Source organism: Nerophis lumbriciformis, linkage group LG35 (assembly GCF_033978685.3).
Source record: "Nerophis lumbriciformis linkage group LG35, RoL_Nlum_v2.1, whole genome shotgun sequence".
NCBI lineage: Eukaryota > Metazoa > Chordata > Actinopteri > Syngnathiformes > Syngnathidae > Nerophis > Nerophis lumbriciformis.
In genome coordinates this window covers 17,891,323-18,035,501 of record NC_084582.2, presented here as the reverse complement: position 1 = coordinate 18,035,501, position 144,179 = coordinate 17,891,323, and the positions used below count along the sequence as shown (strand labels likewise).

Genomic DNA, 144,179 nt, shown 5'->3' with positions numbered 1-144,179 from the left:
CAGAAGGAGATAACGTCCGCAGGAACCTACAACATAGTGAAGCACATACACTATTTGATTTCCTATTATGCAGCTAATTTGTATTTGACAGTTATTGAAATATCTTGTGTGACATCATACACAAAAGTGCACTTTATTTGTTTTAAACTATTGTAGTGGCGTTCTGTACAAAAAGTGCACTTTAATTTAGTGTTGTTTTGATATGTCATCTTAGTGACATCATGCACAAAAGTGCACTAATAGCTTGTTTTAAAATGTCTGACAATCTTGCACTTTCTGTTTTGGAAATTACATGAATGTTTGTGCCACTGCTTAATAACTGTTTAATAAATACAATTTTGGTAAATTGACTTAGTTGTGATTTCCCTCTCTGCATGAAAGTTTAAAATTAGCATATATTAATGCAGTATGAACAATAATGTTTTAATGTAGACACATAGAATCATCATACTGGTGTGATTATATGCATCAAGTGTTCATTCAAGGCTAAGGCAAAATATCGAGATATATATTGTGTATCGTGACATGGCCTAAAAATATTGAGATATTAATAAAAGGCCATATCGCCCAGCCCTATGTATAGTTAATTTCTATAAGACATATTTCTGCTCAAACTCTTAATGGATCTGTCCCGATAAAGCATCTACATGTACATATAAATGTACAAACCTTAAATAAATAAATAATTTAAAAAAATACCTCCCTCTATCAAAATGTAAAAATAGAGATACAGACATCATGTAATGAGAACAAGCTGACACGTTGATATTATTAATGAACAAAAAAAAAACAAATACTTTAGATATACGGATAACGTTTATCTACAGCCTTTTTATTAGACATTAAACATTACATGATGGTATTACGTTCACACCCCAACACTGCTTTACCTAACAATCAGTAATCATGATTAAAATTTTGATAAAAATAATCTTCATTATTAATTTGGCCATAATTAATACATGAACACTATTTTGTATCTATGTGGACAAAAAGAGCAGTTACGACTTATGGCCATCAGGTGCCATCTTATGGCCATCAGGTGCCATCTTGCATTACATTTATGCACATTCAATTTATACTTGAGGTCCATGAAACTGTGTTCTTATCTACAATAAGGTTTCTCTTGCAAAGGAAATCATTTTGAATGTGTTGGGTTTTTTTTTTTTTAAATAAAACTTGGTTAAAAGATTTCAGTATGATTATTTTTGGAAAATTTTGAGCACATTTAAAAATTCTGTGGTCACAATAACCGTGATAAGAAAATGTCAACACGCACACATACACAAAAGTCTCGTTAGTATGGTTCAAATGTTAAACAACATGTTGATACAATGAAAAAAAGGAAAATCATTTCACCCTGTGTCTGAGAGGATTTGTGGCATTTTTTTAACACTGTGGAATCACCTTACAGTCACCACTAGCCTTAGCACAAACTAGAATTGTGAGGCAATCTTTCATCAGCTTGTGTCTCGGTAGTGCCTTCTACTTCTCTGTAATAAATGTAGGCTGTGGCATCTTTTTTGGTCTCATCACAATTAAGACTTGCTGCGGAACAAAGCCACCTTTGCTGATAAAATCCTCGAACTGGAAAGGCCGCAGGCCCGAGGCTAACTAGCTAAAACCCTAGTTCAAAGCGGTTGTCGAGCAACCCGAAGCTATACAGCGAGACTGTGAGTGTTGGGTTACATTTAAAGCGTTTCTGATCACTCAAAGTGATCTCTAAGACAGGCTGACATAGCTCTGATAGGCAATTGTGGAAATAAACATGTCAGAAGTACCACTGGTTGTGGAAGCCCTTCGATATGGCCGCGCCCGCGTGTACAGAATGTAAACAGGATGTGGTGTAGAGGGCACTGCCTCTTTAAAATGGCCGTGTCCCCATGCAGAGGAAGTGATGTCATCAAAATGTCACGCAAAATGAATGAATGACTGAATGAAGCATTCATACGCCGAGACATGGTTCGCACACAGAGGCATATTTGGTTCGCTGTAAAGGTTTGTAAACCAAAAAGGACGCTAATAGAGGAGTGAGTAGATCGAGGTTCCATTGTATTATTTTTTTATTCTGCCAATGAAACCCAATAAATAACCATCCAAAAACTGCCAACAATACTCCATTTACATTTCGCGACTTGAATATGAACCAAGTATTAGTGATATTGTTATTATAAGCGCTAATGCAGACAAACTATTTATAGCAGCGCCGTGATCATTAGCTTGTGTGGCTTTGTTGACATCGCATGGTGAGCTATATACGTATGTATGTATATACAGTATATATATATATATATATATATATATATATATATATATATATATATATATATACATACATACACATAGATCAATAATAGCTTTGAGAAAGTAAAACAACTTGAAAAGAGAAGCTTAATTAAAAGACCTCAAAACCCGTTTTAATAAATGTTTTATTATTATTCATATACCAAATAATATACTGTGATATATATTGTAATATAAGTGGCTGCAATATATATTGCAATAAAGGTTTTAGGCCTTATCGCCCATCCCTACTGCATGTTGTAATTTTTTAAAGTATAATTTTCTCATGGATATTTCCCTTTCTTTGTTTCTTTACACAGGAAGTGAGCAAAGTTTAAATAACAAAATGTAAGCAAACTAAATATTGTAAGTGTTTGTAAGTACATCCATCCATCCATTTTCTACCGCGTGTCCCTTTCGGGGGGTCGCGGGGGATGCTGGAGCCTATCTCAGCTGCATTTGGGCGGAAGGCGGTGTACAAGTATGTAAACATAACAATATGGTGCAAATGAATTATCAAGAATAGGCATGAAAAAGGGGTAGGATTAAATAAATTGTGGTTCTTCCTTCTCATTTTCAGACATGTTGAATTGTGGAAATGTAATCGCGTGAGGTTTTTCCAATGTAACCCATGTAAAACCAATGTTCCATACCTGGGTTGGACAAGACATCACATGGCAGAATCGGTGACAAAGGGCAGCCTTGGCGGAGTCCAACCCTCACTGGAAACGTGTCCGACTTACTGCCGGCAATGCGGACAATGCGGACCAAGCTCTGACACTGATCATACAGGGAGCGGACCACCAAAATCAGACAGTCCGATACCCCATACTCTCTGAGCACTCCCCACAGGACTTCCCGAGGGACACGGTCGAATGCCTTCTCCAAGTCCACAAAGCACATGTAGACTGGTTGGGCAAACTCCCATGCACCCTCAAGGACCCTGCCGAGAGTATAGAGTTGGTCCACAGTTCCACGACCAGGACGAAAACCACACTGTTCCTCCTGAATCCGAGGTTCGACTATCCGGCGTAGCCTCCTCTCCAGTACACCTGAATAGACCTTACCGGGAAGGCTGAGGAGTGTGATCCCACGATAGTTGGAACACACCCTCCGGTTTCCCTTCTTAAAGAGAGGAACCACCATCCCGGTCTGCCAATCCAGAGGTACCGCCCCCGATGTCCACGCGATGCTGCAGAGTCTTGTCAACCAAGACAGCCCCACAGCATCCAGAGCCTTAAGGAACTCCGGGCGGATCTCATCCACCCCCGGGGCCTTGCCACCGAGGAGCTTTTTAACTACCTCAGCAACCTCAGCCCCAGAAATAGAAGAGCCCACCACAGATTCTCCAGGCACTGCTTCCTCATAGGAAGACGTGTTGGTGGGATTGAGGAGGTCTTCGAAGTATTCCCTCCACCGATCCACAACATCCGCAGTCGAGGTCAGCAGAACACCATCCTCACCATACACGGTGTTGATAGTGCACTGCTTCCCCTTCCTGAGGCGGCGGATGGTGGTCCAGAATCGCTTCGAAGCCGTCCGGAAGTCGTTTTCCATGGTTTCCCCGAACTCCTCCCATGTCCGAGTTTTTGCCTCCGCGACCGCTGAAGCCGCACACCGCTTGGCCTGTCGGTACCTGTCCGCTGCCTCAGGAGTCCTATGAGCCAAAAGAACCCGATAGGACTCCTTCTTCAGCTTGACGGCATCCCTCACCGCCGGTGTCCACCAACGGGTTCTAGGATTACCGCCACGACAGGCACCAACTACCTTGCGGCCACAGCTCCAATCAGCTGCCTCGACAATAGAGGTGCGGAACATGGTCCACTCGGACTCAATGTCCAGCACCTCCCTCGTGACATGTTCAAAGTTCTTCCGGAAGTGGGAATTGAAACTCTCTCTGACGATTCTGTTCATAACTTTTATGGACAGAATTTCTAGGCGCAGTCAAGGTGTTGAAGGGATCCGGTTTGGTGGCTGCAGGATTAGGTCTCTGCTTTTTGCAGATGATGTGGTCCTGATGGCTTCATCTGGCCAGGATCTTCAGCTCTCGCTGGATCGGTTCGCAGCCGAATGTGAAGCGACTGGGATGAGAATCAGCACCTCCAAGTCCGAGTCCATGGTTCTCGCCCGGAAAAGGGTGGAGTGCCATCTCCGGGTTGGGGAGGAGACCCTGCCCCAAGTGGAGGAGTTCAAGTACCTCGGAGTCTTGTTCACGAGTGAGGGAAGAGTGGATCGTGAGATCAACAGGCGGATCGGTGCGGCGTCTTCAGTAATGCGGACGCTGTATCGATCCATTGTGGTGAAGAAGGAGCTGAGCCGGAAGGCAAAGCTCTCAATTTACCGGTCGATCTACGTTCCCATCCTCACCTATGGTCATGAGCTTTGGGTTATGACCGAAAGGACAAGATCACGGGTACAAGCGGCCAAAATGAGTTTCCTCCGCCGGGTGGCAGGGCTCTCCCTTAGAGATAGGGTGAGAAGCTCTGTCATCCGCGGGGAGCTCAAAGTAAAGCCGCTGCTCCTCCACATCGAGAGGAGCCAGATGAGGTGGTTCGGGCATCTGGTCAGGATGCCACCCGATCGCCTCCCTCGGGAGGTGTTTAGGGCACGTCCGACCGGTAGGAGGCCACGGGGAAGACCCAGGACACGTTGGGAAGACTATGTCTCCCGGCTGGCCTGGGAACGCCTCGGGATCCCCCGGGAAGAGCTGGACGAAGTGGCTGGGGAGAGGGAAGTCTGGGCTTCCCTGCTTAGGCTGCTGCCCCCGCAACCCGACCTCGGATAAGCGGAAGAAGATGGATGGATGGATGGATGGATGGATGGCATGAAAAAGGGGTAGGATTAAATAAATTGTGGTTCTTCCTTCTCATTTTCAGACATGTTGAATTGTGGAAATGTAATCGCGTGAGGTTTTTCCAATGTAACCCATGTAAAACCAATGTTCCATACCTGGGTTAGACAAGACATCACATGGCAGCAGCTCAAGCACAAGAGGCATATTCGTAGCTGACTGTCTGTAGGTAATGTTGTAATTTTATATCCATCCATCCATTTTCGAGTCATACCAAAGACTATAAAAATGGGACTCATTACCTCCCTGCTTGGCACTCAGCATCAAGGGTTGGAATTGGGGGTTAAATCACCAAAAATTATTCCTAGGCGCGGCCATCGTTGCTGCCCACTGCTCCCCTCACCTCCCAGGGGGTGAACAAGGGTATGGGTTAAATGCAGAGGACAAATTTCACCACACCTAGTGTGTGTGTGACAATCATTGGTACTTTAACTTTTAACTTTACTTAACTTCTACCGCTTGTCACTTACGGGGTAGCCTTTGGAACAAGGTCCAGTTTTTTTCGGTACAGTGCATTGATTTTTTTCTTTTGTACGATCTATTTTAATCCAGTTTGTTGCTCTCTCTCACAATAACGCTGGTTGAGTACAGTCATGTAAACAAAAACTTTGTCCAGCAACAATGGCTACACAGCCACACAATGCATTGCAAAATCACATGGCCTTTCGAGCCCTATTTATGTTGTATATTGTCTATAATTTGTTATCGTTTACAATATTATGCAAAAGGAAGGTATGTACATTTTTAGAAAATAAAGATTGAAATGTAATTTTAAATTCAATAAGAGTAATGAAATGTGACTCAATTGTTATTACTTATCCATCCATCCATTTTTCTACCGCTTGTCCCTTTCGGGGTCGTGTTGATGCTGGAGCCTATCTCAGCTGCACACGGGCGGTAGGCGGGGTACTTAATAGGAAATAAATAAGTTACATAATAAGTTTGTTTAGCAATGTACTAAGTACATTTGATGCATTTACTGTTTTACTGTGTAAATACGAGTGAAGTTCATTACAAAGTTCAAAACCATGGTAATAGTAGCCCAAGGCTTTAGCACCGTACTGGAAATACTTGAATGAAATGCTGTATAATCATTCCAGCCATGGCTGCTGTTTGCTCCATTCTTGTCTTAAACGTGAAAATATTGCCCTCTTGTGGTTACTATTTGCAGAGCTTGGATTGGGCTGAGAATGACTGTCACCAAGTCTACATGATGAATGATATTCTGTCTGCCTGCTTTCAGGCCTTGCCAATTGTTAAATGATGAACATGTTTTCTTCCTGAGAGCTTTATTGCTCTTCTGTACCGCAGTAAATTACCTGGCATCGCTTTGGCCCAGCCTACCACTGTTACAAGTTGTCTCTCCCCGAGTTGGTTCAGGCTGGTTAGCAGGGAGGTAGAGCTGTCTGGAAGGGCCGGGTCATGCCCTGCGTTGACGACGGCAGGCTCAATGGCCTGGAGCACGCTGAGCAGGGATAGGCAGGAGTGTAGGGTCTGAGGGATGCCTAAAACCAGAGTCTGGGATGCTGGGAGAAAAAACAAAATGGCAGTCATGGGAAGAAAAACATTCATTAGAATTACACGAGCAAAATATGCTTATTGGTTTGAGTGTGGCACTTTTCCTAATTACCTCGAGCCCTGGCAACTGCATTTCCGTGCTCCAAGATGACATCTCTCCTCTCTGGCCTCTCTCCTATTTCACCAGGCCTCAAGGGAGTTGGAGGTTTCTCCTCTTCCCCGCTCCTCGTCTGGCTGGCTCCCTTCATCCTGCGACCTACAATTTGCCGCAGACAAGCAGGAGAAGAAACATAAAGATAAAAGGAGATAATGTCAACATCTTTGGTCCGATTGCACAATAAATTGCTTGGATACGGCAATGGGAGTACTTTTAAAAGCCTTTCTGACACTCACTTGCTTTTATCATAACCATGTGGGGAGGTTCTTCCCCCTTGGCCCCAAAAAAGTCAACAGATTTGTTCCGCTGTATTCCATTAGGACATTTTATTAGCATCTTTTGATTTGACGCATGTAAGGTCCACACACACTCCACACACTCCTTGCTCATGGATACTCACCTTTGAGGCTCATTCCTGACATGAAGCAGCGTTTTAAGCGACACGAGGCACAGTTTTTACGCCGCAATTTGTCAATGGTGCAGTCATTCCGGCTGGCACACAGGTGGTTCTGTTTACCTGAGAAAATAAAAACAGGATAAAGCAGCCACGCCACCAAAACAATGTCGACAGGGCGATCCAAATGGTGGTAATATCGATACCATATTGGTATCGTGACAATATTTCAGTTCTTTTTTATGTTTTTTTTCACAAATATGTGTTTTTTGTCGTGTTGTTAAAAAATATAGTGTACAGTATACCCTTGTTTATCGCTGTTAATTTGTTCTAACTGTGAGGAATGAATTTCTGCGAAGTAGAAATTAGGGTTAGGCAATTTAGACGATACACGATAGAGCTTTCAATACTTTCATCATATCGTGATGATGCCTTTTGATGACACATTCTAGCTGTGTCCCGCAAATGTGACAGCAACAATCGAACTAACGCGTCCTCAATGCAATGTAGAATTCTAGCTAATGGCTAACGTCCCTCCACAGTGCAAAGCCACTTGTAAGTCAGCAATCCTTGCCTCTGTGGCAGCAAATGAACTGTTTGTTGTATCATCCTTGGAAGACGAAGAACATCTAAACATGCTACAATACACACAATAGGAAGATTTAACCCTACAACTAAACAAGAAGCTGCTGCAAAAAGTTCTGGAGCCATGGTAACAGTGGCTCCAAAATTCCTGACTACATCTTAATACAAAAAAAACCTATGTTTTTTTATGGCAGGCAGCTAGAACCCACAACAATCTGTTTTAGTCAGTGAAAAATGTTTGGATGTAGTAGAACCTTTTAAGTATCTGCGTGTGGTCTTCGATTCAAGTATCATGGTAAAAAAATACGAGTATCATCAAATTCAACTCATCAAATTTTAATCATATAAGACCTTTTTTGACTTTGGAATCAGCAAAAGTGTATATGAACACAATGATTTTTGCACATATAAACTACGGTTATACAACTTGGTCTCATGCAACACAGAGCACCTTAAGACCCATCAAGTCTCTCTTTAAGAAGACATTGAACATTTTAGACAGAAAGCTTCGTCACTATCATTAGTGTAATATTCTTAGTAAGTATAATATTTTAGATTTGGATAACTATCAGACATTTTTGGATGTATGTTTTGTTTTTAAGGTTTTGACTGAGCTCGCCCCTTCCCAATTACAAGTATTAATCCAGAAAAAAACCCTGCAATCGAGTCAATACTAGAGCACTAACTAGTGGCGATTGTAACATCCAACGACATAGAATTACATTTAGTCAAATGGTTGTCTCTATGCCCATGCATGGAACACACCACCAGCTCATTTTATGTACCGTGTCAACTATTCAACTTTCAAAAAAAGCAGTAAAACAGTGATTAACGACTACCAGTTTTGGTGACGGAGTGGTGCAGTTGGGATAGTGGCGTGCCAGCAACCTGAGGGTTCCTGGTTCAATCCCCACCTTCTACCAACCTCGTCACATCCGTTGTGTCCTTGGGCAAGACACTTCACCCTTGCTCCTGATGGGTCGTGGTTAGGGCCTTGCATGGCAGCTCCCGCCATCGGTGTGTGAATGGGTGAATGTGGAAATAGTGTTTTTGAGTACCGTATTTTCCGCACAATAAGGCGCACCTAAAAACCTCAAATTTTCTCAAAAGCTGACAGTGCGCCTTATAATCCGGTGCGCCTTATATATATATATGGACCAATATTGAGCCACAACAGGTCTCGCAACTACGGTAAGCAGTCGCCGACTTCATTTTCCCCCGTAGAAGAAGCGCGCGGTCCATGCTGGGATATATGACTGCGCGAGGCGTGCCGTTTCATTTCCATTTGTGTGTTTATGTAAAGACCCCAAAATGGCTCCTATTAAGAAACACACTTACGACGCAGAGTTTAAACTCAAGGCGATCAGTCACGCAATATACAAACCCTGTTTCCATATGAGTTGGGAAATAGTGTTAGATGTAAATATAAACGGATTACAATGATTTGCACATCATTTTCAACCCATATTCAGTTGAATATGCTACAAAGACAACATATTTGATGTTCAAACTGATAAACATTTTTTTTTTTGCAAATAATCATTAACTTTAGAATTTGATGCCAGCAAAATGTGACAAAGAAGTTGGGAAAGGTGGCAATAAATACTGATAAAGTTGAGGAATGCTCATCAAATACTTATTTGGAACATCCCACAGGTGTGCAGGCTAATTGGGAACAGGTGGGTGCCATGATTGGGTATAAAAACAGCTTCCCAAAAAATGCTCAGTCTTTCACAAGAAAGGATGGAGCGAGGTACACCCCTTTGTCCAAGACTGCATGAGCAAATAGTCAAACCGTTTAAGAACAACGCTTCTCAAAGTGCAATTGCAAGAAATTTAGGGATTTCAACATCTATGGTCCATAATATCATCAAAAGGTTCAGAGAATCTGGAGAAATCACTCCACGTAAGCGGCATGGCCGGAAACCAACATTGAATGACCGTGACCTTCGATCCCTCAGACGGCACTGTATCAAAAACCGACTCAATCTCTAAAGGATATCACCACATGGGCTCAGGAACACTTCAGAAAACCACTGTCACTAATTACAGTTTGTCGATAAATCTGTAAGTGCAAGTTAAAGCTTTACTATGCAAAGCGAAAGCCATTTATCAACAACATCCAGAAACCCCGCCGGCTTCTCTGGGCCCGAGATCATCTAAGATAGACTCATGCAAAGTGGAAAAGTGTTCTGTGGTCTGACGAGTCCACATTTCAAATTGATTTTGGAAATATTCAACATCGTGTCATCCGGACCAAAGGGGAAGCGAACCATCCAGACTGTTATCGACGCAAAGTTCAAAAGCCTGCATCTGTGATGGTATGGGGTTGCATTAGTGCCCAAGGCATGGGTAACTTACACATCTGTGAAGGCACCATTAATGCTGAAAGGTACATACAGGTTTTGGAACAACATATGCTGCCATCTAAGCGGCGTCTTTTTCATGGACGCGCCTGGTTATTTCAGCAAGACAATGCCAAGCCACATTCAGCACGTGGCTTCGTAAAAAAAAAGAGTGTGGGTACTTTCCTGGCCCGCCTGCAGTCCAGACCTGTCTCCCATCTCCCATCTCCCATCGAAAATGTGTGGCGCATTATGAAGCGTAAAACACGACAGCGGAGACCCCGGACTGTTGAACGACTGAAGCTCTACATAAAACAAGAATGGGAAAGAATTCCACTTTCAAAGCTTCAACAATTAGTTTCCTCAGTTCCCAATCGTTTATTGAGTGTTGTTAAAAGAAAAGGTGATGTAACACAGTGGTAAAAATGCCCCTTCCCAACTACTTTGGCACGTGTTGCAGCCATGAAATTCTAAGTTAGTTATTATTTGCAACAAAAAAAAAAGTTTATGAGTTTGAACATCAAATATGTTGTCTTTGTAGTGCATTCAATTGAATATGGGTTGAAAAAGATTTGCAAATCATTGTATTTTGTCTATATTTACATCCAACACAATTTCCCAACTCATATGGAAACGGGGTTTGTAGATAAACGAAATACCACGTCACTGACTTTACCTCGGGGAAAATAATAAAACAGCTGTTTATTCATTTTGGGAGTTGTCAGAACGCTGGTTTGTAATCTATTAATAAAGTTTCACTGACCTATCTGACTGTTTTGTTGACATTCCCTTTAGCGCAGCTCCATCTAACGGATGCATAACGTAACCCCAGCCTCTACTGTAGCGTCTATTCTATGCGCCTTATAATGCGGTGCGCCTTATATATGAACAAAGTTTTAAAATAGGCCATTCATTGAAGGTGCGCCTTATAATCCGGTGCGCCTTATAGTGCAGAAAATACGGTACCTTGAAGGTAGAAAAGCGCTATACTGTACAAGTATAACCCATTTACCGTTGTGTCAGTTGATCATTTTATGTTGATTGTTTTATTACCAATATTTATTATGAGTTATTAAGAGTAAACAGTAAGTAGATTAATAATATTTTTGAGAAAATAACACGACTGGAAATTATCACATATGTCAGCAGCTAAATTGGGAGTATTTAACTAATTTTTACATAGTTCTAATATAATGTATGAGCCAAATAATATATTGTGATAAATATACTGTTATTGCAAGAGGCTGCAAAATATACTACAATATTGTTAGAATTATTCGTTATAAATTTTATATTTTTATAGCTCGGGCATAAAAAAAACTTTTGTACAAACTTCTAAAAACAGTTAACATTAGGAGACCCCTCGTTACATGAAATAACACCAACATAGTCACTTTTACTATTCCAATATAATAATGCTGCCTGAGGCTGATGTCTAATATCGATACTTTTAGTTAATTTAGCCATTTTGTGCTTAAAAATGCTTAATTTAGTCCAAAAATAGTATGCATTTTTTTCAAATCTGCAAAAGAGTGAAGCCACAAACTTCGAGCGACAACTGTATATTATATTGGGTTTAAGTCATTTCACAAATCATTTTAATAAAAAGAATAAAACGAGTGTATTATTTAGTTAATATTGTCTTATAGTGTTGTATTAAATAAAAGTGTTCACAAATGAATAGTGATAGAAATATTATGTTAAACTCAACTAAACTCTTTGTCTTTTTTTTTATTTTAAATGTTTTGATTTTATTTTATTTTATTTTATTTATTTTTTATAATTATAAGCAACCACCACAAATTATTCCAATGATCTTTAAAAATGTAAAAAATAATTAAAAGTAAAAAGTATCGCTCTCAGCGACCTAGTATCGAAGGATAGATACCAAGACTGGTAGTATAGCCCACCTCTAATCCTCACACCTCCAAGCAACAATATGTGGATGTTGGCTGATAACAAGTAGCTGCTACTTGTAATGTCAGGTCGTTGTGCCCTGGTTGGCTAGGCCAAAGAGTGGGTGTAAGAAATTAAATAAGTGCACAAGTAATAATGTGTGTGTGGGTGTGCGTGTGTGTGTGTGTGCGTGTGCGTGTGTGTGTGTCACACCCACCAGCGGCGGCCCTCTTGAAGAATACTTTGCAGCTGCCACAGGTGACTGCTCCATAGTGACAACCAGACGCATCATCCCCACACACCTGACACACACGCCTGTCTGATAGGTACACACCTGGGAACAGATCTTCAGGCCTAAAAAACAAAAGTAGAGTTTTAACAGTGGATTTAGGTCAACATGCGCCACGTTAGTTCTAATTGTAGTGACATTCTGGCCACTAACACGTCTAATTGGATTAGATCCCTCCATAATGTTTGCATGTATCCCAAAATGCAACAAGGAACGACACAGGAAGTCCTTCATACCAACAGCCATCAGACTGTATAATGCATGTTCCTTTTTGACTGTACTTGAATGTATAATAGACTATTTATATTATTCACATGTGAATAATGCTGTATAACAGACTGTATTTATATTATTCACATGTGAATAATGCTGTATTTATATTATTCACATGTAAAAAATACCTAAGTGTTAATTGTTTATCGTGAGCGAACTGTGGTGCTGAATTTCCCCAAGGGATCAATAAAGTACTTTCTATTCTATTCTATTTTATTCTATTCTATGTATGGCAACAAGTTGTGTAAAGAGTCTTTTTCAAAACACACTACGACGGCAGGCGGAGCACCAGGTGCTGTATCTCATGTTTACAGGGACACTGATATATTAACCTGTTTTGTACAAAGAGCACTGCAAAGTTGACTGGAGCTGCACGCAGACACACAACAGGGCCAAGGCTGAGAGCTAGACACGATGTTGGGACACAAATTGTGTAAACTTCGCAGCTGCATAACTTTAAATACCACCGGTGGCCAAACCTTTTCCACAGCGGGCCGCATACTGAAAAATGTGAGGGTGCAGGGATTATTTTGATTGATTTTGTTGGGGTATATTTGATCATTTTATTGAAAAGGCTAAAAAAAAATTAGATTTACAGAAATACAGATTAGAATAACTATCAAATTCCATTTATTTCAGTAATTCAACTTAAAAAGTTCATTTAAATTGCACTTTATTTTGAAATGTACATTATGTTATTTTGTGTCGATTTAAGAAAGCATGAAATCTCAATTCAACAGTTTTTTTTTTTTTAAATACTAAAACTGAAGCTACTAGTAACTTAGCTACCTGTTGGAGAACCCAGCTATACATGTGCTACACACAGAGTGAAATATTTCAAGAATGTATTACAATTTTTACAGAGAATAAAAACCCCATGTTTAATACAGTACCTTATAGAATTAGAAAAGTCTAATATTATTGGATGGATGGTTCACGCTGCAAATTAACTGCAAAAAACTTTGTTTGGTTTCTTAGTTCTAATAGTTAGTTTTGTATATGCTTGAAGACACATCTTTGCCCATCCTTCCATTTTCTACCGCTTGTCCCTTTCAGGGTCGCAGGGGGTGCTGGAGCCTATCTCAGCTGCATTCGGGCGGAAGGCGGGGTACACCCTGGACAAGTCGCCATTTCATTACAGGGCCAACACAGTTAGACAACATTCACACACTAGGGCCAATTTAGTGTTGCCAATCAACCTATCCCCAGGTGCATGTCTTTGGAGGTGGGGGGAAGCCGTAATACCCGGAGGGAACCCACGCAGTCACGGGGAGAACATGCAAACTCCACACAGAAAGATACCGAGCCCGGGATTGAACTCAGGACCTTCGTATTGTGAGGCCCATGCACTAACCCCTGTTTCACCGTGCTGCCCGACACATCTTTGCATTCTTATTAATTATTTCTTTCTCTTTACATTGTGTCTCAATTTTGTCCCATTTCTATAGCTATTGAAATGGCTTGTGGGCCAATAATGGCATCCAGGCTGCACTTTGGACACCACCCAAGCAAGTCATGACATGTGTGTGTGTGTGTGTGTGTGTGTCTGTCTACCATGTGGCACTGCAGCCCACAACACATTAATATTGGGATCCACCATGACATAGCAATGGGTGCATAAAACAAAGTTCAAAAGGACACACTAGAACAAAAGGACTATGAACTTGACAGGCCAATACAGTCATTGTTCACATATGTTTTCTTTTTGTCTGATGAGAGGGTTTTGTTTTCCTGGCCAGTATTTATATGGTTCCTTTAATTAATTGAGAGCCTCACTGAAAATATCTTTATGTTAAATAATATTGCTAGAGACGACTGCCAAACAAAAGAAGTAATTCATGTTGGACTGTTTTGTTTACCTGAAGCCCCTATCCGTGCAGTCCATCCAGGTTGGCGGTTCCGTCTTGACGGATGGGTAAGCGGGCTGGCCGTGAGAGTGTTCACTTTGGTAACTTTCCACTTGGCCGTAGCTCGGTGCCATGGCTGCTGCTCGCATGCCTCCTTTGCTCGGCTCGTCCCTGTTGTGCCAGACACAGCGGCACTCCTGCCTGCACCCAACACCTGCTTGTCCACACTTACAATATTTACACTCCAAATTATGTCCGGTCCTCCCCGGCTCGACTCGGCCGCCGTAAGCGCCCTCGTTCACGCACAAAACACTCGGGATGTCTCTGTACAAGTTGGGGTTGAGCGGGTAAGCGGTGTATTGTCTGAGTGGTAAGAGTCGGTCCATCTGAGAGGGCGGCTCCGTGTTCGCAAACAAGTTGGAGTCCTTGCAGACGAACGTGGATATGACAGAACCGCGCGTCACCGGCGTCGGCGAGCTGTCGGCTTCGTTGGACCTCAGCAGGTCCATGCAGCTCACCTGCTGCATGCCTTGGCACACCGCGCCGAACTCGTCCTCTGTGGTGCCGGTGTGCGCGGCCGCGCCGAAACTCTGACCCGCCTCGCAGACCTGGAAAGCGGCGGCGCCGCCGGAGCCGTGCGCGGTGCTGTGGAGCGGGGAGGACAGCGCGTCCAAGCCCAGGGACACGGACACCGCCTGGCTGAGCTCCGCTGTGCTGGGACACGGACAGGTGTCGAAGCGGTCCGGGTCGCTTCTTCTTCTAGGGTTGTCCTCCAAATACGACAAAGTGGAGGAAAAATCCATGTTGTGAACAAGCGTGGTGGTCGAGGAAGAAGTGAGGAAATACAAACTAGGAGACGCCTCCTGAGGAGTCTGTGGTCATATCTGGGGGAAGGAAGTCCATACCAGCCGTCGACGTAGCGAAGAAGGGACGTCCTGCTGATCTTATCCGCGGGTTGGACAACTTTTTTTTTTCCACAGTCTCTTCCACTTCTTTCAATGCGTGTGCGCGACACAGCTTCAAACGACCATCAGCTCACGTCAACTTTGCACACATTATAGCCGAACAATACCGTGTAATTATACAACAATACCGTGTAAGTATACAACAATACCGTGTAATTATACAACAATACCGTTATTTGGACGCCACTTATGTCCCAAGATCACGCGAGAGAAAAGCCAGGCAGGCTGGAAAAAAAGTAAAGTCAACGAAACACTTTAAAAACACAATGAGCAGCACACTACATTTGCCTTGTCGTTTATGCTATGTTAACAAACGACTTTGAACTGCAGATGGCGACATAAACATGATAGCTATATGCAGGGCCGTTGCTAGAGATTTTGGGCCTCTTGAAAGAGTATCTGTGTGGGCCCCTCCTCTGTCAAATTTGGCTGCCTCCTCCAAAGTAAAACTACCAGTATCCTTCTAAGGCTGCAATTGTCTACATACTTACCGGTCAGAAGATACGACTCAGCTTCACACAACAAGCCAACATAAATCAGCTCACGTCAACAATGCACACATTACAGCCAAACAACACGGCAGAATTATACAACAATGCCGTTATTTGGACGCCGTTATTTGGACGACACTTATGGCCCAAGATCTCGCGAGAGAAAAGCCAGGCGGGCTGAAAAAAAGTAAAGTCAACGAAACAATTTAAAAACACAATGAGCAGCACACTAAATTTGGCTTGTCGTTTATGCTATGTTAACAACTCCAACGACTTTGAACTGCAGATGGCGACACAAACATGATAGCTATATGCAGGGCCTTTGCTAGAGATTCTGAGTCTCCTGAAAGAATATCTGTGTGGGCCCTCCTCTGTCAAATTTGTCTGCTTCCTCCAAAAAAACTACAAGTAGCTTTCTCAGGCTGCAATTGTCTACATTAAAGATGTCCGATAATGGCTTTTTTGCCGATATCTGATATTCCGATATTGTCCAACTCTTAATTACCCATACCGATATATCAACCGATACCGATATATACAGTTGTGGAATTAACATATTATTATGCCTAATTTTGTTGTGATGCCCCGCTGGATGCATTAAACAATGTAACAAGGTTTTCCATAAATCAACACAAGTTATGGAAAAAAAATGGCAACATGGCACTGCCATATTTATTATTGAAGTCACAAAGTGCATTATTTTTTTTAACATGCCTCAAAACAGCAGCTTGGAAATTGGGACATGCTCTGAGAGAGCATTAGGAGGTTGAGGTGGTCGGGGTTGTTGGTGGGGTATATTGTAGTGTCCCGGAAGAGTTAGTGCTGCAAGGGGTTCTGGGTATTTGTTCTGTTATGTTGTGTTACGGTGCGGATGTTCTCCCGAAATGTGTTTGTCTTTCTTGTTTGGTGTGGGTTCACAGTGTGGCGCATATTAGTAACAGGGTTAAAGTTGTTTATACGGCCACCCTCAGTGTGACCTGTATGGCTATTGATCAAGTATGCGTTGCATTCACTTGTGAGTGTGTTAAAAGCCATCTTATTATGTGACTCGGCCGGCACATAAAGGCAGTGCCTTTAAGGTTTATTGGCGCTCTGTACTTCTCCCTACGTCCAGCGGCGTTATAAAAAGTCATACATTTTACTTTTTGAAACCGATACCGATAGTTTTGAAACCGATAATTTTCGATATTACATTTTAAAGCATTTATCGGCCGATAATATCGGCAGTTCGATATTATCGGACATCCCTAGTCTACATACTTACCTGTCAGAAGATACAATGAAAGAAACATAATTTATTGTACACAGTGTTTGTAATAACGGCGTTAAATAATAACAGTGTTAATAACGCTGTTGCTTTAACTAGTAACAAGTAATGGAATTCATTACTTTTAGGTCCGTTACAACGCCGTTAGCGATAGCTTGATGTAACAGGGCACATTACTTTTGAAGTGGTTTTTTGTCAACAACAAGACGGCGTCATGAGTACAGCAAGTTCCATGCAGGAAATATATTTTTACTCGTGAAAGCAGCAAGCAGCACCGCACTAAAATGAACTTGATATCAAATAGCAAGAGGCACCATCACACTGTGACGCAGCAGACAACAACATACGCACATGTACACAATGGGAATAATGAACAACAATTCAATGATTGAAGTGACAAGCTTGCCATTCAAATAAGAACTTTTGGCAGCACATTCAATCTTCAAGAGCACTGCTAAAGCTAACAAACACAGCTCCGTTGAAACCCTACATGATGTCACACGTTACTAGGCAACGGGCTCTACTTTTTAAAAGCACACACACACACACACACGCACACACACATTCTTGTATTTCTTACTTTTTTAAGACCTCTGAAAAATGGCTACCTCTTTCGGACCACCCTTTCTAGATACATAAAGATTCGTATTTACAACATTAATAATATATACATACTAAAGGTAAGCTTTTAGTAAAAACATTTTTTTTGAAATGTTTATTTGTAATTTGTTTTTAATCTTCATTATTTACTTCAAGTTATTACAGTATGTCTCTATATACATATTTATTTAATTTGTTTTATTAATTTTGGCCCAAGGGTGCCCATTTCAATTCCTCAGATATTCAAAGTTGTTTTTTTAAAGTAACGTATTAACTACTTTCCTTAGTAATTAATTACATGTATTAAAGAGTAATTCCGTTAGTAATTAAATTACTTTTTTTGGTAAAGAAACAGGTAAATATAATTAATTACTTTTTAAAAGTAATTTTTGGTACACTGCTTGTACACGAGGCACACGAGGCAGAGCAATGTGAACTTTCTCATGCTGTATTTGTCTGCATGCTGCTGGTCAGAAGATACAATGAAAGATGCGTAATTTAAAATCACTACTTGTACACGACGCAGCTGCTATTTGTTCGAGGCAAATATTTGAAACATTTGTGTTTGTGCTCATGTTGAGTAGCATACATAGATGGGTAGCACAGGTCAACAGAAAACCTCTCTACCCCATTCATTGCCACATTCAATTTAGTTGTTTTTCAGTGTTTTTGGCGGTGCCTGGTGTGATACAACCAATTTCCGATTACCGACTTAAAAAGTCTGAGTATTATTATGTAAATGATCTCTTATTAGTTGTCTCATTTTCATTTCACTGATTTGCAACGCGTTATTACATCTCTGATTGATTGCAAATATATTTTCAGTTAACCACTCAACAAAAAGGTAGTGGCTATTTTATTGTATTTAACAATCAAGCAGTGAAAGAATAAAATAAACAAGATCTCCTGGCTCAAGATAGTCTTCTGGTAAATATATATGTCACAAGTAAACGTGTGCAAATAAAACAAAGAGCATGTTGAATATTTTGTTATAAAACATCATCTAATCTCAATTAAAGTTTAAATTGGCGTGCTTGTTCACTGTAAGAATCATCAGAAAGCCCAGGGGTCGGCAACCCAAATTGTTGAAAGAGCCATATTGGACCAAAAATACAAAAAAGTAATCAGTCTGGAGCAGCAAAAAATTAAAAGACTTGTCTAAGTGTTATAATGAAGGCAACACATAATGTAAGTGGCTAATTAGCTATATTAGCCTACTATCAAAATGACTATGTGTCGCAGGCTGACGGAAATCTTTGTTGGCAGAAATGTTGAAATGTAATATTTATTCTACACATTTTTATAACATTGGAAAACATTAGTAAAACTTCTCAGATTGTGAGATAACTCCTGGAAATTACTGTGTATGTCCAAGTTAAAGGAAACTTCTAATGGATTTATTACAATCTTTGCAAGCTGGGTAACGTTTGCTGTGGTCTGGAACAACATGGCACACCGAAATGCAGCCAGTCTTACATACAGATAATGTGTCATGAGACAAACACATATAAATTAAATACACAGGAGGACATAAGTAAAGGAAATTAAATGAGCTCAAATATACCTACAAACGAGGCATAATGATGCAATATGTACATACAGCTAGCCTAAATAGCATGTTAGCATCGATTAGCTTGCAGTCATGCAGTGACCAAATATGCCTGATTAACACCCCACACAAGTCAATAACATCAACAAAGCTCACCTTTGTGCATTCACGCACAGTATAAAACGTTTGGTGGACAAAATGAGACAACGAAGGAGTGGCATAAAGCACGTCTTGTGTCGTGTTTGTCCTCCTACAGAAACCATATTACAACAAAAAATATATTTTTTATCCCATTTTTTTTTTCATTTCCATACATTTCTGAAAAAGCTCCATGGAGCCACCAGGGCACCGCTCAAGAGCCGCATGTGGCTCTAGAGCCGCGGGTTGCTGACCACCGAGAAAGCCCAACGCCGGGCCTCTTTGTTGACAAATTTGACCGATGAGGTCTTTGAAGTCCAATTGACAGCTGAGCTGACTTTCAATTGTAAGTCTAGCAAGACTATTTAGCCTCTCTTGGCTTGTTGTGGATCTCAGATAGTTCTAAATTTGTTTCAGTTTGCAAAACACCTTTTGTCAACCTACAACAGTCACAGGAAATGTTTTGATATGAAAGTCAGTTGAAAACTGTCCCAAATCCTAAATAGTCTTTTTTACTTTGTTGTTGTCAGCTGTTATGGTGTCTTTTATTTTATATTTCTATGAAAACAAACAACAACGAGAACAAATCTTTGAACATTTAACTTTGTATTTAGGTCATTCAGATGTCTCATTAATAACACATTTTACAATACCACATTCATCACATCATGATAACGTAACTGATCTTCGTCAGATGCTCAGTTAATATGAGCATCTGACCAAGGTAATTATTCAGTAATTATTCATTACTGAGTAGAATTTTGAATGCGTCATAATACAATTCAACACAGCCTCTGAATGGGCGCATACTGGAGCACTGTCCGACAGTAACATGTGTGAAAGACACAGTCACACTTTTGCTTTATAATGAACTGGCGACTTTATTATAATTTTTTTTAACTGGTGACTTGTCCAGAGTGTAGCGCGGCCAGATGACAGCTAACACCCGTCAAAGGTAATGTTACAGACATTAAATGAATGAACAAGTAGGCTAATTGTTGCAACCTTCGGTCATTTTACTCTCTCAACAAAAAGCTTGGGATGTACGGGCCCCATGCTGCCCCGAACATTTGCTCCTACTCCTGGCCTCGCTATTTGTGGGGCATCCTAATCTGCTAGAGTTCGCTCGCACTCATTTAATGCAGATGAGGAAGAACCATGGTAGGAGGAACTTTTCAAGAAGGGGGCAAGGGGGTTATTGAAATGATTTAAATTAGAACATTGTATGACTTGTGGCTTTGTTTTCATTTGGATTCATTTGTATGAATATATATTAGTCCAGTGTATGCATAATCATGTTGTCATAAAGGCTACTGTGTGAGCCTTTGCGGGCTGTGGGCACTTAGAATTGTCATCACCTTTCCCCCTATACGGCGGCCCTGTATAAAGGCAGGTAGAAACAGTAGATGTATATCGATAAATATTGTAGACATATCATTTAGCACCTTGAATTGCACTTGTAGTTTTAGATTACATTTTAAATCTCTGTTTAAAGCAGAGGTGTCTTTTTTCCCAAATTAGTGTAAAATATACATACACATATACTCCTCTCCTGAGCTGCCACCTTATCGTGGTAGAGGAGTATGACTGTTCCAATGATCCTAGGAGCTATGATGTCTGGGGGCTTCTATGCCACCTGGTAGGGTCTTCCAAGCAAACAGGTCCTAGGTGAGAGACCAGACAGAGCAGCTTGAAGACCTCTATGAAAAAACTAAATCTAGGACCAAGATTTCCCCTGCGAGGACGCAAGTCACCGGGACCCCTTCTAGAGCCAGGCCTGGAGGTTGGGCAACGTGGGTCCCCCCTTCGATGGGCCCACCACTCTTAGGAGGGGGCATAGAGGTCAGGTGCAATGTGGCCAAGCGGCAGCCGAAGACACGGCCCTTGGCTTGGTCCGATCCTTGGCTACAGAAGCTAGCTCTTGGGACATGGAACGTCATCTCGCTGGGGGTGAAAGAGCCTGAGCTGGTGCGCGAAGTGGACAAAGTTCCGACTGAATCTCATCTGACTCATTTTGACGCACAGCAATGGCTCTGGAACGAGTCCTCTCAAGAGGGGCTGGACTCTCTTCCACGTTGCAAAAAGTGAGAGGCGGGTGGGGGTTGCTCCACTTGTTACCCCACAGTTCATAACCTGTACATTGGAGTTCAACCCAGTAGACACAAAGGTAGCTTACCGCTGCCTATAGGAGGGGGGACGGGTCCTGACTGTAGTTTGTGCTTACGCACCAAACACCAGTACAGAGTACCTGCCTTTTTTGGATTCGCTAGATGGATTAGTGGAGAGTACTCCCACAGGTGATTCCCTTGTTCTGCTGGGAGACTTCAACACTGACATTGGCAACGACAGTGAATCCTCGAGAGGCGTGATTGGGAGAAACGGCCACCCGGATCTAAACCCAAGTGGTGTTTTGTCATTGGACTTTTGTGCACGTCACAGATTATCCATAACGAACACCATGTTCAAACATAGGGGTGTCTATATGTGCACTCGGCACCAGGACATCGAAGGCCGCAGTTTGATGATCGACTTTGTGGGTCTGTCATCAGATTTGCAGTCGCATGTTTTGGACACTCAGGTGAAGAGAGGGGCGGAGCTTTCCACTCATCACCACCTGGGGGTAAATTGTGTCCGATGGATGGAGTGTAACATATAGGGATGTAACAATATGAAAAATTCTTATCACAGTTATTGTGACCAAAATGATCACGTTATTATTATCGCTGTATTGTTGAATGATACACGCATTAAATCATATGACCAAGTTAGAAAACCCATCAATTTGCATATTTTCTGTGTTTGTGTTTATGCTTCATTGTTTTAGTCTTAGTATATCATATTTCAATGCTAAGCTTGTATTATTTTAACTATTAGTTTGCACTATAGTACTTTAAGATTGGTTTGAATGAAAAGTGCATGTTTTTGTTTATTTTAATTTTTTGATGTAACTATTGTATCTAATCGTTTTATTATCAATCATCAGAGTTTATTCATACAGCCCTTAATCACAAGTGCCTTGAAGGGCTGCGCAAATCACAATGGCATCCCCTGATCTGAACCCAACATCCAGACAGGGAATTCACATACAAAAGAGGCCTGGGTCGGATATTATCAATTCTAAATTGTGCTGTTCACACTGACATGAACAAAATGCGATACAGGTTGTATATGGGCAAAACAGATTGGAATTGACCAACGGTGTGAACGAGGCCTTTGATATCAGTTTTATCTTGCATTAAAACTCATCTTACATCACAGTCGTCTTTAGAAACGGAACTCGTTCATAAACTGAGGACCACCTGTACTATTATATCTCATGATTAAGGATTTATTTTTATTTTTAGAATATGATGAGGCTCTGTGGGCCAAATATGACCTCGGTTCCCACAATTTAGACACCCCTGGAATAAACACAAACAAGCATCATCCGTACACTAGAAACTGTGTGTACAAAGAATAAATAAATTCACATCACCTCCCATTGATTTGGCATCTTTAGATTTCAAAATGTTTCCCCCAAAAGACAGTATACATAAATAAAATTATACTTTTTGTGCATTAAAGATGCTAAAACCAATCCACAATACAGTAATACCTCAGTTTTTGTTCCAAATGGCCGGACAAAGATTGAAAACCAAGTAAAATTTTCTCTTAAAATATAATGTCAATTCAATTATTCTGTTTTAGACTCCCAAATATTAACTCAAAATACATTTAATACTGATTGATGTTTTACATGCATAAAACAATGTGGAATTGTAACTAACTGTAAATGGCAAATTAAATGAACATTTAACATCACTTTTACCTTCATTAAAGACTCTTGGTGGCGAGGACAGCAATGGGGAGGAGGGAAAAGCCACACAAACGCCGCCATTCTACTTAGCTGAGTTATTTCTTGAATGCAATAGTGTTTCTCACCTTCTTTGTCAATGTGCTGGCACTTGTACCTTTCTTTGGCCCCATGGTGGATTAATTTGTGGTCGTACTCAACCGCAAAAAAGCATAAAGTGAGCCACCAACATATGTGATCCTCTGTTTGGAGACTCCATTTGTTGGAATGATATGCAAAGAAAAATATTAGTGTAGTATGTTACGTGCAATGTTTGGCACACTCAATACTATACGGTGTACAAAAACTGGGTCAAACTTTGGGCGCCATTTTTCGTAGAAAACCGAATCCTACGAAAAGTGGGGTGTACAAAAACTGAGGTACGTTGTAGGCCGATTTATTCTAAGCTATCTACACAGAACATCCACATCACAGCTTTGGGTTATCAGTAACATATATGTATATTAGAGATTGTATATATCATATATTTATTGACATATCTCATTCCATGTGTATTATTTGTATTTTGATAATTGCCGACGGGAAAAAAAACAGAGTTTGCCTTTTGCAGCACTTTCTTTTTCTGTTCCTGTTTCAAAGGGACTCACACACACGTCCACTCTTGACTTTCACTCCCTCGCTCCTCTTCCCTGCTGTCATGGGCAGTATATTAATATTGCCATTTTCCCTCTTTCCCCTCTGTTTTATACAACTTAAAATGGCACACATGTTATTTGTGTGTGCTGTTTTCTATGTGACAGCTACGTGACCGGGGTGTCACGTAGCTGTTTAAGGACGCCATGATGTCTGTATTATTGTCTGCTTTTAATTGCTATTTTTGAGTTTGATATTATTAAGCCAATATGCCTGTTTGTATGAGAAATAGATGTTTGGTAATAATAATGAGTCTTGACGTCCACTGAGGAGGGGTTTAGGATTTTAAAGGGAAGCCATTCCAGGATGTGAGGCAGTTTTCCACAAGTTACAAAGTAGGTAAGATGAGCTGAGCTGTTTTGTCCATTAAAATGGTTGTTGTGAGTCAACCAGTTACAGCGTAAAATGGTTGGTGACTCTTTATTGTTCATTGTAAATCTATGCTTCTGTTGTGTTTCTCTGCCTGAAAATGACTAGAGCCCCGTCACATGTACATACAGGCTGAAATATATACATACTAACATCCATCCATCCATTGTCTATACCAGTTTTCCTTATTAGATATACGTGTGAGCTGCAGCCTATCCCAGTTGATATCAAAGGAGAGGCAGTGCACCCTGGACTGGTCACTAGCCAATCACGGGTCACATTTAGATAAACTTATAGGCAATTTAGAATCTCCATTTAACCTAGCATGCATGTCTTTGGGATGTGTGAGGAAACCAGAGTTCCAGAGAAAATCAGTGAGAACATGCAAACTCTACACAGAGTCAAATTTCTGACTCTGAGACCCACACAGTACATACACTTCAGAGTTATTCAATATGTGGACCGGGGGCTAAATCCAGCCTGAGAATGACACAATTCCAGCTCCCGAGTTCAGTTAAAAACTTGGAAGACAAATATTTTTGCAGTAAATTCCTAAAACAACCAGATTGTTCCTGTTATAAAGAGGAACTCGGACCTCTGGAAACACATTGGCAGATTATTGCATTGACATTTTACCCTGTCTAGCAAGCACAGAAGACTGGGGTCCAAACTTGTGATTTACATATCTTAGGTGTTTTTCTTTCTTTTTTTTAAGTTTAATGAAAAAAAGACAAAAGGTTTTTTTTGCTCCCAGTGATATTTGTGAGTAGCCGCCTGTTGACCTAGGCCCCTTTGTCTATATGCACATTAAGCCCATGGTCACGAACCTGGGCTCTCGTATAGATAGTGATTTTAAATTGGACCGTCAGATTGGTACAGTGGTGAAAGCCACCTTATTTCATTTATGGAAGTTGGCCAAGGTTAAAACATTTCTTTCCAGACAATAATGTGTCACAGTAATCTATGCCTGCATCACTTCTTGGCTGTAACTCGCAGTATATGTTAAAGTGTGTTTCATGTCTTTGTTTTTATACTTTCCTATAGGTTTACTTGTTTGTGGTGCACAGCCCTTTCTTTCTCAACGTTGGTTGTTTTTAAAGGGCTTTATAAAGAAAGTTGGTATTGTTAGGTTGCATATGACGTCACGTCTGCTTTGCTTCGTCATGGCGTAAAGCACGTAGAGGACAGACAAGCTTAAGAATAGCAATATATCAAGTGGAAGACGCATTAGTAAGTGAAGAGTTTGAGTTGAAAATGCCACTTTGCTGTGCTGTTCCAAGCATTCAAATCGAGAGACAGGGTAGAGCTTTTCAAGAGTCCTGAAAGATGTGGTTCATAAAAGGAATACAGTCGGGGAAATTACCAAAGCGCTTCGGGGAAATTGGCAGTCAAACATGTTGCTTTCATCTTGTGGAGTACAGTCGGACCATGCTCGTGTGTGCAGCAGTTGCTTAGTAAAAGGTTTGTTTAGACATTTGATTTGTTTTGAGTTTTTTTTTTTACTTAATTGGTGTAGTGTTTGAGAGCAGAACTAAGCATAAACTGACGACAAGAGATCATATTAGTTTGTTTGTGTTATGCTTGCTATGCCTGAATATAACTACAAAGACCATTGATTGTGGAAATAAACGGGCGTCATGTGAAGTCCTAGTCATAAATATTATGATTGTTGAGCCAATATTTTCGTTGTCAAATTTCATAGAAGAAACTAAAAGCTTAGTTGTTGTTGTGCAGGGAAGCCAAGTAAGTGCTTTATTCGACATGGATGACAACACTCATTATTGTCAATCAAATACATTACTGACTGATGCAAAAATAAGTCCAACATTACTATTTTCATGGATTAATGCTTATTTCCTGGCCTTCTCCAGATGTAAAGACATGATGTGCCTGCAATCTTTTCTACTTTAAATCCTTGTGAGTGCCGAAGGAAGTGCGGTCGACCAGTAACTTGAGCAGGCGTTTTCAGTCATGATGAGTGTTTAAATGTTTAGAAAATTATTTTCCTAAGAGAGTATAAATCCACTCCATCCCATTTCAATATATTTTCATGATAGCTTGTATATTTGCCTCTAAGCCTTTCAAAATACGCCCAAATCTGCACTTACGCATGCAAATAAACAGTACTAGGACGTTTGCCCTCCACTTAAAACCCACAGGTGCCTCTCAGTCACGTGATTTCAACCCGACAATAGTATGGTAAGGTACCCCTTTAAGTCCTCTCCTTTTAGGCAGATACCATGTTTGCGTAATGTGATATATGTTATTAGGTGTTGCAGTAACTTGTTTAAATTTCAGATGGCGTCTGTCGTCATTTGTTTAACTTCTTTAGTTAGTGTTCATCAAGGTTCCCTTTTAGGTTCTTCTTTTTTTCTTAATTTTGGCTTTTTAACTGGTGGCCGGTAAGTTCAGTTCAAAAAACTTGTGAGAGATTCTTTAGCTCTCACTGGATCGGTTCGCAGCAGAGTGTGAAGTGACTGGGATGAGAATCAGCACTTCCAAGTTCTCGCCCGCAAAATGATGAAGTGCCATCTGTGGGTTGGGGAGGAGATCTTTCCCCAAGTGGAGAAGTTCAAGTACCTCAGAGTCTTGTTCACGAGTGAAGGAAGAGTGGACCGTGAGCTTGACAGGCGGCGTCTGCTGTGATGCGGACCCTTAATCAGTCTGTTGTGGTAAAGAAGGAGCTGAGCCGGAAGGCTAAGCCCTCAATTTACCAGTCAATCTACGTTCTCATTACCACCTATGGGCATGAGTTTTGGATTATGACCAAAAGGACAAGATTACGTGTACACATGGCCGAAATTAGTTTCCTCCATTGGGTGGCGGGGCTCTCCCTTAGAGATAGGGTGAAAAGCTCTGTTATTCGGGAAGAGCTCAAAGTAAAGCTGCCTCTCCTCCACAAATAGGGGAGCCAAATGAGGTGGTTCGGGCATCTGGGCAAGATGCCACCTGGACGCCTCCCTGGGAAGGTGTTTAGGGCACGTCCGACCGGTAGGAGGCCACTGGGAAAACCCAGAACACGCCAGGGAGACAGCCTTTTCTGTCCCCCATTGCTCTGGTGAATCGTAGAATCAGTGCTCCAATGATCATGACTTTGTATGTCTTATGTGGTTATAATACCCCCATTATGTGGTTTGACGTGTTTAGAGTGAACATACTCAAGATTGACTGAACTAACTCAGATCAGCTGTTCTGAAATCAGACACTCAAGAGTTTCCTATCAAAATAAACACAGACTTCAGGTTTAGACTCAGAGTTTGTTGAACTTTCTACCTGGAAAACTCCCCTGATAGTTTTTCTTTGGCAGCATTAAAATATTTATTTGACAGCAATCACTGGACGCATGAATACTTAGAACAATGGGAAAGTCTAAGAAACGTAGTGAAAATCATGTACAAGTTATTAAGATGTGTTTACATACTCATACTCTTACCCTAAGATGAAAGCAAATTGTTTCGGATGTTCAGGAACAACCCAGTAACCCCCCCAAAGAGTCAAGCCTTTGCAAAGTGAAAACTGCTGGAAAGCAACATCAATGTCTACAGAGATCGCCATGGACGGAGATGCTACAGATCAAGAAAAATATGCACAAAACATTATTTAAGCTCCATTGAATTTTGCAGCAGTCTACATTGACAAGCCAAATGCCTTCTGGATCGAAGTTTTATGGTTAAAGTCAGGTCGTTGCCCGGAAACCAACCAACTGAAATGAACTCTACCAACTCAGCTAAGAAGAGTGGTCTAAAATCCAGCCTGAATCATGCCAGAAACTTGTTGGTTGCTACAAAAAGCATCTGATGAAGGTGAAACTTACTAAGGGACATGTATTAGCAGCAGAGTATGTATATATATATATATATATATATATATATATATATATATATATATATATATATATTCGTGCATATAATTATTCTACAGCGGAAAAATAACTTGTAAAAAATAATATGACATTCATTCCTATAATACTCAATTGTGTGTAACTGTACATGTCCTTCATGGAGCCATTGAAATGTATCGCCATGTCTGAAATTGTCTCAGACATTGTACTTTTGAAGATAACTTGGAAGTAAGACAGACGGGGAAAAAAAATGTGATAAATGCCAAAGCTCTAATATTAGCGTGTCCAGCTCATGCTGCATGAGCTGGACCGGCTGCTGGCATAAACTATGCGATCAGATCAGAAACATTTAAGTCAATTTTGATCTGCAGTGTTTATATTTTCAATAACTATTTACATTTAAAGCTTTGGAGGGTTCAATTTGATTAGTAATGTGTAAAATCAAACCCTAGTAAAAAAATAAAAAATAAAGATTTTCAAATGACTTGTGATACGTCCATCCATCCATCCATTTTCTACCGCTTATTCATATTATCGATGTTGATGACCAAATCTGCTGTACAGATTTACTTTAAAAAGAGAAATGTGGGATACTTCTCTTGTTACCTTATTTGTATTTGACTTTATAACATTTTTGGGTGGAATTTTATGAAACAAAGCCAGTTTTCTTTTTAGTAATATAGAAATTTATCAGAACTGTTTATCTATTTTATGGTGGTAATGTGGTTAAACATAGAACTGGCACCCAACGTTTAAAAAAAAAAAGTATTAATTTTGAATGTAGAATCGCTTTGAGTCGAGAATTAATTCTGAATGGAATCGTTACCCCCAAAAATCAAATATAATCAAATTGTGTGGTACCCTAAGATTCACAGCCCTATTAATAAATATAATTATGTCTTAGGGGTGTAACGGTACGTGTATTTGTATTGAACCGTTTCGGTACGGGGGTTCCGGTTCGGTTCGGAGGTGTACCGAACGAGTTTCCACACAGACATATTAAGTAGCGTAACGCACGTTGTGTAAACAATGCACACCGAGGCACAACACACGGCATGCTAGCAGCTAACGGGCTACGATAGACTGACCATACGTCCTCCTTTTACCGGACATGTCCTCTTTTGCGGAGCTGTCAGGGCGGAGTTTCTTAAATGCCTCAAATGTCCGGCATTTTGAGTTAGGGTTGCGTGTATTTTCAATGTACGTTCAGGGTTAAAAAGGGGTTAAAAACAAAACAAATTGTGCGCGCAGCAGCATTCGTGAGGGAGGGGCAGAGACAGAGATAGCGAGAGAGTTATGATAAACGCGCATGCGTCTCCAGGCTCTGCTTTTTATCGGTAGATTTATCAGATTTAATTTTTTATTATCTATAGCAGGGGTGTCAAAAGTGTGCCCCGAAGGCCATTTGCAGCCCACAGCTGTTTTAAAGGCCCACGGCACATTCTAAAAATACAATTAAAATAAACAAAAACATAACAAAAGTGAAATAAAAAAGCTTAAAAGGTTAAATGTAATTTAGAAAAAGTTGCAACGTTGACTAATTAAACAAAGCTGTTTTTTTTTTCTTTCAAACTGTCATTGCTCAAAACATAATATTGAATCAAAATCAATGATATTATGAATTATTGACCTATCCAAAGTTCCGATTACTTCACATCAAATATTCCACTAGGAAAAATATTTTTGGTGGAAGATTTTGCAAATTTGGTAAATAAATAACCCAAAAATGTATATTTTGTTGTTTTCTTACTGTACCGAAAATTAACCGAACCGTGACCTCTAAACCGAGGTACGTACCGAACCAAAATTTTTGTGTACCATTACACACCTATTATGTCCACAAACTAAATCTTGTTTAGGGCCGCAAGAAGCATGGAATAAGCAACCAAAAGATACATGTACAGTAGTGCCACACTTTACGAGCTTAATGGGTTCTGTGATGGAGCTCTTAACTCAAAACATTTGTATCTCAAATCAACAATTCCAATTGAAATTAATTATAACCAATTTAATCGGTGCTTGAACCCCCCAAACAGCACAATTTCAACATATAAGATGCTTTTAAAAAGGAAAACATTCCTCTGCCTAATGCACCTTGTCTGCTTAAAGACACTTGTGATTTAGGGCTATATAAATAAAGATTGATTGATTGATTGATTGACATTTGGGATGTCATCCGCACCCACGTCCAGGAAATAATCAATAACAGTCTTGCTTCAGGAACTGTCCCAAATTACCGGTATTTTAAGCAAGATGCAACCTCTGCCAAAGAAACTAAATTTAGATCCGTCTATTTTATCCAACTCAGACACATTTCGAAGCTTCCTTTTATTTCAAAGATTTAAGAGAAAGTTGTACTTTCACAAATACAGTTGTATTTTGTTCATGTTTTAAAGCCTTTCATAACACCAAATCTGCACTTTTAAGGGTTTTTAGACCTTTTAATATGCACTGACTGGCAATTCTGCCATTTTAATTCTTTTAGCTCTAACTGCTGCATTCGACACAGGAGATCACGCAAATCTCATTGGTCGCTTGGAACAATGTGTGGGTTTAAGTAGCACACCCTTAAGCTGGTTCAAGTCATATCTGACAAAAAGAGCTTTTAAATCCAAATTGAAGACTCTGCTTCCGCTTGTGCTCGTTTGTCCTGTGGTGTCCCTCAGGGATTGATTATTGGACCAATACTGTCTTCACTGTACATCTTGCCCAAGCAACATATTTAAAAAAAATAAAAATAAAAATCATATCATCTATCTCTATGCTAATAGTGACACGTGTTCAAAAACACTTTTAAATTGTCTTGAGGACATAAAAGCATGGTTAGAAGTGAACTTCCTAAAATGAAATAACAATAAAAATAAAATGAGAACAAGATGAAAATAATTTAATTCGGTTCAAATTTAAACCCGAATGCTCACCTGAGTGACCTGGACCCTCTGATGCTTATTTTAAACCCACAGTCACAAATCTTGGTTTTAAGTTTGACAATGATTTTAAATGGGAACAATAGATACAAACTATTTTGTTCAATCCAGTTTGTATCATCTGAGACTGTTAGCAAAAAAAAAAACTCTGTTTTATCTTTTAACGACTTTAAGAGGGTAATCCATGCTTTCATTACTTCACGTTTGGACTACTGCAACTCACTTCATGTTGGAGTGAACCAGGCCTCACTCGCTCGATTGCAATTTGTCCAAAATGCTGCTGCTCGCCTTTTAACCGGCGCAAAAAAACAATGAGCACATTTTCCCCATTTCAGCATCCCTTCACTGGCTCCCAGTTCATTTTAGAATTCATTTAAACATGTCATTATTATATATTTCAGACCTTATAAAAATCTCACCCCTTCCTCCCACAAGGTCATTGAGGTCTGCTGAACAATTTCTACTTGTTGTCCCAAATACCCGATAAAAAATCCCAAGGGGATCGTGCATTTTTTGCTGTGGCTCCGAAACTTTGGAACCATCTCCCTCTGGTAATCAGGGCAGCTCCCTCTTTAATGAGTTTCAAATGACGTCTTTAAACACATTTTTACTCATTGGCTTTTAAACCAGCAGGAGAGTTGCGTAAAATGTTTCTTACACTTGACTGTCTCTAGTTTTATCCTGCTTTTAAATGTGTATTTTAACTACTGTGCAGCGTTTTGTGAAACACTGTTGTTTTTTTAAACAAATAAAGTCGATGGGATTGGAAAACATATTTTAGATAAGAAATGTCTGTTAAAAACAATACAATAGAATGTAGCACAAACAACTACAATATTTTTATGAAGTAATGTAAAAAATTATGTCAGCATTTACCTTGTTGAGTGGACTTCCACCGTATCTCCGTCCAGCTGCTTCTCAATCTAACACACAAACAGCAGACTGTTCATATTTTCATGGATAAATGTATCAGCATAATTTTAACATTTGTGACTGGCATTAGATTCATTCGGCTTCAGTACTAGCAGTGATATGCTCAAATTGTTTTGCCAAGTTGGCAAGTTGATGACTTAGGGGGTATTATGATTTTTTTTTCTACATTTTAAAACACTTCCTTGTGGTCTACAATGGTAGTTCTGTGGTCAAAAGATAGATTACAATTCACAGACCATCTTCAAGCCACTTTCTGATCGTGGCTCCACTTTGACAGCGTCTTCTCCCCGCCATCTTTGTTGTAGTTTTTAGTGCTTCCTTATGGAGTCTACTGACAGATATACGTTAGAACTATACAGTACTTTGTATTAGAAATACGGAGGATGCAGCCAGTCTGCCCCACAACAAGGGAATAGAGAAAAAGAAGGAATCTTTTGGTTACAGTGTCAGACTACAATGGTGAACTCTCGCAGAACTCTACCATATATGGAGATATCCGCATACGTCACAACTGGGAAAAACGTCACAATATGGGCAATTTCCAAACAGGCAGGGGAGGCAAGATTATTCTATAAATATCCCCGCAATACCTCCATGGTTTGATTTAAAATTTTCGGGACTTATGCAGATCCCAAATACACAACAGCAGGTACCAATAGGTAAGAAAAGTTAATTTTACATAATAGGTCCCCTATAATTTAATGACCATGATCTGCTTTTTCTTCTTATCTCTGTCTTTCACACTTACTTTATTCCTTTCCATTGTTGGAAAACAAAGTGATGTTGATCTCTAGTTAATAGCTAATGCTAGCGAGTAATACCAGATGTTTTGGGAGGATCTGAAGGTGTTCACTGGGAAGGGAACGACCAAAAAGATTTAGTTATGTAAAAAAAATCCAGTTTCAGTTTTAGCCTTTGGACGACACGGGGAACATTTGAGCCATTCATCATTCTTATTTATATGTCAGAAATGTCAGACTTCTGGGCCGCTAACATACGAGAATATATTGCGCGCATTTTTTTTAAACAGACAAAACATAAACATTATTGTCATCTAAACAATAAAAGTGTCCTACGACAGGAAGTTAGAGAGTTCACAACAGCCACAGAAAACACTTTGTTTTAGACGTGCTTAGCAAATTTCATTAAGGAACACCACATGGTTACATTTGCGCATAATAAAACTGACTAAATATAATTTTAGTCAGTTGAATGGACACGTAGAATAAATAGGAATTAATTGTAATTCTTAGTTCCTCCTGAGAACCAGCGTCCTCAGCAGTGGACATTTGTTGTTAGTTTTTGGTTGCATAACACAAATGTCCGCTGCAGATGATGCTTGCTCTTAGGGAGATATACACTCAATAGTCCATTTTTAGATTATATACTCATAAAGATGGTCTTCCTGGCTGTTGAAAATACCCAATACATATTGCCTTTCAAGTGTGTGTGTGTTTCTATGGTTTGATGCATTTGTTTAATGTAAACCTTCTAACACACACACACACACACACACACACACACACACACACACACACACAGACACATTCTTGTATTTGTTACCTTCCTGGGACCTCCGAAAAATGCCTACCTCTTTAGGACCACCCTTTCTAGATATATAAATATTTGTATTTACAACATTAATAATATATGCATATTATGCAAATATAAAAAAGGTAAGCTTTTAGTAATTTTTTTTTGTTTGTTTGTTTGTAATTAAATGATAAATGGGTTGTACTTGTATAGCGCTTTTCTACCTTCAAGGTACTCAAAGCGCTTTGACACTACTTCCACATTCACCCATTCACACACACATTCACACACTGATGGAGGGAGCTGCCATGCAAGGCGCTAACCAGCACCCATCAGGAGCAAGGGTGAAGTGTCTTGCTCAGGACACAACGGACATGACGAGGTTGGTACTAGGTGGGGATTGAACCAGGGACCCTCGGGTTTAATCTTCATTATTTACTTCAAGTTATTACAGTATGTCTTTATATACATATCTTTTTTTTTTATTAATTTTGGCCAAAGTGGGCGCATTTCAATTTCTTACACATACTTATTACAGGGAGCACTTTTAAAACCGACACAGTCAATTTGAAAAATCCCTCCTTTTTGGGACCACCCTAATTTTGATAGAGTTCACCACCTGGGGTGCAAATGAGACATTCTCTATTAGATGCAATGGTTTTCCATATTGAGACCATGATTTTGGTCTTAACTTGTTCACCGGTCCTCATATGGGCGGTACTTTTCCTTGTTGATGTCTCAAGAAGGGTAGAAATACAAGAACACACACACACACACACACACACACGCACACACACACACACACACACACACACGCACACACACACACGCACACACAGAGCAGCGATTTGACGTTGGAGCTGCAGGCAGGTATTACTTAGTTTTTTTCTCCCTTCCACTTGGACTTGACATGAGTTGATCTAATTCAAGCCGTCTGCTCGAGTGGCGAGCAATTGGAAACCTGATCGACTGGAAAACTATTATGAAAACAACGATTGATGGATAACGGAATTAAAAACATATCTCAAAGGAAAACTTAATTTGACTTAAAAATAAACCCATATGGAGAATAACACCTGCTGGCCTCAATGGATTGCTGCTGCATGCATTTACCATGTAGACAAACCACGCTCTCAGGCCTCGTTTGTTAAATCAACGTGTTCACTTTGGAAGTTACCACCGAACACAAGAGTTCGACTGAGGATGACTACAAATTTTGTCTGCATCACCACGCCAACAAGAACAATCTCATTGTGTACTGTGTGTGTCACGATCACATGTTTGTGATTTTATTTGGTGTCACTCAAGATTGACCTTTGATAAATATTTTAATGGCTCCTTTTTGGTGACACCACAATTACAACTAATCCCCCATTGTTCTGCATCAACAACAACAAGCAATTCACTTTTTGTTAAAATTAGTTTTTTTCCCCCTGCTCGCACATGCACATGATCGGAAAACACATTTTGGCCTGAGGGCGGTTAGTGAATGAAGAGTACTTTGAAATGATTTCTCCTTCATTCTACAGATAGAGGGATACGTATGGTAACACTAATGAGCAGTAGAGGATTTGGTGTGATTTTTGGTCCAGAACATATTCTTTTATTCATTAAAGTATTTCTTGCCACCTTATATTGTATATTTTATATGAGATTTCCATTTCATTTCAACCTCTTTTATTACACCCAAAAAGATTATTTCTTTTACCCTGTCAATGTCTACTCAGTCTGTTTGAATTTGTGTTTGACTTTCTCTCCCACTGTTACCAAATAGCAATATTTTAGTTATACGGAGATTCAAAGACAGTCTGTTTTTGTCAAACCATCTCTTTAATGTTTTAATTTCTTCTGTTATTATTTGTAATAGCTTATGTGTGTTCTCTCCTACAAATGTGTTGTATTGTCTGCTAATAGTACTAATTTTAAGTCCTTTGTCCATCCATCCATTTTCTACCGCTTATTCCCTTTGCAACTTTTCAAATGTTTTTATAAAGATTGAACAATTTTGGCCGAGTATAGATCCCTGGTGTACGCTGCTTGATATATTTAGAGCTGTAGGCATGTTTTTGCCTAGCTTCACATGTTGCTTCCTGTTGAGTGAGTAGCTTATTACTCAGTTCATGACCAACCTTCTCATGCCACACATTTCCACAATGAAGGATGTGGATCCACTTTGATACATTGTATACATTTAAGTAGTATGTTAAACTTTTTAAACAAAACAGTAACAGTGTAATACATAAAAAATATATCTCATTGAAAATGTATTTATTTATTTGTACAATATGGACGAGAGCTGCTTGCTTAAAATGACCTGCGGGTGGCACTTTGGACACCTCTGTACTGTGGCGGCGAGGGGGAAACCAGCAGCAATAAAGAAATAATCCAAAACCAAAAGCACACAAACACCATGAAACATATGCAACAGGAAATACTGCAAAAAAATGCTCCAATCACATAAAATATGTATGTTTAAAAACAAATGCAAAATAACAATGCTGCAAATTACAAAAACACACACAAACCCTCAAAACAACTGCTTGAGAGAAACACTGCAAGTTGATGTGAAAAAAGAGAGCCATACCTGAGGGACGTTTGTCTTTGAATTCATGAGCAGGAAGACGACTTTTAAAGAAGCTTAATAAAAATTAATGGTTTTCTTAATGTCTTTGTTAAACACTTAATATTTTTTTAATATTTTAATTTCAAATGTGGGGGAGACATTACTGGCTTGAGGGGATTAGATGCACATTTTGGATTGGAGTAATATGAAGACATGGTAAACTAATAATAATAATTGATGTATTGTACAAAATAAACAGACTACAATACAACAATTATTTTAATTTTTTTTTTTTTAAGTTTGTATGACGATTTAGTTTGATGTCTACCTGGCTGAGGACTAAACCTTTGTGCCATCAGGGATCAACAATACATGAGGTGTTATACGGTTTCTTATTCTTCGTGGTGACAATAGGGTTTTTATGTCTCATAATCTTATGTCAACATTGTGATTCATATTGCAGTTTGGAGGCCAAGTCTTCTCTCCACCTGCATCCAAATGTCCGCCAGCGCATCTGACCTCTGATTGGATTGGTCAGCTGCTGCATGCTGTCAGTCATTGCAATGCAGCGCGCTATCACGTCAGCGCCACAATTGGTATTGGTACTTGTTTTTAAACATTTAATGAAGAAGAAAATAATGGCTACAACAAGGCAGTAGGTATGGAACCTGTTGACGACTTTATTAGTAACTAGGATTGTCAAAGTTACCTTGTTAATCTAAGTTAAGTAAGCACGATGAGTAAGTAACATTTGTTTTCAAGCCAGAGTGCTTCTCAACACAGTTAAAATATCAGAAATTACACACAATAAAAAAGGCCAATATAAATATACAATATAAAAACACAATATAAAACAATATAAAAACACAATGTATGTGATTAATCACAAAAATCATAGCATTAATCATGAAGTAACACGGATTAATAGCGCAATGTATTTTGACTGCACATGCTCCTTTACTTTTACCGCAGATTGTTACCTGAAAGTTGGTGTGGGTTGGTGTACGGAGAGTGGTCAGATCAATGCATCGACTAGTGCAAAAATTGTGAGGCGACTCGCACTGGTGTGCTAGCTTAAAAAGTTATCTGCAAAATACACCCCTATAGGACTTTAGATACAAGCAAGTTAATTTGCCATTAATCATTTTATCATCAAAAGATGACAAGTTAAAAAAAACTTCTGAAAGAAAAACATCTGTGAGGCAGCCGCTGGCAATCACATTACCAACACATCAACAACAATCAGTGGATGACAAACACCACTGCTAGTACCTGCGACAATGTCAGCACCACAGATGACGCTTTTGTAGCAACTTTGAAAAATCTAAATTCCAAAATGTATTTAATCTGATTTAGGAAATTATTAATTTGACTGGTTGTACAATACATCAGAACTAAGGTTTCTCATTGTAGCCCATTGGGTTGAGTTTTTCCTTGCCCTGATGTGGGATCTGAGCCGAGGATGTCGTTGTGGCTTGTGCAGCCCTTTGAGACACTAGTGATGTAGGGCATAATAAATAAACTTTGATTGATTGATTGATTGAACTAATGACGACAATACTGTCAGTCCCCTCAGACATTTGCGATTGCGCCAAATCACGCAAATTCAACCAATCCCCACAAATTATGTGAAACCTCATGACTTTGTCCAATGTCGGCAACTTCTAGGCACATTTTGGTCAATCAAATTTGTGTCTGAGCGGTTCAAAAGCGCTTGCCAACTGTGTATAGATGAAGCAGGAACAGCAACGTGTAACAATATATAAATTATGCATTACTCAAACAGCACAATTGTCATCTACTTTTTGTTCCCCCCAGGCGTAGTAACTGGGTGGGATGGGAAGACGTGTCAGACGTATTTGTCCCAACAAAATATATACTGTAGAAGTATATTTTGGCCTCTCCCTTCATAGCAGTGAGAGAGAGAGAAAAGAGAGAGCAGGTTCTGAGAGCAACACTAGCACACCGTCTGGAACGGTCTGTTGGTAACGCTACCTTGAATATTACATCTTAATAACATTTTGCCGTTTGTCTGTATTCATCTTTTAAGTAGGGGTGTAACGGTATTGTAGATACAGCGGTATTACGGTTTCAAAATCTTCTCAATAATGCCGTGATGTGTAAAGGTATCAAACGAAAACTTGGTGAGTGTAGTTTTTTTCAGGCTCTGTTGCTTTAGCTGGTCTGAAAATAAACTACATCTCCCCGAATCTTCAGTGCGGGTCTGCAATGGGGGGGGGGGTGGCGCAAAAGAGCAAGCAGGAAGTGAAGTTCCACTTGGTAGTAGGTGAGAGGAATTTTTTTTTTTATTTGTTCAGAACTTTTTAAATTATGTTGCTAACAAACAACCAAACAAACCCTGGCGATGCCATAATTTCTGCGGCGGAGGTAATAAAGCATCCCACGTTCATTTTGAGCGTTCCAAGCCAAAACAGACTCAGTCACAGCGTTTAAAAACATTTTATGAAAAAAACTAAATGTCCAGTCATGGTATTAAATACTTGAAAATTATCTGTCTAGGGTACACATTAATGATGAAATAGTATGTCGATTAGTTTAGAGTCAACAATTAACAAAATGTGATTAATCGCGATTATATATTTAAATCGTTTGACACCCCGATATATATATTTTTTTAGTGTCACTTCCAATTTTAAACTAATTTCTATGCCCCTGCCTGTTCCTGTCTACAGTCCTAAGCCTTCCAAATTTTGTTAAAATCCTGAGGTTATGGTTACAAGAAACAATGAAAACATTGTTTAAAAAAATCACAAAACTTCTAGTTCATTCAATGTTAATCAAAATAATTAAGCCTCTAAACTTTGCAACTTTCTGAAAAAGTTGCCACAAATTCAGGCATCACAAAAAAAGCATGCAAAATCCGGGTTGGAATGTACTTCTACGCCCATGTATTTATTTATTTTTTCATTTATTTTTTCAGGGAAAGATCCTTGCTTTCTAGATGTCTAAAAGGAAACAGTTGGCTCGAGGTCGAGGTTAAATAAGTTCAATTTGACTTAAATTTTCAAAAAATATTCATTCTGTCTTATTTTCTATAAATGTTTCTGCTGCTCATCCAGTTCAGCTGAAGCTTAGCCCAGGTTAGGTTGCCAGTCAATCACAGTTATAGTTTCATGCTCTTGATCCCTCCTTAATGACTACAGGTGTAACTGTGACAATGAATAATTGACTATCCCTGGAATGTTTTCACATAAGAACATGTAAAACCAAATGGAATGAAGAAAATATAATGAACATGGATATCATACATTTAAAAAAGGCCTCTCTCTCTTTTACAAAATGCAGCAAAGAGTGTGAAAATAAAACTAAGGAAGATAATTTGGGACTTTCTAGATGTACAACTAACACTTAGTAACTTGTACGCGTGTCTGATCAAATAACCCATTTTACAGTCATAACACCCAAGACCGCCTGAGGACGTGTGTGCTCTAGGAGCCATAGACATACAGGGACCAACAAGATCAAAAGAACACACTGGTACTTTGTGTACTTAAATCTAATAATATTGTGGCAAATAGGCATTCATTTTTAAAATGGCATATCAAAAATGTAAGTTCAGCAATTTTTCAATTATGGGTTTACAAGGACTGACTTGAGTTTTAATCAACCTTTCCAAACACAAATACAAAATATAAAGATTGGTAAATAACTATCCATGGCAACCGCAGGATGAAGCGTACCCATAACTTGACAAGAAGGAAAAAGAGGTCCCACCCGATCACATCCATCTTATTTGATTGAGTACTGCGGTTATACTAGGAGAAGCTCAGTAAATAGAAAATGATGACATGCAAGATCTTCCAGGGATGGTGTAATTGTTGTTTCTTTGTTAGCAGGATTATGCAAATTGACACCAATATGTTTTTTTGGGTCGAGAAAGAAGCCAGTATATTTTGTTGCTAATCTCTACACTGTCTGTAACTGCGTCATTCAAAAGTTCACTTGCGTGGACTTTAAGTTTCAGTATTTACTGAAAGAAAAGTGGATAGTCATGACTGAATCATTTTAAGTTATTCTACCTTCAACTAGCACACGACCCATGTCCTTAATATGCCAGGAGACAATTGCTGTTATGAGATGTACAATTTTAAAAAGTCATTATGAGACAGAGCATGTGGATTTTTAACAATAATGGGTTAGATTTATATAGCACTTTCTTAGACACTCAAAGCGCTTTACAGTGAGAACTGAGAACCCATCATTCATTCAGTACACATTCACACTTTGATGTTAGTAAGCTATATTTGTTTTGGCAGACTGACCAAGGCCTCAAATTTTAACTTTTTAAGGTCAAGGGAAGTGTTGCCTTTAACGAGCACCAAGGCAAGTCAGAAGGGCACCAAGGCAAACATTATTTTCTTTTGAGGCAGGAGATTTTATATATATATATATATATATATATATATATATATATATATATAATAGATAAAAAATAGTGTTCATATATGAGATCTAGGGCTGCCAATTATGGCCAAAGTAATATTTAGCGACCCAGAAAAGGACAAGCGGTAGAAAATGGATGGATGTTATCAATATTGACATCATGATTACCATCCATCCATCCATCCATCTTCTTCCGCTTATCCGAGGTCGGGTCGCGGGGGAAGCAGCTTAAGCAGGGAAGCCCAGACTTCCCTCTCCCCAGCCACTTCGTCCAGCTCCTCCCGGGGGATCCCGAGGCGTTCCCAGGCCAGCCGGGAGAGATAGTCTTCCCAGTGTGTCCTGGGTCTTCCCCGTGGCCTCCTACCGGTCGGACGTGCCCGAAACACCTTCCTAGGGAGGCGTTCGGGTGGCATCCTGACCAGATGCCCGAACCACCTCATCTGGCTCCTCTCGATGTGGAGGAACAGCGGCTTTACTTTGAGCTCCTCCCGGATGACAGAGCTTCTCACCCTATCTCTAAGGGAGAGCCACGCCACTCGGCGGAGGAAACTCATTTCGGCCGCTTGTACCCGTGATCTTGTCCTATCGGTCATGACCCAAAGCTCATGACCATAGGTGAGGATGGGAACGTAGATCGACCGGTAAATCGAGAGCTTTGCCTTCCGGCTCAGCTCCTTCTTCACCACAACGGATCGATACAGCGTCCGCATTACTGAAGACGCCGCACCGATCCGCCTGTCGATCTCACGATCCACTCTTCCCCCACTCGTGAACAAGACTCCGAGGTACTTGAACTCCTCCACTTGGGGCAAGATCTCCTCCCCAACCCGGAGATGGCACTCCACCCTTTTCCGGGAGAGAACCATGGACTCGGACTTGGAGGTGCTGATTCCCATCCCAGTCGCTTCACACTCGGCTGCGAACCGATCCAGTGAGAGCTGAAGATCTTGGCCGGAGGAAGCCATCAGAACCACATCATCTGCAAATAGCAGAGACCTAATCCTGCAGCCACCAAACCAGATCCCCTCAACGCCCTGACTGCGCCTAGAAATTCTGTCCATAAAGGTTATGAACAGAATCGGTGACAAAGGGCAGCCTTGGCGGAGTCCAACCCTCACTGGAAACGTGTCCGACTTACTGCCGGCAATGCGGACCAAGCTCTGACACTGATTATACAGGGAGCGAACTGCCACAATAAGACAGTCCGTTACCCCATACTCTCTGAGCACTCCCCACAGGACTTCCCGGGGTACACGGTCGAATGCTTTCTCCAAGTCCACAAAGCACATGTAGACTGGTTGGGCAAACTCCCATGCACCCTCAAGGACCCTGCCGAGAGTATAGAGCTGGTCCACAGTTCCACGACCAGGACGAAAACCACACTGTTCCTCCTGAATCCGAGGTTCGACTATCCGGCGTAGCCTCCTCTCCAGTACACCTGAATAGACCTTACCGGGAAGGCTGAGGAGTGTGATCCCACGATAGTTGGAACACACCCTCCGGTTTCCCTTCTTAAAGAGAGGAACCACCACCCCGGTCTGCCAATCCAGAGGTACCGCCCCCGATGTCCACGCGATGTTGCAGAGTCTTGTCAACCAAGACATCCCCACAACATCCAGAGCCTTAAGGAACTCCGGGCGGTTCTCATCCACCCCCGGGGCCTTGCCACCGAGGAGCTTTTTAACTACCTCGGCAACCTCAGCCCCAGAAATAGGAGAGCCCACCACAGATTCCCCAGGCCCTGCTTCCTCATAGGAAGACGTGCTGGTAGGATTGAGGAGGTCTTCGAAGTATTCCCTCCACCGATCCACAACATCCGCAGTCGAGGTCAGCAGAGCACCATCCCCACCATACACGGTGTTGACACTGCACTGCTTCCCCTTCCTGAGGCGGCAGATGGTGGTCCAGAATTGCTTCGAAGCCGTCCGGAAGTCTTTTTCCATGGCCTCCCCGAACTCCTCCCATGTCCGAGTTTTTGCCTCCGCGACCGCTGAAGCCGCACACCGCTTGGCCTGTCGGTACCTGTCTGCTGCCTCAGGAGTTCCATGAGCCAAAAGAACCCGATAGGACTCTTTCTTCAGCCTGACGGCATCCCTCACCGCCGGCGTCCACCAACGGGTTCTAGGATTACCGCCACGACAGGCACCAACTACCTTGCGGCCACAGCTCCAATCGGCCACCTCGACAACAGAGGTACGGAACATCGTCCACTCGGACTCAATGTCCAGCACCTCCCTCGTGACATGTTCAAAGTTCTTCCGGAGGTGGGAATTGAAACTCTCTCTGACAGGAGACTCTGCCAGGCGTTCCCAGCAAACCCTCACAATGCGTTTGGGCCTGCCAGGTCTGTCCGGCATCCTACCCCACCATCGCAGCCAACTCACCACCAGGTGGTGATCGGTAGAAAGCTCCACCCCTCTCTTCACCCGAGTGTCCAAAACATGAGACCGCAAATCCGATGACACAACTACAAAGTCGATCATGGAACTGCGGCCTAGGGTGTCCTGGTGCCAAGTGCACATATGGACACCCTTATGTTTGAACATGGTGTTTGTTATCGACAATCTGTGACGAGCACAAAAGTCCAATAACAGAACACCACTCGGGTTCAGATCCGGGCGGCCATTCTTCCCAATCACACCTCTCCAGGTTTCACTGTCGCTGCCAACATGAGCGTTGAAGTCCCCCCAGTAGAACGAGGGAATCACCCGGGGGAGCACTCTCCAGTACTCCCTCGAGTGAATCCAAAAAGTGTGGGTACTCTGAGCTGTCGTTTGGCGCGTAAACGCAAACAACAGTCAGGACCCGTCCCCCCACCCGAAGGCGGAGGGAAGCTACCCTCTCGTCCACCGGGTTGAACTCCAACATGCAGGCTTTGAGCCGAGGGGCAACAAGAATTGCCACCCCAGCCCGTCGCCTCTCACTGCCGGCAACGCCAGAGTGGAAGAGAGTCCAGCCCCTCTAAAGAGAAGTGGTTCCAGAGCCCTTGCTGTGCGTCGAAGTGAGTCCGACTATATCTAGCCGGAACTTCTCCACCTCACGCACTAGCTCAGGCTCCTTCCCCCCCAGCGAAGTGACGTTCCACGTCCCAAGAGCCAGCTTATGTAGCCGAGGATCGGACCGCCAAGTGCCCTGCCCTCGGCTGCCGCCCAGCTCACACTGCACCCGACCTCTATGGCCCCTGCTATGGGTGGTGAGCCCATTGGAGGGGGGACCCACGTTGCCTCTTCGGGCTGTGCCCGGCCGGGCCCCATGGGGACAGGCCCGGCCACCAGGCGCTCGCCATCGTGCGCTACCCCCGGGCCTGGCTCCAGAGGGGGGCCCCGGTGACCCGCGTCCGGGCGAGGAAAATCTGGGTCCTTTGTTTGTGTTCTTCATCGAGGTCTTCGAGCTGCTCTTTGTCTGATCCCTCACCTAGGACCAGTTTGCCCTGGGAGACCCTACCAGGGGGCATAGAAATCCCCGGACAACATAGCTCCTAGGATCATTGGGACACGCATGATTACCGATTAAGTAAAACAGTGTTGGGGTGTGAACGTAATACCATCATGTAATTTGTAATGTCTAATAAATAGACTATAGATAAACATTATTCATATATTTATAGACAGATATTAGGTTGTTTTATTCTTTAATAACATCAACTTGTCAGCTTGTTGGCATTACATGATGCCTTTATCTCTATTTTTCCATTTTGATAGAGTTTTTAGTTTTTATTTAAGTTATGTACATTTATATGTATCCATTAACATGAAATTTGACATGAAAAAACACAATTAATGTAAAAAAAAACTTGATGTTTACTTTTAATATCAAAATAAAACACAAAGCAGTTTGGCTAATGAAGATGAAGTCTAATAAACAACCTTTGTTATTCTCCAACGCCTCCCTAGTGTTTCAGTACAACAGTTTGGCCAACAAAAAAAAGCCGGAGTGATCCCTCTCGCATCGAATACACAATCTTCACAGCCTGTGTTCAGTTTGATGAGATGACAAAACATTTTAGCTAGTATTGATGTTATTTGAACACTGATACTGTTAGATAAAGGAAAAGTGAACATCCCAGTAAACAAAGTAAAGACTTTATAAACAAGTTCATGACACATCGCCTGCTGCAAAACATCAAATAGTTTTCTCCTTCGATGTTGACTTTTAGCGTGGGGATAAGTGCGTCTGTCTCCAATATAGTTACCCGTCTCCATCTAAACACAGCAGTGCGCTCTTCAATGCACGCCGGGAAGCAAGGAAAAATTACGTTAAACCAAGCGCTTGGCTCCGTTTAAGAGGGGAAATCTCCGCAGCAAAGTCTGTGTCGTTGGTCCGCCATGATTATCAAGCCAAACACCGCTAGTGCGCATGCGCCTGACTTCGAGTTGCCGCAAATACATTAATAAATGACGGTTTTTCGGTAATTAAAAAATTCAACGGTATTACTAACTGTCGGGAATTTTATCGCAAATGATCGTTATACCAATTACCGTTACATCCCTCGTCCATTAACAAGTAAAAAGTCAAGGGTGGTCACGGCATGTTCTTGCCGCAAATGTTGGTCAATTTTTTGGCCATTACGGCGAAAAAACGAGGGCGGTCGCGGATTTGCCGCAATTGCCACGGTTAAATTTGAGCTCTGCTGACCGAAACATGGCTGCCAACGGCCTTTTGGATCACCACCAAACATTCATACACCAGTGTGAGTGGCCACATTGAAGGTCTGTTGGGCCCTGTGGTGCACCTTTCATAGTCTGCCGTAGTAGCCCAGGCCAGGTTCGCCTTCCAACTCTGGCTCTGGTGGAGGCCTAAACACCAGGTCGACAAACATGCGACGGCTCATCCGAGCATAAGGGCTGTAAGGGTGCACTTCGTTGACTCTTGGATTGCTATCCGATTGGCCCACAGGACCAAGTGCAGGTGCAGGTGTCAGTCCTGCTGCTGGCAGCTGGTAAGCATGGCGAGGTGGGTGGCCGGGGTGGCATTTTTGCTTTTTTTACCGCCCATTCTTTATTCATCTCGAGCCAGCTTTAAGAGTGTTTTGTGTGAAGAAACATATAAAATGTCAATTAATGAATGGCAGGGTACTTCATATGAAATTTTACCACAAACTCTTTACTGCTCCATCACTGATAGGAATATAATACATATTCTTACTGTTCCTCATGGCCCACATACTATATTTAATCGCCAGTAATGTTTACAAATGTATTGTCATCGAAAGGGACAAGCGGTGCAAAATCGATGGAGGGATGGATGCTCCATGACAGTTTGGTTAGATATTTTTCTGTGTTTGTATCATTTCCTGTCCTGGTGCTCTTATTTTGGTTCTACTACCTGTTGGACTCTTTGTTTTGCTGCACCTTCACTTTCTGTTAAGTTTCCTGCACCAGTTTCTATTTCTAATCAAGTCTATTTGCCAGCGCTGGATTATTGCTTTTTTGTCAGTGTGTACTATACGTGTAACTCTGCTGCCGCTACGGGTCTTGTTATAGCCTTTTGTCCCTGCCGTTTTTCCTCTCTAAATAAAGAATTAAATTATTTGATCTGCACGCCGCTTTCTGTCTCTGCATCCCGTGGTCACACCGTCAGACGACATTTATGTTTTAGTTATGTTATGTTTGTTATTTTGTACTGTAGCTAGGGAGTGAAATACACTTAAATTTCAAGAAACAAATTACAATTAAAGAAAGTGAATTGTCAAAAGACAAAACAATTTACAATGTCGGAAAACACATTAACAAAAGACAACATTTACAATTACACAAACAAAATCAACAAAAGACAAAACAACTTAAAATGACAAACCAATTTATCAATAGAAAAAACTTACAATTACACAATTTAAATTAACAAAAGACAAAGCAATTTACAATTTCAAAAAAATTAATAAATCAAAATGTAATTATATAGCCCTTAATTAATTAGGTGCTTCAAAGGGCTTCACAAACCACAACTACATCTGAACCCACATCTGGGCAAAAAAAACCTCAACCTAATGGGAACAATGAGAAATTTTGGGAGGCACCGCAGATGTGGTATATGGTATATACATAGGATGAAGCTAGACCGTTTAGTATTTTATACGTAAGTAGTAAACCCTTAACTTTGCATCTTAAGTGCACAGGAAGCCAGTGTAGGTGGGCAGGCATAGGCGTAATATGATCTAACTTTCTTGTCCTTGTCAAAAGTCGAGCAGCCGCATTTTGTACCAACTGTAATCTTTTAATGCTAGACATAGGGACGCCCGAAAATACTGTGTTACAGGTAACGAGACAAGACATAACGAACGCATGAATAATGATCTCAGTATCGCTGGTGGACAAAATGGGACTGTTTTTAGCGATATTACGAATATGAAAGAAGGCTGTTTTGGTAACACTCTTAATATGCAACTTAACCGAAAGAGTTGGATTAAAAATAATACCGAAATTTTTCAGTGAGTCGCTTTGTATAATTGTTTTTGCTGCCAAATTTTAAGGTGGCATCCTTAAATAAGTGCCGGTGTCTAGCAGGACCGATAATCAACATTTCCGTTTTCTTAGCGTTAAAATGCAAAAAGTTGCTGGACATCCATTGTTTGATTTCATTAAGACACACCCCCAGATGACTACAATCCGGCGTGTTGGTCAGCTTTAGGGGCATCTAAAGTTGGGTGTCATCAGCATAACAGTGAAAGCTAACACTGTATTTGCGTATAATGTCGCCTAGCAGTAGCATATTTAAACTGGAGAGTGCAGGGCCAAAACCAAACTCTGTGAAACTGCGCCCGTTACCTTAAAATACGCTAAGGTCATATTGTTATGCGAGACGCATTGCATCCGTTCAGCAAGATAGGAGTTAAACCAAGAAAAGTCTAAGTTTCATTTAATATTTGCGTAAGACCACAGCTATCAATTATAGTGTGGAGTGCCACGAACGGAGAGTCTGACGGGGTATTCATATCGATATTAAAATCACCCATAATAACTACAATATCTGCATGCGTCACTAGATCAGCAACAAACTCTGAGAATACGCTGATAAAGTCTGAATAGATAACAGCCAGGTGGAGCGTTAGCGGTGTAACAGACTTAATAGTAAGCACCTTGAATTATTTATATATTTATTACTTATGCTAAGGTTAAGGTTTTCATCGGAAATTAATGCCACCCCTCCATCCCTTTTAAGGGGGAGAGCAACATGTGAACTTGTACAGTTAGGAGGAGATGCCTAGTTAAGCGGAAAACAATTCATCTGATTTTAGCCAAGTCTCACTAAGACCAATGACGTTGAGATTTTTGTCTCTAATAACTTTATTAACTAATAACGCTTTGGGAGACAATGATCTGATGTTTAAAATGCCCATAGTGGACTTTTCGAGATATTTTTGTTAATGGTATCCGTAGTAGTTTATTATATTAATATGTGATACATTGTTCATAACATTATGTCTATCACGCTTAGTGCGTCTCAAATAGTTTTGACATCTAGGAATTGATACGGTGGGGATCTTGAGATTATTTGCTTGGTGCTGTGATAGATTTAACCTGTCATAATTTGCCACCTCAGTCGAACGCATGTCCACCTCTGGCACACTCACTAGAGAAAAAACATTATGTGAGTTATGTATTATTCTACGAGATATGCTATGTGTGCAGGAAATTTCCAACCTGGTGCTGGTTAATTCTTTCTTAACTGACTCCTCACCCGTTCTAAAAGGCGCTCTAGTTGCCTGTGTCCAGGCCTACTCTAGTCTAGTTAGTCGAGTGCGAGTCATAGAGTGTTATATGTTTCCAGAAAGAGTGATGGCTCATTCCCGGTTCAGGTGAAAGCTATCTGTCCTCAGCAAACCCGGTTTGCCCCACAAAGAGGGCCAATTATCAATAATTGTTAGTCCCTGTTCTCTACAAAAAACAGCTAGCCACTTGTTAAACAAGACTAATCTGCTATACCTCTCATCGTTGCCTCTTGCAGGCAGGGGGCCCGAGACAAGCACTCAAAGCCGAGCCATTTTTCTGGCCAGACTACAAGTCCTAGCTATGTTCCTCTTGGTAATATCTGACTTTCTCATTCCAGTGTCATTGGAGGTGTCTAACTATGTCCGAGTAGCTTATTAGCCTTACGTAGGTGTTTGCTCGGCCTGTTGTGAGTCAGCTCCCTCAGATTAGCTTCAATGTCGGGTGCTCAGGCCCCGGTAATACACCTAGTTATGGCTGGTTTACAAAGCTGTATGTTCCGGGTGTTGGAGTCCTCGTTAACTAAGGTGTAGTGGCCAGTTGACTGGGGTGTAGAATTAGCTAAAGGGCTAAATCTGTAATATGTTATAACCGGCTCTCCGTAACTTGTAGTCCGCTTAGGGCTGCTACAAACTGGGCTATTTAGCTTGCTATGGCTAATGCTCGCAAACGTGTCTGTGGTGTATAAAGTTATCGAGTTACTCTGCTCTAACTGGCAGACACGGCCCTCTAGCAGGGCCAACCTATCCATGTGTACAGTGTATCAAGAACAGAAAGCCATATTCACGTTATTTCTTTCACCGAGTCGAGTTCTTGCTGTCATCAGAGCAGCGGGGCTTTGGCTCAGGACTAGCTTGGCTTTGCTAACTTAGCAACAAGCTAGCCAAAAGTGAAGCGATGAAACAGAGAGAGTGGGTGCTTTGCAAGCTCGATAAGACTACTAAATGTGTTAAAACGCGCTAAAGAAAGCTGTAAACCAACTAAAAGCACACAGATAAAAAGATAGCACACAGCTTTGAGCGAGCAGTGTTATGGGGCAAGCATATATAGCGAAATTGATTGTTGATTTGGTTTGTGTAATTTAAAATTGTTTTTTTTTCTTTTGTTCATTTGGTTTGTGTAATTGTAAATTATTTTATGTTTTGTTAATTTGGTTTATAAAATTGTAAATTAATTTGTATTTGTTAAATAGTTTTCTGTAATTGTAATTTGTTTCATGAAATGTAAACATGTTTCACACTTCCAGGCCACCGTAACTTTGCACTGAAAAAAATAAATTATTGAACACTTTATTTCCCGTTTTATCTTTTTAGTACAAAATTTGCTCAAATAAATTAAAGTTGTATTAAAGAAATATAAAAATAATTTCACATCAATAAAAAAAATTTAAAAAAAGAGTACAAAAAAGTGTAATTGTGGGGAGGTTCTGTTAAAAAAAAAAGTCTGCTTAGCATGCCTCTAGTCTGCCACATTGATTTTTTTTGTATTTACAGGGCATGCCGGAAAAGGACTTTTGGATCATAAAAGATATATATTTCAAAATTCACTTTCCCACTCACCTCTGCCACGGCTTCTTGCACTCCTGAAAGATTCCTCTAACTTGACGTTGTCCACGTCTTTAAAATGCGTCTTCTTGATGACCCCCTTGGGCGAGAAAACAATCACACAGAGTCATGTCTGGCGAGTGGGGAGGTTGCTCCGGCACGAGGTAATGTAACAGACTACTACAGTACACAAGATCATCCAAAACAAGCAAACATTTAGGAAGCATGTGACCACAGCAACAGCTCTCTGAATGTTTGGTCAAATTAGGCTTTAATTACAGTAAAATAACTTAAAAGTCCTCCCTCCGAGGCACACAAACAATAGCTGAGCCAGAGGCACTGCATGCTGGCCTTCTCTATAGCAGTGTTTTTCAACCTTTTCTGAGCCGAGCTCCATTTTTTTAATTGAAAAAATCCCGAGGCACACCACCAGCAGAAAACATTAAAAAAAATTAAACTCAGCAGCCGATATTAATTGACAGTAAAAAGTCGTTCTCGTAATTGTTGGATATGAATTCAAACCATGACCTAGCATGCATCACTATAGCGCTTGTCTCAAAGTAGGTGTACTGTCACGACCTATCACATCACGTCGTGACTTATTTTGAGGTTTTTGGTGTTTTCCAGTGTGTAGTGTTTTAGTTCTTGTCTTGCACTCCTATTTTGGTGTTGATTGTCATGTTATGTACGAATGTACTTTGTGGACGCCGTCTGCTCCACACGCTGTAAGTCTTTGCTGCCGTCCAGCATTCTGTTTTTGTTTACTTTGCAGCCAATTCAGTTTTAGTTTAGTTTTGCATAGCCATCCCTAAGCTTCAATGCCTTTTGTTTATTTTTGGTTTAAGCATTAGATACCTTTTTACCCCTACGCTGCCTCCCGTTGTCGTCTGCATATTGTGATCATGACAAACCCTGTTCCCGACATCTACAAAGCAATTAGCTACCTGCTGCCACCGACTGATATGGAAGAGTATTACACGGTTTGTCTGCCGAGCTCTAGACAGCACAGACACTCAACTAAGGCACATTTGTGGATTATGATTACTGGTTTGCAAAAATTATTTTTAACCCAATTAGGTGAAATTACATAATCTCCCACAGCACACCAGACTGTATTTCACGGTACCCTAGTGTGCCGCGGAACAGTGGTTGAAAAACACTGATCGATAGCACCAGTTTGGGGTTGAATTAGCTTCACAGAACCTACTATGTAAACTCATGCTGTGCACCCAATAGAACAACCATATCCTGTACATTGCTACGAAAGTTAATTTAATGAAGGTCAAATCTATTTTTAATTGTGTTTTTTTATATTATATTTATTTAAAAACATGTTTGACCAAAGACATGCACCTGGGGATAGGTTGATTGGCAACACTAAATTGGCCCTAGTGTGTGAATGTGAGTGTGAATGTTGTCTGTCTATCTGTGTTGGCCCTGCGATGAGGTGGCGACTTGTCCAGGGTGTACCCCGCCTTCCGCCCGATTGTAGCTGAGATAGGCTCCAGCGCCCCCCGCGACCCCGAAGGGAATAAGCGGTAGAAAATGGATGGATGGATGTTTGAGCGGTGGCAGTATAGGAAGATCACAAACACAACGCAGACCACTACTAGCATCGTGTTCATAGTGCAATCTAAGATAATTTATTGATGCTGTCTGCTATTTAATATCAGCATAGCTATTAGAGACGTAATAGTTCCAATCTGTGCCAATATTACAGCGGACATCAGGTACAACAGAGTTAAGCTGTTGACTTGTAAGGAGACACAGATGCCTTGTTATGGTGTGACATCACAGGACAGGTCCACCGGAAAAGCAATACCGGTACTTTAATCCAGGCTAAAAGGAAATAAGCACCCTCCAGTGTACAAGAGGCACATAGCGTATGATCAATGGTCGAATTAGAGAGTGCATGGACACTTGGACTTCACTAAGTATGAAATAAGAAAAACTGAACTATTTGAGAAAGTAGACTAATTTAGTGAATGGAAACATAGTCAGTGTTTACATGCTAAAGGTTGTATTGAGGTGAAAGATTCCTTCAAAAGGGATGCACGCTCAGGGAAACAAACTTACTTTTCTGGATTCCTTGTTACACACATGGAGAAGTTAAATTAATTCTAGGAGGGTGCATGTCTTCCCATTGTTTAATCTATTTTTTAAATAGATTACACAAATAGGTGTTTTCATTTAAAGTGTTTCTATTAGTGTTGTAACGATACCAATATTTGGGACCGGTACCCATCCAACCATCCATTTTCTACTGCTTGTCCCTTTCAGGTTCGCCGGGGGTCGCTGGAGCCTATCTCAGCTGCATCCGGGCGGAAGGCGTACCAGTACTAAAAACATGTCGATGATTTTGGTACTTTTCGGTACTTTTCTAAATAAAGGAGACCACAAAAAATTGCATTATTGGCTTTATTTTAACAAACAAATCTTAGGGTACATTAAACATATGTTTCTTATTGCAGTTAAGGCCTTAAATAAAATAGTGAACATACTAGACAACTTGTCTTTTAGTAGTAAGTAAACAAACAAAGGCTCTTAATTAGTCTGCTGACGTATGCAGTAACATATTATATCATTTATCATTCTATTATTTTGTCAACATTATTAAGAACAAGTGGTAGAAAATTAATTATTAATCTACTTGTTCATTTACTGTTAATGTCTGCTTACTTTCTCTTTTAACATAATAATCACTTATTCTTCTGTTGTTTGATACCTTACATTAGTTTTGGACAGTGGCGGGCCGTGCGTTTCCCACCTAGGCTTTCAGTGATGTCCGACTTTAATGATTACCTCTCTAAATATCATAATTTATGTCACCACATGTCCATTGCTGGAGAAACACGTACTATACAGAAACACATTTACACTCTACTGGACATTGTACAAAACGGGTTATTTTCTGTCGCATTTAAAAAGCAATTAAAACATATCTTATGTGGTACTGTCAAAATTTAAATTGCAAAAAAACATTTTAAACGTGAAAAAATAAAGAAATAAAATATCTGAACTCACATTTCATCGACAGCTGAGCTAGCTTCCGGAGTTGGCCGAGATGTTCTCACAAGATGTAGTTTCTCTTTAAATATCCTTCTTGAAAATGGCCTTGCAAATATATGTGTTGTCTTGCCTAATGATAAAAGATGCAGACGAGGCGTGTTGGCTGACTTCTTAAAGTATACTCTACAGGTGCTCATCCAAAACATCCAGGTGTTGTACCGAAATATGTTACCCATCGGAATTTGTAACTCCAGGGGACAGATTTCGGTACAACACCGGCAGGTGTTGTGCCGGAAAACGCACCCCGCATGTCTACAATACATTTGACAATCTAAACGGGGCTACTGCGCATGCTCTTTACTAATGTGGCATGCTGGGTAATGGAGTTCTTATGTTACCGGGTTTATAACATCTGCCTTAGGCCATCGAGAAGGCCTTACTGACAACAACGCGTGATTTGATTGGCTATTGCAACTGTCTATCACTGTGTGTGTCCCTGTTCACTTGCTGAATTTGAAGGCCTCTGGCAGATTTGGTACAGCATGGCAACATAAGCTAGCTGAATTCTGATTGGATAAAAACTCTATAACCTAAAAACAACAGCGTTGGAAGGAGAATAATATGACATGAGGAGAATATGAATACTTTTAGATATTTGGGGAAGGTAAATACAAAAATACTTTTACCTTTAATTATGATTATGATTTCTGGTTATGTTAGGCCAGCAGAGAAGGCCTTGCTGGCCCTGACGGCACACCACTGGTTTTGAATGATACCACAAATTTGGGTATCAATCCGATACCAAGTATTTACAGGATCATACATTGGTCATATTCAAAGTCATCATGTGTCCAGGGATATATTTCCTGAGTTTATAAACATAATATACATTTTTTTAAATGAAAGAAGATGTTGTGATGCCAAAAAATATCGACGTAATCATAGTAGTATGAACTAGATCAGTGATTTTCAACCTTTTTTGAGCCAGGGCACATTGTTTTCATAAAAAAAATACAAAGGCACACCACCAGTAGAAAAGGTTAAAAAATGAAACTCCACCAGGTTGTCGTGCCTTATTTTGAGTTTGTTGTTGTTTGTCGCTGTTATTTTGGTGACTTTTCCTGTTTTGTTGGTGTTCTCCTGTAGCAGCTTCACGCCTTCCTTTGAGTGCTATTGCCTGCACCTGCTTTGTTTTCGCAATCAAGACTATTTAAGTTGTGGGTACGCTATCCTTCCTTGTGGGGACATTGTTGATTGTCATGTCATGTACGGATGTGCTTTGTGGACGCCGTCTTTGCTCCACACACTGTAAGTTTTTGCTGTCGTCCAGCATTCTGTTTTTGTTGACTTTGTAGCCAGTTCAGTTTTGCATAGCCATCCCTATGCTTCAGTGCCTTTTCCTAGCGGGACTTGCCTTTTGTTCATTTTTGGTTTAAGCGTTATAAACCTTTTACATACCAAAAAAGGTTGAAAAACACTGCACTAGACAACGGCACATTATTATAATTATTGATTTGCAAAAAATATTTTTGGACCAATTAGGTTAAGTTGCATAATTTCCCACGGCACACCAGACAATATCTCACGGCACACTAGTGTGCCGCGGCACAGTGGTTGAAAAACACGGGACTAGATCATACTTGCCAACCCTCCCGAATTTTCCCGGGAGACTCCCGAATTTCAGTGCCTCTCCCGAAAATCTCCTGGGACAACCATTCTCCTGAATTTCTCCCAATTTCCAGCCGGACAACTATATTGGGGGCGGGCCTTAAAGGCACTGCCTTTAGCGTCGTCTCTCACCTGAAAAGGAGACTATTATATATGTCTCCGTTATCCATAGGTTTATCTATAACCCATAAAGTAGGCAGGCACGGACCTATTTCTCAACGTGTGTTTATTCTAGCCGGCACATTAATACACTGACACACAACATCCGGATTCCCATGATGCATTACTTCAAAACTACGGCAAGTAGTAATGTCCAAAATTTCCAGCCGGACAAACAATATTGGGGGCGTGCCTTAAAGGCACTGCCTTTAGCGTCCTCTCACCTGAAAAGGAGACTATTATATATGTCTCTGTTATCCATAGGTTTATCTATAACCCATAACACGGTGGCCGAATGGATATTGTCACTCATGAACGGTCAGAGAAGCACAAGGCGGCGGCAACGCAGTATTATGGGCCAGCTTGCTAAATGGAGACCCGAGGGTGTAACATATGCCGAGACAAAGATGGCTATGCTGATAGCTGCAAGCAACATCCCGTTCTCATTTGTGGATGTTTTCAACAAATCCGTGAAGGATATGTTCCCGGATTCAGAGATCGCTCGCCAGTACTCAAATGGCAGAACAAAGGCTACTCAAATAGTAAAAGATAAGTGTTTTTTTTTTTTTAAGTAAGCAGCAAGTACAGTACAGTTAGTAGAACAACTGTGTTTTCATTACAGTGTACTGTACTATATATCAGTGTTTTTCAACCACTGTGCCGCGGCACACTAGTGCCGTGAGATATTGTCTGGTATGCCGTGGGAAATTATGCAACTTCACCTAATTGGTCCCAAAAATATTATTTGCAAATCAATAATTATAATCTGCAAATAATATGCCGTTGTCTGGTGCAGGGTTTTTCAACCACGTGCCGCGGCCATACTTGCCAACCTTGAGACCTCCGATTTCGGGAGGTGGGGGTTGGGGGCGTGGTCGGGGTGGGGCGGGGGCGTGGTTGGGGGCGTGGCTAAGAGGGGAGGAGTATATTTACAGCTAGAATTCCCCAAGTCAAGTATTTCATATATATATATATATATATATATATATATATATATATATATATATATATATATAAAAAATACTTGACTTTCAGTGAATTCTAGCTATATATATATTTATTTTATTATATATATATATATATATAAGTCAAGTATTTCATATATATATATATAGATATATATATATATATATATATAGAAAAAATACTTGACTTTCAGTGAATTCTAGCTATATATATATTTATTTTATTATATATATATATATATATATATATATATATATATATATATATATATATATATATATATATATAAAAGAAATACTTGAATTTCAGTGATCATTTATTTACACATATACACACACATAACACTCATCTACTCATTGTTGAGTTAAGGGTTGAATTGTCCATCCTTGTTCTATTCTCTGTCACTATTTTTCCAACCATGCTGAACACCCTTTCACAGGTACCCAAAAAGGTTTCGAGTACCACCAAAAAAACTGAATCTCTGAAGACAGTATAAAAATCTGTGTTAAAGGTGTACAAATACTGTTTGTATAATAAGCATGTTATTTTTTTACAAATGAGGGTTAAGAGTTCAGTTCTAAAAAAAAAAAAAAGAAAAGAATGTGGCTTAAGTACAGTTTTTTAATTGAGCTGCTGCATTTTTTGGTTGGGTTGTTTATTTATTTTGAGTAACTTCTAAAACATTTCTAAAAGGGGAGGAATGTAATAGTGATCTATGTTTGTCTGTTGCCATCTCCTGGTGAATGTTGGCTATAGCGTACTGGGGTTACTTTTTGGTTGGCCAACGATTTACGCGGTGTTGCGCACCTGACGTCACTAAGGTCCGCATGGAGCTGGAGGGGGCGTGGCTTCCAGCTCCGCCTGAACTTCGGGAGATTTTCGGGAAAAAATTTGTCCCGGGAGGTTTTCGGTAGAGGCGCTGAATTTCGGGAGTCTCCCGGAAAATCCGGGAGGGTTGGCAAGTATGGCCGCGGCACACTAGTGTGCCGTGAGATACAGTCTGGTGTGTCGTGGGAGATGTTCTAATTTGACATATTTGGGTTGAAAAATGTTTTTGCAAACCAGTAATTATAGTCTGCAAATGATATGTTGTTGTTGAGTATCTACAGCTCGGCAGTGTAACCGTGTAATACTCATCCATATCAGTAGGTGGCAGCCGGGAGCTAATTGCTTTGTAAATGCAGGTAAAAAGGTGTCTTATGCTTAAACCAAAAATAAACAAAAGGTGAGTGCCCCTAAGAAAAGGCATTGAAGCTTAGGGAAGGCTATGCAGAACGAAAGTAAAAACTGAACTGGCTACAAAGTAAACAAAAACAGAATGCTGGACGACAGCAAAGACTTACTGTGGAGCAAAGACGGCGTCCACAATGTACATCCGAACATGACATGACAATCAACAATGTCCCCACAAAGAAGGATTAAAACAACTGAAATATTCTTGATTGCTATAACAAAGTAGATGAGGGAAATATAAGATATGAAACTGCTACAGGTAAATACCAACAAAAGAGAAAAAGCCAGCAAAATAGGAGCGCAAGACAAGAACTAAAACACTACACAGGAAAACAGCAAAAAACTCAATAAGTCAGGGTGTGATGTGACAGGCGGTGACAGTACACCTACTTTGAGACAAGAGCTATAGTGATGCATGCTTGGTTATGCTTTAAAGTCATATCCAACAATTGCGACAATGACTTTTAACTGTCAACTGAGTTCATGATTTCTGCTGGTGGTGTGCCTCCGGATTTTTTCAATGCAAAAAATGTGCTTTGGCTCAAAAAAGGTTGAAAAACACTGCTATATATAATACCGGTATACCGTACAACCCTAGTTTCTATGCAATGTTATCAGTATATTTATTTTGATGCAAAACGTTTAAAAAAAAAAGTTAAATTAAGGTCATGTTTGAGATTATTTTCTTCTAAATTCCTGTGAAAACATATAAATTTGAGCAAACGACTTTTTAGCAGCACCATATTGACACTACTAGAATATTTAGTAAACGCAGAGCCCAGACTGCAGGATGTGTTCACTGCATTCTTTTCAGGTACAGTTGAGCAATAAGTGCAAAGAGCAGTGGTTCTGCTGTTTAAACTGAAGCTTTGAGCAGAAATAAGCAAAGATATATTATGGAGGCGCAGGCTACGATATCATTCCAGTTTAAGAAAATGTACAGCAGCTCTCGGCAGAGGTGGGTAGTAACGCGCTACATTTACTCCGTTACATCTACTTGAGTAACTTTTGGGATAAATTGTACTTCTAAGAGTAGTTTTAATGCAACTTACTTTTACTTTTACTTGAGTATATTTATAGAGAAGAAACGCTACTTTTACTCCGCTACTTTTATCTACATTCAGCTCGCTACTCGCTACTAATTTTTATCGATCTGTTAATGCACGCCTTGTTTGTTTTGGTCTGTCAGACAGACCTTCAAAGTGCCTGCGTTACTGGTGACGTTTCACTCCGTTCCACCAATAAAATGAAGTCACTAGTGACGTTTGACTCCGTTCCACCAATCAGATGCAGTCACTGGTGACGTTGGACCAATCAAACAGAGCCAGGCGGTCACATGACCTGACTTAAACAAGTTGAAAAACTTATTGGGGTGTTACCATTTAGTGGTCAATTGTACGGAATATGTACTGTACTGTGCAATCTACTAATAAAAGTTTCAATCAATCAATCAAAAGTGTGAAGGAAAAAAGACACTTTTTTATTTCAAACGTACATCCCGTCACAAGCCTAAAGACTGACTGCACAGTTCCTGTCTTCACAATAAAAGTGCCGCTCCATCGCGCCTGCGCTTTCAAAATAAGAGTCTCCGAAAGCCAGCGCAAACAAGCTAGCAAGCTACGGAATTTGCCGCCAATGTATTTCTTGTAAAGTGTGTGAAAACGAATATGGAAGCTGGACAAATAAGATACCAAAAACCAACCACTTTCATGTGGTATTAGACAGAAAGGAGGAACTTTTTTTCTCCTGCATTTGAAAACGTGGACGTTAAGCACTGCTGTCTGATTACAATCAATGCAAGTCATCAGAATCAGGTAATACACCAACTTATATTCTTGTCAACATGAAAGAAAGGAATCTATATGTGTTAAACATGCATGTATATTCATTAAAACACCTTTAACATGTAAACAAAAACGGCAAAATAAATAATTATAAATGATATACTGTATATATCAATGTATGTGTATATATGTATATATATATATATATATATATATATATATATATATATATATATATATATATATATATATGATATGTGTGTGTATGTTACTCATCAGTTACTCAGTACTTGAGTAGTTTTTTCACAACATACTTTTTACTTTTACTCAAGTAAATATTTGGGTGACTACTCATTACTTTTACTTGAGTAATAAATCTCTAAAGTAACAGTACTCTTACTTGAGTACAATTTCTGGCTACTCTACCCACCTCTGGCTCTCGGTCTGTTGAGGCTGTGAAGTTAGTTGGCACGGCAGCAACAGCAGCAGCTCAGCGAGTCTCCCAGAAGATTTCAAATGAAAAGAAGGTCTCCTCGCAGACAGATGCCTCTCAAGAACTCGGAACAGAGAGCCACAACAGACCCTGTGGGGGATGTGACAAATTTGCTGCAATTGTTAACAAATGAGCGCCTGTATCAGTTATAATAAAACATGTTAAATTAATCAGCTGGACAGAAAGACTGAAAAGATAAAGATGACTGTGAAAGGGAAAAAAAAGAACTAGTGTGTCTTGATTTTATCAGTTATTCACCTACGGGAGGAAGTGTTGTACCTTACAGTCAGCAGTCACAATGATTTTAAACACATATTTACCAGGCTCACGGAACTTATGCAAATTGGATTTTTTTGCAGCCACGGAAGGTAAGACAACTAGTTTCAGTGATAACAGAAAAACAAACTGTAATCAAAGGAGGAAAAAAACAGCTCCTGAAAACGACAGGCTGTTATTTCCCACAATATCAATTAGTTTTTGTGTGATCAGTAGATAGCTCGATATGGTGTGACGCAGTGACGTGCAGTCACTAGAGGCAGGTGAGGCCCCGCCTCACCTGCCATCTTGGAAAGAAAAAAAATGTAAAAAGAAAAAAAATTAATTAAATTGTTAAATGTATCTAGTGATTATACTATAAAGTTATTTTCTATTTAACTTCACCAGTTTTAGATTATTTTTATTCAAAATCGCTGAATTTTCACATTTGCCGTTCAAATACTGAGAAGAGACGGTGCGGTGATCAGCAGCCAGTTGAGGCACGTCACTCAGTTGTGCCTCAACATGGATTGCGGACTCGGCTAACTCCTGGCCTGCTGTGCAGTGAGACCGTATTGCTATATGAACTATATTATACATTTCCATAGTTTAGTTAGCTGAGGTATATAATGTACAGTGTATTTTGTCAACAACTGTATGTGTGTAAAGTATTTATTGTGCTGAGTAATCATAAAACTGCTGCGAAGACGCACTGGCTGAGGCTCGCGTAATCCCGCCTCCTGGTGCCGGTTAATGCACCCCCGCCGCAGAACGCACCCCCCCGACGGGAGCGCCACACCAACCAAAGCCCACACCCAAACCCTCCACGTGCAAGACTGAATCCACCCAAAAAAAGTCACTTAACAAGAAGCCAAATAGTGCAAAAACAACAATGCTCGCGCCGGAGGAGCCGTGAACGACTGCAGGGACACAACATTAGGTACACCTGCAGACTGCAGCACAGATTTCATATTTCATTCATTCACAACTCCTCCAACACGAACACCACTGTTCCCGCACTTATAAGTATAGGTAAGACCATAATAACGTTTTTTTTAATTAAATGTGATTTTTTGTGTGCTACAGTTTGTATGTATAAAGTTAAAGTTAAGTTAAAGGACCAATGATTGTCACACACACACTAGGTGTGGTGAAATTTGTCCTCTGCATTTTACCCATCCCATTAATCACACCCTGGGAGGTGAGGGGAGCAGTGGGCATCAGCGGCGCCGCGCCCGGGAATAATTTTTGGTGATTTAACCCCCAATTCCAACCCTTGATGCTGAGTGCCAAGCAGGGAAGAATGCTGGTATGAGCTTTTAAACATAACCCGTTAACTGCTGCCAATCAAATGGTGAATAAGATACTCTTTAGGGTTCATATGTTTGTAAATCTGACTGTGATGAAGTCAGTGCCTCACCAGCCATGAACCTCACCGCACGTCACTGGTGTGACGTCATCTACAGAACTGGAACCAATTTCCCCGCATAGACAGTGTGGATAAAAGTATGTTAAAATATATTTTTTTGATAACTTCATTGCATATTTTTGTTGTGCTGTTCCATGGGTACTTCAAAACTGAAATGGTAAAAATGATGGCTAAAAAAGAATCAGACTTCCCTGCTCTTCCATTGACACATAGACTGTGAATCCTCATTCGTTTTTTTGCATTTCCTCAAGCATCTTGAGGAAAACATCAGTAGAAGAGGATGAAAAATAGAATACTCGCAGCATACCCTTTTTTCTTCTTCTTGTTTTTAGCGCTGGGTCTGCTCCTCTTTCTCCATTTTTCTGCAGGTTCTGACTCAGTCGTTCCCCCCTCAAGACCTTACTAAATTGATCTTTGATGTGAAAAAATGAAGAGGCAACAGCAGACAAACAACAACATATGCACACGCACACAATGGGAATAATGAACAACAACTAAATGGTTGAAGTGCAAACTTGCCATCCAAACAATAGGCCGTCTGTTGTTAAGAAGATATGACAGCCATCAAAGCACATTAAATCTCTTTATTAACCAGAAGTAACACAATCCGGTGAAAAGATTAAAAAACGCTGCCGTCAGAGTTGACAAACTGCACTCTGCCGCTGCTAACTGCTAAAGCTAACAAACACAGCTTCGCTGAAACCCTCAATGATGTCACACGTTACTAGTCAACAGGCCCAATCTTTTAAAAGCACACACACACACTCTGTGATCGCATATGAAACGTCTCTCAAATGCAGACGGCAGATAGTTATATATATATATATATATATATATATATATATATATATATATATATATATTTTTTTTTTATTTATTTTTTTTTTTATTTTTTTTTTTAAGTAACATATTAATTACTTGCTCTAATAACTAATTACATTAATTAAAAAGTAATTTAGTTATTAATTGAATAACCTTTTTGGTAAAGAGTAACTATAAGGAGTAACTATAGTTAATTACTTTTTTCAAGTAAGTGTCAGAACACTGGTAATGTGCACTTTAATATAATTAAGTTGTATACAAGTTTCATTTTCTAAAGCAGTGTTTTTCAACCTTTTTTGAGCCAAGGCACATTTTTTGCGTTGAAAAAATGCGGAGGCACACCACCAGCAGAAATCATTAAAAAGAAAAACTCAGTTGACAGTAAAAAGTCGTTGTCGCAATTGTTGGATATGACTTTAAAACATAACCAAGCATGCATCACTATAGGTCTAGTGTTTTAGTTCTTGTCTTGCGCTCCTATTTTGGTGGCTTTTTCTTTTTTGGGGGTATTTTCCTGTAGCAATTTCATGTCTTCCTTTGAGCGATATTACCCGCATCAACTTTGTTTTAGCAAATAGGAATATTTCAGTTGTTTTTATCCTTCCTTGTGGGGACATTGTTGATTGTTATGTCATGTTCGGATGTACTTTGTGGACCAGGCGGCCCTAACCAATCTGGCGCCCTAGGCAAGATTTTAGGTGGCGCCCCCCCACATCGGCAGTGAAGTGTATATACTCACAAGAACCCGAATAGCTTTGTCTTTGACCTTTTTTTTTTACTTACAACTATACCTAATATATAAAGGGGTGGAAAAGTGACTATTACCTGCAGGGCAAACATTAGCTAACCAGAAGGCAATAACAATGTAAACAAAAAACACCTGCTTGAGAGAGATCTAATACAAACATTTATATGCACGTACAACACTTAGAACTTTTAGCATATCAGTATGTGGAATTAAATTATGGAATGGATTAAGTAAAAAAGTTAAAAATTGTACTGATATGATCCAGTTTAAGAGGTTGTTCAAAATAATAGTGCTTACAGAGTACAAAGAAGAAGAATTATGAGAAATACTTTCAACCTTATTGAAAATAAGATATTCTTCATCTCAGTATGTTAATAATGACTGAATTAATTAATTAATTACATATTACAAAACTGTTGTATACTAATTCATAGATGTTATTTTATTATATAAAAAGGTCAGTAAATGATTCTATATATTTGTAAACGCTTTGAAGTGGGAAAGAGGTAGGATTAAATAAGCTTTGCTTCTTCCTACTCCTTTTCGGGCATGATGTAAAATGAAATGATATGAAATTGTGTGATGTATTATTATAAGTGTGTTCATGTTCGAAATAAACTAAAGAAAGAAAGAAATGTCCCTGAGGAATGTAAAGTGGGAGTACTGTAATTACCTAACGTTACATTATTATTTTCCATAACAATTTAGCCCCCTCCACAATATTAACCCGACGTTAAAACAGAACTATTAGCAATTGCCGAATCATGTAACATTAGCTTAATGCTAAAAAGCCAGGTTACTATCACATTCTGTAACAGACAAATAATTTCATGTAGACTACGTTACCTACCTGCTACCTCTGTCTTTTCTCGTTTCTCCTCCTCTTCTTTTCTCTTTTTTCTTCCCTGGGCACCTGACAGTTTTGGCATCTTGTGTTGATTTTTTGATGTGGGGACGTCCAAAAAGAGTCACGATACGGGAAGGGAGGGGGCGCACCGTGCGGGGGAGGGGGGGGGGGGGGGGGGGGGCGTAATGTTGTAACAAATAATATTTCTATTAAATAGGCTTTACTTTGCATTTTAATTAACGTGGGATTATTTTTTGTATTTAGAAATAATAGTACCAACTTTTTTTTTTCTTTTTTTTTTTCTCCCAACATTTGTGGCACTGGGGTGGCGCCCCCTGATGGACGGCGCCCTTAGCATTTGCCTATACGGCCTATGCCACGGGCCGGCCCTGTTGTGGACGCTGTCTTTGCGCCACAGTAAGTCTTTGCTGTCGTCCAGCATTCTGTTTTTGTTTACTTTGTTGCCAGTTCAGTTTTAGTCTCGTTCTGCATAGCCTTCCCTAAGCTTCAATGCCTTTTCTTAGGGGCACTCACCTTTTGTTTATTTTTGGTTTAAGCATTAGATACCTTTTTACCTGCACGCTGCCTCCCGCTGTTTCCGTCATCTACAAAGCATTTAGCTACCGGCTGCCACCTACTGATATGGAAGAGTATTACACGGTTACTCTGCCGAGCTCTAGACAGCACCGACACTCAACAACAACACATCATTTGCAGATTATAATTACTGGTTTGCAAAAAAATATTTTTAACCCAAATAGGTAAAATTAGATAATCTCCCACGGCACACCAGACTGTATCTCACGGCACACTAGTGTGCCACGGCACAGTGGTTGAAAAACACTGCTCTAAAGAATTGTACCTAGAGAAGATTTATGAAAGATGGTTGCTGAACTGTGAGTGATGTAATAATTTTTGTTGACTGATGCTTGTGACCAACACACATGCGATTTAATCCTTGTTACTGGTAATAATAGCCAGGGACCTGAACATATAGCTATCACTGTTGAAATGAACACTGGAAATATTGCACATCAAGATGGCAGCACGGTGGCAGAGGGGTTAGTGCGTCGCCCTCACAATACGAAGGTCCTGAGTAGTCCTGGGTTTAATCCCGGGCTCGGGATCTTTCTGTGTGGAGTTTGCAAGTCCTCCCCATGACTGTGTGGGTTCCCTACGGGTACTCCGGCTTCCTCCCACTTCCAAAAACATGCACATGGGGATAGGTGGATTGGCAACACAAAATTGGCCCTAGTGTTTGAATGTGAGTGTGAATGTTGTCTGTCTATCTGTGTTGGCCCTGCGATGAGGTGGCGACTTGTCCAGGGTGTACCCCGCCTTCCGCCCGATTGTAGCTGGAATAAGCTCCTGCGCCCCCCGCGACCCCGAAGGGAATAAGCGGTAGAAAATGGATGGATGGATGGAAGATGGAAGATTATCACAGTAAGAAGTTTAAAAGTTCAACGTTGATAATAAATGCTCATAACCATCAAACAGGAAAGAGTGTAGGAAGATGATAAACTAGAAAACAAGCTTTTCAGCAAAAACAAGGGTTACCTAATGCTGGTAAGGAATGTCCCCTACAAAAGAGCACAAGCAATAATTTGGAGTTTGGAGTTTTACAACAACAAAGACGGAACAAGTTACTCATAAGTTTTATATTAACAAACATCTCCTCGAAGGTGATAATTTCACTGCGCATTATTTGCCACATCAAAGGTGATGCGAACCCGTTCATATGGAAACTGTGATACACTGTCAATAAACAGATTTTATTAGCGACAAAAAAACACATTTCAATTAGCATTTAGTGAGAGGAACAAGTATAACACTAAATGTCAGGACAGTGTAAAACCTAGAAATTAATAACATACACTTACACAAAAAGATCCAATACAAGACTTGTATGAGAAATGATGCCTTTAATGGAACTATAATGCTTAGTTTTGACTAATACTGTAAGAAAAGTATTAATTAAAAAAAAAAAACATTGAAAATCAAGGATATTAAATGTTATGATATTATTTGTTGTTGTGTCCATGCTCTTCATCCGTCTCTTAGATACATTATTACTAATAGTGATTATACATTTTTGATCCAATTCAATTAGCCATCCTCCTTATTCATTGGACTTCTCTCACATGGACTCAAATTCATCAATGCGTTGCTTGGTGTTGCCCTGACGAATCTGACGCAGGGTCTTGTATTTGTCACGACCCGCCTTCACATTCTCAGCGTGGATCAGGTCATTGGGGGTCTTTTTACTCTCATCTACAGCTCGAGCAAGCTCAGTGCTCAGGAACTGAAAGAGAACATAAACAGACCGAATGAAATCCTCACAGCTGAGACTATTCAGAAGCCTTATCCCTACACGGTTGTCCACTCATTCCCAATCTGAAAACATTCTTTTGTCCATTGTTATTAAATCCATTTCTGTGTCAGGGATTCTATGCAACGTCCTACAGCATCTTGTTTTGCTTGGGAAATAGAATCCATTTGTACTGCAGGAGTAATAGACTTTGCGGATGAAATATGCAACATCAATGAAACCAAGTGAATGACAATGTGCCTGCATCAATCTTTTATTAAGTAGAGTGCACTCAGTTATTAATTGGTTCCTACTTTTTGAAGCAATTAAGCTGCATATTTACCAGTCAATTTCAAAACCATATACAGTATGTGTAACCATGGAATACACACAAAAGCACACAGTACACACCATAATAAGGTGGAATAGTAGTAACAAAGCACTTCCAAGCATCACCACAGCATTTCCCATATATTCATTTATTTCTGTCGGCTCGCTATGAATACATTTGGACTGCCACAAAAACTGTAGATTTGGTGCGACCTCTTAGGTAGTGCTATGCATCATAACTGCACTGCTTAACACATCTCATACCAGAGGTGAGATTAGGTCAATTTAGGTCAATGTGTTGCAAGTCTCTGGTGAGTCTCAAGTCTTTAAGTCTGCTCAAGTCTAAGACAAGACAGGTCGAGTCAAGTCTCATGTCATTGACTTGGTTTTTCCCGAGTCCTTCCAAGTCATTGACACTATTACAGTTTTTTACAGTCGCTAGGGCACATTTTTCAATACTTAGGTCACTTTTTCAAAACTCTTCACACAGTGAGCACAACAGGAGTATAAATGGGCTAAACTGAGGATCAATTATCATTGCTTTGGCACAAAATGCATTCAATGACTACATCTTTCAAATTACTTTTTTTTTTATTTATTTATTTTTATTTAGCCTTTATTTAACCAGGTAAAATCCCATTGAGATCAAAGATCTCTTTTCCAAGACAACATTACGTGTTTTCTCACTTCGACACAACAACCGCCAAAACTCTGTGTACTTACAGGCCAATTTGCACATGCTTAGATACTGTTTTCAAAGCTGTTAAACTTAAGTTCAAAACAATAACATAATACAAACTTGAATAAGACAGCAATTTGCTACAATTATACAGTAATATTTTAACGAAATATATTTTAAATCGTACAATTAGATGCTATAAAAACAATTGGACCAACCACAGCTGAGTCTCATTGTAGATTGTAGACTGAGTAGATTAGCATTACTATTGTATCTGTATCAGTGGATGGTGTGTATACAAGTTATTGTACTTTGGAATTACTCAGTGCAAAAAAATAAATAAAAGACATAAAATATATTGAAGCATTCTGCATCATGTCAGATTCATTCCAGTAACATATATTTTGCTGTGAATTATAAACAGAGATGTCCTTGTTTTACACAAAAAAAACCATTGTAAAATGCTACCTGTTGTTAGTGTTTTTTAGGTCATTGTTTTGTGGGTGAAAAAGTTTGTTGTCTGTCAACCTTTGTTAGTGTTCTGGAAGAATTACTTGATTTGAGACATGTATGAAGTGATTTTGTAGTTTTAGTGCATTTTGAAAGTGAAATGAACTGATGCGACGAGCTGAAAGTTAGTTTGGAGAACTGTGTGAAGAGTTTTGAAAAAGTGACCTAAGTATTGGGAAATGTGTCCTAGCGACTGTAAAAAAAACTGTAAGTCATTACTGGAGCTAAAATAATATCAATCAAAGTTCAATCAAGGTTTATTTATACAGCCCTTAATCACAAGAGTCTCAAAGGGCTGCACAAGCCACAACGACATCCTCGACTCAGATCCCAATGATCCGATTTACTGTTCTAAACATATATATCTAACACATTTAAATTATGTGACAGTCTTAATTATACTTAATTCAGAGAGATATAGGTTTATGTGACAATGCCTGTTGCTCTTGCTTTAACCTGATTGTTACCGTGAAGACACAGACGTGAGAGACGTTACACACAAGACTGTCTTCACTGACGGTTTAATATAGATAATAGGACGCAAAACCGGTAAGTAAAATACTCACACACAAAGACTACTGTAGTTCTATACTGGGGAACAAAGAACAGCCTACACTGTATATGTAAACAATAAACACGTAACTTCAGTAATTATCGTGCATGAAAAAAAAACAGTTTATTCAGGAATTACTCCTGGGACACTAGAGTCGAGCATGCCCCTTTAGGATAGAAATAAAGTTTTGTCGGTCAGAATAATTTTTTGAACTTTTTTTAATTACATGTTTTTTGCATTGATAGCACACCTTTTGATGTTGACAATAAAGTAAACCGCATCAAAATTGGTCGAAAAATCAGCAAGTTATGATTTATTTTCATTCTACATGCATCGCATTGAATTTGAACGTTGCCCTGACAAAGATGGCCGCAACATAGCCACGTCAAGGCAGTTCCAGTTCCCATCGTCCTTCGCGTCATAATTTGTACAATACACAATTTTTTTTATGACGTATATAGTGTTAGTGAATGTTTATTATTCCCACCTCACAGTATCGCAGTAGTTAGTGTGTTTTACTTCCCTTTGTTTTGTGTGTTGTGTTGCAATTTTGTGGGACCACGCATTTAGACAGCTTGTTGTGCAGTCAATTATTCGTTTTCTACTGTGTGTATATGGTATATGTCAAATATGATTGCAAATAATGTAATTACGAGAAAGAGTGCATAATGGCGACGCAAAGCACTTGCACATTAGTGTCGCGTGCAATTTTTTGACAATAATACACTGTTGCTGGGACATGACCTGGTGAATATGCTGCTATGCATCATTGTCACGTGGGCAGGATGTTAATAGATATATTGGCTTTGTGTTCAGAAGAAGTTCATTCCCCTTCAACAAATAATACTGAATGGGATAGAATTTGAATTGACAAGCCCATCTTTTCGAACACATTTTAACGATGGACTAAAATATGTAAATATCCATAACAGTGTGCCAGACTTATTCAAAATATTTCAATATTAAAATGTACTTACCTTCAGGTTTTTCTGCAGTCTCTGGTTCTTTTGAGCCTCGGTTACTCTTTCCTCTTCACTGCGGTCACGGACCGTGTCGGGAGCCATCAACTCAGCACTCGCTTCTGCGCTGCCCTCATCCGTCTCATCATGATCATGCATGTGAGGTTGAACCGAATCCTGGATGTGGATACCCATTATTGTAGTCTTCAGCTCTTCTTTGGTTCTCTCCAGATCAGCTTCTACCATCATCGCCTGCCAAACCAACATAAACACAAGTGAGGCATGGTAGTGAAATATTTCACAAAATCTAATGTTTTAAATTTCAACATTAAGTACACATTTAAACTTGGCAGAAAGAGAGAGACTGACTGTCCCAAAGACTAAAAAGTGTCACAAGGACTCTAAGTGTTTGGGCTATAAGAGCCTGAAGATCACAATTTCCTCCTAAAAGAAGCATGCAGGCCAACGAGGAATTTGTTTGTCATTTCTATTTGTATTTACTTCGGTAAAATGTTCGATCCACATGCTGTGCATGTTGTTATTTTTACGTTTATAACGTGCTTTATTTTATTTCAGTTTTCACGGTGAATTTGAAGGGAAAGGAAGCCTTCAAATAAATCAGTTCAAGAAAGCCATTGTGTCTGTGCTATTTGGAGGGAGTTACAGTGAAAACTCGCACTGTTCAACGACGCAGTGGACAACGCTGAGACTGTCGGCAACATAAAAGAACCTGTGACGGGGCAGCCATCAGCACGGAGTAGAAGAGCCCATCCCCCCTCCCTTTCCCCCCTCGCGCACACACACTCAAAAGGAAGAAACACAGGTAATCACAGCGTTTTCAGTGGGCTGTTAAGAAGCCAATAAGGAAGACTGGACACTTTAAGAGTGATTAAGAAGAGACTGAAATGTATGAACATACTGTAGAGTGTGTGGTAAATGTCTGTACTTATCTGCTCATTTAATTTAAGTTAAAAGAACCTTGTCATGGCTTCACGGTGGCAGAGGGGTTAGTGCATCTGCCTCACAATACGAAGGTCCTGAGTAGTCTTGGGTTCAATCCCGGGCTCGGGATCTTTCTGTGTGGAGTTTGTATGTTCTCCCCGTGACTGCGTGGGTTCCCTCCGGGTACTCCGGCTTCCTCCCACCTCCAAAAACATGCACCTGGGGATAAGTTGATTGGCAACACTAAATTGGCCCTAGTGTGTGGATGTGAGTGTGAATGTTGTCTGTCTATCTGTGTTGGCCCTGCGATGAGGTGGCGACTTGTCCGGGGTGTACCCCGCATTCCGCCCGATTGTAGCTGAGATAGGCTCCAGCGCCCACCGCAACCCCAAAGGGAATAAGCGGTAGAAAATGGATGGATGGATGGAGAACCTTGTCATACAAGAGACATTTAAAGGACGCTAGATTAAGGACACTACACTTTTTTCTCATTTCATTTTTTGATATCACTCCAAGTTAAAAGGGCGTCTTACTAAATAAGTGAAATTAGTTTATTGGCCATTTAATTTAATATTGAAGCTTTCCTATTGTCTTTAATATTTTCCTAATTGCCTTTGATTGCATATATATTGAAGTTTTGAAGTGATCTAAACTGCATATCTTTTGAGTGTTTTGCAAAGTGATATTAAAAGGTTAAATTTAAGATTTTTATTTTGTTTAAGCTCTAAAGTATTTACATTTAGTATCTACATTTTATTGATATTTGCATTGGGCAAGTTCATCTAAGTGTGATTTAAGACTTCTTCTATTGCTAATATTTTCTGTTGATACATATTGGACAATTTAAAAACATTTAAAAGTGTGTTTAATTTAATTGATTAAAAATGTCAAAGTCAGGTGGGCCTACAGAACAGGTAAGGGACAGTGACAGGGAAGATGTCCTACTGACACCTGTACAGGCTTATGAGAGTGGTGCTGAAGAGGAAAAGCAGCAAGAGAAAAATCAAGAGCCGAGGAGAGGTGCAAGACCAAGAACCCTAACAAAAGGGTAAAGGAATGCAAATTATGAAAATCAACGCACTTCAGTTTAAGTTCAACGCCAGTTATGGAAGATGGAGAGCTCAGGCTAAAGCTGCTAAGACACCATTATCATCAAAAGAGCTTTTGGATGAGTCATTAGTTAATTCCATTATTGGTGAAATCAAACGTCTTTCTGCAGATGTCATGAGTGCTTATGAAGAGCTACGCCAAGTTTCAACTCCAGAACAGGAAACACGACGAAAAGTGGACGTGTGTACACAGACTTCCATTTTTATTCTCTCTGTAGCTGCAAGCCGTCTGGATGGAAATATTCCAGAAGAGCCAGAATGGCCAGAAGCTGGTTCTATATTTGACTCAACTTGTAAAAGCTCTGTCATGTCTATTTGGAAAGGCTACCCAGTGCAAGGAAGCACCAAGTCTTCTGTGGGTCGCCAAGAAGCTGCCGCTGAAGCTGCTGCAAGCCAAGCTGTTCTAAAAGTGCTACAAGAGCAAGAAAGAGAACAATTGGAATTAAACCTTCTTGAAGAAGAAGCTAGAAAGAAGGTAGCTGAACAAGAGGCAGCAGCCAGAAAACGCCGCTTACAGCAAGAAGAAGAGGAAGCTAAAATAAAAGCTCAATTAGAAGAAGAGCATGTAGCTCTACAAAGGACTCTAGAGGAAAAACGGAGAAAGATAAAGAAATTGGAGACAGTGAAAAGTCTTAATGCAGCAAAGGCGAGAATGCTGATATATGATCAAGGGAGTGTCAAAGAAGAGCAGAGTGACATGCTAGGAGATGAATTTGAAGAAGATGACCAAGTATCTGCACCCCCAAGTCATCTGTCTACACATAGGTCTTCCGTATCAAAGGTTAAGAAAACCTCCAATGACAGTACAGCAGAGCTCGTTAAGATGCTAGCAGGTGCTTTAAGTGCCAACAGAATCCCAATTCCTGAACCTCCAATATTCAGTGGGGATCCATTGAAATATAGTGACTGGAAACTATCTTTTCAAACTTTGATAGACCAGAAGAACATACAAGAGAATGAGAAGATATACTACCTACGAAGATACATAGGTGGTCATTACAAGAAAGCCCTTGATGGTTACTTCCGGCTCGGAACTGAATCTGCCTATACTGCTGCATGGGAGATTCTAGAGGAGCAATACGGAAACCCATTTACAATTGCAAAAGCATACATAGACAAGCTCCAAGCGTGGCCTAAAATGGGTTCTAAGGATAGCCTTGAGCTCCGAGAGTTCACAGATTTTCTCCGAAGTTGTGAGGCTGCCATGGTTAACATCAAGGCATTGGAGATTCTGAAAGACTGTAATGAAAACAGGAAGATCCTTTCTAAGTTACCAGATTGGCTGATCGCAGCTTGGAATCGAAAGGTTATGGAAATGGAACGAGAGAAAAAACAATTCCCCTCTTTCAGTTATTTTGTCAGATTTCTAACTTGGGAAGCTAAAGTCGCCTGCAACCCTATCACTTCAGTGCAGTCACTGAAATCAAGTGAGACGGACAAGCCAAGGTCCCAAAGACAACAAAGCTTTGGAGCAAATACGTTGAACACAAGTTCTAATGAAAAGACACAGACAAGTTTCAATGAAAAGATTACAAACTCCAAGGAAAAGAATGTCATGACATGTATTTTCTGTAAAAGGAACCATCATACATTGCATAAATGCAGGAAGTGGAGAAAGCTGTGGCGGACAGAGTAAAGTTCATCCAAGCTGAAAGTTCATGCTTTGGTTGTCTTCAGTCTGGACACCGCTCAAAGAACTGCAGCAATAGGAGTGTTTGCGACACATGCGAAAAGAAGTATCCAACTTGTCTGCACGAGGAGCGAACCAAAGATGAACAAAAGCCACCGCAAGCCGAACCAAGTACAAGTCAAGAAAATCCTAATGAAAGACCCCAAGCACCCCAAAACAAATAAATAACCAAAGATGCTACTTCATGTAGAGTAATACTTCAAAAAGCTAACATACAAACGGCTGCAATAATCCCAGTCTGGCTTTCATCCACAACTCAACCAACGCAAGAGGTCCTTGTGTATGCTCTGTTGGATTCTCAAAGCGATACAACCTTTGTTCTGAGTGAAGTAGCAGATGCGTTGGAAGTGGACAAAAAGCAAGTCAAGCTTAACCTTTCTACTATGACTGCGAGAACTACAGTAGTAAGCTCCCAAAGAGTAACCAACCTGCAAGTAAGAGGCTTTTATTCAGGTGAGAAGATTGCCTTACCATCAGTCTACACGCGTGAGTTCATTCCGATGAACAGAACTCATATACCTACAGGTGAAACCGCAAAAGCATGGTCCCATCTAGAGCATCTCCAAGATAAGATACCACCTCTGCAAGACTGCGGAGTAGGTTTGCTCATCGGGTACAATTGCTCACAAGCCTTACTTCCCAGGGAAGTCGTGTCTGGCAAAGAAAACCAGCCCTACGCCCAGCGTACAGACCTTGGATGGAGTATTATTGGTCACCGGAATCCCTATGTAAACTGCGGCGATGCCATCGGAGTCAGCCATCGCATTGTAGTGAGACAAGTGACACCAAGTTTGGAGCCTTATCTCAATCTCAAAACTGAAGTACACTATGTGTGTCGAACAAAAGTGAAGGAGATTACTCCCTCGGACATTAGCAAGGTCCTTGAATCAGACTTCTCTAAAAGAAACATGCAAACACAATTACCCAAAGAGAGTGCACGGTGGGAGAAATCAAGGAAGATGATCCTGAACCCCGCAAAGCTGTTGTGTGTAACACCAAGGCAGAAAAAGATAGATCATTGCTGAATCGCCTGAAGAAATTCTCTGATTGGTCAAGAATAGTAAGAGCAATTGCCAGATTGAAACGACGTGGAAAAGAACACAAAGGTGTGAAACAAAGAACTAATGAAAGTACAAGTCTGGAAGAAAGAAAAGAAGACAGAACAGAGACTACTCCACCTTTCACTTACACCGGCATAGACTGCTTCGGTCCGATCTATGTTAAAGATGGAAGGAAGGACATGAAAAGATATGGTCTCATACTTACATGTCTATGCTCAAGAGCCATACACATTGAAGTCGTCGATGATATGACAACTGATGCGTTCATCAATGCTTTAAGAACATTCATTGCCATAAGAGGAAATGTTCATCAGCTAAGATGCGACCAAGGCACCAATTTCGTTGGTGCAAGGAGAGAGTTTGCTGAAGTCATGACAGGAATGGATCAAGAAAGAGTGAAGGCTCTCGGATGCGAGTTTCTTATGAACCCTCCAGCGGCTAGTCACATGGGCGGCATATGGGAGAGGCAAATTAGAACTATAAGAAGTGTTCTTACGGCTGTTCTCGACCAGTCGGCGCAAAGATTCGACAGTATCTCACTACGAACAGTACTGTATGAGGTCATGGCCATCATTAACAGTAGACCACTTACCGCTGAATACTTAAATGACCCATCCGGACGTGAACCTTTAACCCCAAACCATATACTCACGATGAAGTCAACAATAATACTGCTCCCACCTGGAGAATTCATCAGAGAAGATTTGTACCTTAAGAAGAGGTGGCGTCGAGTCCAGTATTTGGCCAATGAGTTTTGGACCCGTTGGAAAAAGGAATATCTTTTGAATCTACAATCAAAGCAAAAGTGGCACAAGAACAGAAGGAACTTGAAGGTCAATGACATCGTCCTTCTGAAAGACGACCTGGCACCACGCAATGAATGGAAGCTGGCCAGAATCACAGATGTCTACCCAGGGTCAGATGGTAGGGTGAGGAAACTAAAACTAATGGCTAGTGAAACCACATTTGATAAAAAGGGAAAGCCCACAACTAAAACAGTGTTTCTTGACAGACCTATACAGAAGGTGGTTATTCTGCTTGAAGCAGAGTGCGTTTAAGTTTCATGTTTTTGCTTGAGTGCAATTTCATTGTAAATGTATAAGAACAGAAGAAGTTTATTTTGAAGTTAAAAATGTTTAAAAGAAATCCCACATTAAGGTTTGTGTGATTTGGTGGGAGTGTAACTGTAGCTACTAATAATTAATATAATTTGTTTTATTTCTCTAAAAACAGAATAATAAGTTAAGTTCATAAAAGGGAATTCAAATCAAAATGCATAAAAGTTCATAAGAAGGCTATATTTAAGTTACTATGGTCAAAAATGTAATTTCATGCCTTTTTGTTAAGTTTGTGGCATACTTTTATTTTGAAGTGTCTCGTTTGGTCTGTCGTCTGATGTAAGGAAGCTACTTCCGGGTATGAGTAAACATTTTTGATGCCATGTGAAGGCAGAAAGAGCGAGACTGACTGTCCCAAAGACTAAAAAGTGTCACAAGGACTCTAAGTGTTTGGGCTATAAGAGCCTGAAGATCACAATTTCCTCCTAAAAGAAGCATGCAGGCCAACGAGGAATTTGTTTGTCATTTCTATTTGTATTTACTTCGGTAAAATGTTCGATCCACATGCTGTGCATGTTGTTATTTTTACGTTTATAACGTGCTTTATTTTATTTCAGTTTTCACGGTGAATTTGAAGGGAAAGGAAGCCTTCAAATAAATCAGTTCAAGAAAGCCATTGTGTCTGTGCTATTTGGAGGGAGTTACACTAGCTTAGGTACAGTATTTACACAATGTTGTGGACGTGTCACTTTTTAACATGCTTTTAAATTTGTTTACAAACGTTTGTACATGTGAACTCACCTTCAATGAGGCAAGCACGTTTTCTAAGGCTGCATGTCAATTGTGTGTGTGTGTGTGTGTGTGTGAGAGCCCTTTTCGAGCCCCCAATCACTGGTCTCAGCCATGAAACAAGGAAAGATCTACCCTTGTGCCAACTGTTTGATATAGTATACTGTTTGATATAGTTAACTGTATATAGTATACAGTATACTGTTTTGTATACTGTACATTAGGCTGTCAAACGATTAAAAGATTTAATCGTGATTAAATCGCAGGTAGATATAATTTTGTGTACCATTTTTTTGTGTGTATCATTTTTAAGATTTTAAAACTATGACTGCACAACTAGTTTGCTTCAATTACATGTTTATTAAACATTTTGCTTTTTTAAACAGCTCAACACAAAATGGAAATAAACATGCATTTAATGACACACAAAAAAATTACCCGCTGTTGGAGCACTTGCACTCAGAGGAAAGGAGCTACACTTCTGTGTTTAGATACCAGTTTCGCACATTATTATGACAAAATGTGGAATGTTACGATCGTGACTTGATTGTTAAAGATGTTTAGTAATGTAATCTGTGATATTTCTACCTGACGCAGATGAGCGATGGTGGTTGTGGTTGAGAGGAGAGTTGTTATACAGTATGTTGGATGTTGGAGAATGTCTGATGTGTTGCAATAGTCAGCCTTGATTCATTGCTGCAGATTGAAGATTTTTTTTTTGATCTGCACGTTGTTTGCGAGACGAGTTGCATGGCCGTGGTCGGGGGCGTGGCCGCGGTGTCAAGACTGGTGGGATGTGAGGCTGAAGCAGGGACGACTCCGGGGCTTTTTCTTTCCCTGGGCTAAAGGGGCCTTGACTGGTTCGTGGGGGGGCTAAGAAAATAATTGATTTAAATGACTTCAGTTCTCATATTCTCAATAAAATCAGTTATGATATACAGCGCAAGCATGTTCGTTATAAATGTAGTTTCAACTGAATTTGACCAACGAACATTCAACAAACTGGTTAAGCAAAACGCACGCAACAAAAGCAAAAATGTTTCAAGTGCAAAGGTAACAGATATAGCAACGGACAGCAATCATGCACCTGCCAATAACCAGACGCTACATCCAAAATGCGACAACAAGTGTTTTCATCCATATGCATAATTAATGAAAACAGATAACTATACATTGGCAATATTGTTTCAGATCACAACATAATAACTTGAGAAATGATTATTAGTGAAATTTGTATTAGGTCTATAGGCTACAAAGTGCAAATAGCTCTCTTTACAAATGATCGCTCTGGAGGAACCGGCCAAAAAAGTTTGCATTCACACTGCCCCCCGACACCCCTTTTCAACTGTCTATGCGACATCAAGGCTTGGTTACCCCAGAATTTTTAAATAATGAATGAGGGAAAAACGGAAATTTCAGTTTTTGGTCCGGCCCTCACTGACTTGGGACCATTGCAAAATTATGTGCGTCCCAAAGTCACCAGCCTTGGTGTCACTATATACAGCGATTTTAAACTTGACGAACAAGTCAATGGCGTTTTAAAATCGTGTTTTTATCATCTTTGTCTTTTTGCAAAGGTAAAACCGTTTTTATCTTTTAACCTTTTTGAACAAGTCGTGAATGCTTTTATTTCAAGTCGCCTGGACTACTGCAATGCACTTTATGCTGGCATTAGCCAAAAAGCTCTCTCCCGGTTGTCGTTAGTCCAGAACGCGGCAACACGACTTTTAACAGGGGCCAGGAAATGCGAGCATATAACCCCAATTCTTCAGAGTTTGCACTGGCTCCCTGTTCATCTTAGAATTGATTTTAAAACCTTGCTGTTTGTTTTTAAAGCTTTACATGGACTGGCACCTCAGTATATCTCGGACCTCATCCAAATTTACACTCCTGAGCGCGCTCTGAGGTCCGAGAGCCAGCTCCAGCTCGTGGTGCCCAAGACCAGACTTAAATCCAGGGGAGACAGGGCCTTCTCTGTGGTCGGCCCTAAGCTCTGGAACACTCTGCCCCTCCATGTTGAAACTGCTCCCACAGTGGAGTGTTTTAAGTCTCGTCTTAAGACCCACTTTTATTCTTTGGCTTTTAACACTACGTGAGTTGTGTGGTCCTCTGTCCTCTGTTGTCCTCTGTGTTTTTTAAAAATGTTGATTTCTATTTACTGTTTTAATTGGTTTTCCCCTTTAAAATCGTTTTTAATCATATCTATTTTTATATATTGTTTTTATAATGGTTTTATATTTATTTATTTTTTGTTTTTATTCAGTCATTGGTGGAGCTAAGGATAATATTTGAATATTGTTTTTAATATTGTTGTGCAGCACTTTGGAAACATTTTTGTTGTTTAAATGTGCTATATAAATAAAGTGGATTGGATTGGATTGGGGCCCTGCGATGAGGTGGCGACTTGTCCAGGGTGTACCCCGCCTTCCGCCCGATTGTAGCTGAGATAGGCTCCAGCGCCCCCCGCGACCCCAAAGGGAATAAGCGGTAGAAAATGGATGGATGGATGGATTTCTATTTACTGTTTTAATTGGTTTTCCCCTTTAAAATCGTTTTTAATCATATCTATTTTTATATATTGTTTTTATAATGGTTTTATATTTATTTATTTTTTGTTTTTATTCAGTCATTGGTGGAGCTAAGGATAATATTTGAATATTGTTTTTAATATTGTTGTGCAGCACTTTGGAAACATTTTTGTTGTTTAAATGTGCTATATAAATAAAGTGGATTGGATTGGATTGGGGCCCTGCGATGAGGTGGCGACTTGTCCAGGGTGTACCCCGCCTTCCGCCCGATTGTAGCTGAGATAGGCTTCAGCGCCCCCCGCGATCCCGAAGGGAATAAGCGGTAGAAAATGGATGGATGGATAGATTGGATTGGATTGTGATTGGCAGAGGTGTGGACTCGAGTCACATGACTTGGACTCGAGTCAGACTCGAGTCATGAATTTGATGACTTTAGACTCGACTTGACAAAATGTAAAAAGACTTGCAACTCGACTTAGACTTTAACATCAATGACTTGTGACTTCACTTGGACTTGAGCCTTTTGAATTGACATGACTTGACATGACTTGCTACTTTCCCCAAAACCCAAAGATGAAAAAGTTATTCGGGAGCGCTCCGTATTTTTCATTGTGTACTTGTCTATCAGCGTTGCGTGTGTCAGCTGGTGTGGTCTCAGTACAACAGCCAATCAAATTAGATCTACTTTGTTTTCATCACAAAGCATTCATCCAATCAAATTGCAGGACAACCAACGAAGAAGACATGTCCAAACCACACGCCAGTGAACAAAAAATGATACCTAAAATAATTTCGTTTGGGTATAAAAATTACGAGGTGGTCAACACAAAACGGTTTGCAGTATGCAACACATGCGGTTCCAAAATGACTGATGGAGAGGCAACAACTTCCAACTTCGTCCGGCATTTGAAGTTGCACAAAGAACGGTAAGTTTTGAATGTAAGATAACGTTTATTGGCTAAGTAACGTGACTTTTATTTGCTGTGTAGTTAAATCAGTGAGGCTGTAAACTCACTGCTAACGTTATAACGTTATTGCAAACACGGGAATCTGTTGCAGTTCACTACCTTATTCATACTTTTTGTTCAGTGATTTTTTTTAAGCAGGGTTACGTTAGTCAATATATCACACGTAACGTTAGACGGCGGTCAGCAGCACCGCGTATTTTAGCCACCTAAAAAAAGACAAAAATAGTAAAATAAAGGTCAGTTAAAATGTATACTATATTATGAATATGTGTACTGTTTTAGCTAGCTTTCTGACATACTGTTGGTTGTTTACCTCAGTGGTCCCCAACCACTGGGCCGCGGCCCGGTACTGGTCCGTGGATCGATTGGTATCGGGCCGCACAAGAAATAATTTTTTTTTTCTTCTTTTTTTAATTAAATCAACATAAAAAACACAAGATACACTTACAAGTAGTGCACCAACCCAAAACAACTCTCTCCCCCCTTTTGTTCTGGGCATTGAACATAAAGACTCTTCCTTCACTGTTCCGAGTGGCCATGAGAGTCTTGGCAGTGCCTGCCTCCAGTGCTCCAGTGGAGCGAGTTTTCAGCCATGGTGGCATCATACTACGCCCCCATCGTGCACAAATGACTGACAGACTCTTGGCTAATTTGGTCTTTTGCAAATGCAATGCAGCATAGGGCCCTGACATATAAAAAGTATAACTTTTTTGTTATGTTCACGTATATGTCATGTTTTTTCAATGTTAACACTTTTGTACAAATAAGTACATTTGAACTTTATTTTTCAATGTGTTTGTTCTGTAAAGGAATGAGTTAATGTTTAAAATGACTGGTTAATAGTGCTATTATAAAGTGCAATGTCAGCACAATTTTCTTTCCTGCAATTTAAAATGCACTTGTTTTAATAAATAAATACAGCGTTTGAAAAGCATACACAATCTGTGTTAATATATTAGTCTGTGGTTAAAAGGACTTGAAAGGACTCGAAACTCATAATGCAGGACTTAGGACTTGACTTGAGACTTTCCAGTCTTGACTTTGGACTTGACTCGGGGCTTGCCTGTCTTGACTCGGGACTTGACTCGGACTTGAGGGCAAAGACTTGAGACTTACTTGTGACTTGCAAAACAATGACTTGGTCCCACCTCTGGTGATTGGTAGCCACACTGTGGTAGGTTTAGGAAAAACGGGCCTTGCTCGGTGCATGACCAATAAGTTCATACTTGTGCTGTGATTGGGTGGCCAAATAAATGTATCTGGGCTTCAACTAGGCGTTTGGAATGATGGACCCACAACGATTGACTTCCACGAAGCTGTCCCGTTTTGTGGGTGGTCTTATTATTTGTTTCTATCATGTATGGATAATTTGCAAATGTCACCAGTGGGACGTCACAAATGGTGCAAATTCTAAATAGCTCTTTTGGCGAAAGTATGGAGGAGGTCAAGATTGTTTTATAAATATCTCCGCAATGCTACCACGGTTTGATTTCAAAATTTGGGGTAAGAACAGTTGTTTTTGCATAAAAGGGCCCTAAAACGCTTGAGATTTCAACTGGGGAAAAACATAGTTCTGTTGGGGCAAGCCCTGGTGTACAGCTGTTCCTGGTACATGCATGCAGGCGAGTTAAGGGATTACAATGTGTGCCTGTTGGTGGGTCTGTTGGTCACTCTCTAAGTGGGGGTGGCACTGATGTCATATGAATGCATTCATATTTTTCAAAACATTTCTGGATTGGCCAGTAGAGTCCCAAAGGTCGACTGGTCGATTGCAATCAACAGGTTGGCGACCCTTAGTATATCTAATGTGGCAGAGTGAGTGTATGATCAATTTGTGTGTTGACATTTCTAAAAGTGGCATATGTATAAAATAACATTTTAACTAAATAGTGTCCCCAAAGATGATATATTACAGTGTTTGCATTAACAAAGCATTTAAAGGGGAACATTATCATCAGACCTATGTAAGCGTCAATATATACCTTGATGTTGCAGAAAAAAGACCATATATTTTTTTAACCGATTTCCGAACTCTAAATGGGTGAATTTTGGCGAATTAAACGCCTTTCTATTATTCGCTCTCGGAGCGATGACGTCACAACGTGGCGTCACATCGGGAAGCAATCCGCCATTTTCTCAAACACCGAGTCAAATCAGCTCTGTTATTTTCCGTTTTTTTCGACTGTTTTCCGTACCTTGGAGACATCATGCCTCGTCGGTGTGTTGTCGGAGGGTGTAACAACACAAACAGGGACGGATTCAAGTTGCACCAGTGGCCCAAAGATGCGAAAGTGGCAAGAAATTGGACGTTTGTTCCGCACACTTTACCGACGAAAGCTATGCTACGACAGAGATGGCAAGAATGTGTGGATATCCTGCGACACTCAAAGCAGATGCATTTCCAACGGTAAAATCAAAGAAATCTGCCGCCAGACCCCCATTGAATCTGCCGGAGTGTGTGAGCAATTCAGGGACAAAGGACCTCGGTAGCACGGCAAGCAATGGCGGCAGTTTGTTCCCGCAGACGAGCGAGCTAAACCCCCTATCGACCCTAGCTTCCCTGGCCTGCTGACATCAACTCCAAAACTGGACAGATCAGCTTTCAGGAAAAGAGCGCGGATGAGGGTATGTCTACAGAATATATTAATTGATGAAAATTGGGCAGCACGGTGGAAGAGGGGTTAGTGCATCTGCCTCACAATACGAAGGTCCTGAGTAGTCTTGGGTTCAATCCCGAGCTCGGGATCTTTCTGTGTGGAGTTTGCATGTCCTCTCCGTGACTGCGTGGGTTCCCTCCGAGTACTCCGGCTTCCTCCCACTTCCAAAGACATGCACCTGGGGATAGGTTGATTGGCAACACTAAATTGGCCCTAGTGTGTGAATGTGAGTGTGAATGTTGTCTGTCTATCTGTGTTGGCCCTGCGATGAGGTGGCGACTTGTCCAGGGTGTACCCCGCCTTCCGCCCGATTGTAGCTGAGATAGGCTCCAGCGCCCCCCGCGACCCCAAAAGGGAATAAGCGGTAGAAAATGGATGGATGGATGGATGGAAAATTGGGCTGTCTGCACTCTCAAAGTGCATGTTGTTGCCAAATGTATTTCATATGCTGTAAACCTAGTTCATAGTTGTTAGTTTCCTTTAATGCCAAACAAACACATACCAATCGTCGGTTAGAAGGCAATCACCGAATTCGTCCTCGCTTTCTCCCGTGTCGCTGGCTGTCGTGTCGTTTTCGTCGGTTTCGCTTGCATACGGTCCAAACCGATATGGCTCAATAGCTTCAGTTTCTTCTTCAATTTCGTTTTCGATACCTGCCTCCACACTACAACCATCCGTTTCAATACATTCGTAATCTGTTGAATCGCTTAAGCCGCTGAAATCCGAGTCTGAATCCGAGCTAATGTCGCTATAGCTTGCTGTTCTTTCCGCCATGTTTGTTTGTGTTGGCTTCACTATGTGACGTCACAGGAAAATGGACGGGTGTTTATAACGATGGTTAAAATCAGGCACTTTGAAGCTTTTTTTAGGGATATTGCGTGATGGGTAAAATTTTGAAAAAAACTTCGAAAATATAATAAGCCACTGGGAACTGATTTTTAATGGTTTTAACCATTCTGAAATTGTGATAATGTTCCCCTTTAATAGTTTTGCTACGGTGTGACTTACTAATAAGAAATTCTCATCATGCGTTTGAGTCCTTCCATCTTATAACTCATAGTCTGTTCACTTTGTAGTGCCAGACATCCCCTCTACGCTCATTTATGATTCATCCTTTATCTGCCTCTTGGTTCTATCATTAATTCTCACCCTTTTCTGCCATCTTATTGCCTCCTCGTCCTTTTTCTTCTTGGCATCTTCCAGCTGGGAGATTTTCGCTGTAAGCTCTGCCAGCTCAATGGCCTATCCGCATGTGCACACAAATGGGGGAAAAGTTAAGAGTGCTCCTGTTCTAAGGTCACTGTGCTCCATGTGTGCACGTGTGAGTCTGTCGTGACGATAGGTGTGTGTGTGTGTGTGTGTGTGTGTGTGTGTGTGTGTGTGTGTGTGTGTGTGCGTGCACACATGGGTTCTAAAGCAGAATACATTTTCATTTGAATAACCTCGAAATAACATTTTACATACAAATGAAACTTTCCTTTAGTCCTTTTGCAGATTGACATCATTTCTTGCATGGAGGCGGAAACACAAACGGGTCGCTGTTGAAGCGGTGCACTGCGTAGTGAGGACTAGCTAGTATGTTAGGGTGTTAGGATATGGTAGGAGATGCTCTTAAAAAAGATGAGTTTTCAAGAGATCCTTCACGGTAGAGAGAGAAGCCCGGCTCTGGTTGTTATCAGTAGTGTTTTTTCACCTTAGGGAGCCACAAATGAGGGCCATGTGCAAGACAGATGTGTATGGGTATGATATAATGTGGATGAAAGAACATCATCAGGTGTGACCATGTTTATATGACAGTGGTACCTCAACTTAAGGGTCCCCCAATTTAAGAGTGTTTTGAGATTGGAGCTGTCTTTCAGCTAATTGTTATTGTTAAATGCCGCAGTGAACCCCGTAAGATGCGACCAAAACATCCGGTCTTACGCATCAGCATTAACTTACAACTAGAAATCGACATAACTTTATTTTCCAACAATTGGAAGGAATAAAGTGAGTGTGAAGGACAGTTTTCAGAAGAAGAAGTGGATAATATTAATTAAATCAAAGAAAAAAATCATCAAAACTAGTGGACTTGGCGAAGTCGCTGCTAATCTGCACCATACTGAAGCAGAATGAGTGTAATGTCAGCCAAAGATTTTACAATAATATCTAAATGGCAGACATGTATCCATAAAATTATGGAAAAGCTGCTGAAGGTGTGTTTGAAAGAGAAGCAGCTGTAAGAAAATACCATAGAAGTCAAGATTTTACCTTTCCAAGGTAAAATCTTTACATTATTATTACATTACTCAATAAAACTACTGTAGTTGTTTGTAGTACATTTTACTGTATTGCGTGTATACAGTACTTCTTATCTAAAACTTTTCTTTTTTAAAGGCATTTTACATGTTAAAATTGTGCTGTTTTGTGGGTCAAGCACTATTTGAATTGATTATAATTCGTTTCAATGGACAATATTGATTCGAGATCCAAGTGTTTTGAGTTAAGAGCTCCTTCACAGACCCAATTAAGCTCATAAATTGAGGTACTGCTGTATATCAGAAAAGGTGTAGAAATTATCCAAACATTTGTGATAATGGTAAATTGTAGAAATTTACCAAATCTTCCTGACTTTTCATCTCAGACGGTGAATATTTTAGCAGGGCGGCTTTGGCCTGCATGGCAGCTCTGCGGTCATTGTCCAGGCTCTCAGCTTCCTCTTGTGCAAGCGTCCTCTCCTTCTCTAACTCAAGGGCCCTGCGAGTCTGCTCCTCCAGCTCTGAAACACAACAATAAGCGCAGGCATGGACCCATGCAGTTATTACATACACTGTATTAGAGGGAATTCTCAAATCATGAATATTACAATATGGAAAGACACTTTATAAATGTTCGCAAACAGAAAAAAATTGCTATATTGAGAAAGTTGTCAGACCATTTTGAGCTCTCTTTGTCTGCTCTTCAATCTGTCGCAATCTCTCCATCAGCTCCATGGTCTCGCGAGCAATCTTCTCTGTTTCCTTCTCGGCATTTTCACGCTTTTTTTTCTCACTCTCGAGCAGAGCCCTGACAGGAGAATTGTGCATAAATACGCGTCTGAAACAACTCCATCCCTTGACGGTTCTTTCTTAAGTACAAAGAACACACTGCAAATCATGAAGAAAAAAAGAAGTCCTTGTCATTTTATTTACCTCTCCATCTGCCGCTTGTTCTTCTCCTCTTTTGCTTGGGCCTTCATCTGCTGTACCTCGATGGTGTCAGGTTTACGTCTGCGCATGTACAAGTCGTGGTTTCCCATGCATAGAACCAGTATGCGTTTGTTGATGCGAAGACGAGGTACGTAGAAAACAAAGTCCTTTGACACAAAATACATCAGTTAGTTATAGCTTGATACAAAAACATTATAGGAACAAAGTCAAGAACACAGGGTTTGTCAGAAAAATTCCAGGACTGTTGCTGCTTATTACATTCTTTAATATGAGGGCATTGTCCACTGGGAGTTCTTGCCACAGGGCCAGTCGATTAATGGCCCGTTTACAAAGAGATCTTGCTGCATTTGATTCGTTTAGTGCACGAGAAAAGGCGTGACTTGTAGCAGCATAACTTGTGGCTGCTTCACCATTGTCCTGAGCATCCGACAGTTCCTGTTTGAGAAGAACATCGCCACTCTGGAGCAACCTTATTACTCATCTATACTTGTTCTGTGTGATTTTTTTCTCTTTCTCAAGCTTAAGGAGGTCATTAAGGAGGGTGCTTTAAAGACGTTGTCGACATCAAAATGACCGTGAAAAAAGAACTGTGGAGGATCCTGGAAGAATCTTTCCAAAAGTTAATGAAGGCGTGGCAAATAAGGCTTGGAGTGTTTTTAAAATCAATTTTAATGCAGGATGTCTCTGTACTTTGCTTCATTCATCTTTCCTTTTATCCTGACTAGTCTCCCAGTTCCGGCCGCTGAAAAACATCCCCGCAGCATGATGCTGCCACCATCATGCTTCACTGTAGGGATGCTATTGGCCTGGTGATGAACGGTGCCTGGTTTCCTCCAAACATTAAACCTTGCATTCACGCCAAAAAGGTCAATCTTTGTCCAATCAGATTAGAGAATTTTGTTTCTAATGGTCTGAGAGTCTTCCCTGTGCATTTTGGAAATGTTTTTACTAAAAAATGGCTTCCGTCTGGCCACTATACCCTACAGGCCTGATTGGTGAATTGCTGCAGAGATGGTTGTCTTTCTGGAAGGTTCTCCTCTCTCCACAGAGGAATGCTGTAGCTCTGACAGAGTGACCATCGGGTTCCTGGTTAACTTCCTGACAAGACTAAGATGAATGCAGCAATGTACAGAGCTATCCTGCATCCCTGGGACCCTGGTCTTTTATTCAAATTCCCCCGAAATCATCCACATTTTATACGTCGATTCCTATTTTTGATGCTTGCTCTACCGACCGGAAGAATTTGCTTCCCCCCAAAAAAGATATCAGCTAACTGTCTATTTCCATACAACGTGTGTAGCCACTCCTTAAGTAAATAATCATCCATTGTGGCAAATAAACTACAGTTCTTAAGTATCATCAAGTCGTGTCACTGAAGGAATGTAGGACAAAGCTAAATAATGTTACACAAAGACGAAGAGCAAGCAGGCAAGCTAATCCCTAAGATAGCCGCAACACAATAAATAAGTTATTAGTAAACTTTAAGAAGTGTAGCTGGAACCGTGTTACAACAGAAATTAAGAAGTTATAAAAATAACAAGTAAATTAAAACGAGTCTGCAGAGACTCTGGATAATATAACAATTGTTAGGCTGCTCTGTTGCTGTTGTGCAATCGCTGCCAGGCACAGGAACGGGAAAACAAATTGATCCATAAAATGGTAGTGTTGACTGATACTAGAGTGATGAGGTCGATGTTTTTATTTTCCCAAAATGTTGCTTTTTACTTTTTCGTTTTGGTGAATGTTTACAAACTCTGGAAATAAGTCTCAGGACGCAGGACGACATTAGGAGCAACTAAAGAGGATAGTCATTTTTGCTTGTTTGAAATTATTATTTTTATGAATTATTGACTTAGTTTTGAACAAATAATTGTACGTAAAAAAAAAAAAAGTACCTAATTTAAATAGTGTGTTGATATTGTTCAACTGTCAATAGCATTCACTATAAATGCATTTAAAAAAATTAAGATTATTATATGTGATCGGTATTGGTATATTTCATTGACAGATGATCGGAATCGGCAGCATAAAACCCTGATTGGAATATCTCTGTCTGTGAATGTGTAAATTTTTATTAGATTTGTCAACGGTAAAGTGAAACTTTGGTGAAAGTGTACTCCTGTGAACAGAAACTTCATAACATATATTAAAGTTCGAATAATTGATATTTATACAGTATACTGCTTGAAAACAGACCAAATGGCAATAGTACATTTTTGACCCTGCCTTTTAAAAAAATCGGAATCGAGAATTGTTGGGAACCGGAATCGAAACGAAGACCCGGAATCAGAACCGGGATCGTCCAAATTCAAACAATGCCTAACTCTACATCAGTCCTGGGACTTTTGTGACACACTTTAAAGTTCTGTTTAGTGCACTTTTCCTGGACATGAATAGGTCTCTGTAAAGTATAAATACTGATTAATGCAATAATGACATTTTAAACCGTGATTTATACATTTTAAAAACGGATCATTTACCCTGGTAACATGCTACACTTGTTTATAGGCACAGCGAATAAACTAGCATGTCTGAAGAGAAGTCATTAGGCTTCTGATTGTAGTTGTGAAAAGCTTTTAAAATGTCAAAAAATATTCATGATCAGATACTGACTACTAAACATTCAACCCTGTGCACTTAACACAACTCAGAGCTTCACATTTCATTTACCTGTTATTTCCCCTTGCAATAAACACATCCTAATTGACCAGGCTGTAAATATGTATTGCATATAAACTGTATAATTCTCTACTGCACCGTTGCATACCGGAGACTTTTTGTCAATTGGCTTAATGACAAACTTCTTGTCATTGAAGGAAATATTTCTGATCTCACTCCAGGGGAAGCCAATCTTTGGAGTCAACCTGTAGAAGATTGGAATACTTTGTTATAAGACATGCCAGAAAAACAACATGTTACATGGTAAAAACAAACCCATGGTTATTGTTTAGAATGTGTTCGTCCTATTTTAATTTAATTAATTGAAAACTATAAACTGTTGTGCCTTCACGTGTTAATGCTGAGAGGCTATAACAGTTGTTAATACATCATTAAGTATCATATCAATCCCCAGATATCATGCAAATATGCACTCAGAGGCTGCAAGTAGTATGTGAATGTCAATGGAGCTTTCTAATTGGATGCTTTGTCATTTTCTGAATGTAATCATTGTTGAGCATGTCAGAAACAAATCCATTTACCATAATACCATAATTACCACCTTATTTCTTATTAACTAATTGACTGACATTTGACCTTCCAATATTACAGAAACAATAAGTGTTTGAGTTGGACAAGTAATAGGTCACAAAAAAGTTGCACGTTGCGCATATTCTTTGACTGTGAATGAACCCCTCAGGTATGCTTATTGGTGCTTGGATAATGTGCAGCTGAAGAATAATACCAACAAAAAAAACTATTTTAAGGCAAAATAGAATTAGTGTGAATGTTGTCTCTCTCTAAATCCAGTGTTGACAAGCAACCCATTTAAATTGTAGCAAACAGTGTTGAAATTGGTCACACTGTGTGACCAATTTTAACTACCCAGGCTTTCGTGTGTGTTAGTCACAGTTTCATCAAATGTGCTCGTAATTCTAACATAATTTGATGACTAATGTCTGAAAATGCACCTCTCGTTTAGTCGTTTGTAATCATGCCTTTGGAGTGGAAAACCTACTTGTCGTTTTTGTCATATATGTTGAGGCCCAGGGCATCTATTCCCAACCAGAGCTCAGTTCCTTTCTTGTTCTTGATGTTAAAGTAGTTCACCCCATACATCTCGAGATCCTGAGCTATTTTCAAGTACTCCACCATAGCGTCCTCCCTGCGATGAGGATTCGTGTGCATTGAAACACCTGTTTGCAAGAAGGCATGTATTGACTGGGTTACCTCAGCGTTCCCTTGTGTTCTTGATGCCACACTTGGATTCTTTCCTCCCACTCATTCTTATTCAGTTTGTGCTGCTCTAAAACCCTGGTTTTATCAGCAAAGGCAACACACCGGTTAGAATTCAGATGATAGGATCAAGTTAAAGTTTGTATCCAGAGGATGGACTATAGCTACCTTTGGGGTAGCAGCTTTTCTCCTGTTAGGTATCCTGGTACATGATAATCTTTCCTGAAGTCTCCATGTTTGACCTGAACCGAATAAGAGGCCAACAGCACAGCGGTCTCAGGTGGACAATAGATGTCGTCGTTAAGGATACTCTCTTTTACCTGAAGTTCAGAAAATGCAGTTATTCAATATTCAGTTTTCCTATATTTTGCCAAAAGTCTCTATTATCTTTTGGTCAAACATTGCATGTAAAAAAACTAGTCCGTTTCATTCCACTGAATTGAGCGCCCAAGCAAAGAATCCCATGTGTTTGTGACTCAGTGTCTGTGTTTTGTTAATTGACGATGACTGCAAAATAAGTCATCATGGGGCCAAACAAAGTTGAAAGTACCAGCCTTTTAATAAACAAGGTAAAAAACACTATTAAAAAAAACAACAATAATTTGTAGCAAAGTAAAAAGGTGCTGTCCGCGTGTCTCTCCCATTCCAATCCCTTAAGTAAAGATACAAGTGCACGTTTAATGTTAATTTATTATCACTGTTGTTACCTGACACCATCTCATAAATATACTAGCTCTTCCCCTGTCAGCATGTCAATGTTAGCGTGCTAATGTTTTTTTGCTAGCATTTTTAGCTATTTTTCTTTTACTTTTTAACCTAATAATCATGGATTTCGTTACTTGGCACCATATTGGAAGTACTAGCTGTTCCTTTGTTAGCATGCTCGATAACATTAGCATGCCAATGTTTTTTGGTAGCATTTTAGCTATTCTTGTACTTTTTAACCTTATAATCATGGATTTTGTTACTTTTAGCTCATTTTTAATATTTACAGCTAAAATCATGGATGCTGTTACTTTGTACCTTTTTGAAAGTATGTTAACTTTTCTAACTATACCAACATTTAGCATTTCATGATTCAAACTATATTTCAGTACACCTTTTGCTATGCAACTTTCCACATTTCACTAGCAATTCAACATTCAAACCCTTTCAACATTCAAACTAGTTCAACCTTCATATCATTTCTGCATTCATCTTACATTACATTAGCATTTCAATTCAGTTTCAGCTCTTCAACATTAAAACCATTTCAACATTTAAACTATTTCTGCCTTTATTCTACATTCTATCAGCATTTTAGTTTAGCTTCAACATTGAAGCATTCACAGCATTAACACACAATTCATACAGAAATTATTTCATCTATTTGGATCTACGAGATTTCTTAAGATAAAAATTGCTTTGAATAATTATTTGTCGGACCTTTTGAAACAGATTAGTAGGGCTGAGCCGATCAAACAATATCAATATATATATTGAGATAGACACGTAATCGAAAAATGAAAAATGTGTTCAATAAAACGTTCGATATAGAAACATACATATTTTGGTCAGAAGAAACCGGAAATAATGAAGCATGCTCGTGGTCTGTAACCTAGCAAAACAGGAAGTGCTTAGTGAGCAATGGGAGGGACGTGCTATATAGCCACTCGCAAAACAGTATCAACTATTACGCTTGGTCGGGCAATCTTTCTATCTCTCTGTTGATTCTCTGCATTAAGACAAAACTAAAAATGAGTGCTAAATTGTTGCTAAAACAAGAAAAGTCACTGCGACAGTATAACAGTTTGTTTTTCAAACAGACCCCAGTCCTTGTCCGTTCTCTATTTGGATGTACAGAAACAACAGGTAAGAACTAAAGTGCAGGACTTTATGAAAAAATAACTAACAAAATATAACAAATGTGCTACTTTAAAATAATAATTTGGTCCAATAATATTTTAATAATAATTATTGCACATTATAAATTAATTTCCATACTTAAATGAGCATAACAGTCCAACTTAAATGTTACACAGACCACGTAACCTTCTGGCAGTAAACTTGCAAAACTTTTTTTTTTTCAGGTTTCTCTATGTTTCCATTTTCACATTATGCACCAATGTTACACTTTATTAAGCATGTCTTACTTATTACTTATCTTTGCACCAGAGGTTATAGTTAAGGGTTTATTGTGTTTTTAGAATTGTATTTACATTGATTGATCGAGTGTTTTCCATGGTTGTGTTGACATTTCCTTTCCTTTCTGCCTTGTTAGCTGAGGGGATTACAATAAGAAGAAGGTTACATTTGAAATAAAAATGGTAACATTTAATATCATTTCTTCCTAGTCTATATTTTCTATAAGTCATAAAAAATATCAATAATTTTCGATATCGACCAGTTTAAAAAACTTACATGGTGATCCAGTTTATAACCATTTCACCCAGCCCTACAGATTACTAGCAAATACCGAGGTACCCTCTGTATTCATATTTCTTCCATTTACTGAATAGAAAAGAGTCATGTCTTTTCTAATGTTTATGTGATGCACATGAAATGGCTTTACGTGCACATAAACTCCCTCATGGAAAATCTTAGAGAATTACTGAGTCATCATGAAAACCCCAGAGGTTATTTGTTTTGATTGAGATTCTAGGTTTCTCTGCGCATCTACAAGGTACCACTACTATGTAAAGCAGCATTTTTTTAATCACATACTACAACTTAAAATAGTTTTTCAAGCCCCAACAAGTACTTTTGATTCAGCTTGTAGTTTTGACATGGTTTTAAAGTATTTTGGAATACCTTTGAAGGTGTCAATGGTGCAACTTTTTTCAATGAATAAATAAAGAAATGCAGTCTTTATGTTAAGTTCTCTTGGTTATGTATTGTATGCAATCACTAACCTGCAGAAAGAAGAGACGTTGCGTTGCCTCCTGGATGAGTTCTTCTGCAACATCCTCAGGGTAAAACTTGGCCCTGAACTTAATCAACAAAGGGTTGTCTCTCTTTACATCTTGGGCAGTCACCTGAGATCGGCAACCCACAGCCGAGGGATTCATGAAGAAAAGAGCTAATTAACCTCAATGGATTGACAAAATCATAACCACTGTTCGATCTTCATTTATCAGTATTTGTCGCGGGTGGGGTTTGGGCAACAACACAAACTTTCTCCTCACCCTTTTGTTGAGCTTGAGCCAAGTGGAGTAGCCTTTGCTGTCCTGATACTGAAGCCCAAAGAACCAGGTTTCCCTCAGCCCGATTGTCTTCACTATCTAAACATAACAAAGTCATCACATGACCATACAGTAAGCGTATATGACAAAACAGTGTACCTGATCAAAAAGCTGTTTGCCAGTGGTGCTGGGCAGGATGGCAAATTCCAGCTCAGCGTCCATGCTCGTAACGCGAACATTTATCTGGTACAAAACACAGACAGACACGTATTTGTCACTGGAGAGGTTTCAAGGAACACGGAGAGCAACAAGTGGGTGGAAAATAAGACTATTTATTTATTAGGCTCTTTGAAAATACATTTGTTGTTTTTCGGAAAGGAAAAAAAAGACCAAAAAGAGTGTTCCTTACATTCTTCTGTTCAACCAGGAGCATCCAATCACAAGAGGTTGGTGGGGACTACAATCAAAAAAATGAAGCCCACAGTATATTTTCAAAGGAAGTGAAATTGGAATATTTCAATGATGCAGTTACTGTAATATTGATAAAAGGCCAAAACTAGGGATGGGACAAAATATGGATATCATGATATCTATTATCAGTTATATTATCAGAATCAGAATCTGAAGTACTTTATTAATCCTCAAGGGGAAATGAAGATTTTCAGCACAATCCCATTCAAGATCAGACAAACATTACAGGGAGACAGGACAGGATTGCTGACAGGTCTGCCAACTTCCGGCTCTTCTTACAAAAAAGGTGAGAATCAGGTAAACGATATACAGTAGGTATCTCGTATGGGACAGTGTTTGATTAAAATGTTTACCTACATCATGTTCTAATTTTTGTACACTGCCTCGATTATTGTATGGACAAACATTGCAAGAATTCAAATTAGTTTGCGTATATGTATTTTGAGGAATCAAGTGCCAAAACAAAGACCTCCCCCCGTTGGTGATTCAATGTCTGTGTTGTTTTATAAGAGTGCAAATGCAAAATAAGTTAGCACTGATAAAGTATAAACTAGTGAATTACAAAAAAAAAATACAAATACAAAGGTGGTGTCCGCGTGGCTCTCCCCACCCCTCCTTCCGATCCGCTCATCTCCGTCTTTGCCAACAAAAGTCTTGTGTTTGTTTATCCATTATATCTGTCGTTGATATTTATTTCAAATTTTTTTGTATATCTAAAACTATATTTATTTGCTATAAAAGGGGTTTTGTGTTCATGTTTTTGGGTGTCTGAAAAAAACTAATTGGATTTACATGATTTCTTATGGGAAATCTGATATGAGAAACTTATGGGTCCGACTGTTTGTGAATTAGTGTGAATTATATTTATATAGCGCTTTTTCTCTAGTGACTCAAAGCGCTTTACATAGTGAAACCCAATATCTAAGTTACATTTAAACCAGTGTGGGTGGCACTGGGAGCAGGTGGGTAAAGTGTCTTGCCCAAGGACACAACGGCAGGGACTAGGATGGCGGAAGCGAACCCGGAACCCTCAAGTTGCTGGCACGGCCACTCTACCAACCGAGCTATACCGCCCCAACAGATTGGAACAGATTACGAACGAAAAAAACTGAGGTACAACTCTATTTTACAATACTGTATACTGTAAAGGGGAACTGCACTTTTTTGGAATTTTGCCTATCGTTCACAACCATTATGTTAGACATGATGATGGATGGATTTTTTTAATGCATTCTAACTCGTAAATAAAAAAAATAAAAGTCACTCAGCTTACAGCAGAGCTAATGGGAGGTCCTCTATTCCGCCTATTAAACCCAATAAAAAAACATCCAAAAGGCGCCAACAATACCCCATTTACATTTTGTGACTTGAATATTAATCAAGTATTAGTGATATACAATTGTCGTTGTGGCTTGTGCAGCCCTTTGAGACACTTGTGATTTAGGGCTATATAAATAAAGATTGATTGATTGATTGATTGATTGATATTGTTATTATAAGCGCTAACGCAGACAAACTGTTTATAGCAGTGCCGTGATTGATTAGCTGCTTCCTCATTTCCTTGCTCGTCAACCTTTATTTTGGATCATAAATCATGCCTCTCACTTTGATAGTAGAAGGACAAGGGCATGTGCTGACAAGTTGGTGCACTTTGACAGCCAATTTAGACCTGAAAATGGCGAGAACAACACAAAACGACTTTTTGTTTCACCCCCTTTTCTTCGCAAGGACTATGAGTCATTCTTCATCTAAATGGGAATATATGAGCATCCGAGCAATCTACATCCTAATGACAGCAGACATTGTACAGTAAGTGATATTTTATTATTATTATTTTATTATATAACTAAGGGACGGCGTGGCGCAGTGGAAGAGTGGCCGTGCGCAACCCGAGGGTCACTGGTTCAATCCCCACCTAGTACCAACCTCGTCATGTCCGTTGTGTCCTGAGCAAGACACTTCACCCTTGCTCCTGATGGGTGCTGGTTAGCGCCTTGCATGGCAGCTCCCTCCATCAGTGTGTGAATGTGTGTGTGAATGGGTAAATGTGGAAGTAGTGTCAAAGCGCTTTGAGTACCTTGAAGGTAGAAAAGCGCTATACAAGTACAACCCATTTATCATTTATCATTTATTATGTTTGTTGGCTCTCCTGAAGTCTGCCATGAGCAGTAATCAGTGATTTTGTTAAAAAAAGCGAAAGTTGTGTTGCGCAGTGTATGCTTAAAATGATCAAACTATGTCAATATTAAATGTTATTATGAATGTGCCTGTTACTACATTACATATATACTTACATCATGTATGTACAACCTTAATGGAGGTGTTTGCATGTTTTTTTAAAGGCTTTATAGGCAGAATAGCGCAGCTCCCATAGGCTCCATTGTAAGCAGACTTTTTGATCGCATTTATTAACTGTTTATAATGCATAAAAAAATACATCCGTCGTCATGTCTTTCCTACTGACTGTGAACGTTAGGCAAAACTCCAAAACAAATGCAGTTTTATTTTAACCTATGGGGGTTAAAAAAACAATTCATGATTTCACTTAACAGAACAGCAACAATGCAAAAAATATCACCCATTAAAAATATTTAAATCATTTCGTTCATGTATACATCTCCTTTGCGGGTGTTTTAGTTCATTAGTAGTACGCTGGTCTTCACACGGGCTATGTAGGTTCGAGCCCCGCTCGGAACAAGAGAACAAAACAACGCAGCCGAGAGACAGGGAGAGTACACAATCATTAGAGAGGATGATCTGTTTGTGACTGACAGCTATGAACACCAATCCTTGCATTCTGCCGTCAAAATCGGGCCCCCTGAGGTGGTGGGGTCCCTGGGCTTCAGTAGGTGGCCTTGTGTATGAATGCACCACATAAATGGTAGTTTGACTCATGAAAACCATTAATGTGCAGTTGTACACCTCGGGACAATGATTTGAACTTAATGTGACTCTCCTCATTCTCCTCCATGTACTGTTAATTGTGATTATGTATATGAGCAATGGGCATGTTTATAAGGGGTGTCCTCATGTATTATATATGCAGTGCTGTGCAAGAGTCTTGGGCCACCATTAGATGCACTTTAGCTACCATATTGAACTCCAGTGTTGCGGAATTGAGACAGTTACCAAAACCAAACGGTGAAAATATCAATCTTAACTTAATATTGGTGTTTGTTTATACTGTGCATCATAGCTCATGGAAGATGATGAAAGACATTGGGGAATGGACCGTTCCTTTTATGCCACTCAAATGATAATGGTATATTACCTTGTCTGAGCCTTAATCTCGATCTACTCACCAAAATTTGGTTGCTACTTTTTTTGTGAATGTTGCTCATTTTGTTTGTTCTGTTCACTTTTATAGTGTCCAAATGACTGCTGTGATTATTTACATATCCTTCTGACCACCATCGTCCTCTTGTGTTTTGAATAACAGGCCTATTTTTTCCTGAATTGTGTAACTCCAGTAATAGAAAAAGACTAAAAATATATGTATACTGCAGAGGACAGTGGTTGTCAAGAGGCTATACAGTATTACACTATACAATAATTATTATCACACAGCCACTTATGATAATTCTGTCGTTGTTGTTAAAAATATGCCATGTTAAGTTCAACTATGATTCTCACCCATAGTCAAAACAATATCACTTATTTAAAAGTGTATGCATCGTGTTATGCCGGAAAAGATACCATTTAATAGAACAAAAACAGCATAGAGGAAACTTTCTTCCATCCCTGTTAAAGCAAGACCCTGCTGTCAATAACAACAATAATCATGACAAACAAAAATATTGACATTTCTGGCTTTCATGATCAATTACAATGTTACACCATTTTCTAAAAATGTAATTCCTTCTTTTTACACCTCAAACATCCAGGCAAATGTATATATTCAAACTATTGCAAAAATCCCTCAATATACAAACTAAACAATAAAAAATTGCTACTCACAGTTGACATTTCTCTTTTGTTGTAATCTGTAGTCTGTAGTGAAACGATTCATCTAAGGGACGCTTGTCGCCTTTTCTCTGTGGAGTCATATGAAACTGCTTGCAATACCAACAAGGATTAGACTGAGTGAGAAAGGACCATTGTATTGTTCCCAAGTACTTCTCTCCTATTTAATCCAATGGCAGCCTGGAGCCCACGCATTGCTGAAAGGCAGCCTTCATCTGAGAACACATCTGAGAACACATCTCCTTATCAGGTTTTGGACCAAAGCTTTACTCTTAACATGATTGCACATGCCACGACAGATACTCAACACTTATTTTGCTTTAAAGTTATACATTGTGTTCCGTTTCATCACAAAATGATTGTGGAAATGATTGTAGTATCAGTATCAGATCGCTTAGGCTGCGGTCCTTATCTTTGCTTGGTGGTACTTTGAGTAATTAGATGTTACTTACCGATACTTTTATGTTGTGTTTTAAAGTTAGATGATAGGGATCTAAAGTACGGCCCGGGGGCCATTTGTGGGCTGCACCTTGTTTTTTATTGGCTCGCAACACATTATAAAGACTAAATAATTACATCCCTAGTTAGAACACTATGCAAAAAACTAAAATGCACAGTTAACAGCTGAAATGCACAAGTCTAATTAAATGCTATTGTTAGGCCATGTCTACATTAAGTTGTTTAACCCCTTAAACAAATAATTATTTAGCCTAAGCCCCGTTTCAGCCACACTAAACCAGCCCCCTCCCCCTCCTTGGACAAATTTTTACACGGGTAAGTGTGCCGTGTATTTGTTGAATCTCCGGCACTTAGCTTTGTATGGACTCATTGATCATTTACAAACTGAGTTCGGAGAGGAAGTGACGCCAGAAAGACAGCGCCCCACACAGGAAGTAGCGTCAGAAAGAACGCGCCACAGCCAGCTTCATAATAAAGCGGTTTCGTAACTCGGAGCTAACCACTGGAAATATGGAGGCGAGTCATCCAGACATGCCCATATTTCTCCTTCTTCTACTTGTACAGACGCTTGTGGAAATCACACATGAATACCTTAAGAGAAAGCGATTGCAGCTATTTCGAATACAATACTTCTCAGACCGCAAGAGAACTTTCCAATGTCCAGCCAGGTCAGCTGTGATTCTACTTAGCGAAAAACTTTGTCCATGACCAAGAGAGAATGCGGACTACCGTGGATGTGATAAAAATGGTAGCGTGTGCTTTGTATTACCTAGCCGTCGAGGAAAACATTGAATGCATTTGGACTGGCAAAGCAGACTGTATCAGTTATTGTCCGCCATGTATGTCGCGGACTCAACGTCTAGGTCCAGAGTATATAAAGTCACCAAAAACGAATGGACAATGAAGGTGAAGGCAAAAGAGTGAGGAGTGTCCTGACCAGATATCTAGATCCCTAGTTTGATTGATGTAAAATGTTCTTTATCACATTGTTTACGTGTCTAAAAAAGATGTTTTTAATTTACGATGTCTGAGGTGCGATTCACTACAATAGGGCCCCACAGCCCACTGGATTCCAGTTAATTGAAATACCACAACACTGGATATTGTTCAGATAAGTACATTTAAGAACTTGCACATAAAGCAACACTGGAGATGACTATGACGTGCGCATTTTCCGCGCCGGCGGACGGAGGGGGGCGGGGGTCTTAAACGGTGGCACTGTTGTGTGTGGACACGGATAAGGTTAGGTGTGATTTACCCTGGATAACCTTATCCGGCTTAGTGTAAATGGGGCATTAGTGTGCTAATAGTTAGAATGTGTCAATGCATCAGATACCAAGTTTTATAACTATGAAGCATAGGCCTACGCATGCAAAATTTGCTAAAAAAAAGTTAGCATGTTAAAGTAAGCATGTGTCAAGTACGACGTTATATAACTCTGAGGCATTCGGCTGTAAAATTAGCCCCAAAAAAAGTTAGCATGCTAATGTTGTCATGCCAACAGTTAGCATGTGTCAAGTACCAGGTTATATGACTCTGAGGCGTTTGGCTGCGAAATTGGCTAACATGGTAATGTTCGTAAAGCTGACTGAGGCTGAGCCAATCAGGGGCCACGATACTGAACAGCGCGGTCTGGTTGTTTTGGTCTCGTCTGGTAGCCAATACTTCTGTACTATATTCCATCCATCCATCCATCTTCTTCGGCTTATCCAAGGTCGGGTTGCGGGGGAAGCAGCCTAAGCAGGGAAGCCCAGACTTGCCTCTCCCCAGCCATTTCGTCCAGCTCCCCCCGGGGGATCCCGAGGCGTTCCCAGGCCAGCCGGGAGACATAGTCTTCCCAACGTGTCCTGGGTCTTGCCTGTGGCCTCCTACCGGTCGGACGTGCCCGAAACACCTCCCTAGGGAGGCGTTCGGGTGGCATCCCGATCAGATGCCCGAACCACCTCATCTGGCTCCTCTCGATGTGGAGGAGCAGCGGCTTTAGTTTGAGTTCCCCCCGGATGACAGAGCTTCTCACCCTATCTCTAAGGGAGAGCCCCGCCACCCGGCGGAGGAAGCTCATTTCGGCCACTTGTACCCGTGATCTTGTCCTTTCAGTCATAACCCAAAGCTCATGACCATAGGTGAGGATGGGAACGTAGATCGACCGGTAAATTGAGAGCCTTGCCTTCCGACTCAGCTCCTTCTTCACCACAACGGATCGATACAGCGTCCGCATTACTGAAGACGCTGCACCAATTCGCCTGTCGACCTCACGATCCACTCTTCCCTCACTCGTGAACAAGACTCCGAGGAACTTGAACTCCTCCACTTGGGGCAAGATCTCCTCCCCAACCCGGAGATGGCACTCCACCCTTTTCCGGGCGAGAACCATGGACTCGGATTTGGAGGTGTTGATTCCCATCCCAGTCGCTTCACACTCGGCTGCGAACCGATCCAGTGAGAGCTGGAGTTCTTGGCCAGATGAAGCTATCAGGACCACATCATCTGCAAAAAGCAGAGACCTAATCCTGCAGCCACCAAACCAGATACCATCAACGCCCTGACTGCGTCTAGAAATTCTGTCCATAAAAGTTATGAACAGAATCAGTGACAAAGGGCAGCTGGCGGAGTCCAACCCTCACTGGAAACGGGTCCAACTTACTGCCGGCAATGCGGACCAAGCTCTGACACTGATCATACAGGGAGCGGACCGCCATAATCAGACAGTCCGTTACCCCATACTCTCTGAGCACTCCCCACAGGGATACAGGGTACACGGTCGAATGCCTTCTCCAAGTCCACAAAGCACATGTAGACTGGTTGGGCAAAATCCCATGCACCCTCAAGGACCCTTCCGAGAGTATAGAGCTGGTCCACAGTTCCACGACCAGGACGAAACCCACACTGTTCCTCATGAATCTGAGGTTCGACTATCCGGCGTAGACTCCTCTCCAGTACACCTCAATAGACCTTACCGGGAAGGCTGAGGAGTGTCATCCCACGATAGTTGGAACACACCCTCCTGTTCTCCTTAAAGAGAGGAACCACCACCCCGGTCTGCCAATCCAGAGGTGCCGCCTATATTGATATTTCAAATTCATTTAGCCATTGCTATGCTTGAAATGCTTAAAGGCCTACTGAAACCCACCACTACCGACCACGCAGTCTGATAGTTTATATATCAATGATGAAATCTTAACATTGCAACACATGCCAATACGGCCGGATTAGTTTACTAAAGTGCAATTTTAAATTTCGCGCGAAATATCCTGCTGAAAACGTCTCGGTAGGATGACGCCTGCGCGTGACGTCACGGATTGTAGAGGACATTTTGGGACAGCATGGTGGCCAGCTATTAAGTTGTCTGTTTTCATCGAAAAATTCCACAGTATTCTGGACATCTGTGTTGGTGAATCTTTTGCAATTTGTTCAATGAACAATGAAGACAGCAAAGAAGAAAGCTGTAGGTGGGAAGCGGTGTATTGCGGCAGGTGTTGTGCCGGATAACGCACCCCCGCCGTAGAATGCACCCCCTGACTGTTGTGCCGGATAACACAGCCGGTGTTTCATATTTTACATTCCCGAAAGATGACAGTCAAGTTTTACCATTGGCCTGTGGAGAACTGGGACAACAGAGACTCTTACCAGGAGGACTTTGAATTGAATACGCAGACGCGGTACCGTGAGTACGCATGCAGCTGCGGCTTCCAAACATTTGATCGCTTGTCTGTACGTGTGCGCCGCTATGTGCATATCACGTACATAACTTTGGGGACTTTGGGGAAATATATGTGCTGTATGAACTTTGGGGAGGTGAACGGTACTTTGGGCTGTGGGATTGAGTGTGTTGTGCAGGTGTTTGAGTTGTATTGGCGGGTTATATGGACGGGAGGGGGGAGGTGTTTGTTATGCGGGATTAATTTGTGGCATATTAAATATAAGCCTGGTTGTGTTGTGGCTAATAGAGTATATATATGTCTTGTGTTTATTTACTGTTTTAGTCATTCCCAGCTGAATATCAGGTCCCACCCGCCTCTCACAGCATCTTCCCTATCTGAATCGCTCCCACTGCCCTCTAGTCCTTCACTCTCACTTTCCTCATCCACAAATCTTTCATCCTCGCTCAAATTAATGGGGAAATCATCGCTTTCTCAGTCCGAATCGCTCTCGCTGCTGGTGGCCATGATTGTAAACAATGTGCAGATGTGAGGAGCTCCACAACCTGTGACGTCACGCGCATATTGTCTGCTACTTCCGGTACAGGCAAGGCTTTTTTATCAGCGACCAAAAGAAGCGAACTTTATCATCAATGTTCTCTACTAAATCCTTTCAGCAAAAATATGGCAATATTGCGAAATGATCAAGTATGACACATAGAATGGACCTGCTATCCCCATTTAAATAAGAAAATCACATTTCAGTAGGCCTTTAATTTAGGACAGAATTACGTTAAATATGCTTTGTTGCTGATAACACAAAGCTAAAATGTGGATGCTGTATTCAGATACTTTAGCATGTATTGAAAGACCTACAGTGTATTGTTTCGAGTATCTTTAATGTACAAAATGTCTCAAAGTGGCTCCCACATACTTACATTTATATGTATGAGGCCCTCGCTGGGAAAAAAGTCTAGGTACCTCTGGTTGAAACTATTGTACTTCCGGGACGTAGCACACGTCACAAGTAGCCATACAGCTTCACCTTGCGGGAACGCGCCACTGTGCGCGGTCACGCCGACTATTGTTTTTTTTACACATCAACAAGGAGACCACCGGCCAGCACGACAGCAGCCAACTGGGGGACGACGCCTGGGATTTATTCACAATGACGGACGAACAAGAAATTATGTGCAAATTAGAAAACATCTTGGAAGTCCGGTAAGGCTGGGTAAATGAGTTTAAATAAAACACGCCGGGTGTTGGGGGGGAAAAAAGGTCAGCGAATGCAACACATTGATGAGCTCCCACTGGCTGCTTTGTTACCCTGCTAGCTAACGCCAGCTAACAGTAGCTTACTGAGCTCGTCTTCTAAGCTGTTTAGCTAGTAGTTTAAAGCCTACTTTTCATCAGCAAGCTTTGCATGCAAGTACATAATAGTACACAAAGGTCGTAGCTGATATGTTCATGGTACGAGCCATTAACCACACGCTTGTTGGCATCCCAGATGTGTAAATTCCAGATGTGAGCTGCAAAACAAAGCTGTGGCTAAGATGTGTAATTATCTGACAGTTTCTTTTAAACCACCGATCATTCAAACGTGTTCTCATCTCCAATGTAACTACTGGGCTCTTAAAAATAATGTTTTTTTGTACACTTGGGTTTAGGGTAGGCTGATGCTTTGGTAGGATACCGCTGGGTGACATCATGCCAAAATCTGATTGCTATTATTCAAAAATAGGTCTTGACTGATGTCTGTTTCATTTTAGTATTATGTGCTTTGCAGCGGTGAACTGCGGTGTATGGAAGGAGATAACTAGTATAAAGTGCAAGGAGAAAGGGGGTAGGATTAAATAGGATATGTTTCTTTCTTTTCCTTTTGTATGTTCTAAATAAACCAACCATAACAACTTACGTCATGCCACCAAATAAGATATATATTAAAATATTATCACTGCGATGCATTGCAGATCAATATTACTGCAACCTGCAGCCATTATGATACACATGCTTTTGAATTAATACAGAGTGTCATTATCACTGTGCATTGTTTTTGATATGGCTCTTGTCTTATGTGTACTTAATGTTGTAGGGGGTGTTTCCACTCCATAAGTATCTACATTTTTTATTTTGGCTTTCTTTCATCAACTCAATGTGTCCTGTTTATGTTTCAACAGGAACAAAACAGTCCAGATGCAGAAGATCAAGTCTCGCCTCAAGATTGAGTTTGAGGCTCTGGAGTCTGAGGAGAAGCATTTAAAGGAGTACAAGCAAGAGATGGATCTTCTCCTGCAGGAGAAGATGGCGCATGTGGAGGAGCTGCGGCTCATCCATGCAGATATCAATGTGGTGAGGTCTATGCCGCAATTATAGAGGAGCATCCTCATTGCAGCATCTGTTAGCAAGCAGAATCTTTAATTTACTTTCATTTGAGTCAAAAAACTAATGACATACAGAGTTTCTCATAGGACTACACTTGTTATGTGGTGCAGGGTTGCTCTAATTTACATAATCGAATAAGCTTAATAACAGACACAAACTACTTAAGTTAGGCATCTGAAATACACAAGTACAAGGTAGGGTTGGACTATATAGACCAAAACTGATATCCCGGTATTTTTAGGCCAAATGGCAAAATACGATGTATATCGGTATCCTAAAACAAAACGTGTGAAGTGCTTATGGCTAGATAACTAGTGTTCAGATTGCTTTTTATTATAAGTAGTAACGTAAGGTGTTGCTTATTCTTATAAAGTAATTAGTTAGTTGTTACTATGTCGTATCATCTATCCATCCATTTTCTACCGCTTGTCCCTCTTGTGCCTCCATATCGGGGTAGCGGGGGCTTCTCCCATGGGGTGATCAAGGGTGATGGGTCAAATGCAGAGAATAATTTCGCCACACCTAGTGTGTGTGTGTGACAATCATCGGTACTTTTTGTGTGACAATCATTGGTACTTTTTTCTATCCCAGCCGCACTCGGGCGGAATGCGGTGGTGTACACCATAGACAAGTCACCACAACATTCACACTCACATTCACACACTAGGGTCAATTCAGTGTTGCCAATTAACCTATCCGAAGCAGATTTTTGTTAATTTTGTTCATCAATCTAAGGTTTATAGCCTCACGCTTGTTCTCGGGAATAGATGGAGCTTCTTTTCGCTTACTGCAATGAAGGCTACTGGCTGTTCAGTTTCAAACTACTCTTCTGCCACCCAGCTGCTGCACTAGGTTGGTCTGCACAGGCAATGGAGAGAGTCACTTTCAAAACGAGGAGTAAGTAGCTAAACATTTGACACACCTCGCAGCAAATAGTCGCTATCACCAGCTGCTCTGCTATGTCGCTAACAGAACTGAACAACATAAGCAAATAAGATTAGTGATAAAGCAGGATAAGGATAACGCACCCCCGCCGTAGAATGCACCCCCTGACTGTTGTGCCGGATAACACAGCCGGTGTTTCATTGTTTACATTCCCGAAAGATGACAGTCAAGTTTTACTATTGGCCTGTGGAGAACTGGGACAACAGAGACTCTTACCAGGAGGATTTTGAGTTGGATACGCAGACGCGGTACCGTGAGTACGCATGCAGCTGCGGCTTCCAAACATTTGATCGCTTGTCCGTACGTGCGCGCCGCTATGTGCATGTCACGTACGTAACTTTGGGGACATTGGGGAAATATATGTGCTGTATGAACTTTGGGGAGGTGAACGGTACTTTGGGCTGTGGGATTGAGTGTGTTGTGCAGGTGTTTGAGTTGTATTGGCGGGTTATATGGACGGGAGGGGAGAGGTGTTTGTTATGCGGGATTAATTTGTGGCATATTAAATATAAGCCTGGTTGTGTTGTGGCTAATAGAGTATATATATGTCTTGTGTTTATTTACTGTTTTAGTCATTCCCAGCTGAATATCAGGTCTCTCACAGCATCTTCCCTATCTGAATCGCTCCTACTGCCCTCTAGTCCTTCACTCTCACTTTCCTCATCCACAAATCTTTCATCCTCGCTCAAATTAATGCGGAAATTGTCGCTTTCTCGGTCCGAATCGCTCTCGCTGCTAGTGGCCATGATTGTAAACAATGTGCAGATGTGAGGAGCTCCACAACCTGTGACGTCACGCGCATATCGTCTGCTACTTCCGGTACAGGCAAGGCTTTTTTATCAGCGACCAAAAGTTGCGAACTTTATCATCGATGTTCTCTACTAAATCCTTTCAGCTACAAGGAGAGAAATAGGTTCTCAAGCAAATTGGTGTATCTGTAAATAAAGTTGTAGGCACTCACCAATAGCTAAATGCAGTCGGTGACCAAAGTATTGCATCACACGGGAGTCGAGAAGTCGGCACCGGAGCCACCATATTCTTTTGAAAAGTTTGTTTCGTCGTCGTGCGTCAGGAAAGCCAACGTAAACACGCAAGGGGCGGGAATGAGCCAAAGAGAATGCCTTGGGGCAAACAGCCGTAACAAAGGCACATGAAAAGATACTGGTATGGTTGTATTGTATCAAATATACATATATATATATATCTTTGTAAAATATATTGGTAATAACTGTAATACCGCTATACTGCCCATCCTTAGTACACGGTTTTGTTATTATTCTGTCATCTAATAAAATAAACTCAATGTCTACATCTCATATGCAGATGTAATAATAATATAAATAATAACAGCAAAAATACTTATATATATATATGTATATATATATATACATATATTTACACTAGAGTCTGAAATTAGCATGCGCAGGTTAGCCATAATAGCTAATTTGTTTAGCAGTCGGATGCTATTAACTAAATTAAAATAGCTGGCATTAAGGCTGTTATCAGAACATCAATAAAACATTACACACACTTTGGTTAATAAAATATTAGATTTACAATTCTCGCCCTTTTCTCAAAAAGTACAAACGACAGAAGTAATTCAAAACAAGATTACTTTTATTTGATCAAAAGTAAGCCCTATTTTCCTCCTGGAATTGAAATGTCATCTGTTCTTTTGTTTTAAAAAAAGGAAGAAGAAAAAACACTTTGTAGTTTGTATGGAGACAGCTTGTTTACATGCACATTGAAATCTGCACCATTTTCAAAAACATTAAAAAGGAACTATCTTATTCTAAATCTGAAAAAAAACACAAACTGACATGTTTTTTTTATTTTTATCTCTAGCTTCAAACAATGCCATAACTTACAGGGATATATGCAAAGCATTCTGTTAAGGAAACAGGGTGATGGGGAAACTCATATGGGCATATATATATTGTAGCAAGAGGAGAAAATAACTTGAATTGTTTTAATGTTTTTAAAGGCAAACAAAAAACTTTTTTCGATATATGCCTGGGATTAGGAGACATCATTAATGCTTCTAATATACTTATAACATGTTCTATATATTGTTTTGTATTTCAACTGCACTTTAACCGGGTAGCCACATGTATTTTTGTCATGCTCTAATTCAAAATTAGAGTTTTGCATTAACTTGGAAAATTCTTAACAGGTAGTGCCAAATCTATAAGTGCCGGTCCGAATTAGTTTGTGGCGGCAAACATTGTAATTAGATAGAGGCAATGCGTCACACTCACATTTTCAAATAATTCATTTTCTTGTTTTTAGTGTCTTAAATTAGGGGTGTTTGTTGTATATCCACAGATGGAAAGCACCATCAAGCAATCTGAGAACGACCTAAACAAGTTGCTAGAAACAACCCGGCGCCTGCACGATGAGTACAAACCTCTGAAGGAGCACGTCGATGCACTGAGGATGACCTTGGGTCTACACAGACTCCCTAATCTCAACGAAGAAGAGGAGAAGCTCTCACTGGAGTTAGTATACTGTACACATACACGCACACTAGGGCTGGGCGATAAGGCAAAAAATATATAAAAAAAAAAAGTCATATCATTTGATCTTGATTACTATTGCAATTTTACACATTGTTTTTAACCTGCAAGTTTTAAAGCATCTGTACTAAAACCCACATACACTATGGATTACTTTAACATTTCATTAACATACTGAATAAATAATAAAGGAAATACATTTAAAAATCACTGTAACATTACAATGTACCAATCAATTTGAGTTTACATGCTTTCAAGTAAAAGAAAGCACACACAAAGATGCATCAGTCCATCTACAGTATTAGATTTAGATTTTTTATATTATATTATTATATTTTAATTTAGAAGCTGTGACGTTATCATGAATTTATCATTAAAGATTGGAAATCGCGCCCACACCTTGATAGTGGTAGCATTTTTTTTCCACACAGCTTTTGGACGACAAGTCGTCATTAAATTTGCCAAAGAAACATATCACCTGACAAGGGCCGACTTATCCTAAGGTGGAGCCCTCCCCACTCCAACCTCAACACCCCGATTGGGTGGGGCCCCTCTTGGGCTTCAGCTTAGGTAAGCCCGTGCATTAATGCGGCCTTGCACCTGACACATAGAAGTATTTTGGGAACTGTTCGGCTCTGTATTTTAGAGTTAGTTTCAAAGTTTGAGGTGGCCGCGTGTCACAAAGGCAGGCACAGAGATGGCCCGAGAAGGGTGTAGGGCTGCCGGCTAGCGTGCTTGCCCCTGGCCTGCCAGGCTCCATGGAGGTAAGTGTTTGTCAGGTGCACAGTGTCCATAAACATGATTTCCTTTTTTGCACACAATGACAGCATCTCAGTCACGTTATGCCAATGTCTGCGACTTTTCACATTTAATAGTGGATTATGTTTTTAGTGAACAATTCTTGGATTCCGCGTTTTCGATGACACGTAAATCATAGGGCCCTAGATAATTCCCAAGTTACGGCATTTATTTTGCTGCCCTCATCTGCGCGTTTACCCCCAAGTCCTTTCCTTTGGTATATATCTATTAATCGGTTTACTTCTGCGTAACTTGTAACCGGAAGTGGGGCGGTAAAAGGTTGACTCCGATTGGCTGTTCCACCATGTTTGATAGTTAACGTATGCTCACAGCTGAACTCCGTAATCGACCTGAAATCTATTTCAGCCCAGCCCTAACACACACACATATGCACTAATCTAGGAGTTCCTATGTTTTTTTTTTCGTGGTTTCAATACGGATGTTAGTGGGTTTTGTATTTTATCTTGTGTCTATACATATAAGTGAGCAATATGTAGTGTTTATTACTGTTTATTATTACTGTTTTTCATTACGTTTTACTTCTGTTACTGTATGTAAAAACCTGCACTGCAACAACGTAATTTCCCCATTGTGGGATAAATTTAAAAAAAAAGTCTATCCTATCCTAATCCTTACAGTTTATCAGGATACATTTACATACAATTACGCTGTGCTAAAATGAATTAATTCTAACTAAATAATTAATACATACTAATATTAATAATAATAATAATATATGCTTCTTAGATAAACTGTCAATAAAGTTTAAATGCAAATAATAATACGGCTTCCCCACATTAGTCATATTTTTTGCAATTAAAGGGGAACTACACTTTTTATTAGACTTTTGCCCATCATTAATCTTAATGAGAGACAAGACAAAATGTTTTTTTTTGCGTTCTAACATGTAAAAATCGGCTTGTTCTTGGTGGCGAGCAATGAAGCTAATGGGAGCAATCCATTCTACCTCTAAATCACTTTGAAATTGTGAAAATTCATTCAAAAACCATCAACAATACTTCATTTACATTCTGTAACCTGTACAATAACCAAGCTGTAGCAACATTGTTATTCTAAGCTCGAACAATGAGGAACTCTTTTTCTAGCATAGTAACACATCGATGTGCTACGGTATTAGCCGTAAAAGATAGCTTCAGAAAGAGTTAAGCTAGCAGCTGTGTCCACATGAAACGCGTTTTGAGTTTGTAATGCAAAACACACTGTGATAAGACAACAATCTGTACTGACTGAAAAAAAATAACAATCATATTACAGTACCTGTAAAGTATTAGCCCACATTTAATGTTTTGTTTGTACACCGCTAGCCAGACAGCATATGCTGTCTGTCATGATACATGCATGACGTGCTGTGTGTATCATGATCAATAAAAAGTGTGACTCACACGATGAACAGTTGTCTGTTTGGTCCAGCTGGCCAGGGACGTTTTTTCCGGTTTATTTGGTTAAGCACTCCATTTATGTCGAAATAGCATGGCTTCAAATTCCATATTTTGCAACTTTGAGTCACTTTCACCTCACTCTTTTTCGTGCTGGTTTCTAGAAGCCGTAGTTCATCCTCCATAAATTCAGATTCAAAAAGAAAAGGTTGTGAATCCTCATTTGTCCAAAAATAGTCATCTTGGTTTTTTGTTACCGAATCTGCCATGATTAGAAGACACACATGTCTTTGTTTCTGGAAGTAAGACACACAGTTGTTGCCCGAAGTCGGATATACATGCGCAGAAGAATTAGTTCCGGCAATGATTAAAATGACCAAAATACGGTAAATATTGTACATATTGTTATGAATGTGTCTGTTACTACATTATATATACTTGCAGTGTGTATGCAACATGTTGATGAAGGGCTTTGATGGCTACAACGATGACACCCATGAGCCACATTTTCCAAGAGTTTTTTTTATCATCGTTAAAAAGCCAAAAAAAGAACATGTGTTCTTGTCTCTTATAATGATTGTCAATGATAAACAAAATTCCAATAAAAGTGCAGTTCCCCTTTAAGAAACTTTTCAATGACTTCTGTTTATTTTATGTTGTCATTACTGCCAGAAGTACCGTATTTTTCGGACTATAAGTCGCACCGGAGTATAAGTCGCACCTGCCGAAAATGCATAATAAAGAAGGAAAAAAACATATATAAGTCGCATTGGAGCCCAGCCAAACTATGAAAAAAACTGCAACTTATAGTCCGAAAAATACGGTAGTATAAAAGTGTATATTACATTACATACATTACTATACGGGCCACCGCCAAGAAACATTTTTTTTTTTCGTGGTCCTCTAGCTCGCGGCCTAACACTATGGTTAAGAAAGGCTGCACTAATCAATCATCCATCCATCCATCCATTTTCTACCGCTTATTCCCTTTTGGGGTCGCGGGGGGCGCTGGAGCCTATCTCAGCTACAATCGGGCGGAAGGCGGGGTACACCCTGGACAAGTCGCCACCTCATCGCAGGGCCAACACAGATAGACAGACAACATTCACACTCACATTCACACACTTGGGCCAATTTAGTGTCTCCGTGACTGCGTGGGTTCTCTCCGGGTACTCCGGCTTCCTCCCACTTCCAAAAACATGCACCTGGGGATAGGTTGATTGGCAACACTAAATTGGCCCAATCAATCAAAGTTTATTTCTATAGCCGTTAATCATAAATGCCTCAAAGGGCTGCACAACCTACAACAACATCCTCGGCTTTGATCCCACATCGGGGCAAGAAAAAACTCAACCCAATGGGAACAATGAGAAACCTTGTAAGGGACCCCTCCTCCCCCTGGTCACCCTAATTAATGTGTTAATCATTTAACGGTGAGCGATCATTGTAGTTAACAGTATTTCTGCATAAAGATGTTTGGTTAACAAAAAAGGACGTGCTGGGAATCGTGGAATCATTATCAAGTGTTCCTAATGTTGTGACCCATATGCGTGCCAGGTTCAGTGGAAGTGTTGACTGTGATGATCAACAGATATACTTTTATTGTGGTTAGCACTACTGCTTCACAAAGATTTTTGGCTCAAATCTTGGTTTCGGCTGTTATGTTCTGTAGGCTGTCAGACTTATCTGTGGCACTTCTAATTGTGAGATAAATCATTTGTATAGTCACTTTTTTACCTTTCAGTAAGTGCCTGCTGTAATTGTATATGAGGTGTGATGGAGCAACTTTCAAATAAAGGAAATTAAATCACACCTCATAGGCCTGTTGGGTGTTGGGTACATTTTCAGAAACCCCACAAGAGAGCACAAAAGGAGCTTGCAGTGATAGAAAACAGGGATAAGAATGAACTTGCATTAGCCGCCATGGAATATTAGGATGTGTTAATAACGTGCTTTAGTATGTGCTACGTTTATGTTGGGGTTACAAAAAAGCGGAGCCATTAAATTTATTCTTTAATGCATGCACACTCCCCTCACAAACCTATTCTGAGAGAAACTGGAGAGCATAATGAAATAGGATCTCACTTTTCTTTTTTGGGGGGGGAAATGGGCCAGTCAGGCATAAAAACCAAGGCCACATTTCTTTCCCAGCCCTTCCCACCCACACATAAAGACAAACTCACATGCACTCAGATAAACACTCATACTATGACTATCCTAAACTTTGAGTTGTACATACAAAAATATTTTAAAAAGCATGCAGGAGCTTCCTTCCTTTGTGTTGAGTTTTAATGCTTGATAGCACAGGCTTTGTGCTCTGCTGCAAATGAAACTCACACGCGGCCCCTCTCTCATTCTTGTCTTTATCTTCAACAGTTACTTTGAGAAGCAAAAAGCAGAATGGCAGAAGGAGCCACATGAGCCCGCTATCCCAGAATCCCTTGCTGCTGCTGCAGCTGCGGCACAGCAGCTTCAGGTTTCCCGGAAGCAAGACGCCCGCCAGACAGCCACCTTCAGACAGCAACCGCCACCTATGAAGGTATCATGAGTGTGTGCTTTAAAGGCTGAGTTAATAACAATAATAAAGATTTATATCGTGCCTTGTACGGTACCCAAGGACACTTTAGTGGGGGCGGCATGACTCGGATGGTAAATCGACCGTGCCAGCAACTTGAGGGTTCCAGGTCTGATTCCAGCTTCCGTCGTCCTAGTCACGGCCGTTGTGTCCTTGGGCAAGACACTTCACCCTTGCTCCTGATGGGTCGTGGTTAGGGCCCGCCATCAGTGTGTGAATTTGTGTGTGAATAGGTGAAATTGAAAATAGTGTCAAAGCGCTTTGAGTACCTTACAGGTAGAAAAGTGCTTTAAAAGTATAACCCATTTACCATTAATTTAGTTGTGTATGTTTCCGCTTCTTTTGGGCTGTTTTGGTTGTGTCAAGGAGGACTAACTCTGATTCCCTTCCTTAAATTATTATTAAAACATGTTTTTAAAGATTTTAATTAGCAACAATGATAAAAAGGTATGAGCTATAATAAGATGCATTTTGCATGCTGGTCCACAATGGCAATGTACATTTCAAAGTACAAGTGACAAAATTATGATTGTTTTGCTTACCCAGTCATAGATTTTCAGTTGTAAAGACAAAAACAAACCACAAATTTGGCCAACAAATGATGCTCGTAGACACTTCATCTTTGTTTTTCTGAAGATGCTATTTCACAGGGCAAGCAACAACCAGAAAATAGCTTGACTTTTTTATTAAAAAAAAAGGCCAGAAGTCAATACTCAACATAGAATAGTTGTCAAATTCACCATAACTATCAGGTAAGTACACACATGCACACACGGGGCAACTATTACTACAAACTCCGTTTCCATGTGAGTTGGGAAATTGTGTTAGATGTAAATATAAACGGAATACAATGATTTGCAAATCCTTTTCAACCCATATTCAATTGAATGCACTACAAATACAAGATATCTGATGTTCAAACTCATAAACTTTATTTTTTTTTGCAAATAATAATTAACTTAGAATTTCATGGCTGCAACACGTGCCAAAGTAGTTGGGAAAGGGCATGTTCACCACTGTGTTACATGGCCTTTCCTTTTAACAACACTCAGTAAACGTTTGGGAACTGAGGAGACACATTTTTGAAGCTTCTCAGGTGGAATTCTTTCCCATTCTTGCTTGATGTACAGCTTAAGTTGTTCAACAGTCCGGGGTCTCCGTTGTGGTATTTTAGGCTTCATAATGTGCCACACATTTACAATGGGAGACATGTCTGGACTACAGGCAGGCCAGTCTAGTACCTGCACTCTTTTACTATGAAGCCACGTTGATGTAACACGTGGCTTGGCATTGTCTTGCTGAAATAAGCAGGGGCGTCCATGGTAACGTTGCTTGGATGGCAACATATGTTGCTCCAAAACCTGTATGTACCTTTCAGCATTAATAGCGCCTTCACAGATGTGTAAGTTACCCACGTCTTGGGCACTAATACACCCCCGTACCATCACAGATGCTGGCTTTTCAACTTTGCGCCTATAACAATCCGGATGGTTCTTTTCCTCTTTGGTCCGGAGGGCACGACGTCCACAGTTTCCAAAAACAATTTGAAATGTGGAGGGGGGGGGGGGGGTGTTACCCACATATGCGGACCTCTCCAAGGTTTCTCATAGTCATTCACATCGACGTCCCACTGGGGTGAGTTTTTCCTTGCCCTTATGTGGGCTCTGTACCGAGGATGTCGTTGTGGCTTGTGCAGCCCTTTGAGACACTTGTGATTTAGGGCTATATGAATAAACATTGATTGATTGATTGATTTTCGCCTTGCATAGGAGAGTTTTAACTTGCACTTACAGATGTAGCGACCAACTGTAGTTACTAACAGTGGGTTTCTGAAGTGTTCCTGAACCCATGTGGTGATATCCTTTACACACTGTTGCTTGTTGATGCAGTACAGCCTAAGGGATCGAAGGTCACAGGCTTAGCTGCTTACGTGCAGTGATTTCTCCAGATTCTCTGAACCCTTTGATGATATTACGGATCGTAGATTGCGAAATCCCTAAATTCCCTGCAATAGCTGGTTGAGAAAGGTTTTTCTTAAACTGTTCAACAATTTGATCACGCATTTGTTGACAAAGTGGTGACCCTCGCCCCATCCTTGTTTGTGAATGACTGAGCATTTCATGGAATCTACTTTTATACCCAATCATGGCACCCACCTGTTCCCAATTTGCCTGTTCACCTGTGGGATGTTCCAAATAAGTGTTTGATGAGCATTCCTCAACTTTATCAGTATTTATTGCCACCTTTCCCAACTTCTTTGTCTCGTGTTGCTGGCATCAAATTCTAAAGTTAATGATTATTTGCAAAAAAAAAAAAGTTTATCAGTTTAAATGATAAATGATAAATGGGTTGTACTTGTATAGCGCTTTTCTACCTTCAAGGTACTCAAAGCGCTTTGACACTACTTCCACATTTACCCATTCACACACACATTCACACACTGATGGAGGGAGCTGCCATGCAAGGCGCTAACCAGCACCCATCAGGAGCAAGGGTGAAGTGTCTTGCTCAGGACACAACGGACATGACGAGGTTGGTACTAGGTGGGGATTGAACCAGGGACCCTCGGGTTGCGCACGGCCACTCTTCCACTGCTAAATAATTTTGCACAGTAGAAATAGAATCTAAATATTTGGTGCAGGGGAAAAGAATAAAAAGTAGAGGTCCTATCTTGAGTGTCAAAAGTCTGAAGTGAAACTCTCAGACCGTCATGGCAGGATCCACTGGTGCAATTCCGTTGTGACTGAAGTAACTTCAGAGGATAACACAGCTTGATGTAGACGACTCTGCACTCTGATCTGAAAGAGACTTGATGTTTGAACATCAAATATGTTGTCTTTGTAGCATATTCAACTGAATATGGGTTGAAAATTATTTGCAAATCATTGTATTCCGTTTATATTTACATTCAACACAATTTCCCAACTCATATGGAAACGGGGTTCGTACTACTGGGGAGTTAAGTCAAGTCAAACTTTATTTATATGTGTGTGTGTGTGTGTGTATGTATATATATATATATATATATATATATATATATATATGTATGTATGTATGTATGTATGTATGTAAATATATATATATATATATATGTATGTATGTATGTATGTATGTATGTATGTATGTATGTATGTATGTATGTATGTATGTATGTATGTATGTATGTATGTATGTATGTATGTATTTATTTATTTATTGACCAAAATGCTGCACAGGGCACATAAGACAATTAAAGCATTAAAAGGAATAAAACCATGAACAATACAATATACAGTAACAACTTACAACATTTTAGCTAAAAACTGTTAAGGTAAAACAAGTTAAAAACATGCTTTTTTGTTAGTCAAATGCTAATTAAAATAGATGTGTTTTCTGCAATGTTTTAAAATGCTCAAGTGTCGGTACAACCCTAATTATGGAACCATTTTAATAATCGAGTGACAAATCGATTAGTTTGTTCGATTAATCAGATAAACACTGCAAGGCCTGAAAGCGTTTGTTAGGGAAAGTAGTTGAAACAATCAAAACATTTTTGGGCTGCCTAAACCTTCATTCATTTTCTCTTAAATGCACATCAACAACATTGAAATTGCACTTTTAACATGTTTGCATTAATAAATAAAAAACACTAAAATAGGAAACAAAGGTCAGCCGTTCCCCACCTCACAGATCACATCACACATACACCACCCCTCTCATATGCGCTCTATTGCAGCAGCCGTGCATCAATTGGTATTAGTTACACTCATTAAACGATTAATTGAAGCAACAGAATATAAATTGAAGCTTTTTTTAAATCAATTAATCATTGTAGGCGATGTTCCCTCTCAGGTGTGCCTGCGCAATTGCACACTGCTCCTGTGTCCTCCGCACACGGAAAATCTATGCAGTGCACAAAATCCAACTTAAACTCTAAACAATATAAACACAATACAATTAATTTTGTACCATTTTCAACAAGTGATCAGAACAGATGAAACAAGGACGACGTCAGCCGAGACGCTTTAAAAAGAATGAGGTTGTCTGCATCAACAATCTTTTTATTAAACAAAACTGATTACTTTCGGCTGTAAAACTACTATCGAGCAAAACTGTTCACTTTCTGCTATAACCACACCAAAACAAACTATATGTTGTATTGACCGCAACTGCTCGCTACACGGCCACAAAAAGAGTCGGACAACTCCAACACCACACATTAACTGTAACTGTTAGGTGTTTACAATGTGATGCGGTTTACAGGCTGCCAATCAATGTCATTAAAGGGGAACATTATCACCAGACCTATGTAAGCGTCAATATATACCTTGATGTTGCAGAAAAAAGACCAAATATTTTTTTAACCGATTTCCGAACTCTAAATAGGTGAATTTTGGCGAATTAAACGCCTTTCTATTATTCGCTCTCGGAGCGATGACCGTTGTGACGTCACATCGGTAAGCAATCCGCCATTTTCTCAAACACATTACAAACACCGAGTCAAATCAGCTCTGTTATTTTCCGTTTTTTCGACTGTTTTCCGTACCTTGGAGACATCATGCCTCGTCGGTGTGTTGTCGAAGGGTGTAACAACACAAACAGGGACGGATTCAAGTTGCACCAGTGGCCCAAAGATGCGAAAGTGGCAAGAAATTGGACGTTTGTTCCGCACACTTTACCGACGAAAGCTATGCTACGACAGAGATGGCAAGAATGTGTGGATATCCTGTGACACTCAAAGCAGATGCATTTCCAACTGGACTGGACAAATCAGCTTTCAGTAAAAGAGAGCGGATGAGGGTATGTCTACAGAATATATTAATTGATGAAAACTGGGCTGTCTGCACTCTCAAAGTGCATGTTGTTGCCAAATGTATTTCATATGCTGTAAACCTAGTTCATAGTTGTTAGTTTCCTTTAATGCCAAACAAACACATACCAATCGTTGGTTAGAAGGCGATCGCCGAATTCGTCCTCGCTTTCTCCCGTGTCGCTGGTTGTCGTGTCGTTTTCGTTGGTTTCGCTTGCATACGGTTCAAACCGATATGGCTCAATAGCTTCAGTTTCTTCTTCAATTTCGTTTTCGCTACCTGCCTCCACACTACAACCACCCGTTTCTGTTGAATCGCTTAAGCCGCTGAAATCCGAGTCTGAATCCGAGCTAATGTCGCTATAACTTGCTGTTCTATGCGCCATGTTTGTTTGTATTGGCATCACTGTGTGACGTCACAGGAAAATGGACGGGTGTATATAACGATGGTTAAAATCAGGCACTTTGAAGCTTTTTTAGGGATATTGCGTGATGGGTAAAATTTTGAAAAAAACTTCGAAAAATAAAATAAGCCACTGGGAACTGATTTTTAATGGTTTTAACCCTTCTGAAATTGTGATAATGTTCCCCTTTATTAGCTTGTTATGCGTGCGTGTTGCTGTTTGGCAGGTTAGCTTATAGCAGCAGAGTTAAATGAGTTAAATGCTGCATGCTAACTCTTATTTTAGCAAAATGAACAAGCATTGAACGCCCACACTCTCCAAATACAATTGAGTTTATTCTAGTGGCATGTATCAAGAATGTTAAATTATGGACATTATTCATGTAATGCTGTTCCTAGATTACATAAATGCTAATAAAAAAATTCTGCATTGATGTATTTTACAGACAAAAAGTTGTACACTGTATCCCATACTTGTGCTACAGCACATGTCTCATTGTGCAAAATGTGAATGTTTTAAGGTAAACTAAATGATCTCAGAAATTAGTATATGTCTCAAATTCTTCCACAGCAGGAACCCCACCCAGACAATCGACATAAAGCTCATGAAAAACAAGATTTTTTATTTTCATTGTCAGTGGGCCAAATCATTTCTATTAGAAAATGTTATGATGGAAATAACTCCTGTTTTTTTATTATTATAATACAACATTTAACTTGTAATGATGTCAGGTTAGAGCCAGTTGTGTGTGATGCTTGGGTGGTGACAGTGTGCATGTCTGATGTTGCTCTCATCTGCTCAACTCAAGTTTGTGCATTTGCTCAGATACATGAAAAATTAGGATGAACATTGATTGTAGCTTTAGACATAACGTTTAGAGGCAGATTGTTCCATGATTTTGGGGAAGCTACAGAAAAGGCTCTGTCTCCTCTAGTGGTGAGTCTGGATCGAGGGACAGGTCTGAACTGGTCAAGGCCGATATTAAGTGAATTGCAATATTCAAGCCTTGATCTAATAAAAGTGTGTATTGCTTTCTAAAAATCAAGAGTTTGTATGTATTTTTAACAGCTGAGATTTGTTCATATAGTTTAACATTACATATATAACTTATGTATAATAAACAACAATATAATATAGTGATTACCATGTAAACTTAACGTTTACATTTTAGTGGTGTTTTACTTGTCAAGAAGAAACTGCCACTAATGCATCTTAATCGCTTTACTATTTGTAACAGCACGCAGTGAATATATTTAACAGGAGCTGCTGTGTAACACAACTCATGGTAATAAACCTTGATTGGTCAATACGAAGGTCCTGAGTAGTCGTGAGTTCAATCCCAGCCTCGGGATCTTTCTGTGTGGAGTTTGCATGTTCTCCCCGTGACTGCATGGGTTCCCTCCGGGTACTCCGGCTTCCTCCCACCTCCAAAGACATGCACCTGGGGATAGGTTGATTGGCAACACTAAATTGGCCCTAGTGTGTGAATGTGAGTGTGAATGCTGTCTGTCTATCTGTGTTGGCCCTGTGATGAGGTGGCGACTTGTCCAGGGTGTACCCCGCCTTCCGCCCGATTGTAGCTGAGATAAGCTCCAGCGCCCCCTGCGACCCCGAAGGGAATAAGCGGTAGAAAATGGATGGATGGATGGTTGATTGATAGTCACTTCAAATGCAGAATGCGAACTCCACTCTCATTCATTGACATCACACAACAAGCACCACCTTTTAAAGCCACGCACTCAAATATTACATGATGTACTCAAAACGTGTGTGCCATTGGGAGATGGTCCATGGATTAAAGAGTTTTTTTAAAACATAGTGTAACAATTACTTTCTTTGTAAATACATTTTATTAGGAGTAATTTTGGGGTAAAATAACTATAGCTAATTACTAAGAGTGCACAAAAAAGTAGCTTTACATCTGAATCGCGATTCTTCTTCATCCCAATTCTCAATTGATTAATACTTTTCAAAAATCGATTTAGAAAAAAAAATATAAATATGTGTGTGTGTGTGTGTGTGTGTGTATATGTATATATATTTTTTTTTAAGAATACATTTTTTAAAGATCTATTTTTAGTCCATCTCCATGTAACCCGAATGAGCTTTTCTAACCTGTAATCTGTTCTGAAAATGTTTCATTATAATTATCACACCAAATAATACATTGCGAGAATCGATTTGAATCAAGATTTGTATTGAATCAATAATCGATTTTGAATCAAATCGTCACCCTAGGAATTGGATTGAATCGTTAGGTGCCCAAAGATTCACACTCCTATTAATTACTTATCTAAAGTAACATTGTATGCAAAGGTAATCGTTTATTTAAATAGGAATATGCGTACAAGATTATATTGGAGAACATCTCGTCTACAGTTTACTGTCCGTAAAAAGTATATTATTTATGCTTAAACTTCCGGTGCTTAAAATGCACCGGAAGTAGCCTAAAAAATGCTTTCATCAGTTGTCCTTGGACAGATGTTATACATTTCCTTCAAAACAACCTTAAAACTCTTATACATTGAAAAATTATATATAAAAAAGCTGTAAAACTAATATTATGCTCCAAACCCCTTTTAGAAAATAGTGTGTACATAAAAATAATCGATAGTATAGCACAGTAGCAGGATGTATTAATAGTTTGTTCATTTTCTTTGCATAATATGTACCTATTTTAAAACTATTACGAGTGAAGTTAATGTGTAGATCGCTTTTACAAGAATATTACAAATATTAGCTTGAGATTTCTTTTGTTCAGACAAAAATATTTAAGCGAATATGTTTTCTTCGCTGCTGATAATTTTTATTGCGACTTCAACCTTCATCAGAGCTGTCACTGCTTCCTGGTGTCTAAAAACAGCTGGCCTGGCCGGAAATCTCAAAGCTCCCTTGACCCTGCCTTGTCCGTTCTCCACCTTTGTTTCAGTAGTAAAAATGATGTCCCAGGTGTGAGGGATCATGTCCTTGTCCCTGTTGATAGTGCAGCTCCCATGCCTCCTTATTTTTACGGCCTCTTTGATCCATCTTTTGAATTTATTGCTCTCTGATGGGATGACTTTCCCCTCGTCCATGATGTGGTTGTTCCTTCTGCAATGGTCTGTTATGGCAGATTTTTTTGTTCTGATGTTTGTTTTTCTCCTCTGGTGAAGCTTCCAACTGTCTTAGCCTCACATTCTTTCTGATGTTTTTTTTTTCCCGCGGGTGCTGAATTTTCATCTGGTTTCTCCGATATGGTTTATTGCATGATTTGCATCAGATCTCAAAGATGACGTCACTTTTCTTGTCTGGTGTTAACGTATGTTTATGGAGTACACATTTTTTTGTTACTCCAATTACTTGTACGAACACAGGACATTTCTAACTAATGTGCAAAGAAGACATCGATTGACTGATAATGCCATTTTCATCAAAATAATGGTCAGCGCTGTTATACCTCGTAAACACCATCTGCTTGTACTGTTTCTTAAACTGGCTTATATTAGTACATTGTTTGAGTTCTTTAGTCAATCAGTTCCATAATTTAACGACACATACGGACATGCCAAATGTTTTTAGTGTTGTGCATCTGTGCAGATGTTTTAAATGAAACTTTTTCCTTAGGTCGTATATCTCCTCTTGTGTTGAAAAAAATTGTTGGCTTTGAAAAACATGATTGGCTTTGTGCGCGATTTTAGCTGTTTGAAAGTGGCAGAGGGGTTAGTGCATCTGCCTCACAATACGAAGGTCCTGAGTAGTCTTGGGTTCAATCCCGGGCTCGGGATCTTTCTGTGTGGAGTTTGCATGTCCTCCCCGTGACTGCGTGGGTTCCCTCCGGGTACTCCGGCTTCCTCCCACCTCCAAAGACATGCACCTGGGGATAGGTTGATTGGCAACACTAAATTGGCCCTAGTGTGTGGATGTGAGTGTGAATGTTGTCTGTCTATCTGTGTTGGCCCTGTGATGAGGTGGCGACTTGTCCAGGGTGTACCCCGCCTTCCGCCCGATTGTAGCTGAGATAGGCTCCAGCGCCCCCCGCGACTCCAAAGGGAATAAGCGGTAGAAAATGGATGGATGGATGGAAAGTACAGATTGGTGAATTTCAATAATTGTGATTTTAGGAACAAAGGGTTTGTGTGTTCCTCTATAATTATACTCATTATACTCACAGAGTCCAATAATTGGAATTTAAAGCCCTAAAAGGTCTTATATTTTATCAAAATCTCATAAAAAGCCTTAAATATGACCATGAAAGGTCTTTAAAATATATTAACATTGTTTATTTTAAACAAATACATTGACTTTAGGCTCGCTTTTAAATGTTTACATTTCTGAGGGCACTACTTATAACTACAAAATGGAACTAATTAAGTAGCTTTACAGCCCGGTCAGAATTTAATGAACACAAAATTACGAGTGATTTGTGCGCTCGGAACAGTATGTTAAAACAAAGTTTAGCTACAAGCGTTGATTATGAAAGCACACAGCAATGCAAAGTTATTTGTGTAAGATGGTAAGTACAAATACCAGTAGTGCTTGTCATGTGAACAAGTGTTACCGTGGCGGGATGAAACTAGTAATCTGTAAATTAAGATTTGTTTCACTTAGAACCACCCTGTTGTTATTTGTGATGTCAAGAGTGACGCATCAGAGTGGCTTTACAGCTGTTTGTTTGCGTGTTATGCACCAGGGAGCATAACAGTTTTATATTACCGGTAACTGTCAATAAATCAACTGCTAGACATAAATAGTCCCATTGTTCAATAATCACGTTCCAGATGAAATCGCTGTTCCATCCGTTAGTACCAGGATGTCTAAACATGACTGATATACGCATGGTCCCCTTCTGCTGTGGTTGTATTCACGAGTAAACGATGCACATTTTGATTTTTTTATAGTGAATTTAGAGTGGCATTATGGTCCTTTTATCCTCATCTCATTAAAGGTTTATAGTTGTCTCCTATTTAAGCGTTTAGAATAAATTTGATGGTTTTTTGGAATGTTCTTGTATCATTTATTATGTGTGGTGTACACGGCACCCAAACTTCATGTGCAATACAATGTTTCACCTTCTCGGGGTGCTACACTTATTGCAGCCTCAGAAGCGCATAAGAACTAAATTACCGGTACCTAAAGTACCAGTAGAGTGGAAAAAGAAGTTGACTTTATATGCTTTATTGTGTTTCATTGTATCAATTGAACCATATTAAACCATATCCAATTGAATTTACAATTCGCAAAGTATGTGAAAATACCGTCTAAACATCACAAAATGCCACAAATTCAGTCCCGCATTTTGAATATTCTGCACCGAACGTCTTCGATGTTTTACATATTTTGACGTCCCTGTAGTAACACTTCTGCACGCTGACCATAGTATCAGATCAGTCATACTGGAAATGCGCCAAAAATTAGAGAGAGATGGGGGTCTATTATTCACAATCCCTATATAAGACATGAACACTTAAATTTTTCTTTTTTTTTAATGCATTCTATAAATGAATAAATACATAACAATTCCGCGAACAATGTAGTCAAGGAGGCTCTCAATTACGCCCACAAAACCCTCATAAATAACCATCCAAAACCCGCCAACATTACCCTATATACATATCGTGACCTGAATATTAACCAAATGTTAGCGATGTTATTATAAACGCTAACACAGATAAACTATTTTTAGCGGCGGTTTGATAACCAACAGCTAAGTAGCCTTCTGCTTGCTTTACTGTGAGCTGTCCGCAATGTCCTGCTGCTCCCGCATCGTCGCGTCTCGGCTCGTTAAAGTAATTCTAGATTATAAATCATGCCCCTCATCTGGATATTAAGAGGATTTAGCCATACATCTAGAAGTTGTTCATCTGTGACCTTCCATTCATACATGGAGATGGAGACAAACACACTCCAAAGACAGTGTCTGCAGAGAAACTTTTACTTGTTAACCCTTTGTGTGCATCATGGTTATTTTCTTCATCTAAACGGGAAGATATGAACATCCTATCAGTCGTCCTCGAAGTAAGAGCAGACATTGTACAGTAAGCTATCGTTTTATTATGTTTGTAGTTTGTATTTCTTGTTTAGCAGTTAGCAACACTGCCACATGATGCTTAGTGTTTCACTAAAGCTGGATCTGTTTTAGCAGAGCTTCTAAAACTTGTAGATCATCATCCTTATATTCAGAATCAACAATAATACGTTTCTGGATCATAATTTTTCCCAAATTAATTGTTGTTGGCTCTCACAAAGTCTGCATGATTTGCATTGTTGTTGGTGATGAAGGGATCTGCGGTTCCTAACCCTACGTCATGCCATGACGTGACTGGCTTCCTCATTATCTCTCAAAATGGCTCTGGACTCTCCTTGAGATTAATACTATTTTGATCATATCTATTTACTCTCAAAATTTGGAAGTATTTCGTTGTCATACTTCAGATATATATGACGATAGCTTCAATATAGAGGCAGCTTGTTTTTCTACTCTATTGGTACTTAAGGTTAATGGGAGAAAACATGGAAAGTCAGATATGACAGAGATTGCCCTTATTTAAGGGTTGCCCCACCCATAGTGCGCATCTTGGATAAAGAAGTTGTGCGAGAGAATTTTACGCAAGCTGTATCCATGCAGTTGGGCACACTTTTTCACTTCAACACACGGGAGAATAAGGCCCTTGCAGCAGTATGACTAATAAAATGTAATTCTCTATTATATCTATTATTCTCTTAATTTTAGGTCAGATTCTTGGACATTGTAAACAACCTAGGGGTTTCTTTAAGCCTTATACAGCAACAACGGGCATTAAAAGCTATAAAGGTTGTCTGCTTACAATCAGTTTGTGTTTGGGTGAGGACCCGGAAGCTAGGAAGATATGTGAATGTTATCTTGTCATGATTAAGTAATTATTAGTTTTTGTTTATTTGCATGTCCTCCCCGTGACTGCGTGGGTTCCCTCCGGGTACTCCGGCTTCCTCCCACTTCCAAAGACATGCACCTGGGGATAGGTTGATTGGCAACACTAAATTGGCCCTAGTGTGTGAATGTGAGTGTGAATGTTGTCTGTCTATCTGCGTTGGCCCTGCGATGAGGCGGCGACTTGTCCAGGGTGTACCCCGCCTTCCGCCTGATTGTAGCTGAGATAGGCTCCAGCGCCCCCTGCGACCCCAAAGGGAATAAGCGGTAGAAAATGGATGGATGGATGGGGCAATATATATGGCAACCATTCACAAAAAAGTACTCAACATTGAATACTTAACAGATACAAAGTGAACTCAGCAAGTATGAATGTTGTCCACATTCTTCCTATTAATATTCTGTTTGAGCCTTGCAATCATAATTGCCTTCTTCCATTTAAGACAATTGTTCTCTCTGCGCTCCCTGTTAACAAAACAATGGTCAAACGGTGGTACTCTAGATGTATTTTCTCTGTTTGCTCAATTCTCACAGCTGAAAACACTGCAAAAGTTGCCCATTCAGTTTTTAGCAGAGATGCCTTTTCACACTTTTGTTGTGCTTTATCCTCCACCATGGCCGGCTTTCCGGTTGTTGTTGTTATGTGAAAACACTCAATATGAAGCACACTGCACCTTTTGCAAGAACACTTTGGAACATTGGGCATGAAGGCTTTGGAATTCAATGGAAAATTAGAAAAGTGGCCGTTGCAATGTTTGCCAATAATTTCCCCAAACAAATATTAATTGACAATAGTGTGTCTTCTAGTGTTTTTAATTAGGTTAAGCATGTTGTTTTTCAACGTGAAAGAGCAGGGAATTAATTCATATACAGTACCGTATTTTTCGGATTATAAATGGCAGTTTTTTTCATAGTTTGGCCGGGGGTGCAACTTATTCTCCGGAGCGTCGTATGTGTGAAATTATTAACACATTACCGTAAAATATCAAATAATATTATTTATCTCATTCCCGTAAGAGACGAGGCGAATGTCAGCAATCGTCACACACACGTCAACCAATAAGAATTTGGCGGGGGCGGGTCATGGCAGAAGTGCATTGTGGGTCATGGGATGCTACCTTCTACTACGTCCGTAGCTATAAAAATGGATAATTTCATTTCAACATTGGCGGTAACTTATTAAATCTGAGAAGTGCTGAACAAAAATGGCACCGAAAAGGAAATCATATACTGCAGATTACAAGCTGGACGTAGTGAAATATGCAGCAGAAAACGGCAAGAGGAAGCGGCGCATACCTTTGGAGTTGGCAGAGTTGTTTAGAAGCGACACCGAGGAAGAAGATTTCATGGGATTTAGCGATTAGGAGTGACAGATTGTTTGGTAAACGTATAGCATGTTCTATATGTTATAGTTATTTGAATGACTCTTACCATAATATGTTACGTTAACATACCAGGCACGTTCTCAGTTGGTTATTTATGCCTCATATAACGTACACTTATTCAGCCTGTTGTTCACTATTCTTCATTTATTTTAAATTGCCTTCCAAATGTCTATTCTTGGTGTTGGATTTTATCAAATAAATTTTCCCCAAAAATGTTTTTTTCCTTCTCTATTATGCATTTTCGGCCGGTGCGACGTTTACTCTGGAGCGATTTATAATCCGAAAAATACGGTCGTTAGAATCTATTCTGGTCCTCTGATTTTCCTTAATGTCTTACTACTTTTTGTGAGAATGTATTTGAAAAAGTCTTAAACTGTATTAATCATGGTCGTTAAAAGTCCCAAATCTAACAATAGCGCAGTGGTTAGAGCATGAAGGTCCTGGGTTCAATTGCTGTGCTTGGGGAGTTTGCATTTTCCTCCCGTGACTGCGTGGGTTCTCTCCTGGTTCTCCGGCTTCCTCCCACCTCCAAAGACATGCACCTGGGGATAGGCTAATTGGCAACACTAAATTGTCCCTAGTGTGTGAATGTTGTCTATCTTAGTTGGCCCTGCGATGAGGTGGCCACTCTGTCCAGGGTGTACCCTGCCTTCCGCCCGAGTGCTGCTGGGATAGGCTCCAGCCCTCACGCGACCCCGAGAGGAACACGTGTTAGAAGATGGATGGAGGGATGTGACTTGTTGAAACCTGTAGATCCTAATTTGGAGGTTGCCAACCACCGGTTTGCAAAGCCGAACCAAGATAAGGAATACTTTCAGAAAAGGCAATATTAAAAAAATACATATTTTAATAATAACCGCATCAATTTTTAAGAAAATGCACATTATTGTGGAAATAAGGGTGGTTATTTTATTTAAATAAAAAACTATACGACATTATTTTACTCTGATGTCACATTGGGGTCAAAGTTGGTGCTCTCAAGATCACTACCAGCAGTTGTGAAAATAAAATTAAGTTAACAGGAGTAAAAAAGGTTGTTTAATGTGTTTAACAGCGATATCAGATATGGGTATTACACTGGAAATGGGCACTTAGACGCTGTGTGTAATCTAGCCTAAAGGTATGTTTACATAACAATGACATCTGTAATTACCTGTGACAATGACCTTTTTTGTCTTTAAAAACATGCTTTTGTCATGTAAACAAACAACCATAACGGTCTTGCGAAAATGACCCCTGGACCTTAGACCTAAGCTCCTGTGTTTCCCCCTGCAGGCTTGCCTGTCGTGCCACCAGCAGATTCATCGCAATGCTCCCATCTGCCCCTTGTGCAAGGCCAAGAGTCGCTCACGCAACCCAAAGAAGCCCAAAAGAAAGCCTGACGAGTAGACTCTGCTCCCTGTTTGCAACTAACAGGCGCAGTACGCTGATCCAGGATCTGTCTTGTGCACAGAAGTGACAGCTCAACGCATTAGGACAACTTTGACTAAATGTATTATTAGTACTTAAATCGCTTTAAACCTACCACTGAACCAAGGTCAGAGGTGTGTGTGTTTCTCTCAGTGCTATTGGCGTGTTAATATGTAACTGTATGACTTCCTCATTAGGTCTAGTAGCCCCCCCCCCGTGTAACTGCAATAACATTAACAAAACTGTCAGTATAATTTTTAGTCAGCGTACTGTATTTTATTTACTATTTCTGTGCATGCGTGCTTCCATGGTATTGTGACTTGTGCCAAAAAATAGGTTTCATTGCTACATTAAATTAAATATTGTTGTTTACAGTGTTTTTAGTGACCACAGACCTCCAAGGGGTCTTTTGCTTTAAATTGTGTCGTACGTTTTAATACAGTGATATTACAAATAAATGTCTCTTTTTTTAACTAAAACATGTTTTATTTTTCAAAGCCAGCGAAGGGAAAAACCTGGAGATAAAAACTGTTTGGACTGAGCAGGTTTGTATTCCGTTTTATCAGTCAGGCTGTGCCTCCAGACCAAAGTTCTCTTGCTCGTGGCACAGCTCCAAGACACATTCTGCCTGCACTGCTAATCAAAGGCAGAGCGACTTCACAGGAGCACAAATGCTTGTTACACCTGCAGAAAGCGGCCAGCACACACACAAACACACACACAGTATGTTAAACTGAATGGGGAAAGAACAATGATTAAAACAACTTGGAGGATTCTAATGTTTGCATTGTTGCCGTTGTGTCATAATCTGTAGCTGCACGAGTGCTGGTTGGCACTGGCAGGCTGCGGTTCATTAAACATGACTTTCTGAAGTAGATCCTGGGATGCACGGCCTATTTCCAACACGGAGTCCAAACACAACTCCCAAGATGACCAATGTCTGGCTGGGAAAGTGAAAGAGTGGCCAAGGATGTTTCCTCCAGACCTCATTCCCACTGAGATGACCTGGAGGGTTTCCTCAAGCATCTACCAGTGAGATCATCATGGAGGAGTGGAAGAGGATCCTGGGAACAACCTGGGCAGCTCTGACGAATTCCATACCTGAGATTAAGACAGCGTTAGGTAATCATGCAATATTCATACTTTGGGTACAATTTGGACGTGTTTACTGTATTCACAGAGAACACTGCAGAGGATAGTGAATCTATACTGCTTTCCCATCTGTACACTGACTACTTTTTAAGGATTACATTACTGGTTTGAGTATGGTGGGCATGGCATGAAGGGATTAGATCCACCAGTAATATAAATAACGTATTTTTCGGAGTATAAATTGTTCCGGAGTATAAGTCGCACCGGCCGAAAATGCACAATAAAGAAGGAACAAAACATATATAAGTCACACTGGATTTTTGGGGGAAATTTATTTGATAAAACCCAACACCAAGAATAGACATTTGAAAGGCAATTTAAAATAAATACAGAATAGTGAACAACAGGCTGAATAAGTGTACGTTATATGACGCATAAATAACCAACTGAGAACGTGCCTGGTATGTTAACGTAACATATTATGGTAAGAGTCATTCAAATAACTATAACATATAGAACATGCTATATGTTTACCAAACAATCTGTCATCATCAATTCCTTTATTGTCATTGTCATAATAACACTTAAGTCATACATGTCAACGAGATTTTGTTTGAGCTTTGTCCAGCGGCATAGAAACTGCATTGAAGTGCAGGTTGACCATAGTTTACAGTTTAGCATTGTTAGGAAGATGGCGAATAGAGGGACGTGGGGGTGGGAACAGTCGGATGTCTGATGGGTGTTACGTTGATGTTGCAGCCATGCAATGTCCAGAGCACAATTAGTGTGGTGGTGAAGAGTGAGGTAATAAGATGGTCCGGGGCAACAAAGGGGCAGGCTGTTCATTTAGCAGTCTCACAGCCTGGGGATACAGACTGTGAGACATTCTGGTGGTCCTGGCGCGAATCGATCTATACCTCCTTCCAGAGGGTAGCAGGTTGAAGAGGCCATGTGCTGGGTGGTATCTGTCCTTGAGGATGTTGTGTACTCGCTTTAGGCAGCGAGTTGTGTACATGGCACTCATCTCTGGGAGTATCGTCCTTGTAATTTTCCCCGCCGCTTTAACCACTTGCTGGATGTCACTCCTAATCGCTAAATCCGATAAAATCTTATACGTCTAGTCTCTTACGTGAATGAGCTAAATAATATTATTTGATATTTTACGGTAATGTGTTAATCGTTTCACACATAAATCGCTCCTGAGTTTAAGTCGCACCCCCGGCCAAACTATGAAAAAAACTGCGACGTATAGTCCGAAAAATACGGTACATGGGAAACACATTTTTAAATCATTTATTTCAGGGGTTTTTAACCTTTTTGAATTCGAGGCCCAACTTTTCCACTATTGGTCCACTCAAATAATAAAACTGAATTAGTAATCTTATGCCCTTGATTTTTTAAATTATTATACGAAATTATGCGTTAATCCCAAAGGTTATTATTGATCTAACATGTACACTTTAGGCTTAGGTCAGGCTGATTAGAAAAATACATACGAACCAAATATACTGCATAAGAAGGTACTCATAAATAACTACCACAAATACATTTCCATACAATTATGTTGTGCTAAAATGAATACACTAAATTAATTATGAATACTTCTCTTTAACTAAACTGTCAATAACATTTAAGTGCAAATTAAAATACAGCTTCACTAATTTAGTCATAATTTTTGCGTTTAAAAAAACTCATGACTTCAGCTCTAGACTTCTTCTGTTTGATACTGTCATTACTGCCACAAGGGGTGGAAAAGTGTATTACAACTGAGTATCGCTGCAGCCTATCTCTAAGCCCACAGCTCAGAAATAGATTTTTTTTGGCCGCCCTACAATATAATATAAGAAATTAGACTTAAGAAGACTTAAGAAAACTTGAGAAACTATAAAAACTTAAACTTAAACTTAGGAAACTTAAGAAACTATAAGAAACCTTGGTTTATTCAATTTACTGGTGGAAAGAAAAATACAAGTGTTTTCCAAGGTTGATGATTTGGTTTACGGTTTACCTCGTATGCTGGGGATTGACTCATCGCCCTGCATGGAAAAGCCTGAAATGAAACCATTGCATGACCAAGGACGACGACAAACAAATGTTTTCCTACTTCCTTAATGGTGTCATCGGGGAACTTAAACCACTAAGTTGGATTTTTACAACATCACCCCCCTTCTCGTGAAGCACAAGGCTCTACTTTTATTTCCATTGTTTGAGAACGTATTCTGACGCTTTCCTTCTTTTACTTGCTCCTGATTTATATTGCTGTTTGGAGGCCAACTTTTCTCTGCATCTGCGCACTGATTGAGATTGGTCAGCAGCTGTGTGCTGTCAATCATTGTGGCGAGGTGCTGTGTCACAATAGTTGGACAGACAGCAGCACAGAGCTGTATTGTATTGGTATTGAAAATGAAAGATATCAGAATAGCCCCCGCCTGCTTTGATGTTTTAGTGAGCGGCCCTCAGGGGAAAATGTTTGGAGTGAATTACCACTACGCTATAAAAAATACAAAGTCAGTAGATTTTACGGTAAAAAAAAAAAACAGGCAGCTCGGTCGCCAGAATGTTACTTTTAGAAATAACATTTGTATCGTTTTTTTACATTTACAGTAATGCCCTGTTTAACATTGACTGTAGGTGTGCAACAAAAAACTGTCCATGTAAATAACAATGTACAGTTTTTTCCATTTCTACAAGGGTGTCAAACTCGTTTTCATTGAGGGCCACATCGCAGTAATGGCTGCCCTTTGTGGGCCACGGGAAACAGTAAGTACATACATTAGATATATAAATATAAATATCATGGTATTTTTACACAATTGTACTAATATATTTGTTTGTATAAATTGATGGATGACTTGCATTAAAATGACATGTCAAGGTGACAAGCAGATTTAAGTATTTATGGAATATATGTACCGTATTTTCCGCACTATAAGGCGCACCTAAAAACCTCCAATTTTCCTAAAAGCTGACAGTGCGCCTTATAATCCGGTGCGCCTTATATATGGACCAATATTGAGCCACAACAGGCCTCGCAACCCCAGCCTCTACTGTAGCGTCTATTCCATGCACCTTATAATGTGGTGTGCCTTATATATGAACAAAGATTTAAAATAGGCCATTCATTGAAGGTGCGCCTTATAGTGCGGAAAATACGGTAAATATGTTTGAAGGGACAAGCGGTAGAAATGGATGGACGGATGGATGTTTGAGGCATGATCAGACATTCGTTTGCATGCAAAACATGAAAGTTTTCTGTTCAAATTTAAAAAATAAATGTATTTAGTAAGAAAGATGAGGTGCCTGATTGATACATTATGTGGCCTAGACTTAGACGTAAAAAGTTTGACACTGTAAAAACAAAGACCTGCATTTTAGGGTAGAATAAAAATCGCCAGAATTTTACTGTAAAAATTAAAGAGGTATCGTTTTTCCATTCACAGTAATGCAGTGCAACGACGATGACTGTAGATATTGCCGTCAAATGCTGGCAGCTCGGTTGACAGTAGTGATGTGCGATACCACCGTTTTTTCCCGGTCTGATACCGGATTAAAATTACGCCTGCATCGAGATACCGATACTTTGTGCAAACAAACTTAATGTGTCTGCGAACATTTAAACAATTATGGGTTTTCAAATCATTACATGTCTATCTGAAAAAACAACAACAGTAAAAATAGAAGAAAAAGAGCAAAAATCGGAATGTAATTAGAAAACAGCTGAAATGTTGCAACTGATATTTAACAGTAATATACTTAGTCACCTATAACGCAAAGTTGTGTCTTTAAATATATATAATATCTGTTTATATCATTTTTAAAATAATGATAAAATATCAAAATGATAGCTGGCCCTTGGTGGAAAAAGTTAAGACACCCCTGATCTAAAATATTAGAAGCTCTCAAAATAATGAAATATATTTAAAATATAAACAAAGTTTAATTAGTCAGTTAATTAATCAAACACAATTAAAATATACTAACTTATGAATTACAACAACAATAATAAAGTAACTGATCGATCATTAATATTTTCCTACAGGCAGAATTTTCCAGCAACCCCCGCTACCCCGAAAGGGACAAGCGGTAGGAAATGGATGCATGGATGAGTTATGCAGTTACACGATCGTATTATTTTTCTTCTATTCTCAGATGGGCCAAAAACTAATACGTAAGAAAAAAGAGCAAAAAAATCTGTATTTAATTAGAAATGAGCTGAAATGTTCTAACTAATAATTAATGATAATATTCTTAGTCAAAGCTGACAAAAAGTTATGTCACTTTTTTTAAATACAAAAAAATATCAATAAGATACTTTGACTTTAAAGTAATACTAATAATAATAGATTTTACTTATAAGGCGCCTTTCTGGGCACTCAAGGACACCGTACAAAATCTAAACAATAAATCAAACTGGATAAAAACAACAACAACAACAACAAAGATAGAGAAGATAAGATGATTACAATGAATAAACAGTCAGGAATAGGTGTGTTTTTAGTCTTTTGAAGAGGGATGTTGAGTCTATGTTACGAAGGTCTGGTGGTAAAGAGTTCCAAAGATGTGGGGCAGAGCGGCTGAAAGCTCGGGCACCCATGGTGGACAGTTTAAATAAAGGGACAGTGAGATGGATGGATGAAGAAGATCTTAGGGAACATGAGGGCGTGGCGACATTGAAAAAGGATCAGGTCAGAGAGATATGACGGAGAGAGGTTATGGATGGCTTTGAAAGTGAGGAGAATTTAATTTAAAGTGGATGCGATGTTTAATGGGTAGCCAGTGGAGTTGCTGCAGAAATGGGGTGATGTGCTGGATTGAAGGGGTTCTGGTGATTATCCGGGCTGCGGAGTTCTGGAGAAGCTGAAGTTTGTGAAGTGACTTGTGAGGGAGACCAAACAGGAGAGAGTTGCGGCCCTTGGTGGGAAAAGTTTCAACCAAAGTATCAATATTGTGATTTAAGAATCGATATTAGAGCAGAAAGATCTGGAATCGGTGGTATTGATATTTCAGTATCGATCCACATCACTAGTTGCCAGAATGTCATGTTATGCAATATTGTTTTTTCTTTTGCCGTAGTTCAAGGTAAAAACGACCATAGAAAAAAAACAAAACCTGGCAGCTATGTCGGCAGAAATTTACCAAAAAAATAAACAGTGGTACAATTGTTCCTTTTTACAATAATGCACTGTAAAAACAACCGAACAATGTTGTCTGGCTAGTGAGTTACCAAGCTTTTACAGTCAAAATGTGCTTTTTAAATTGAACAAATCCAATGACTGGATCATCCCTGAATGCAAGATTAATCTTTGACCCTCCCCCGCTCGCTACATTTGATGAAAATTAGACCGTTCCTCTACCCTCACAGACCCCGACGGTGTGAGCAGATTAGGAAATGGGTGAGTGACATATTGATGAGCTGTACATCGGTGGGTGTGGCCTGCATACTAAACATGAAACAGCATTGTTCTTTACATCCTACAAACCCTGCGCCCGTCAGGTCTGCTGCCGTCCGCCTGCAAAAGGACAGCGAGGTCCTGCTAAATGAGTTCCTGTAGTGTTTTTGTCACGGTAACCCCCTCATTTCATCTGTTGCCAGGGCAACTCCACGTTCCTTCGTAGTTGCTAAGGCGACCACAGGTTGCTGTGACCCGCATATTTCCACCGAGTAGTTCCTCCCAAATCCAGAGAGAGGCATTGGAGGGCGACGAAGCGTTTCAGCAGGCATGCTTCCCAGATTAAAAAAATAAGAAGGAAAAAGTTATGGAGTTTGATAAATTGGAGTAGTATATTCATGTCAAGCAAACACAGTGGAGAGGGTTGGAGCGTGGCCATGGCTCATGGGCGTGTTTAGTCTGTCTTTCAGTGTCTGGTACGGCAATTGTGTCTTTTTTTTTTTTTTTTAAAGCCTGATAAAAGTTTTCAAGGCCGCAGAAGTCTGTTTCTCCTCACAGTGGGAAACCGAGGGCCTGACGACATTAAAAGTCACTCACAGCAGACAGAACACCCGAGAAAAGACCAGACTGGTTTACGTCTCCAATCAGCGACTTCTCACCCTTGTCCTCTTCTCTTTGAGAGTAAATTGTGACTCGTTGTCTCTCCGGAAGGTCTTTCTATCGTTGGAGGCCTCACACTGACCTCTCTGGTTCTCCTCGTCCTCCATTCTATGCAGGAAAGAATCCAGGTGGATCGCTCCAATTATCTGCAGTGTCGATACCAGCTATTGGATCAACATCACATATTGTTCTTTTTTTTTTAAATACTTTTGTGTTGCAAATTTCAAACAACAAGTAATATGTTGTAAATCCTTTTCAATATACAGTAGTACCTGAATTTAGGAGCTTAATTGACGGAGCTCTTAAGTCAAAACACTTGTATCTCAAATCAACATTTGCCATTGCAATGAATTGAAATCTGTAAAAATCATGTAAAACGTTAAACAAAACAAAAAACATTTTGATAAATATTTTATGAAAGAAAACAATACAATATAATTAAATTCAAATAAAATAACTTTATGAATTCCTACTGAGCAGCAGGTTGTTGTGGTTTATTTAGCCTACAATTAATAATCAATAAGCAGTCAATAACACACATCAGACAACAACATGCAGCTTCCAATACATAATAACATAAATGCTCTGACAGCCTACTGTGTAAGTTGAGATAATATAAAAACCATATTGGTCTAAAAATTATAATATTATTCATAATACCGTATTTTTCGGACTATAAGTTGCAGTTCTTTTCATAGTTTTTTCAGGAGCGACTTATGTGTGAAATTATTAACACATTACCGTAAAATATCAAATAATATTATTTAGCTCATTCACGTAAGAGACTAGACGTATAAGATTTCATGGGATTTAGCAATTAGGAGTGACAGATTGTTTGGTAAACGTATAGCATGTTCTATATGTTATAGTTATTTGAATGACTCTTACCATAATATGTTACGTTAACATACCAGGCACATTCTCAGTTGGTTATTTATGAGTCATATAACGTACACTTATTCAGCCTGTTGTTCACTAGTCTTTATTTATTTTAAATTGCCTTTCAAATGTCTATTCTTGGTGTTGGGTTTTATCAAATAAATTTCCCCCAAAAATGCGACTTATACGCCAGTGCGATTTATATATGTTTTTTTTTTCCTTCTTTATTATGCATTTTCGGCAGGTGCGACTTATACTCCGAAAAATACGGTAATAATAATAATACGGTAATAATAATGATAATAAAAATAACAATGAAAGAGTACAAATAATCCTATGAAGAATTTAAGAGTTTAAGGGTCCAATTTTATTGCCAGATCAGCTCAGCTTGATGGAAGCCTCTTTTGTGATCTTGTGACATGTTTCTCATCGCGCAAAAGCAGCACGACACAAAATGCATATCAAAAACGATTGAAAATATAACTTCTGTAAAGAACTACAGTAGTTTCATGAGGTAATATAATAATAATAATAATAATAATGTACAACATTTACCCCGGAGAGTGGACTTCTGCAGTATCTACTTCCAGCTGCTTCTCCATCCAACACACCGTCAGCAGCTTTTCCATATTTTCATGGATAAATGTCTGCCGTTGAGATATCATTTTAACATTCTTGGCTGGCGTCGGACTCATTCTGCTTCAGTATGGCGCAGACTCGCAGTTACACGCCAAGTCGACTACACGCTGTCATGATTTATTTCTTTAATTCAATGAATATCATCTCAGCACTGTCCTTCACACTCACTTTCGTCGATCTCTAGCTATAAGCTAATGCCAGCGAGTGAAACACAGGATGTTTTGGTCAAATCTCACAGGGTTCACTCTCACATTTGCTACGATGTTTCTAACTCTAATTTTTGCTCGCAACTTAAAGGATAACAATTAGCCGAGACACAGCTCTTAACTCCTTTTAGTTGAGGTCCTACTGTAATATTAATGCTGTTTCGTTTTGCGTGTGCAAAGAGACCCAGGAAAGAAAACGCAAGTTCTCAAGTTCACGTCTGTTTTTCTAAGCAATTATTGAATGCATTTATACAACATTAATGTGGACCTGTTACTCCTTTTCTCTTATTGATGTACTATTTTATGATGACAAGGCTTTGGTGAAAAGACAATTATTCATCCATAATACTATGTAAGATTCATCATTATTTTATTTGTCTTAAATGTTCACTGGAGAGGACCAACATGCTGATTAGTGTCTTCCATAGTGACTTGTTTGCTTCTGCATGTTGACACTTGCACTACAGGACACTACTTGCATGGACTAAAACTGCACGGCACGTATTGCCAGATACGTTTAAGGAATTTTGAGTCATTCCGTGCTACAAATCTATTAATTTTGTTACATTTTCAAAAGGAGATTAATAACGATGACGTGTTAATCGACAATTAATTGTTTCTTTTGCTTTGTTTTGTTATTTATTGGTTTATTCAACAATGTGCATGGCAGGAGTCAAACTCGGCTTGCAAGCCCGGCAATGAGACTTCACCTTTCTCGCTTATTTTAATTCAGTTTTGAAATAAACGTGTGGTGCAAGCGGCTGCAGTTCTTTTTAACTGAATATCGTTTCATTACTTGAGGCAACTAGCTATTCGTTTTTTAATTAAATTCCACAATAGTTTCTGCTTGTCACTCGTGTGTAACTTGTGATCCCAAATCAGTTTGTTGGTAAACAATAATAATAATAATAATATTAATATTAATAATATTGACATCCCACTGGGTTGTGAGTTTTTCCTTGCCCTTATGTGGGCTCTGAACCGAGGATGTCGTTGTGGCTTGTGCAGCCCTTTGAGACACTTGTGATTTAGGGCTATATAAATAAACATTGATTGATTGATTGAATAAAATGAAGGGGTAATTGTTTATTATCACATTCCACATTTATATCGTACATTACATATGTATACAAGCAGCCTCTGAAGGCAGCCACAGCTGTGACGTGGCCCTCTATTTAAAAATGAGTGTTCATTATTTTATGTTCAAACAATTTAAAAATGAGTGTTCATAATTTTATGTCCAAACAAGCATAAAAGGGAATAATTGTACGGTTGGCTTTACATTATTTCATTGTATTTACCGTGTGTATTCAATTGTTCACAAATAAAACGGTTGATTTAAAAACAAAAAAAAAGTTATTTGCCTAAAATCTTTGTCTACTTTGATTATAATCAAAATCATCTAGTTAAAAGAAAAATATAATCCAATGGTACTTTTTAGAAAATAATTAGTATCGGTATGTGCAATACTGACCCTGTATTTACTTGATATCAAATCAATAGCATCGCTCAATGTCAAGTTTGAAGACAAATTAATACACCTATAAAATACCCCCGCCTTTTATATTGTATATTTTTTTGCAAGGCGTGACACTTATTTAGCAACTTTTTCCTGTTTTTTGTTTGTTTTAGTTGAAGCGCTTTCTTCTCTTTGGTGTTCAGAACCGGAACACTCCCTGAAATCAGTGTGTCATGGTTGCCATCTAGTGGACAGGCAGAATAATGCAAGTTAATTCATTTGTACCGGACCGAGTTGTATTTATTGGGTAAACCTTAACCAGGGGTCGGCAACCCAAAATGTTGAATGTTGTACCAAAAATAGAAAAAACAATTCTGTCTGGAGCCGCAAAAAAATGCAAAACCTTATATAAGTGTTAAAATGAAGGCAACACATGATGTAAGTGTCTATATTAGCTATATTAGCCTAGTATCAAAATGACTGTGTTGCAGGTTGAAGCAAATATTCGTTGACGGAAATGTTATTTTATTAATTTATTTTATTTAGCCTTTATTTATCCAGGAAAAAATCCCATTGAGATCAAAGATTTCTTTTCCAAGGGAGACCTGGCCAAGATGGCAGCAGCAAGGTTACATTAAAAAACAGTAAACACATAAAACATCACATTTACAATATTAAAACTTGCTCACATAACACATGTGCATACAGACCAGGTAGACTGCAGTCCTTTCACAGAAGCTTTAAACTCATTCAATGTAACAAGGGTTTGAAGTTTAATATTCAACTGTAGGTTATTCCAAGCCATCGGCGCTGAAAACCTACATGCTTTCTTGCCCAGTTCAGTTCTTACTTTGGGGACGACAAATTGCAGAACATTCATTGAACGAAGATTGTCCTTGTTTCTTTGTTAAAAGACAAGACAGATAAGATGGAGTGATACCCAGAATGGTTTTGTAGATAAAAACATACCAATGATTGAGGCGTCGAGCACATAAAGATGTCCAGTTAACCATTGAGCAATGGTGAGTAAGGGGAGAGCAGTTGGTGATGAATCTCAGTGCCCCGTGGTACACTATCCAGCTTGTAAATTTAATTTATTAATTTATTCTACACATTTTTACAACATTGGAAAACATTATTATAACCGAGGCTTTTCAGAGGCTGCGATAACTCCTGGAAATTACTGACCTACAATGGCCAAAGGTTACCATGAATTGATTAACTTAAACAAGTTGAAAAACTTATTCGGGTGTTACCATTTAGTGGTCAATTGTACGGAATATGTACTGTACTGTGCAATCTACTAATAAAAGTTTCAATCAATCAAAGATGTGTGCGTTCAAGTTGAAAGAAACGGAAACTACAAATAAAATGAGCTCAAATATACCTAAAATAGGAGGCACAATGATGCATTATGTACATACTGTTCCAGCTTGTTCTGTCTTTCAACGACTATACAAACTGGACGGTTGAGCTTTATCCTACTCACAGGGAACTTTCATTCAACAGTTGCCATTCAACACATACGGCACACTTCTCCCGGTGCATCCCTCTAAAACGTCCGGGTAGGAACACAACACATACAAGCAATTCCTATTGCTACATCCCTTTTCTTTTAAAATCCAACAAAATTAACTTTTAAGTTGCTACTATCCAAAAACTAAATAGTATGCATTTTCAAATTGCTAATTACTTAAAACATTCTTAGTGCAAAACAAATATTCACAGTTTCACAGTGCATAACTTTTCTTTTCTTTTTTTTTTTTAAAGTTACCGAACAATGTACCTTAGCTTTAGCTTATTTTCAGAACATAACCATAAGAGCCTTTCCTCATCATACCTAAACTTCAGTTCACATTTCTTTATTTTTATTTTTTTCTGAAGCTAAGTACACACAAAGTCATTCAAATGCCTTGGACGCTGTACCACACATTCTGACCGTGTAGTGGTTTGTGAGCTCTCAGTGTTTTGAGACACTGGGTCGAGTCTCATCTCAAATTGGGATTGTTCTGACCTGTCTGGATGCGTATCCACAGCTTTTCTCAAATGGCGACGATTCCTTCTGAGAACACTGCCTGTGTCTGCATAGGATCTGTTACCAAGTGGAGTGCTCACTGTAGCCTTTCTTCATAAGGTGTTCGTATCAAAAGGCTGCACTCTGACTAGACGGCCATAGGTGTATTGGTGAAACTTTTCCATGCCGAACACGATAGCCAAACATTCTTTTTCAATTTGTGCATAGCCTCTTTCTGTCATCGTCAAAGCACGACTTGCATATGCCACTGGTTTATCTCCTTGTGTTATAGCTGCTCCTAGTCCTGTTTCACTTGCGTCGCACTGTAACGTTAACTCTTGTTCTGGGCTGTAGTGTTTCAATACTGGAACTTGCGTTATCTTGTCTTTGATTCTTCTGATTGCATTTTCCTGCACGTCTGTCCATTGCCATACACTCTCTTTGTGTGTGAGTTGTCTTAGTATCTCACAATCGTCTGACAGATGCTCGTAAAACTTGGACAAATAATTCACTAGTCCTACCAGTCTTTCTCTTGGTCAACTTTGAGTCCTTCCGCCGTGAGCAGATGACCAATGTATGGGACTTCCTGTTTCCTGAGCATGAATTTGTCCGCGTTCAGCTCGATGTTTCTTTCTCTGCACCTTTCTAGAAAAAGTCTCAAGTTCTTATCGTGGTTCTTGACTGCATCCTCTTTTGTGTCTCCTTCTCCTGTAATCAGGATGTCATCTGCGATGAAGTAGTTGCCTGACAAGTTCTCTAATGCCTGTGTTAGTTTACATTTAAAAACTTCAGGCGCTGGACTGATGCCCATTGGCATTCTCCAGCCCCCGAAATCGACCAAAGGGAGTTGCAAATGTCTTCATCTAGTTTCACGTGCCAGAAGCCGTCCTTATCACACACAGTGAAAACTTTTGCTTTTGCCAGGTCTGGTAAAATGTCATCTATTGTCGGAAGTGGAAAATGGCTTCTCTTTAGAGCTTTGTTGAGTGGTCTTGGGTCGATACAAATTCTGGGCCTGCCATTGTGTTTCTGTATCGACACCATGCCACTGATCCATTCGGTGCTGCTTTCCACTGGTGCGATTATCTGTCTGTCTACAAGACCTGTGAGTTCCTCTTTAAGTGGTTTCATCATTGCCACTGGAACTCTTCGTTTCGGAAGTTTGACGGGCTGCACAGTAGGGCTGGGCTGATATATCGCGGGTTTGTCTCTGTGCGATATAGAAAATGACTATATCGTGATATTCGAGTATACGTTCTCACGCAGTTGCTTTTAGCTGCGGGGCATTAAACTGCATGCGTTTCACACTCTTTCCTATCTCTCCTTCTCGCAGAGACTTTAAAACAAGCGCACCTTCTTACACACGTCACATACTGTCACGTGAGCAACGTCACACGCTCCCGCAGAGCGACATGGTAACGTTAGCTGTGATGCTAACAGCTAACGGTGTGGTTTGAGTGGTAATACGAGAGAAAGAAGGTGCGAATCTGATAACAAATGGAGGAATAATTAATTCCCAAGAAAAACAGCACAGGGTCCATCGTCTGACGGTGGTTTGGCTTCAAGCGGGAATATGTCTTTACATCATGTCAACATCTCCGTTCGGTGCCACACCAACTAAATGCCGAAGCAACCATTTCCACATCAACACCGTAGGACATATACTATTTGATATGCAGCTCATTTTTATGTGACACTTATTGAAATATCTTGTGTCATCATGCACAAAAGTGCACTTATAGCTTGTTTTAAAATGTCTCTGACAATCTTGCACTTTCTCTTTTGGAAATGACATGAATGTGTGTGCCACTGCTCGATAACTGTTTAATAAATACAGTTTTGCTAAATTGACTTAGTTGTGATTTCCCTCTCTGCATGAAAGTTTAAAATGAGCATATATTAATGCAGTATGAACAAGAATGTTTTAATGTAGACACATAGAATCATCATACTGCTGTGATTATATGTATCAAGTGTTCATTCAAGGCTAAGGCAAAAATATCGAGATATATATCGTGTATCGCGATATGACCTAAAAATATCGAGATATTAAAAAAAGGCCATATCGCCCAGCCCTACTGCACAGTTGTGTCGATTTCCAGTTTATATTCACCTTGTAAGCAGCCGTCGCCTGTAAACATGTCCTGAAACTCTGTCTTTATTTCGTCCAGCTGCCAAGTGTCTCCTGTCACCAACTCTTTTGTCACAATAATATCCAGTGCATAAATGTTGTCGTATTAGACCTGAATGAGTTTCATTGCTTCACTTGCGCTGCGGCCAAGAAGTGCAGTTTTACAGTCTGCTCCTACAACTTGAAACTCAACTTTGTACTTCTTCTGATTTCTTGGATTTGTCATCTTAAAGGGGAACATTATCACAATTTCAAAATTGTTAAAACCATTAAAAATCAGTTCCCAGTGGCTTATTATGTTTTTCGAAGTTTTTTTCAAAATTTTACCCATCACGCAATATCCCTAAAAAAAGCTTCAAAGTGCCTGATTTTAACCATCGTTATAAACACCCGTCCATTTTCCTGTGACGTCACATAGTGAAGCCAACACAAACAAACATGGTGGATAGAACAGCAAGCTATAGCGACATTAGCTCGGATTCAGACTCGGATTTCAGCGGCTTAAGCGATTCAACAGATTACGAATGTATTGAAACGGATGGTTGTAGTGTGGAGGCAGGTAGCAAAAACGAAATTGAAGAAAAAACTGAAGCTATTGAGCCATATCGGTTTGAACCGTATACAAGCGAAACCGACGAAAATGACACGACAGCCAGCGACACGGGAGAAAGCGAGGACGAATTCGGCGATCGCCTTCTAACCAACAATTGGTATGTGTTTGTTTGGCATTAAAGGAAACTAACAACTATGAACTAGGTTTACAGCATATGAAATACATTTGGCAACAACATGCCTTTTGAGAGTGCAGACAGCCCAATTTTCATCAATTAATATATTCTGTAGACATACCCTCATCCGCGCTCTTTTCCTGAAAGCTGATCTGTCCAGTTTTGGAGTTGATGTCAGCGGGCCAGGGAAGCTAGGGTCGATAGGGGGTTGAGCTCGCTCGTCTGCGGGAACACACTGCCGCCATTGCTCGCCGTGCTACCGAGGTCCTTTGTCCCTGAATTGCTCACACACTCCGGCAGATTCAATGGGGGTCTGGCGGTAGATTTCTTTGACTTTATCGTTGGAAATGCATCTTTTTTGAGTGTCGCAGGATATCCACACATTCTTGCCATCTCTGTCGTAGCATAGCTTTCGTCGGTAAAGTGTGCGGAACAAACGTCCAATTTCTTGCCACTTTCGCATCTTTGGGCCACTGGTGCAACTTGAATCCGTCCCTGTTCGTGTTGTTACACCCTCCAACAACACACCGACGAGGCATGATGTCTCCAAGGTACGGAAAACAGTCGAAAAAACGGAAAATAACAGAGCTGATTTGACTCGGTGTTTGAGAAAATGGCGGATTGCTTCTCGATGTGACGCCACGTTGTGACATCATCGCTCCGAGAGCGAATATTAGAAAGGCATTTAATTCGCCAAAATTCACTTTTTTAGAGTTCGGAAATCGGTTAAAAAAATATATGGTCTTTTTTCTGCAACATTAAGGTATATATTGACGCTTACATAGGTCTGGTGATAATGTTCCCCTTTAACTTTGCATTTTCCTAATGGACACAACTTTGACTTATTGTACATTACCAACACCTTCTCAGTGTGCTCCAATTTCCCATCTGGATTCAGCAGGTTGATTGGAATGATGTTGCAAGTTGCACCGCAGTCAATCTGGAAGTTCGCAATGTATTCCTTAATCTTCATCCCAGCAAACAGTTGCTCTGTTTTGCAGTTTTGTTTCTCTGCTATTTGGTTCACTTCTGCTGCTTTTGTTGTTACTGCTCTGACTGTCATCATCTCTTCACATGAATCTGAATCAGTCTCTGCTGTTGTGTGAACTTTGTTCTTGTTGTATTCTTTCATACCTGTACTGCTTCTGCATGCCACTGCAAAATGATAGTCTTTGCCACATTTCTTGCATTTTTTCCCAAAAGCTGGGCACTTTTGCTTGAGCATTTTATGTGTTTTTCCCACAGTATTTGCAAGATATTTCATTAATCCTGACTTTTCTTGTTGCATGTTTCACTGCATGTACGTCCTCTGCGCCATGTTCTTCTATTGCCTTGCTGTACTCTCGTGAAATCTCCATTGACCTGCAAATTAATAAACATTTGTCCAGACCTAACTTGTCCTCTCTGAGTAGTCTTTCTCTCCAACTTGAGCTGTGCGTGCCGCAAACAATCCTGTCTCTTATTAGCGAATCTTTTAATTGCCCAAAGTTGCAGGAACTTGCCAGCGATCTCAAGTCAGTCACGTACGTGTCGATTGATTCTCCCGCAGCTTGGTTTTGTGCGAAAAATCTGTACCTTTCCACCGTTTCATTCACTTTGGGGTTGCAATGTCCATCTAGCTTAGTGATCAAACTGGAAACAGTCACTCTTGTGTCTGAGCCTATTAGTGTTCCACATAGCTCTCTGCCCTGTTCTCCGATTAGGTAGTAAAATAGTGTGGTTTCTTCTGCATCCAGCATTGCTAGCTCGATATACAGCATAAATTCTTCTTTCCAGGTCTTCCATGACTTGGCAAAATTCACAGAGTCCATACACCATTGTTGAGGGGGTTTTAATCCATCCATCCTCGTACCTCTTGCGCTTGTATTTTCTGCCTGCTCAGTTGTCATGTTGCGTAGCTCACTGTTATGCTAACAGCGCTTAGCTTCCTTTAGCTTCATTCAAAAAAATCTCAGTTTTTTTCGGTACCTGCGCTGTCCTCACCGCTCAAAACGATCCGCTACCACCATGTTTCAGCTTGTTCTGTCTTTCAATGACAATACAAACTGGACGGTTGAGCATTACCCTACTCACAGGGAACTTTTAAATGATAAATAAATGATAAATGATAAGGTACTCAAAGCGCTTTGACAGTATTTCCACATTCACCCATTCACACACACATTCACACACTGATGGCGGGAGCTGCCATGCAAGGCGCTAACCAGCAGCCATCAGGAGCAAGGGGTGAAGTGTCTTGCCCAAGGACACAACGGACGTGACTAGGATGGTAGAAGGTGGGGATTGAACCCCAGTAACCAGCAACCCTCCGATTGCTGGCACAGCCACTCTACCAACTTCGTCACGCCGTCCCTTTTATTCAACAGTTGCCATTCAACACATACGGCACACTTCTCCCGGTGCGTCTCTCTAAAACATCCGGGTAGGAACACAACCCATACAAGCAATTCCTATTGCTACACATACAGCTAGCATAAATAGCATGTTAGCATCGATTAGCTTGCAGTCATGCAGTGAACAAATATGTCTGATTAGCACTCCACACAATTCAATAATATCAACAAAGCTCACCTTTGTGGATTCCCGCACAGCATAAGACGTTTGATGGACAAATAGAGACAAAGAAGGAGTGGCATAAAACACGTCTTTCTGTGGCAGCGTCAAGGAAAGTTGTACATGCAAAACAAAGTACGGTGCGTTCAAGGACTTCCGAAATTAGGACAAAATGGCGGGCGCCAAATACTCTCATCAGTGAAGCATGTTTAATGTAAACAGTGGGATTTCTAACAATTAGGACGGTTTGTGTCATGTTTGTCCTTCTACAGAAACCATATAAAACGAAAAAAAAAAAAGTTTTGCCCCCATCTTTTTCCATTTTCATATTTTTTTAAAAAGCTCAAGGGAGCCACTAGGGCGGCGCTATAGAGCCGCTTGTGGCTCGAAAGCCGGGCGTTGCCGACCCCCAGGGTAAACCATGGAGATTATATAATATATCATTTTAAATCAGTCAGGGTTCATTCTTACATTCTTGGATTATTATGTAACGTTTTACATATAGTAGTATCATATAAGTGTATCTATGGTTATTTGGCTGTTATTGACTTTTAGTCAGCAAAAATGGTATTATTATTAATAAATAGGCATACCATTTGAATAAATTATGGACCGTTAGCTAAGGATATTTAGTTTTTGAGTTCATGTTTATTCTGGCACGATGATTCTCAAACGGTGGCGTACACAAGCTCCATCTAGTGGCACGGCAAAGTATCACCTAATTAAATATTTATACCCGTGTTACTGTTCAAATTGTATGCAATGTTACAGTGGGCCAAAAATATTAAATATGCTTGTTAAATAAAACCTCTGCCTTGTTTTTAACGAGTACTCAGGCCTACTTTGCTACTGGGTTTTA

General features: G+C 39.9%; 3 protein-coding genes across 10 annotated transcripts in view; 1 reads left to right on the top strand and 2 right to left on the bottom strand.

The window, feature by feature from the left end:
* LOC133575392 (progesterone receptor-like) overlaps positions 1–15,873 on the bottom strand; it is a 35,322-nt gene extending 19,449 nt beyond the window's left edge. The window contains exons 1-5 of the mRNA XM_061928093.2: positions 14,451–15,873; positions 12,247–12,383; positions 7,210–7,326; positions 6,765–6,908; positions 6,454–6,660 (exon numbers count right to left, since the gene is read on the bottom strand). Of these exons, the coding sequence (XP_061784077.1) occupies positions 6,454–6,660; positions 6,765–6,908; positions 7,210–7,326; positions 12,247–12,383; positions 14,451–15,241 (1,396 nt within the window). The 5' untranslated portion in view covers positions 15,242–15,873. The remainder of the gene's footprint in view (positions 1–6,453; positions 6,661–6,764; positions 6,909–7,209; positions 7,327–12,246; positions 12,384–14,450) is intronic.
* Positions 15,874–65,028: 49,155 nt separating this feature from the next.
* LOC133575344 (moesin-like) lies at positions 65,029–101,099 on the bottom strand. 8 transcript variants are annotated; one of them, XM_061928010.2, is made up of 17 exons: positions 101,021–101,056; positions 96,139–96,212; positions 95,980–96,056; positions 91,961–92,008; positions 91,711–91,794; positions 91,555–91,650; positions 91,282–91,404; positions 88,559–88,710; positions 88,385–88,468; positions 88,173–88,319; positions 87,264–87,360; positions 84,479–84,642; positions 84,223–84,353; positions 83,906–84,066; positions 82,458–82,550; positions 68,525–68,758; positions 65,029–65,469 (listed from the first exon to the last, which is right to left on the bottom strand). In XM_061928010.2, the coding sequence occupies exons 3-17, from the start codon at positions 95,986–95,988 to the stop codon at positions 65,305–65,307; spliced, it is 1,788 nt and encodes a 595-aa protein (XP_061783994.1). In that variant the 5' UTR covers positions 95,989–96,056; positions 96,139–96,212; positions 101,021–101,056; the 3' UTR covers positions 65,029–65,304. The 8 variants fall into 8 exon arrangements, with proteins under 8 accessions (XP_061783994.1, XP_061783992.1, XP_061783991.1 ...); XM_061928008.2 differs by lacking the exon at positions 96,139–96,212 and adding an exon at positions 99,402–99,504 and having other exon boundaries at positions 101,021–101,044; XM_061928007.2 differs by having other exon boundaries at positions 95,980–96,212; positions 101,021–101,099.
* zc4h2 (zinc finger, C4H2 domain containing) lies at positions 101,091–126,048 on the top strand. The gene is made up of 5 exons (XM_061928016.2): positions 101,091–101,303; positions 102,260–102,431; positions 105,735–105,907; positions 110,497–110,659; positions 125,435–126,048. The coding sequence occupies exons 1-5, from the start codon at positions 101,251–101,253 to the stop codon at positions 125,546–125,548; spliced, it is 675 nt and encodes a 224-aa protein (XP_061784000.1). The 5' UTR covers positions 101,091–101,250; the 3' UTR covers positions 125,549–126,048.
* Positions 126,049–144,179: the final 18,131 nt, after the last annotated feature.

Excerpts from the sequence above, each read along its gene's own strand:
- zc4h2 (XM_061928016.2), top strand. The coding sequence starts at position 101,251 with ATGACGGACGAACAAGAAATTATGTGCAAATTAGAAAACATCTTGGAA. Across the intron at positions 102,432-105,734 it reads TCCATGCAGATATCAATGTG|ATGGAAAGCACCATCAAGCA; the intron begins GTGAGGTCTATG and ends GTATATCCACAG. Across the intron at positions 110,660-125,434 it reads AGCAACCGCCACCTATGAAG|GCTTGCCTGTCGTGCCACCA; the intron begins GTATCATGAGTG and ends TTCCCCCTGCAG.
- LOC133575344 (XM_061928007.2), bottom strand. Across the intron at positions 88,711-91,281 it reads AACGTCTCTTCTTTCTGCAG|GTAAAAGAGAGTATCCTTAA; the intron begins GTTAGTGATTGC and ends TCTGAACTTCAG. Across the intron at positions 84,354-84,478 it reads AACAAGCGGCAGATGGAGAG|GGCTCTGCTCGAGAGTGAGA; the intron begins GTAAATAAAATG and ends TTCTCCTGTCAG.